At 35.2% G+C, this 144,179-nt stretch overlaps 5 protein-coding genes and 2 non-coding genes across 12 annotated transcripts; 2 read left to right on the top strand and 5 right to left on the bottom strand.

The window, feature by feature from the left end:
* Positions 1-6,617: 6,617 nt before the first annotated feature.
* On the bottom strand, positions 6,618-7,757 carry LOC141660684 (uncharacterized). Its single transcript, XM_074467671.1, has 3 exons — positions 7,545-7,757; positions 6,870-7,436; positions 6,618-6,752 (listed from the first exon to the last, which is right to left on the bottom strand). The coding sequence occupies exons 1-3, from the start codon at positions 7,755-7,757 to the stop codon at positions 6,618-6,620; spliced, it is 915 nt and encodes a 304-aa protein (XP_074323772.1).
* Positions 7,758-7,787: 30 nt separating this feature from the next.
* Positions 7,788-11,266, bottom strand: LOC141660683 (uncharacterized). Its single transcript, XM_074467670.1, has 7 exons — positions 10,412-11,266; positions 10,138-10,272; positions 9,885-10,017; positions 9,506-9,758; positions 9,310-9,415; positions 8,397-9,171; positions 7,788-8,257 (listed from the first exon to the last, which is right to left on the bottom strand). Exons 1-7 carry the CDS (start codon positions 11,264-11,266, stop codon positions 7,788-7,790), a joined length of 2,727 nt encoding a protein of 908 aa, XP_074323771.1.
* A 63,161-nt stretch (positions 11,267-74,427) lies between these two features.
* LOC141662950 (small nucleolar RNA R71) lies at positions 74,428-74,534 on the top strand. The gene has a single exon (XR_012551048.1). It is a non-coding gene; the product is annotated as a small nucleolar RNA R71 (small nucleolar RNA).
* A 9,026-nt stretch (positions 74,535-83,560) lies between these two features.
* Positions 83,561-106,754, top strand: LOC141724814 (helicase-like transcription factor CHR28). 4 transcript variants are annotated; one of them, XM_074527091.1, is made up of 14 exons: positions 83,561-83,746; positions 83,902-84,020; positions 84,107-84,296; positions 84,398-84,490; positions 84,565-84,639; positions 84,732-85,102; positions 85,816-85,887; positions 85,975-86,049; positions 86,149-87,052; positions 87,238-87,368; positions 88,243-88,464; positions 103,542-104,126; positions 104,674-104,883; positions 106,335-106,754. In XM_074527091.1, the coding sequence occupies exons 2-14, from the start codon at positions 83,919-83,921 to the stop codon at positions 106,443-106,445; spliced, it is 3,141 nt and encodes a 1,046-aa protein (XP_074383192.1). In that variant the 5' UTR covers positions 83,561-83,746; positions 83,902-83,918; the 3' UTR covers positions 106,446-106,754. The 4 variants fall into 4 exon arrangements, with proteins under 4 accessions (XP_074383192.1, XP_074383193.1, XP_074383190.1 ...); XM_074527092.1 differs by having other exon boundaries at positions 83,899-84,020; positions 84,574-84,639; XM_074527089.1 differs by having other exon boundaries at positions 83,899-84,020.
* A 2,235-nt stretch (positions 106,755-108,989) lies between these two features.
* On the bottom strand, positions 108,990-115,810 carry LOC141724815 (putative protein arginine N-methyltransferase 6). Of its 2 annotated transcripts, XM_074527093.1 has the most exons (13): positions 115,355-115,810; positions 114,107-114,172; positions 113,870-113,938; positions 113,272-113,307; positions 112,911-112,976; positions 112,751-112,819; positions 112,566-112,643; positions 112,163-112,241; positions 111,824-111,918; positions 111,622-111,706; positions 110,841-111,040; positions 109,382-109,500; positions 108,990-109,298 (listed from the first exon to the last, which is right to left on the bottom strand). In XM_074527093.1, exons 1-13 carry the CDS (start codon positions 115,613-115,615, stop codon positions 109,256-109,258), a joined length of 1,266 nt encoding a protein of 421 aa, XP_074383194.1. In that variant the 5' UTR covers positions 115,616-115,810; the 3' UTR covers positions 108,990-109,255. The 2 variants fall into 2 exon arrangements, with proteins under 2 accessions (XP_074383194.1, XP_074383195.1); XM_074527094.1 differs by lacking the exons at positions 114,107-114,172; positions 115,355-115,810 and adding an exon at positions 114,021-114,105.
* Positions 115,811-118,026: 2,216 nt separating this feature from the next.
* On the bottom strand, positions 118,027-124,098 carry LOC141724812 (uncharacterized). Of its 2 annotated transcripts, none has more exons than XM_074527088.1 (7): positions 123,641-124,098; positions 122,243-122,334; positions 120,528-120,678; positions 119,483-119,610; positions 119,160-119,318; positions 118,883-119,065; positions 118,027-118,524 (listed from the first exon to the last, which is right to left on the bottom strand). In XM_074527088.1, the coding sequence occupies exons 1-7, from the start codon at positions 123,882-123,884 to the stop codon at positions 118,285-118,287; spliced, it is 1,197 nt and encodes a 398-aa protein (XP_074383189.1). In that variant the 5' UTR covers positions 123,885-124,098; the 3' UTR covers positions 118,027-118,284. The 2 variants fall into 2 exon arrangements, with proteins under 2 accessions (XP_074383189.1, XP_074383188.1); XM_074527087.1 differs by having other exon boundaries at positions 118,883-119,068; positions 123,641-124,097.
* Positions 124,099-131,925: 7,827 nt separating this feature from the next.
* Positions 131,926-132,032, bottom strand: LOC141663450 (small nucleolar RNA R71). Its single transcript, XR_012551520.1, has one exon. It is a non-coding gene; the product is annotated as a small nucleolar RNA R71 (small nucleolar RNA).
* Positions 132,033-144,179: the final 12,147 nt, after the last annotated feature.

The following is a 144,179-nucleotide window of genomic DNA, read 5'->3' as shown; positions in this document are numbered from 1 at the left end:
AATGGTAAAAGTCCGTAGTTTTACATTGTTCGGTTCATTTCCAATACATGTGTCATATGCTTCCTTGTCCTATTCTTTGAAATAATTTTTCGCCTTCTAATCGTTTCATTTCCCGATGTGACATTATTGCTGCACTTATTTTTTTTTACTTTTACTCCTATGATATTGCCTAACCTAATTTCTCCTCCAGTGGTAGCAGTTCAGATGAGTGCGAAAGTGCAAGATGTGAGAACCGCAGATTCCTGAGATCGGAGAATATGGAAAAGAGCATGACCAATCTCAATGTCAACCTGACTGCTGTGTCGAGGATGGTTGAGGCGCTGGGGGAGAGCCACATGCAGTTCAGTGGGCACATGACAGTGCAGTAGGAAGAGTTCAACAAAAGCTTCAAGGCACAACAGCAGCTTCTGCTTGAGGAGATTAGGCTACTGAGGATTGAGCATGGTGAGATTCGCAGGAAGATGAATGAGGGATCCTGAATGGCTGGCAGTTGGGCTAGTTTAAAGTCTGTTTATATTTAATTATGTTTTGATTATGTTTTAATATATTCATGAACAATGGGGTTTTCTTTGGATGTTAACAACGTTTGGCGTAATGTAAGGAAGTTTCATGGTTATTATGCTGCTTACATTTCTGTGTTTTGCATGTGAATGTTGTTTTTTATTTTTAATTTGTCTGCTAAGTAATTCAATCGTCTATTACCTCCATAAAAGTCATGCTTACTTAACTTTCATTACAGTAAACGGAAATTTTGAAAACTGTAAATGGAAACATAGTTTGTACAGCCGTGTGTATGTAACTATCAGTACGGGGAAGTCCAACAGACTGACGTAAGAAGTAATTGTACTTGGCAGGTAAAGATACTCAAGGTTCCGTTCTCTGCATGATCTATTTATTCATTAAAACTTACTACTTCTGCTAAACATACATGTGTTATAAGGCAATTAATATTCTGCAGCATCGAGCCACTCAAAGGAATGATGGCTGATGTACTGCCAAAGGTGTTTGACGTCTGCAGTACTCTTATGCAACTCCTACATCTCAAACAACGGTTGTCTTCCACTCCGAACTGTAACTTTCAATATGATGTATATATATATTGTGTTATACATATACTTGTATACATATATTTGTTAAATACTTAGTTTGGGAGTTTAAAAATAAAATAATTTTGAAATGAAATAGTAAGGTCATATTATAACTAACATTTCAGTACTCTTATTCCTCTCTATTTAGTTTCCTTGAAATATTGTTTATCAAGTACAATTGTAATATTAAATTGTAACTTTTGAAAAGAAAATTGAAACTTGTGGCATAATTGGGCTAAATTTTTCTTTTCCTTTTAATTTCATTCTAAATTGTATTTGATTTTCTTTTTTGGTTGAACTTTTAATATTTAGCAAATTTACACAATTTATTTAGTAAATAAAAATTTAAAAATTTGAGGAAGGAACATGTATTTTATAGTGCACTATATTTAAAAAGTGACCTACTTTTGATATCGTTATTAAAAAATAGACATTTTAGTTTATCCATGATGAATATTACATGAACAAATTAGTGGTTCTGTCACTTTAGATGACAATATATTACACCCACAACAATTTATTTGGTTCAATTTTTTTAAATTTTATATCTTAATGTATTTAAAATAAAAGGGGTGGGTTACCGAACTAAGTTGTAGGACCAAATTCCCAAAATCCTATTTCGATAACTTATTACATGTATGTCATCATCATAAAACAATAACTTATATATTCTTTACTTTCTTGGCTAAATGTTATTATGTATATGATATATTTTGTAAAAATTCAAATTTAGTTTTCACCTAAATATGAAACAGTTCTTTAAGAAAATTATTTTATAAATTGAAATGAATAATATGTTGGCTAAAGATTAACATATGATCTGAGTGCTCAAGCTGAAGAGCTGGTCAAAGTTAGGAAGGCAGAAGTTGACACATCTTAAATTACACGCATAACAATTTCAATGGTTACATTTTCTTTTATTGTAGGACCAATTGCTCAAATTCCAAATTTGATAAATTAATAGATATATTTAATCATAATAAAAAATTAACTTCTCAGTATATTTATATTCTTTACATATTCTGTAATCAATCAAATTTAGTTTTCACCTCAATATCCAACAGTTTTTGAAAACAACTATTATCTGAATTCAAATGAATAACATGTTCGAAACTTTTTTAACATATGTGCGTGCTTAAATTGAAGAGCTGGTCAAAATTCGAAATGCAATTTTTTTTTAAAAAACTTAACTTTTATTTCTTAATGTATTTAAAATGAAAGGGGTGGGTTACTGAACTAAGTTGTATGACCAATTGACCAAAATCAAATTTGATAACTTATTAAATATTTGTAATCATCATCAAATAATATCTTCTCTTTTAATAAATATTCTTTACATTTTTTGTTGAATGTTATTATATATATGACATATTTTGTAAGAAATGAAATTTAATTTTCACCTAAATATGAAATAGTTCTTTAAGAAAATTATTTGCTAAACCCAAATGGATAATATGTCTGCCTATAGGTTAACATATGATCTGAGTGCTCAAGTGGAAGAGCTAGTCAAAAAAAGGAAGGCAACAGTTGAGACACCTGAAATTACACTCATAACAATTTATATGGTTACATTTCCTTTTATTTATTACCTTGATGTATTTAAAATAAAAGAGTGGGTTACTGAAGTAAATTGTATGACCAGTTGCCCAAAATCCAAATTTGATAAGTTAATAGAAAAATTTAAATAATTGAAATTTTTTTATCGGCTTACAGTTCAAGATTCTTATAATATTATATATTATCAGGTTTTAATTTAAATGAATAGGTAAGTGAATTAGTATCAACGAATTAAAATAACTTTTTATTAATTATCGAAAGAATAAAATATTGATATATGATTTGGGAAGTAGATTTAGACCAAATGGTTGTAATAGAGAATTATAGTGGTCCTAATTTAGGCCAATATTTAGGGGGGAAATCTTGGGTACTATAGGACGTAATCTTAGACAATATATAGTGCCTCCCTTAATTATGGTCGGTAGTCTTCACCGGCCTAAATCTTGTTTATAAATAAACTTCATATATATATATATATATAATTTTTTAATATATATATATTTTTTTATATAAAAAGTACTTTCGAAAATTAATATTTAACGTTTAAGAGAAAAATCTATTACAAACCGTGATTTGTTTTAATTATAATTAATAATATGGTTGGTTGAAGATGCATTTGATTTAAATGCTAAAATTCAAGAGACTATGGAAATTCATATATATTATATTAATAAAAATTGTTTTTTTTTCCTTTTTTTTCCTATAATGGTGTGCAATATTATAATAATAGAATTTTTAAATCTAGTATTTTGGTTTAAAAATTGTATACTCCTTCAAATCGATATGATAAAGAATTGAAATAATGTTTGACCGAATATATAGGTTATTTAAATTCAATAAATGCATAACATAATTTATAGTTATAAAAGACCTCTACATTTTAATTAGAAAAAGTTGAACTGAACCACATACAACCCAATTGCAGTTGCAAGTTGCAGTTATTGAACAGGCAGGGGGAGAGCTGAGGAAAGGGGTTGTCCAGTAACTTTCACAAACTGAGAAAGGGGTTTCTTAGGTTCTGAGTGGCTCATTGCGCATTGTTAAAGGTAAGAAGTTATTTTCTTCAATCTTCACTATTTGTTCATGTGTGCAATATATATGATCAATTAAACTATTAGACATATATGTACTGACGCAGGAGGAGTATGTTATTCCGAATGAAAGGAATGCAATTGCTATGTACTGTTTTTGTAGAAGCATTTAACAAAGGAGGGCTGGTATGTTAGTTCCTACTTTGTGATCACAGATCTTTATATTAAGGCTTGTACTTGTACTTCTGTTCTATTTGAATTTTCTTAGTCAATACAATTAATCTATTTATATTTTCCCGATTCAGCCTTTTCCTGAGGAGTTTGTAAAAATTGTGGGAAATGAATTGACCAGAACAGTGTATCTTCGGGTTAAAAATGGTGATGCATGGCAATGTTCGTTGGATAGTGCCAATGCATGCATAGGAAATGTTGGGAAAATTATGGATTTCTATGCAATCAAACCATACAGTGTCTTCCTTCTTGATTACAAAGACCATGGATGTTTTCATGTTCAAATATTTGATGGTAATACGGTGGAGATTAATTACCTACTAAGGCCTATTCAGTATCATAAAGTGTGCGGTACAGGACGTGATCGGAAAATTTTTAGTCCAGCCGAAATTGAGAAACTGACAGCAAGGTTCTTCTACAATGCAATGGGTGACAGCCGCTTAAGTGACATAGTTTACATTGACAAAGAACACCTTCAACAAAATGCTTACACTTAGGTTATATTTTTCTCAATCGAATGTCATTTTCCCTTGCTACTTTTACTATTAAGTTCAATTGTAATTCTATATTGGTTAGGTGATGCCCAATGATGTCATCGCCCGATTAAATGTACATGAACAAATGACCTGGGTTCAGTTATGCCTGAACAAAAGTACTTGGATTATAAACTTTAAATGGGAGAATGGGAATTTGCTCTTTAACAAAGAGTGGACAAAATTCTATGAATATGTGAACTTGAAAGAAGGGGATGTTTGTGTGATTTCGCGTACAGAGCATTCGCAGAGGTTGAATATAAGTATCATTGACAATGATAATGACAGTGAATCAAAAACTGAAGGTATATTTGCAGATCTTTATCAGACATGACAAACATTAACTGTATATGACAAAATTGTTAACCATGTTGTATTCTTCCTGGGCAGTTCATGGAAGTGGAATTTTAGCCAAAAAATGTTTTAAAATGGTTAGTCATGACATGCTGCATGACGGGAATCTGGTAACGTAATTGCATAACTTACATTTGTTATAACAATTTCAGGGTATGGCTAATACATTTATGTTCTTCACATATATATTTGTACTATATAGGAATTACCATCAAAGTTTATAAACACTTATGGTTCAATGCTGGGTAAGAAAGTTGGGCTGTCATTTGGTAACGAGTGGCAGTACATTGCTAAGTTCTCTGAGCTCAATAAAAGTTTGTTCAATTTGGATAAAGTTTTCAACAATTATTCTGTGAGGGAGAGTTTTTGAATTTTCTTCGATTGTGTTGGTCCATCAAGTCTATACTTAACAATATTTAGCACAAATTGTATGGATATTCTTAATTCTGCACCCGCTAAAGTGTCTTTGAAAGAGCTGGGGAAATACTGTGTTTTGAGGTTACTGATATGTCTACGTCAGATTCAGATTCTTCAGGTACTTTTCATTTCAGTATGTAGTATATTACCAAAGAACCATACACAATAACCAATTTTGTTTGCTTTTATAACAGATGCTCATTTGGAGAGATCTCCAGACTAAACAACAGGTACAACAGTACTCTGTCCATTTAGGTAAGGATGTTTGTTGGCCTGTATGCATAATTAATACTAATTATTTTTATTCCAGGATTGGTTAATGACATTTCATCTGGAGGAAGTCAATTACCTGTGATTTTGCATGATACGGCTGAGGCAAATATTGAGGAAGGTACCTTTGAATTGATGCCTTAATGACTTGTTATAGTTTCATATGTATGTGTATATTTTGTGCGGGTGATCGTTGGGCTGTATGCAATATTATAACTAATTATTTGTATTCCAGGATTGGTTAATGAGATATCATCGGGAAGAAGTCAAATACCTGGGATTTTGCATGATGCGGCTCAGGAAAATGTGGACGAAGGTACATTTCAATTGATGGGTTAATGACTTGTTATAGTTTCATAAGTAACTGTAAAATTTCATGCCGCTTCAGGAGCCACCCAAGCAAATCCAGAAGTTTATTTTGGTGAAGAAGAAAATACCTTTTCCTTCACAGTAACTCTGTTGTCGTCACATGTTGATAAAAGAGGACACAGAGTGGTAAGATTACCTGTACCCAGTCCTTGTAAAAATTTGATTATGCTTAATCCATACTTGTCCTCTTAACTTTTTTTTATCTTCCATATAGTATTTCCCAAGACACATGCTCCAAGTATTTCGACCATGGACCAAATCTACTCTCATCAGACTTCTATTTGGAGATGGTACTTGGTATGTCGCTATTCAGCGAAAGAGGAAAACGTGCCGATTTGGATTGTGCTGGAACGATTTCACCTACGATAATAACTTTGTTGCAGGCAACAGACTACGATTCAGAGTTGTTCTCCTTACTTAATTGCACTTCCAATCTGGCATGAAGGTTATTTGTACTTTAATTCGGTACTTATTTGTACTTTTGAAGTTTGTTACGTTTGATCAACTATTCATATTTTAATTATACCCTTTATTCACCTATTTCTACGGTCATAGGCGTAATTCTTCTTTATTATGTTACATGTAAGATGAAACAATTCAGAATACATTTGTAGAAGAATAAACTACTACCAATCCGTAATATAATTTACAATATATAATGGTTAAGAGCAAAGTATTTAACACAGTAAAATATTTTCCCAAAATCAGATTTACATAATTACTTAATCACAATAATGTATTCCTACACTTTTATAAATTCAAACAAACTAAGCTTCTGGAAGGCCGTAAAAAACTTTTTTGTACACAACGTTCCGGGTGATATTTGTAGTTGCACTAGACTCATCATCAACAAATATAGTGAGTCCAGTGGGTGAGGTTACTCGACTAATAGCAACATAGTACTGTCCATGAGTGAACACTGACTTAGGTAAGTAGAGCCCAACTGTCTTCAGGGATTGACCTTGAGATTTGTTAATTGTCATGGCATATCATATCTGTAAAGGCATTTGTTTTTGTACCAATTTGAATGGCATCTTTGTATTCGAGGGAGAAAGCTCCATACGTGGAATGAAATGCTTCGAACCAACAAACGTACCACAGATTACTTCACACTTCACACAGAATCTCAGGCATTTGGTCACAATCATCCTTGTACCATTACACAAACCTAGGGTTTGGTTCAAATTACGCATTAGCATAACAACAACCCCAACCTTCAGTTTCAGATCATGAGGTGGCATCCCAGCAACATTTAAGGAGTTCAAATACTCTATTGGGAAGGCTTTATTCATATCCTCATCTGTCCCACCAAATTCCTCTACAGCATCAACACTAAAATAGGACACAGATTCTCCGGGGAGCTTGTCTATAATAAGCGAATTGAGGTGGCCCACAGTCTGGTTGGTAGGGGTTAAAATAACTCTCTCGCTCAAGTACTGTGTACTGTGCCCTTCGTGAGAAAAATTAGGATACGTGCTACAAATCATGTTATCAACTGTGTTTTCAGTTTGTACGTCACAGAACTGAGACGAAATCAAAATTTGATTTTCAGTGACTGGCAAATTGCAGACTCGAGGTGGACTGACCTGGCCATTACCAATGTCAAGTACTCATTTTGTAAACTTTTTAAGCTCTTCACTTTCACTATCACTCTCATCTTGTTTTAAGCGTATATTTTCTGTCAGCAAGAATACTTGGCAAATGGACCACAGCCGTGACCTGGTGATACAGGCAGCTACAATATCAGCATGATCTCCATACGTAATTACTGGGAGGATTTGACGGAAATCACCACCCAGAACTACGGTAATACCGCCAAACGGCATGGCATAACGTTCTGGATCAACAGCTTTCATGATATCCTTCAACGATCGGTCTAGGCATTCAAATACGTACCTGTGCTGCATAGGCGCCTCGTCCCATATTATTAGTTGTGTCTACTTTATGAGTTGCGCAATATCTGAATTATGGGCAATATTACATGTTGAACATTCATCAAGAACTATTGGAATTTTAAATCTGGAGTGCGCAGTCCGACCACCGGGCATTAATGTGGCAGCAATCCCTGAAGAATCAACTAGAAGCATAATTTTACCTTGTGAACTTAACTTACATATAAGAGTTCTCCATAAGAATGTCTTTTCACAACCACTACTACCATAAACGAAGAAAATCCCTCCAATATTACTGTCAATAGATTGTATTACTGCATCATATATTTTCCTCAGCTCCTCTATACAGTCCTGTAGTAGCTTGGCAGTTTCATACTCCATATTCCTGGTGTCATAGCTTGTCTCTTCAATTATCAAATTATTTGTTTCATTGTTCGAATAGCTGCGAGGAGTTTGAGGCAACTGATCAAATTTCTTCAAGGATTTACCAACTGACCGGAGCAACTCATCTATTTCTGCAATATTTGATATCTAAAACTATTTAACAGCATTCACCCAATTATAGAAAAAATGACGAACAATTAATGGACTGCATTTCCATCCCACAAAAATTTTAAAATTTGTCCTACACTGTAATGTAAAAAGGTGTCATACCTCCTAAAGCATAAAACTGCAGTTGCGTGTTGTTAAGAGTGAATAAGGTATTTGGACAATATTGACGTTGTCTGAGTAAAATATCATCAACCATGCTCTTCCAATGTGTACTCCATAAAGTCTTCAAATCAGTGACTTTACAATTGACAATAATATGGACAAAAAGCTGTCGAACCTGGGGAGGTAATCCACCTGCAGAAGCTTGAGTCAACACTTCATGCCATTCTTTATCATCATCAAGTAAACCATACTCTTTACAGGCATCGCGAAATGTACTGTAACATACTCCATTAACGGTACGTAAAGACTCAAAGGAGGTGGCACCACGTACCTTCGTAAGCAATAAATGAAGAAACCAAGGCTCACCCGTACTGTGATGCGCATAACACAATCTACCTATTTGAAACCCATGCTTTCTCATGGTCCATTTCCTCTCACCATCATTCCACACATAAAACCGTGGAATTTCATCATACGTGTACTTCCGTGCATTAACATCAATAGAGTTTAAATAAAAAAAGGCTTCCAGTTTACTGAACTTGTTCTTCTCCTTGGCAACAACTTTCCCTAGAGCTTCATTGGCACGGAAGGTGCAGTTTTTGTCACCTGGTAAGTGAAATTGAAGTCTCTCAACAGATATACTTCTATGATGGATAGGGAAGCCAAAAATCCTATAGGCTGATTCAGCACCACATAAATATCTGCCATCAAAATATGCATTTATCTCATCTATTCCCCCCTCATCATTGTCATTTGTTTGCCTTTTTCTCTTTCTCTAGACATGAACCGTAGCACGATCATGACCTTTCAAACAGTATTTAAATAAATACTTAAGACTGCGTGCGTGACAACATATTTCCACATTCATATGGCATTGATACTTGACTAAAAGATCCCGGTTTTATGGTACTACCCATTGGTTGTCCAACTCAGCCTTCCTTATTTCAACAGTAATGTTTGTCTTGCGTCGCATATACATCGGGAAGCCACTGTCATCAAAAGTAGTTCGAGCACAGTACCTGAAACCATTCAATTATTACAAAGTTTAGGTATTAGGGTAACTTACTGGATTCTGAAATGACACAAAAAAGGGTATGCCTATATCTTACTTTTTCGGAAAATGACGTATGAAACGTAAATCTTTCATGCATGGAGACCTTACATTTTGCAAACCACATGGACCATGGATCATAAATTCCTTCACGGCTGCATAACCAACCAGATCTAATAAAGGATCTGGGATTTCTGCGGATACAAAATTATCCACATTCTGCTTGAGGTTTTTTTTTGAATCAGCATCAAGCCATATTAACATATGTACATGTGGAAGGCCTCTTTTCTGAAACTCGACGATATACATAACTGCAAAACGGGAAAATATAGATTATATTGGCAATTTGCAAAACAAAATGTACTTTTACCAAAATTTTCTCAACGTAATAATCTAATTAGAAATTAAACTAAGAAAGTCCTGGTAAATAATCTTACCTCTAATACAAACACCAAAGTGTTTTTTGTCCTTAATATCTACCATTAACTGATCAAGTTTTAGCCTAAACACCCTTGATATGATGTCAGGACAGTTTGGAGCAATGCAACCAGGCACATACTCCATCATCTTCTGAATTTCATCCCAAAGAGAATTACAGTTCATAGTCAGGAATATGTCAGGATGTCCGATGTAACGGCATACGGCCAGCGCATCTTGGAAATTTTATTGCATGTATCGCTTCGAACCAACGTAGCCAGCTGGCAGAACTATACCTTTACCGGTATTTGAACTGTCCACATCACCTCTGCTAACAAATCTATAAATATTGTTGTATAATTCATTTCGTAAAGTAGTTTGGTGAGTACGGAACCACCATAGTCGTGTCTGTTCAATGGTAGAAAAAGCATCTACCATATACTGTTGAAATAGTCTTCCACCTAGCCGAGGAGTCAAACCTACAATACAACTTTCATTATTTATTTCTGGGGAACATAAACAAATATATATTAATTTTTTAATATACCTTACCATCAGACTCTCTAATTTGGAAAGTATATGAGTAGTAATTCTTCAGAGACAAAAAGCCACGTGGTTTGCAAGAACTATCAACAATCTTTTGAAATTTTATCTTTGGGTGTAATCCATCTTCTCCACGTGGAAAGAGTAAAGGGTACTGTAAAGCCATCAACTTCGGATGAACATAAGAAACACGGACTAAACCTTTACCTTTTTCATTAACAACTATATCACGGTCGCCACATGTTTCTTCAGTGTCACCAACCATAATGCCAGCAACTTCATCAGTGCTAGAAATATGACATTCTCTTCCACTCTCAGATCTGATAACTTTCAGTGTAATCTGCAGCTCAACAATTTCATCGCTTTCATACAAATCATGCTGCTGCCTAAACTCACTAACCAATTGATTTGTTTCATCTAACATTGTTATAAGACCTCGTACAACCTCTTTATCAACACTTTCTCGGTCATGAACACTAACCCACCGAAGACGATTGTCAACTTCGTTAATGGTGTCATAAATGTAAAGTTGACAAAATTTGAGGGTTTCATTGTCATTCGGTATTAAAGATCCAAAAACATGGTGGTTCTGACCATTTAATCTGTATACATAAGGTGCCCTTCCATTTTTAATTGAATGATCTATGTTACCACCGATAGAAATAAAGGCAAAAATTGCATTATAGAGCCGTATCAATCTATGAAAAGCAGGACCTCTTTTCTTGTCGTTGTATAAAATCAGTAAATACTCAGGGGTATGAGGGATGTGAGGCAATCTCACAGCACCTTTCATACAACAAAGAGAAAATATAGGACAGCCTTTAGTCACATTTTTATTTACCCTTTCTTCCTTCCACATCCGAGCATGGCATTTCGAACATATGGCAGTAGGACCACCCTAAGAAGCATACTCCTCAGGAATGACACGTCGCGGTGCACGTCTTCTCTGCATCAAATTACAATCCGAATTCATTCCATCAACAATGTCTTCATCATCACCATCAAGCGACCAACTAAGACAATCTGCATCATCTGTATTTTTTTTTTAGTTTCACAAAATTAAATGTGGGTAATTTTTTAGGAGTACATCTTTATTTTTCTTACCACTTGATTCATAATCACCTGCTTCATAATCTGATCCTTCAGAATCATCAGACAAAAGCAAAGGAGCAACTACATTCGGACCTGCAAGAAAACATCAAATGGTAAATCATAATTACGTAAGATATAACAAAGATGAAATATCACATACATTTCACCTTCATTAAAGTCATTACTTTCTTCCTCATCATCACGAACAATCTCATCTGCGAATAATTCTCTACCAAATCCAAGATAAATTTCCTTCCCTTTCCGGTTCAAAGGTTCACGTCCATTTAAGGAAACATCATTAATGTTTGATCGCGTTTCCTCTGTTTCATAATTAAAACAACTATTATTTAGTTAATCCTGTTACCATAAGAATAGACAGACAAACGTTTAACAATACTAGAATCTAATATTTACCTCTCAACATATTTCTAGAAAATGAGGCGCTACCTGAATTTGTTACATCTGATAAAGGAGTTCTGTCATGACTACCTTCAAGATGATTCATGTAGTTTACTCTGCTATTTGATCGGGGAGTAACAATAGGACTACTATATTCTACCAACCAAATATTAAACTCATTATTGCTTCATAAACATAAAATAGCAGTTGCTTTGCAAGAAAAACACAGAATAAATTAAGAAAACAAACAGTACTTGCAGCTGTTTCATTCAAGTGGCCTGACCTAGGCAAGTCACCAAGTTTCCTCCTCTTTCCCACCAACCTAACAATATTTGGCGTGGATTCCGTTAACATACCTGCATTACAGATAAAACAATGGGTAGTCAGAACATAAGCCTAAGTATGATTGCGGTTTAAATTTTGTAAGAATTAGAATCTGTACTTGTAGATGTTTTGTTTTGGCTCCCACTACTAACTATTGCTGGGGTGAACAGAGGTGATCGGTTCGTCTTGGGGGACGGAGTATGAATGTTGGCCATTGATCCTGTTAACACGGGTGTTGAACAAACACAAACAAAAGTCTTACTTATATTCACACATACGAAGAGAAGGTATTCAATAGCAACTAACTTACCTGTGGTCGTGCTCCTTACCTGTGGAAGAAGATAAAGCACAACGATCAGCAACAGTAGAGTCGACAACCACATTCTCTTTGTTACGATTCAATTGTTTCGTTCTTCTGTACTTCCGCCCATAATCTGCATTCAAATCTTCCAGGTTAAAGAACTTGTCACCTTCTCCACCACCAATACCTTGCACAATGAATCAACCCGTAGTCAAATTAACAACAGGAATTTGTATACACAATCTTCAAGTGGGTGAAGACACTATTCAAAAGAGGGGGAGAAGTCACTAATTAACCTAAAGAAACTAATTAGAATTTGAATTTCAAATTCAAAAGTGTATAGGACACATTCTTACATTTCAAGAGAAGTTTAAGAAGTTTTCAACATAAGCTTTAATCTCATCCAATATAATCTTTATTCTCATGAAATATATATGTAATTATCAATTTAAAAAAACTAATCAGTGGCAACTTCAGTAATTTTTTACAACTTGGCGGGTACAATGCTAAAAAGGGTTGAAGTTACTATTCAAAAGGGGTAATAGGAACTATTCAAAAGGGGCAGTAGGAACTATTATATACATACAATCAAACATAATAGCCTTAAATTCAAAACTACTTTATTTATATAAGAAAATATTAGTATCAAAGTAAATTTAAAATGAAGTCAATAATATACCCAACTTGATGGAGATATAATTGGTCGTATTATAAATAACTAGCAAAACATCATTTAATAAGTATGAGGGTGGAGTAGTAAGTAAAATTTTAATGCATTTAGCACTAATTATTGATCAGTTATCTGACCCGTTTTTGTTTGAATTCAATTTTTTAGTCAGCCCTGCAATGTAGTGGGTATATAAGAAAATGAGTTGAATTGGGTCATTTTGTAACTAATCTCTTAGGATTCCATGATAGATGCGGGGGGTGGGTGCATGCATGATGCAGGAGGTCAAACAGCCACATGGTTGCGTACAGCTTATATATGTTGCACACGTACATATATAGTGAAGCATCTTTCAAAATACAAATTGGAATTGTACAAGAAGAAAACCAATGACGGAGAATAGTGAAAATTCAGGTGCAATTCGTGGGAAGGAAGAATATGATGAAATGGTAACACTGAGGGTACAACTACATTCTGCGAACGTCTAAAACTAGGTGATTACAGGGAAGTGCGGTTCACTGTTGAAGATATAAAATCTTCTGTAATCTGTAGTAGTTGGACATTCCATAAGGTAAAAGGTAAAAAAGCTATTTTGTGTTTTAAGTATTTTCCAGAGTCCCTGATATAGCAAATCTAATCGAAGACTGAGGGAAGAAAACTAAAAAGCTATTTTTTTTCTTTTAAGTATTTTCTAGAGTCTCTGATAGCAAGTCTAAATGAAGATCAAGGGAAGAAATCTCTGTATCAACATGATAATATCGAAATGTGACTTTAATTGATCAGTTAAAATCTTGGTTTGCTAATGAAGGGGTCATAGTTAGACGTGTTTCGGTTGCATCATTACAATCCGCTTCGACAATTGGTTGAGATATATCGTCAAAATGTTTTAGGTTCATTTCGCGTGAAGGAAGAAGATGAAAAAAGGGTAACACTGAGGTTGCAACACCGGGTAAAGCCCGCTTTTTGCTTCACCATGAAGCGTGATGAACCATTACGAAAGCTCATGATTGCAGTCTGTGAACGTCTAAATCTACATAATTACAGGGCACGGCGGTTATATACTGACGGTACCGACACGATTCGCAACCACGAAAGACCCAAAGAACTTGAACTCGAAATTGACGATGTTATTGATGTTTAACTGGGGAGCTTAAAGTGTGGTGGGTATATAGTACTGCCGCTACTAAATACAGAGTTCGATATCGATTGAGCACTTATACTATGTATTTCGGACTATGTACATCTCAAAGTTGTTTTTATTGTTCATGCGAATTGGTTGTTCGTATATCTTGTAAGTGGCTTTTTTTTAAAAAACAGATATATAGCAGGTTTGGAAACAGAACAGTCTTAGCAGTAATGCTAAGCCTTTGGAATAATTAGTTCTTAGAAATGAACATGTATAAATGGGACGGATGGAATCGTTTATAATTTGGAAAAAGACGTTTGCGATACATGTTAGTTCGAGAGAGGCCCATGTAGCAAATAAAACATAAAGCTCAAGGAAAAACTCTGGCAATACGACTTCCATTCCATTGGTCTATTGTGCTAGACATCTTAATTTTTTAAGAAATTGAAGATATCAATACTGAACCTTATGGACATTTGAAAGTTCTCTGCCTGCTATTCTTCCGGAAAGGTTGACCTACATTTCTTAGCAAAACGCAGAGCCAACAATTTCTAACACGACACGAAAATAATGAATTTGGTTTGACATTTTTGGTATACGAACACGAAATACACAAATACGAAAGTGCATGGATAAATTTAATATCGGTTTTGGGTTTACACTGGGATACATGACACGAAACGAGAGTACACAAAATAAATAATATTTAAATAAATTTATCAAATTTATATGAATACATATATATTACAAATATATTTTACATATAATATTTACAGAAAATAGATTCAAATTTAAAAATTCATAAGACTTGACTACACTTAAGTCTTTATAACTTAATAACTTAAAACTCGACTAGTAAAACTTAATATTTAAATATTTATTTTATTAATATTTATTTTTATTTTTAATTTTAAAATACACAAAATACAACACAAAACATATACGAAATGAACATACACGAACACAAAACGAAACGAAACGAATTTTTAACAGTTCGGGTTTGAATTATTCATTTATAACACACGACATGAAAGTACACGAAACGACGAATTTTCAGCTCTATCTAAAAGTGTGTGTTTCAATTTCTTTGTACGAGAAAAAAGAAGAGCGTAAATCTTACTTTTACAGAGCATTATTTATTCTATTCTACAAATAGATCTATATGAATACTCGGGTGGATGGAAGTAGAGATATACAAAATATGTGATGGGCCGGGTTTTTATCCTGACCTAAAATGTCCAGGCTTTTTTTAAGAAAATTTGGGTCCGGTTTTTCTAATAACCGAGTTAGGCCGGGCCTTTTAATAAAATATGATGTCCTTTTTGGACCGGGTGAGGTCATACTTTATTAAGATATGTTGTTTTTTTAAAAGAAAATTGTTGTTCATCACTATTTTAAAAATCGAAACTTTAAAAATAAAATTGGAAAATTATATTTTGCGTTACCATCTAAAACCACAAATACGAAAACTACAAAGCAAGTTACAAGATTTGAATACGATTTACAATTAAAAAATTAAGATACAAACTACAAGTGAAGATAGTAGTGAAGATCAGTGGTGAAATATGGCCAATCAGCAGCAAATGGACAGCAACAACAAAATACACACCAGAGAGTTAACAACAGCAGTAAGAACAGCTTGTGATCAGAATTCAAGTCATTTAAAGTCTGTAGCAGAAGAGCAGGTGGTGAAAAAAGGTTCACACAATAGCACTTGTATATCTTTCTCAGCCATGGACCAGGACCTTCAACTGCAAGGGAAAAGGGAAAAACAAAAAACAAAATTAGTAGCTTGTTTTTAAATGCAAAAAGCTTTTCTATCTTCACATTACAAGTCTCTTACTACAAAATGACTCATCCTATTATCATAATAGAATCATTCTCCAATAAACCATGTGATTACAACATTTCCTAAACAAGTAAAGCATACAATTCTCGTACATCACTTGATATTCAATTGCTAGCAAAATTAAGAATATATGTACATAGGGTATAGTGTACATGAAAAAAAATAGTTCTGATTATTAAAAATTTGATATATCTGTTGTATACTACTAAGCAATGCAAGTCTACTAAGCAATCCAATGTTATCTCCATATCAAACACAAATTACACATGTATCCATACAGAATATTCAAAAAGAACCATTAATACTCGTACTGAAATGAAAGATCAATCCTTAAATTATTCGTACACAGCCTAATATTGCTAATCAGAACTGACTTTGCAGCATTAGTTTGCATTGCTTCGGCATGGTAGCTCTCCAGTTCTTTGTCAAGCTGATCAGCAGCCTAATACATCTGTTGTATTTTACTAAGTAATGACATAGTTTACAATAATAGTTACTATTATTAAGTTTGATATCAAGTTCAAGGTTTCTCTTTGCTTTTTTACACTTGTATTTTTAGCTGATAGTTTAATTAATTTTTATGAATTATTCACTATTTGACCTGAACTTTTGAATTTTGCTGTACATAATTCTTTACCATAATTACTTCTGGTAAAACTTTTAAGTAAATCTGAATTCAGCATAACTGACTTTAGTACAGCATCACTATGGGATGTAATCATTAAAGCAGTTTCATCATCTACTTACCTAGCAGCCTAGATTGAGTTTTAGCCTAGTAATGCTAGATATGTTAGCAAAACAGTAAAGACCAGTTAGCAAAAAAAGGCAGATTCAAAAATTTTCCAGATAATTGTGCAGAATGCAGACAATAAACCAACACGCCAGCCTAGGATGAATCTTCTTCAATTTGTAGAATAATCTTCTTCCGACAAGCTGTCTTCACTGGAAACAACGTCCCGTGTTCTGTTTTCAGCAGCCAGGTAATCCTTATAGCAAATACATCAGCCAAAAAGGTAGAATAATCTTCAGGTAATCCTTCGATAAATGTACGCCGTTACATCAGCATTGTCGACCGAATTGAATGGCCATACTTGGGAAATGACACACTTCATCTCCTTCTCCCTTTTGTGTTTGATATTGAATGCAACACGTGGGTGAATGTGTTTCTTGGACTTTTAGCCTTTTTAAAATTGTTTGGATTGTAGGTGAACAAAACAGTTAAGATATTGTAGAGATATTATGTTTACAGAATTAATCAACAAGCACAATGTTTTCAAGATTCACTTGATTTGTATTAATTAAGTTTGTTTTGCTATAAATTCTGTGTTCTTAAGAAAAATAAGAACCCAGTTTCTATCTTTATCTTTAGAGAATACAAGAAAATCTAGATTTGTTCGTTACTTGTGAACTAAGGACCCGTGCATACTTTATATACTAGCAGCACGGGTTTATACGACTTGCACTAAAATGTACTAAACTACTTTCTAAAACAACCTTTTTCTATTTCCATTTCTAACTTAGCAAATCTGTGCAAAATCTTGCAGGTCTGTGACCACCCTTTGTCCAGTTAATCTTGGCCCTTGATCTTGTATTCTTCTAGCTACTTTGTAGACTTTTCAATCTGGAATATAGATCGTATGTTGACTGATAATCTTGAATCTTGAACTTGTCTGCATTTTGAATTTGAGAAGTATGTCGAGATCTCCAGTTTGTTCTATAGAGAAGTGTTATCTCGATAAGTATAATGACTAATCGAGATCTCTGAGTTCTCTATAGGTATACTTGACTTGTCGAGGTCTCTAGATCCTTGCATGTGAAATGACTTATCGATATATTTGAGATCTCTACGTGTAGAAATGACTTGTCGATAATTCTGAGATCTCTATATACACAGTTTGACTTATCAATATCTCTGAGATTCTATATGAGAAATTGACTTGTTGATATCTCCAATTCTTCACATCTTCATTTGACTTGTCCATATCTCTGAGTTCTTTACATGCAGAATTGACTTGTCGATATCTCCAATTCTCTACATCTTCATTTGACTTGTCGATATTTTTGAGACTTCTCTATAAGCCATTTTGGACTTCTCTACAAGTCATTTTGGACTTCTTGAATGACTTCTCGATATAACTTGATCCATGACTTGTCGATATCTTGACTTAAAATCTTTTTCATAGAACAACGTTATTCAACTTCAAACTTCTACACTTTTCTCTGAGGCATGATCATGGCTTGATTTTCTTCCTGAGTTTATTCCTTAGCTTGAATTTGTTTATAGAAAAATCCCCCAGTCTAATGTTCTAACCATTTAACAGAATCAAGAAATATAATACATAATACAAAATTGATTATCAAACAACTTAATCTTAGGGTTGTTAATGTGACTTAGTCTTGTTATTATATATGTATGTCTTGCACAACAATCTCTCCAATTTGTGAGAAGATTTCTTATCATAAATTCATGCCTGATAACAAGACTAACCCCAAGCTAAAATCAAATACATAAAATTGACAGATTGACAAATACAAACTTTTATACATTGAGTAATTATATCAGTTCAAACATTACATACATTAGGTAAATTTTTCATAACCAACTTCTTTCCTAATGAGGTCCTTAAGATTTACTAGCACTTGAAGTTCTTCAATTATTTCTATCTCTCTTAAGGCTTCCACCAGTTTGAGCCATTCATCCAGTTGGTAATTATTGAGGTAATTAACTCTAAATCTTGAGAATCTGCCAACTGCAATATTTAGAAAATGTACATCCTTTGAGATTCTACTCATCCCCCTTGCCTTGAGTTCATTTGATCTTTGTTCAAATATTTCTATCTCTTTGACATACTTCCTTTCCCTTTCCTCCCTCTCAGCCTTTATTCTTGCATGTCTTTCATTCCTTTCTCTCAGCCTTTCAAACATCACAGCCTTCCACATCCTTGTACTAGTATCCTTGTCCTTCATCAAGCTAATCACCCTCTTCAATTATGTGGTCGAAAAAGTTTCCATTACTTCCCTACTAAGAAAAATTAAGGAGTCATCCAAATAGTAGATTCCGAGTTCTGTCAAAGAGACAACCCAAACTTTGACTATTTGTTCAGATATTTGTTGGAAATAGCCATCATCTGTTATGCTCATGTATAGAGGTAGAAAATCATCTTGATTAAAGCAGTTCCAGATGACACCAACATCATCGTGCATTGTCTTTGGTTTTATTCCAACAGTCTTGAAGTGAGTTTTGATTGACGACTTGAATGAAGGTAGATTTGAGATTTTATTTAGAGTGACATGGATGGATCTGATTGGTATTTTGAGTAAGGAGTTTGCAGTTTATTTGTACACGAATTTAGTTTTTTGAGGTTGGATTGGTTGAGTGTTTGTTTGACTTGGCTTGGAGGTCTGAGTTGGTTGGATTTGTGAAATTTTTGTTTCCTGGACATTTTATTTCTTTGTTTCCCCTTCTCCATCCCTCTTCTTCTTTTCATCATCATTCCTCTCTTCCTTTCCTTTTCTCTTCTCATACACCTTGCTGCCAGGTGCTTTAGAAGACTGACTTGGATTTGAGAAAGAAGATTTGTGCTAATCCTTCTACTGCACATCATCATCTAAGTCATCATTAGTGTTAATTTGAGCTCTAGGCAACAGGTCATCAGCATTCCTCAAGTATCTCCCTAATCATTTGATCACTTCTTCATCTTCTACAGTCTTGATCTTCTTTATTTTCAATTCAGTCTCTAGTGTCATTATCAGCCTCAAGTTTCCCATGACACAGTGCTTTGGAATCATGAAGTGTTTCCACCTTTTGTTTGATGAAAAGATGTAGGTCACTCCCTTGCTAGGTTGGAGATATGCTTCTGGAAAAGTGATAGAGTATATAATTATATATATTTTAAAGGATTTTACTCTCATATTTATAATATTATATCATTAATTGGATATTATTAATTAAAGTTTAATGTTTTATGACAGGAAATAAAGAATTTCCAACTTTAGATGGAATTAGGTTAATTTGGACTTAAATCATAAGAAAATTCGGATTTATTGGGTTGCACGCGCATACATCACTGCTTGGTCCGTAACTTGAGTTCTAGACATCAGAATTGGGCGATCTTACATCCCATACGAAGCTAACAGAATTATTTACGGTTTAAAACTGGTCCAACATCATAAACTCCAACTGGAGCAGCCCATAATCAGTCCTGGAAGACATCCGACGAATTTTACATCAAAGTCCAATTTATTGTGGGAAAAGCATTAAAAACTCTTTATGCTATATTAGGGTTTATACATATTGTGTACAGAAACAAATAACATAGAATAGAATAGAATAAAGATATTTATTATTCTTGAGAGACAAGGGAGAGAGGCAACTAGAGCGAGATTGGGAGAAGGAGCGAAGGGAATCTTCCATATTTTAAAGGAACTCTTCAAGTTGTATTCTCTGTATTCAAATTCTTAACTCATGATTTATGGTTTTAATATATATTTGTTTTCTTCATATATCATGAGTAGCTAATCCCTTAATCCAAGAGTTGGGTAGTATTCTTTGGCTTGTTATGTTTGTTTGGTTGTATTGTAAATTACTTGTGAATGTTAATCTGTCATTGAGGGCTTAACACAATTAAGGGAGTCGCGAACCTTTGATTGTATCTATAGGAATTATATCGAATCGGGGAGGAATTGTAATTCTAGTACATGATATGATAGACACAATTTAATTATTGGACCGGGAGATTAATATGCAAATTATGAAACATGTAATCCTTGGTTTTTGATAGTCTACAAATGTATTTTGTAGGACCATGGGAGTGGCTTTCAAGGGATAATTGTAGGTATTATAATCTACCTTGGGAGAGGGTTTTATAAACATTAGAAGGATTATTTTTAACAAAACAATTCATAATAGCCATTGAAGAATCCTTATTCTTAGATTGTTTCTCTCATATATTTCATATAACTTTTATTTTTTTTATTGGATTAAATAAGTGGATAGTTAAAACACCCACACAATTATTCTCCACACTTCTGAACTATAAGAGATAAAATACTTGAATTTGGTTTTGATACCAATCCTTCCCTGCGAACGATACTCTAAAAATACACTTCAACAAATTGGCGCCACTGTCGGGGAAGGCAACAATATTGATTTTGAGTTAATTATTTCTTGTAATTTGGATTTTATCTTTGTATATATTTTTTTTTCTTCTTTTTGTTTTTCTTTTGTGTGTCTACAGGTTTCTTTGAGGTAAACAACGTAAAGATTTGATTGAGGAGACGTCATGGATAACAATTTTGACTGGGATAACGCTCAAGCTTTCATCAACAATCAAGAACAATATCAAAATTTTATTTCTTTTCAGGATTTTAATGCGTATCAGTTGAACTCATTCGATTGTTACAACTCATATTATGCTTCATACCCTCCTAGCACAAATTTTTCATATTCTTTTGATAATCAATACCATGATGATTCATAGGTATGCAATGGTGTTGATGCGAGTTTTAGTCATTCTAATCCTTCTTTACTTTCTTTGGGACTTCTTAAACACTTTGATGACTCAAATTTTGAGATTGCTAATAAAGGTGATGAGTGTCCAATTAAAATTGAGGAGGAATTTAAGGTTGATGAAATTGAAAGTCTTGCTTATGAATATAAAGATCCAATTTGGGAGGAGTTTATGAGTCGTACTTATGATAATTATTCTGACGACTTTTCTAGCTATTTTGGTTTTACGAGGTCTCTTATGCAAGTGATGATCATAAAAATTTTCTTATATTTTTATGGATCAAAGGTATGTTTGCACATTATAATTATATCAATGATTCGTAGGTATGTGCATTTATTTTCTTTTTCACCATATTGATAATGTTAGTTGCATGTACAAGTCAAGCTAATGACATTAAATAAGCGCTGTTTGGGAGGCAACCCAAGATGTTAATAGTCAAATTATAGACATAAATTAACCATAGTTATATATATTTACTAATATTGAGTTGTTGGATTGTGCAGATGAAAGAAAATTTAGTGATTTACAAAATCAACAGCATTTTCAAGGCCTTTACCAGCATTCTCAAGGGCTTGAGCGAAACAGAAAAATTCTCAAGGCCTTTACCAGCATTCTTAAGGGATTGAGTGTAACAGAAACATTCTCAAGGGCTTGACCCCGATTCTGAAGGCCTTGATCTCTTGTTCTCTTTAAAAAACTTTTTTGTACATTATTTATGTTACTTCTTTATATATTTATATATATATATATATATATTATGTACATTACTTATTAGTTTTATTATTCTTAGATTATTATTATTATTATTATTATTATTACTATTATATGTATTTGTATATTATTTATAGTTTACTAATACATATATTATGTAGACTTCTATATTTATATATGTATATATATAACTAATATGTAAAATATTATATACATTTATTTTTCTATTCAGACTTGTTTTTTTTCTTAGCATGATATGTATAAGTATAAAAAACAAAAAAAAAACAGAGAGCGGGGTTTTGAAATGAGTGAAAACATCTGGATTTGAGCGTGGCAAGCTATGTGCCATTAGATCAACCAGGAGGCTCTCCTATTTCAAATTGGATGCTTATTTCCCACATGTGGTTTTCATCCCACCATCTCGACGGTGATCTTAGCCATGAGAGTCTTCTTGTTTTTCTTTCATTTTGTATAGTTTTTATTGTATAGTAGGATATTTGTTTGTTATTATGGGATGATGATTGTTGTTCCTTTGGGACAAGGGACATGCTAAGTTGGGGGGGTGTTTATGTGTGTGTGAGTTATATAGTGGTGTATTAGTAGTAAAAAAAAATATAAAAAAACAAATAAATTGAAAAAAATGCATTTTCATGTAGTTGCATTCCATTGCATATCATATCATGATATTATATTAGTAGTAGTCCAAGTCAGTGATGATGATGATAATATGTGTAGCTTGTTTTGATTAAATCTTGCTAAGATCACGTTTTAATGATGTTACATGCGTAGTGTCACAAGTGCAAAACTTATTTCTTGACATGGCTTTATTATGCTCTAGAACTGATACTTAGATATCCTTATTTCTTGAGGGGTAGCTACATGTTGATGGTTAGAATTTTGACTATTCTCTTTTGAACTTAGTATGTGAACGATTAAGTTTGAGGGAAGAAATGGGGTGTACATGTATTTAAAAAAAAAAAAATAGATTTATGATAGTAGTAATAAATTACGCACAAAAATAAATAAATAAATAAAAAGTGGTATACTTGACTAGGTTGGGCTCATTAATACTCGAGGAATTAAGTCTGAGGGGACTTTGTGCCTAACAACCTTACAGTTTGGGATTGCTGACCCAATACTCGCTACAAGGGTATTAGTGCATAAATATTTAGGGATCTCGACCATTGCACAGTTAAAGAAGCCACTTAAATATTTATGCGTGTATAACATGGTTTGCAAAATCTTTTGGCGGTCGTAACTCATTTACACTAAGGTGCTACCCAACCTTTAGACCGAGCTTGTGAAGTCTTATGGCTGTCGTAACGCACTTGCAATGAGGAGCCACCTAACCTTAGGCCAACCATATTAAAATACCATATAAAGTTATATAGTAGTATTGTATCAATAAAGGAGACATAGAAATCCTTTGTTAACCCTGAATGATGGCTAGTACTAAGTAACGAAGTATTTAAGATATATTCCAGTTCTCAACTTGGGAGCTATAAACTCGCATGACTTGTCATGTTGAAACTTGTATGTCTTTGTTCTTGGTTCAATAGAGAGATTGTTGTTAAGCTAAGCACACACATACATATATGTACCTGTGTTCGCTATGTGGTGATATTGTGGTGTGAGTGTGATGTGTCTAAATTTGTTGCATATTCTGAAGGTAATATATGACTTGGCATAAACTATTATATTTGAGATATTTTGTATTGTCGATCATTTAGGTGCATTCATGTAGTTGCATATTGCATGAGTTAGATGGTTTTTGCGGGTACATTCACTATAGGCCCTCACGAGACCTTACTCGTCCACTAAGGCTACCTTGGGGTTTAAAGGGCTTGTTGTATATGCCAAATGCAACTGTGATCACCTACAGAAGTGGTACTAGTAGATAATATATGGTATAATATTAGTTTACTCGAGGACGAGTAAAGGATAAGTTGGGGGGTATTTGATACACTCCAAATATATCTAATTTTTATGTCAATTTGGTCCTCATTTATTCTTATTTTTTTTATGAACTTGTCCTCAAGTAAGATTATTATAGTTGTTTGGTTGAATGGTGCTAAGTTATGATTTTGATGATGATTATAGCGTTTAATAGATAGGAATGATCGTGGAAAGAGAAGCCACGAAGAAAGGATGTTTTGGTGGAGAGAAAAGAAAGACATGTAAAAGCTTCTCTTGAGATCTCAAGGCCTTGATTTCAAACTTAAGGCCTTTACGCAAACAGTGGGCATCTCAAGGCCTTTACTTCACTTCTCAAGGCCTTTACATGAGTAAAAGTGCAAAACTCAAGGCCTTGAAGTCTGACGGAAAATTTAGTTTTGAGGCTTTTCTTATTGGGCTTGTAATACTTTCCTACATCTTTTAAAACGCTTATTATAGCCCATTAATATATATTAACATAATGAGGAGCTTTTTGATATAGAACGTGTATACGAGAGATAGAGGGGCTTGGTGAGAGATTTTGAGCAAGGATTGAAGGGATTCCATCCAATTCTCAAGAGATTCTTCAAGTTGTACTTCCTTTACTCTAAACTCTTGTACCCACGATGTTGCTTATCAATATATGTTTGTTTTCTATCTTTATGATGAGTAACTAATTCTCTAATTCGAGAATTAGGTAGTATTCATTGGTAATATATGTTTGTTTGATTGTAGTGCAAATTCTCTACTTTGCTAATCTATCATTGAGGGCTTAATCCAATTAAGGGAGTCATGAACCTTTAATTATTTCTATAGTTATTGTGATGAATTGGGAGAGGAGTCATAATTCTTGTTCATGATATGGTAGACATAGTTTAATTATTGATTGGGAGATTAATATGTGAGCTATGAAACTTATAATTCTTGGGTCTTAATAGTTTATAGTTATATTTCAATTGATCATGGGAGTGACTCTGGGATATAGTTGTAGGCATTATTTTGTATCTTGGGAGAGAACAATATAAACTTTAGAAGAGTTGTTTTTAGCAAAGTACGAGGAGTAGATATCGCAATACATCAACATTCATTGAACCGATTGAAGAACCCTAGTTCTTGGGTTGCTTTTTATTATTTATAATTCTTTGTTTTAATTGCTTATTAGTTTAATTTAATTAATCACAACATACCAATTATTTCTACACACTTCTAGACATTAAGATATCATATACTTGAATTTATATTGATTTAGTCCTTCCCTGAGAACGAACTACACTAAATTATACCATACTATTTTTGTGTATTATTTGCTAGTGCACAAGAGGTGTTTGATAAAAGTCTTGAAAGAAATTGTCAGCTTGAACAATCTAATTTCAGCGGGCATGTCTTCCTCTAGACCTCGAGGTACTAAACATGTGTCTAAACGAGCACGGTCAAAGGGCGTTGATGTCGATTCTGATTGGTCTTTGAGTGAGTTGGAAGAAGAGGTTCTTCGAGGAGTAGCCTTAAAGAAGCAAATAGCACCGACTTTAAAATGCTATCCGGTGATTAGTCATAAATCCAAGGCCACACGGAAGCTATATGAACAACTATCTAAAAAAATCATTAAGCGAAACCGATTTATTGATGTAGAATTTTTGAAGTCGCATGGCTTGTTTGATGAGATAAAGCAATTACTTTAGAATATGGGTTAGCCTGATTTAATGCATATGAATGAGCCCGCGTATCCGCAACTAATGTTGGAGTTTTTGAGTTCGGTTCGTTATGATAAGTTGGAGGGGTTTTCTTTTTGAATTGCTAATATTACCCATAAGATTAGCAATGCATAAGTGGCTAACATATTTGAGTGGAGTGAGGTTACTTCTCAAGTTCCGGTGAATTTTGAAACTCCATTCTAGAAATTACTCACACAAAATCCCATGACTAGATATCTCGCGAGTAAATCTACTTTGTCACAAATTTTGTGTCCAGCTTATCGGTATCTTCTTGAATCATACCATCCACGGACGAGGGGAGAGTCTTGGAGGGGTTTCTAGGAAGGTGTTAAAAATTTAATATGGTATGCATTATGGCTTCAATTTGGACTTTATCTCAATCTTGGAAAAGAAGTTTGCTGATATTACTAAACAAGATGAAGGGTCGTCTATTGTCATTGGTGGCTTTATTACTCGAATTGATGAGAGACTTGGTGCTTTTGATAGGAAGAAGACCAATTTAGTGGCTGTTGAGGGAGGTGAGTTGGTGAATGAGTCTACTTGTCTAAACATGGGTTTGTTTGAGAGGGTCGGTCGTGAAGTTTGAGTTAAGATACATGCTTCGGGTTTGATTGTTGGTCCACCATTTACTTCAGAACCTCACACTAACGAAGTAGGGACTTCTCAAATCCTTTTCTATATGCCATTGGATCAAATATGAGGCTCTTCTATAATATCTGATATAGAAGTTCTTAAGAAGCAGATGGGTGATCTCCACTTCAAATTGGATGCTTATTTCGCACATGTGGGTTTTATCTCACCATCTCGACAGTGATATTAGTCAGGGGAGTCTTCTTATTTTTCTTTCATTATGTATGGTCTTTATTGTACAGTAGGATATTTGTATGTTATTATGGAATAATGATTGTTGTTCCTTTGGGACAAGGAACATGCTAAGTTGGGGGGGTGTTCATGTGTGTGTGAGTTATATGGTGGTGTATTACTAGTAGAAAAAAAATAAAAAAAAATAAACAAATTGAAAATATAGAAAAAATTGCATTGTACCATGTAGTTGCATTCCATTGCATATTATATATTGATATCATATTAGTAGTAGTCCAAGTCAGTGACCGATGATGATAATATGTGTAACTTATTTTTGACTAATTCTTGCTAAGATCACGTTTTAATGATGTTACATGCGTAGTGTCACAAGTGCAAAATTTATTTCTTGACACGACTTTATTATACTCTAGAACTAATACTTAGATATCCTTGCTTCTTGAGGGGTAGCCGCTTGTTGATGATTAGAATTTTGACTATTCTTTTTTGAGCTTAGTACATAAATACTTTAGTTTGGGGTAAACTATGAGGTGCACATGTCTTTAGAAAAATAACAACAAAAAGATTGATGTATGATAGTAGTAATAAATTACATGCAAAAAAAGTGGTATACTTGACTAGGTTGGACTCATTAATACTCGAGGAATTAAGTCTGAGGGGACTTTGTGCCTAGTAACCTAAAGCCTTTTACGTTTTGGGATTGCTGACCCAACACTCGCTACACGGGTATTAGTGCATTAATCTTTAGGGATATCGACCACTGCACAGTTAAATAAGCCACTTAAATATTTATGCGTGTACAACAAGGTTTGCAAAGTCTTTTGGCGGTCGTAACTCACTTACACTGAGGAGCTACCCAACCTTTAGACCGAGCTTGTGAAGTCTTATGGCGGTCGTAACTCACTTACGTTGAGGAGCCACCTAACCTTAGGCCGAGCGTATAAAAAAACATATATAGTTATATAGTAGTACTGTATCAATAAAGGAGACATAGAAATCCTTTGTTAACCCTGAATGATGGCTAGTGCTAAGTAACGAAGTGTTTAAGATCTATTCTATTTCTCAACTTGGGAGCTATTAACTCGCATGACTTGTTATGTTGAAACTTGTATGTCTTTGTTCTTGGTTCAGTAGAGAGCATGTTGTTCAGCTAATCACACACATACACATTTGTACTTGTGTTCACTATGTGGTGATATTGTGCTATGAGTTTGATGTGTCTAAACTTGTTGCATATTCTGAAGGTAATATATGACTTGGCATAAACTGTTATATTTGAGATCTTTTGTATTGTCGATCATTCAGGTGCATTCATGTAGTTGCATATTTCATGGATTCGATGGATTTTGTGGGTACATTCACTATAGGCCCTCACGAGACCTTACTCGTCCACTAGGGCTACCTTGGGGTTTAAAGGTCTTGTTGCATATGCCAAATGCAACCGTGATCACTTTACGAAAGTTGTATTAGTTAGTAATTTATTATATTAGTTTGCACGAGGACGTACAAAATACTAAGTGTGAGGATATTTGATAGAGTATATATTTATATATTTTAAAGGATTTTATTGTAAAATTTATAATATTATATCATTAATGGGATATTATTAATTAGAGTTTACTGTTTTATGACATGAAATAAAGAATTTTCAACTTTAGATGAAATTGGGTTTATTTGGACTTATCATAAGGAAATTCTGATTGATTGGGCTGCACGCGCATACATCACTGTTTGGACCGTAACTTGAGTTCTAGATATCAGAATTGGGAGATCTTATGGTCCATGCGAAGCTAACAGAATTATCTATGATTTAAAAGTGGTCCAACATCAAAAACTCTAACTGGATCAACCCATATCAGGCCTGGAAGACAGCCTACAAATTTTACATCAAAGTCCAATTTGTTTTGGGAAAAGCATTAAAAACTATTTATGATATATTAGGGTTTAGACATATTGTATACATAAACCAATAACATAGAATATAATATAATAGAGATATCTATTATTCTTGAGAGAAAAGGGAGAGAGGCAGCCAGAGAGCAAGATTGAGAGATGGAGCGAAGGGAATCGTCCAGGTTTGAAAGGAACTCTTCAAGTTGTATTCTCTGTATTCAAATTCTTGACTCATGATTTGTGGTTTTAATATATATTTGTTTTCTTCATATATCATGAGTAGCTAATCCTTTAATCCAAGAGTTGGGTAGTATTCTTTGGCTTGTTATGTTTGTTTAGTTGTATTGTTAATTTCTTGTAAATGTTAATCTATTATTGGGAGCTTAACACATTTAAGGGAGTCGCGAACCTTTGATTGTATCTATAGGAATTATAACAAATCGGTAGAGGGGTTGTAATTCTAGTACATGATATGATAAACACAAGTTAAGTATTGGATCGAGAGATTAATATGCGAATTGTGAAATATGTAAACCTTGGTTTTTAATAGTCTATAATTGTACTTTGTAGGACCATGGGAGTGGCTTTCAAGGGATAATTATAGGCACTATAATCTACCTCGGGAGAGGATTTTATAAATATTAGAAGGATTGTTTTTAACAAAACAAGAGACACAAACTAGACATTCATGATAGCCATCGAAGAACCCTTATTCTTAGATTGGTTCTCTCATATATTTCATATAAATTTTATTTTTTTCATTAGATTAAATTAGTGGATAGTTAAAATACCCAACAAAATTATTCTCCACACTTCTGAACTATAAGATTTTAAAGACTTGAAATCGGTGTTGATATCAGTCCTTCCCTGTGAACGATAATCTAAAAATACAATTCAACAAAAGCAGCTACTTTAGCCTTCTTGAGTTCATTTAGCAAGAGAGTTTCCTCTGGAATCACCCTGTTAACCTTGTTGATTAGGATGTACAGCTCGAATGCTCTTCTAGATATGAGATAATTAAGAGACACTTGCATACATATATCCACACTTGAGTCATTTATGTTTGTAACAATCATCTTCTCTTAAAAGTTCTCTCTTGTCACCATTATCACCTTTAAAAAATTAATATTTCTGTCCAAAACCTTTTTGTAGGTGAAGAAGTTGTTGGTTAGATAAACTCTGAAAGCCCTGAGAAATTCATCGAACCCTTTGTCCAAACAGGGTCCCACAACTATTTTCTGTAGTCATTTTGCCCCAACATCAACTTGACTTGTCTGAATTGTGGCTTGGCTGAATGATTTTAGTAGTCTAGCTTTTATCTCCTCCTTAGTCTTGGTAGCAGGAAAGATTAGAGGAGTAGGAATTTCAGGTCTAACTGCTTCTGACAATGCTGGAACTTTATAGGTGTTTGTGGGAGTCTACTAGGGACTTTATATCTTGTTGTTGACTTTGTACCAAAGCTGTCAATTGGGAGACTTAATTTGTCAAAGAATCATTTGAAGACTGTAGAGATAAGATTTGAGCTTGTAGGTTTTGGATTTGTAGGTTTATTGATGTAGACAAAGGTTGTTTTGAGCTTGATGTTGCCAACATACTAACAAAATTCTATACAACATTCTTGACCTCCTCTTTGACCAAGGCCGAAGGTTCAAACCTAGCTCTATAAAGTTGATCCAGTTTGACATTGGAGTCATTATTTTGAGTGATTTTATTCTGGATAACTTCATGTAGAGCTTTAAAAGTCTCTCTCAACTTAGACACATTTTCTTCTACTGGAGCTAGAGAGGGGGCTTGAAGCATGTCTGAAAACTTGTTGAACTTGGTCTTAATGTCTTGAAAGGTAGGCATCGGCTGATCAATTCGGTCATTCACCAATTTTTTCACAGCAGCTTGGTGCTTGACCAGAGTGTTTTCCATAGCTCTTCCAATATGATAAAAGGCCTTCAGTTGTGCTTTGTATACCTCTATCACAGCATCATATACTTCTTGGGGAGTGATGACCTTAGAATTTCTTCCCAGGATGGTCACATATTTTTCTCCAAACTTTTCTAAGGCCTCCTACATAGTGGTAGTAAAATGCTTTGAGAGCCAAACATCCACATTACCATCTGCTTCATTAGCAATCTTCTCATGTTGCTCTTCAACATCCTCCTTATAGGAAAGTAGCATGGCTTGATAGTCTTAGTTTGACATATCTATTATGAGGAGTTGTTGGGTGATATTGGCTAGGCCTACAAGTTGCTCAACCAAAATATCATTAACTGTCGTAGGTTATGCTTGAGCATCTTGCAATCATTGAGATATGATGTGAGAAGGTTGTGGAGTAGTGTTTGAGGTAGAGGGTATGTCTGTTTGATTTGAGGTGGAGGGTATGGAGGTGGTAGGGAAACCTGTGACAGGAGTCACAGTTGGAATCACAGCTGTTGTCGTGGTTGTATTAGGTTGTTGTTCACCACTAATGGGAACCTCCATTTGAATAAGAGGGGAGTTGACTAGGGTGCTATCATGTACTATAGCCTTAAACCCTTGTTCTTCTTGCAAATAACTGGCACTTGAATGTGCTATAATTGCCTCCCCAATAGCTGGATCATTGGCAATTTTACTCCTAGCTTCAGTTGATAATGTAATTTTAGCTAGGGTTTTGAGGGAGTTGTCCCTACTTGAGGAACCTCCAATTGAACTGGAGAAGATTTAGATAGCTCCCCCTCAAGAGTACTACCCTCAAACCTGTCAATCTGTGAAGATTTTTTGGCATATGAAGGTGCTTGAGTAACATCCATAGGGTCTTCAATTAAAACTGATGAAAACCACGTGGTTTTGATGGTGTCATCTGTTGGAATTTAATCGCAGCGGGGCATGGTAAAACACTTTTACACATATAAAATCCAAATAAAAGCATATAAATCATGGTAAAAACATAGGGATCGATTACTAACCTTTAATATGCGATCCAAAAGCAACGATCGGAGATCCTTAGCAGCTGCTTCTCAAACGTGAAGCACTCCACCGGTATCCACCAAGAAAACGACGTTCAGGAGGAGGAGGAGGTGGAGAGAATTAGGTTTTCTAAAACTTTTTGGGTTTTTTGGGTTCGAATAAAAATAGGGTCTATAATAGTATATTTATAGGCAAAATTTTTAGCTGAAATTTTCCCATAAATATTATTATTATTATCCCATTTATTATTCTCATTAATAATTAAAACACCTTTTAATTATTAATCCTTTTTCTAAACACTTTAGAAATAATTCTCTCTCTTGATTTAATTTCCAAAAATTAAATCCTTAATTAATAATATTAAGAACTTTTCTTAATTAATTTACAATCAATTAAATCTCATTTAATCAATTATTAAATTTTCCAATTAATTATTTATTTCACAAATAAATAATTATTAGCCATTATTAATTAATTCCTCCACCATTAAATCATTCTCTTTTTATGGTGTGACCCTGTAGGTTCAATATTAAGCCGGTAGTAGAAATAAATAATAATAAAACTATTTTATCATTATTTATATAAATTCTCTAATTTATTAAATATGATTAATTAATTAATCACATTTATTCTACATCGTGAGGGATACTTCTCAGCATATCGCGACTATCCGGATAATATGAATTCACTGCTTAGAATACCAAGAACCTATTCAGTGAATAGTTACCGTACAATAAACTCTTTCTACCCTACAAATGTCCCGATTAAATACAAGACATGGATCTCGTGTCAAGCCTATGTAATTTAATCACTTGCTTACCATTTACTATGCGTAATTCTATGCAAATTAGAAACTCCTTTCTAATTTCATTCACTCTGGCCAGAGATTCCTGAACTAGCATAAGTGGATCAGCCTTGAACATTCGCTTCCTTCACTGGAAGGGGTAGATCCTTTGTTGATCATACACTATCTTTGTGTACAAATTCCTATACACAGTAGAGCCCTAATAATTGTCCCTGGAGACTAAGAATTAAACCAAAGCATAGTTCAGTGTACACAAGATGACTATGATGACCTCAAGTCTAAGGATACTTGTACAACTATCACTATGTGAACAACTGCTGACACGTGAGTGAACTCCATCAGTTGTTCAGCTGTGCGAGTCATGTTCAGTGAACTTATTCTATAATAAGCACCTACATACTAGCTGTAGTGTCACCACACAAATGTCTATGAGAACAGACATCCTTCATAATGAAGCAAGCATAGTATGTACCGATCTTTGCGGATTATTAATTACCAGTTAGTAATCCTACGACCAGGAACTATTTAAGTTTAGAGTTATCATCTTTTAAGTCTCACTATTATGATCTCATCATAATCCATAAAAAGCTTTACTCTAAACTATGGTATATCTTTTTTAAATACTTAAATAGATAGAGCCCGTAATAAAAACAAAACAAGTCTTTTATTAATATCAATGAAATCAAAACAGATTACATAAAAAGTTATTCCTAAATCCTAATACATGATTGAACTTAGGACATATTCCTTTCAATCTCCCACTTGTACTAAAGCCAATCACTCTGGTATCTAATACCCATCTAGTCTTTATGACGATCAAAGTGACTTTCAGAAAGTAGCTTTGTGAGTGGGTCTGCTATGTTGTTATGTGTGTCAACTCTATTTCAATACAATACAAGAAATGTTACCGCGCTCCCACTAACCCTTTTGTAGACGCATGGTTCATCTACGTTTTTGATAAAATTAAACTCTTTGATTGTCTCATCAAAACGGATATTCCATCTACGAGAAGCTTGCTTTAAACCACATATGGTTCGCAGTAGCTTACACACTAGGTTTTCATTTCCCTCGGAAAGAAAACCATTTGGCTATATGCCAGATCTCATAGTCGTAGTAAGCAGCAATCGCAAGCAAAATCCGAACTGATTTTAACAGGGCTACAGGTAAAAGGTTTCATTAAAGTCAATCCATTGCCTTTGTTTGAATCCTTTTGCCACAAGCCTGGCCTTATAGGTCTCCACCTGGCCATCTTCTCCAATCATTCTTTCGTATACCGTATACATAGATTCCTTTTCGGATTTCATGGCACTATGTCATTTCTCTGAGTCAACACTACTCATAGCCTCATTATAGGTCACAGGGTCGTCATTATCAATGATCGACAACTCATTGTTATTCTTAATGACAAGGCCATATTACCTCTCAGGTTGGCGAGACACTCTCCCTGTTCTATGAATGGGCTATTCCACAAAAGGTTGTTCAGTCAGAACAGGTGTTTCCACTTGATCCGTAGTAGTTTGTGCTTCTTGAACTTCATCAAGTTCAATTTTGCTCCCACTGTTTCCTTCAAGGATAAATTCCTTTTCCAAGAAGGTAGCATGTCTGGAGACAAACACCCGATGATCGGTGTAAAAGTAATACCCTAAAGTCTCTTTAGGATATCCCACAAAACTACATTTTACGGATCGAGATTCCAGCTTATCTGGGTCAACTTACTTGACATAAGCTGGACATCCCCAAATCTTAACGTGTTTAAGACTCGGTTTCCTTTCTTTCCATATCTCATACGGAGTTTGAGGAACAGATTTGGAAGGCACCTTATTCAGTAAATATGCTGAGATTTCCAATGCATAACCCCATAGGAATACTGGAAGATTTGTATAGCTCATCATGGACCGAACTATGTCTAACAAAGTTCGATTTCTCCTTTCAGATACCAATCTGGAGGAGTCCACTGGGAGACTATACCATTTACTTTGAGATAATCTAGAAACACTCCATTAAAGTATTCACCACCTCGATCTAATCAAAGAATTATAATACTATGTTTGGTTTGTTTCTCCACTTCATACTTATACTCTTTGAACTTTTCAAAGGCTTCAGACTTGTGTTTCATCAAACACATATCCGAATCTAGATCTATCATCTATGAAAGTAATGAAGTATGAAAATCCACCCATGGCTTGCTTAGACATTGGTCCACATACATCTGTGTATACCATTCCTAGCAAATTTGTAGTCCTCTCTCCATGTCTACTAAATGGAGACTGCAGTGCCACAATGAAGTGAAATTTTCATCATCCCTTTTCTTTTATTAGTTTGTTCAATCTGAAGTAAATCATGTCATATTTATACAAACCATTATTTAAAGCACCACGTCCATAAAGAATATTATCTCTAAGAATAGAACATTCATTATTCTCAATAATAAATGAAAATCCATCCAAGTCTAACATGGGAATAATATTCCTCACAATCGAGGGAACAAAATAACAATTATTTCAAACAATAGTCTTGCCCGTAGGCCTATGTAAATGAAATGATTCTTCATCTACAGCAGCAACTCTTGCTCCATTTCCATCAGTAGAATCACCTCCTCTTCCTCGAGAGTCCTACTTCTCCTTGGTCCCTGCAACAAATTGCAGATTTGAGAATCACAGGCGGTATCTAATACCCAAGTAGAAATTTGATTTAATGACATATTCACTTCTATCATGAACATACCTGAATCAGAAGCGGTAGTCTCACTACCCTTCTTCTTCTTCAATTCTGCAAGGTAAACCTTGCAGTTCCTCTTCCAGTGCCCCACCTTGTTACAGTGAAAGCAAAAAACTTTGCTCTTGGGGTCTTCAGCTTTTGGTGGAACCGGCGTTTTCTCACCTACTTTCTTCTTCTTGGAAGAGTTCCTCTTCCTTTTCTTAGGATTGGAACCTTCACCAATTAGAAGAACAGAAATCTTCTTAGGGGGAAATTCGATTCTGCAGTCTTCAACATGTTGTGGAGTTCAGGCAGGCTGACATCCAACTTATTCATGTGAAAGTTCACAACAAACTGCGAGAACGAACTCGGAAGCGATTGCAAGACCAAGTCTTGGCTCAGCTCCCCATCCATGGCAAAACCAAGTTGTCCAAGACATTCAATCAAATTGATCATCTTAAGTACATGGTCATTCACAGATGATCCCTCAGACATCCTACAACCGAACAACTCCTTCGATATCTCATATCGAGCTGTCCTCCCTGCCACATCATATAACTCTTGTAGATGCATGAGGATAGTGTGAGCATCCATATGCTCATGTTGCTTTTGTAGCTCAATGTTCATGGAAGCTAGCATGATGCATTGAGCAACATTTGCATCATCTATCCAATTATGATACACAACATGTTCATCATTATGCGCATCGCTAGCAGGTTCAGTAGGCTTAGGTGAGTCAATCACGTATTCCAGTTTCTCAATCCTGAGAACAATTCTCAAGTTTCGAAGCCAGTCAGCATAATTAGGACCAGTCAATTTGTGAGCATCCAGTATGCTCCTAAGTGATAGTGCAGAAGACATCATGAAAATTTTGCCTATAAATGATAAACACATAACAACATTTAGCAAATATTCGATTTCATTTTAAAACACTATATGAATCGGGTCTTTATTCATAAGTGGCTCCCACTAGTTTACCTAATTTATTCAACCCCCTACGTGAAAAATTAAGCATTCATAATGCTAGTGGGAATAGGGATCCTACATTCCATTACACAACCCCGGCTGTGGCACGAAACGCCATGTAATGTTCAATAGGCAGACAACTCTTGTCAATTACATCTTATGTTATTCCCTAATCAAACTTTAGCCTCTTGAATAATTGAGTCTCGGCTGTGGCACGACAAACTCAATATTCTAAGTCAAGTCTAACCCAACATTCCGTACAGTTGAATCAGTCCCCAAAGGCCCACGGCTGTGGCACGTACCGACCTTTAGATTCTTATTCAATGTACATATCTCTATGTAATAGACAAGTATTTCTTATTTCGAAATCAAAGCCCTCGGCTGTAGCACAAACCGACAATGATTCAAAAATAAGAACTACTTTTCTATCATGTTGGAAGGTTATGACCGACACAAGCCCGTTGTGTCATTGGCCAATTACTACCTGATATTATTTAATTTTAGAGGGATTATATTACGTTACAATCATAATCATATTATAAAGTGATTCTTCCTTTTAAATTAAATATTTTAAATCAATAATCAATAATCAGATGATTCCCAGATCGGGTGGAGCATTGTCAAGAGGCGTCACTTAATAACCCTTTCTTACAGATAGAAATCTGTTGTTGACAGAATCATCCTTTCCCTCATATCGAAAATTTATATTCAATTACGTGTTTCATAAACACAAGAATCTCATGATTGTATTCATAATATTGTTATTAAGGTTATGAAATAATTTCACTATACTAGGTTGTCTAACAAACGCCTTATGTTCATTTAAGTTCACCTAAATCTATCATCGCATGATAAACTAAGCATATATCACATATATAAACATGAATAAACATCAAGGTAGGCATGTTACATCATCTAGCATATTGGTCTAAGCATTATACATCTCTATGTATCACATGAAGCATTTAAAAGTAGTTAAAACAGTTAAAAACAGCTTTAAAACACTTCATGGAAATATAAACAGTTCAAAACTTTTATATAAACTAAAATTGATCACTCCATTAGATCCGTCTCGGAAAAATGAATCCAACGGTATATTGCACGCCCAAAACGGAGTTACGAAACTCCCAGAAAATCAATTTTAATGTGGACAGTCGGGCTGTAACGCATTACAGGAACGCGTTACAAGCCCTGTAACGCATTCCGGTGATGCGTTACAACCCTTTTAAGCCATTAAAATGTGTAACGCATTCCGTGAATGTGCCACAAGGTGTAACGCATTCCCGGAATGCGCGACACATTTTTTTTTTCTTTCTTGCAGCAGCCGCCGTCTTTTTCCTCGCACGGATTTCTGTGTCGCCGTACCTTCTCTGTTTCTTTGTTTGTGCTACCATCACACCACAGCAGTAACAACAGATACAGATATATACATACATACAATTCATATATATATATAATTATTTAATTACGAATTTAATTGTAAGAACTTCAAAAATTCATAATAAAAAATCTATACATCATAAAATTATGAAAAAAATACCCAGACGATCTACAACACTTGTAGAACCCAGATCAACATTCAAAATTATTCTGAGAAACGATTTCTCATCAGACAAAATTAATCCATGATATAACTTGTAAAAATCATAATTAATTCATACAAGCATATAAAATTCTGAAATTTTTACCACAGATCTATATGCATACAACCTATGCTCTGATACCATTGTTGGAATTTAATCACAGCGGGGCATGGTAAAACACTTTTACACATATAAAATCCAAATAAAAGCGTATAAATCGTGGTTAAAACATAGGGATCGATTACTAACCTTTAATATGCGATCCAAAAGCAACGATCGGAGATCCTTAGCAGCTGCTCCTCAAACATGAAGCACTCCACCGGTATCCACCAAGAAAACGACGTTCAGGAGGAGGAGGAGGTGGAGAGAATTAGGTTTTCTAAAACTTTTTGGGTTTTTTGGGTTCGAATAAAAATAGGCTCTATAATAGTATATTTATAGGCAAAATTTCCAGCTGAAATTTTTCCATAAATATTATTATTATTATTCCATTTATTATTCTCATTAATAATTAAAACACCTTTTAATTATTAATCATTTTTCTAAACACTTTAGAAATAATTCTCTCTCTTAATTTAATTTCCAAAAATTAAATCCTTAATTAATAATATTAAGAACTTTTCTTAATTAATTTATAATCAATTAAATCTCATTTAATCAATTATTAAATTTGCCAATTAATTATTTATTTCACAAATAAATAATTATTAGCCATTATTAATTAATTCCTCCACCATTAAATCATTCTCTTTTTATGGTGTGACCCTGTAGGTTCAATATTAAGCCGGTAGTAGAAATAAATAATAATAAAACTATTTTATCATTATTTATATAAATTCTCTAATTTATTAAATATGATTAATTAATTAATCACATTTATTCTACATCGTGAGGGATACTTCTCAGCATATCGCGACTATCCGGATAATATGAATTCACTGCTTAGAATACCAAGAACCTATTCAGTGAATAGTTACCGTACAATAAACTTCTTCTACCCTACAATGTCCCGATTAAATACAAGGCATGGATCTCGTGTCAAGCCTATCTAATTTAATCACTTGCTTACCATTTACTATGCGTAGTTCTATGCAAATTAGAAACTCCTTTCTAATTTCATTCACTCTGGCCAGAGATTCCTGAACTAGCATAAGTGGATCAGCCTTGAACATTCGCTTCCTTCACTGGAAGGGGTAGATCCTTTATTGATCATACACTATCTTCGTGTACAAATTCCTATACCCAGTAGAGCCCTAATAATTATCCCTGGAGACTAAGAACTAAACCAAAGCATAGTTCAGTGTACACAAGATGACTATGATGACCTCAAGTCTAAGGATACTTGTACAACTATCACTATGTGAACAACTGCTGACACGTGAGTGAACTCCATCAGTTGTTCAGCTGTGCGAGTCATGTTCAGTGAACTTATTCTATAATAAGCACCTACATACTAGCTATAGTGTCACCACACAAATGTCTATGAGAACATACATCCTTCATAATGAAGCAAGTATAGTATGTACCGATCTTTGCGGATTATTAATTACCAGTTAGTAATCCTACGACCAGGAACTATTTAAGTTTAGAGTTATCATCTTTTAGGTCTCACTATTGTGATCTCATCATAATCCATAAAAAGCTTTACTCTAAACTATTGTATATCTGATTTAAACACTTAAATAGATGGAGCCCGTAATAAAAACAAAACAAGTCTTTTATTAATATCAATGAAATTAAAACAGATTACATAAAAAGTTATTCATAAATCCTAATACATGATTGGACTTAGGACATATTCCTTTCATCATCAAGGTCTACCCCAACTTGTAGCCTCTCACCATCTAAATATGGTTCCTGGGTGATGAGCACAATTTCTTGAATTGTATCACTTGATTTTGGAAACACTTGAGAAGAGTTGTTAGATATATTTGATAAAGTCATGTGTAATATGAAATCTGTTTAGTTTTCAGATCTTACCTTACAGGACAAATCAATACTTAACTGGAAATCATCACTTATACTGAAGACAAGACTTAAGATATCAGAACTTAAGTTATTAGAACTTAACGTTCAGAAGATATTAATCAGGAGATAATATCAGGACTTAAGATGACTTTCAGATAAGGCAGGCGGCTGATTGAAAGGAAAGAAGATCGAGACTAAGACAAAAAGAATTGTGCATGAAGAAGGAATTCTATGAAGAATAGAATACTTGGAAGAAAAGATAACTAATTGATATATTTTAGGAAGCAGAATTATATTCCATATCAATTAGAAGATTATCTTGTAACTGTGTAGTATATAAACACAGGCATAGAGTTTACAATATAAGTGTTACAATTATCGAAGTTATTATTCTTTGTAACTCTAGTAGCTCTCGTGATAATTTGTTCATCACTGAGAGAGGACAGTTCCATATTGTAACATAGTTTATTGTGTTGAATAAAATCTGTTTTCTGTTACTTAAGTTCTTATATTCGATTTGATTGTGATAAACACTGTATTCAACCCCCTTCTACAGTGTTTGACCTAACAAGTGGTATCAGAGCTATCTGTTAACACACAAACAGTTTAAGATCCAAAAACAATCATGTCTGAAGAAGAGACTCCAACCAAGCCCACCAAAACTGAAGAACCTCCAAAAACCATAACCCGTAGTCGATATGAGACTATAAGAGTTCCCATATTAAAACCTTCTGAGTATTCCATATGGAAAGTAAAGATGGCTATGTTTTTGGAAGCTACAGATCCAGAATATCTCGACAGGATTTATGAAGAACCACATATGCCAACCAAACTCTCTGTGGAAGTTGCAGGTCAGCTAGCAAAGTCTGTACCAAAGGAGAAAAGTGATTACACTGCTGAAGATATCTCATCGATTGCAAAGGATGCAAAGGTAAGACACTTACTGCATAGTGCCATTGATAATGTCATGTCAAACAGGGTAATTAACTGCAAGACTGCAAAAGAGATATGAGATGCTTTGGAAACAAGGTGTCAGGGAACTGATTTAATCAAGAAGAACAGGAAGACACTACTCACTCAAGAGTATGAGCACTTTGACTCAAAGCCTGATGAGTCATTAACTGATTTATATAACAGATTTGTCAAACTCTTGAATGATCTGTCACTAGTTGACAAAGAGTATGATATTGAAGATTCAAATCTTAAATTCCTGTTAGCTCTTCCTGAAAGATGGGATTTGAAGGCCAAAATAATAAGAGACAACTATGCCCTTGAGGAAACAACTCTTGATGAAATTTATGGGATGCTCAAGACTCATGAACTTGAGATGGAACAAAGAAGCAAGAATCATGGAAGAAAGTCAAGGACAGTTGCCTTTGTGGCTGAGGAGGAAAGTCCCAAAGAAGCTGCCTCAAGGAAAGGCAAGGGAAAGGCTCTCATCACAAAGTTTGATACTGAGTCATCAAGTTCTGATAGTGATGATGACTCAGAAACTGAAAGTATACCTGAGATCGACCCTGATGAGGAGATGATGAAGCTGTGTGCTCTTATGATGAAAGGGATCACAAAGATTGCATACAGGAAATTCAGGAGAGGAAAGAAGTTTTCCAGGAAAGGTGCAAGTTCTGATAAGAAAGGTTTCAAAAAATCTGGAGGTAAAGGAGGAAAGTCTGACATAGGAGATTACTTAAATGTTAAATGCTACAACTATGGTGAGAAAGGCCACATATCTCCAGATTGCAGAAAAGGGAAAAGTGACAAAGGAAAGGCTCTTGTCACAAAGAAAAAAAGCTGGTCAGATGCTTCAGATTCTGAGGATGAGGAAAACTATGCCTTGATGGCAAATGCTGATAGCAGTTCTGATACTGCTGACTTAAAGGTACCTCAAACTACTTATGCCTTTCATACTGATGATATTACTGAGTTGAGAAGATATCTTAAAACCATGTTCATTAGTTATAAAGATCAAACTTTAACATGTGAAAGATTAACTTCTGAAAATCTTGCTTATAAAAAGAGGAATGATTATTTAGAAAAAGAGTTAATCATATTCCATCAAACTCAGAAAGATAGAGATGATGCCTTTTATGTTAGGGATGAAGTGTTAAAAATGAATGAATCTCTAAAAACTGAGTTAGAAAAGGAAAGAGAGATTATCAGGACTTGGACTAACTCTGGTAAAGCAACTCAGGATATTCTTAGTAGTGGAAACTGGAAAGAGGGCTTAGGTTATAGAGATGATAAGAATAGTAAGGGAACTGTAGAAACTGAGCCTATAGTTATTAAACAAAAACCAAAGGTAAATCCTGTTAAGTTTGTAACTGCAAAGTCTGATATTGAGAACTCAGAAGTTAAGGAGAAAGTTACTTCTGAAAAACCTAAACAGGATAAGCCAACTGAAGTTAACATAGGCTTAATGACTAAGAAGCAGCTTAAGCATAAGCTGAAAGATGTTAAGAATGTAAACAAGGTAAAGCCAACTAGGAAAAATACGAATGGAAAGGAAGGTGGGAATACAAATAACAATTATAAGCTTGTTCCTAATGCTCCTAGAAAAACATGTCATAGCTGTGGAAACTCTAACCATCTGGCTTCTTTTTGCAGGAAGAATAAGAATATAAACTCCTTACCTTCAAAATCAGGAGTTAAGAGTCAGTCTGTTAGATATAGGCCACAAAATCCTTGTTTTCATTGTGGTAGTTTATGGCATTCCATTTATACTTGTAAGGAATATCATAGTTTGTACTATGATTATTATCAATTAAAACCTTCTGTAAAGAAAGTTAGCATTATTCCTTCTAGTGTAAATTCTGATGCAAAGTCTGATATTGCAAATTCTGATAATAAAACTGTTAACATAAACTCTGATGCTAAATCTGCTGCAAATGTTAACAAACTTAAAAAGGCCAAAGGATCCAAGCAATTCTGGGTCCTTAAAACTAATTATTAGTGGTCTTTGTGATTGCAGGGCAACAGAAAAAACATCCTAGTTCTGGACAGTGGATGTTCAGGACATATGATTGGAAATAAAGCTCTGCTATCAGACTTTGTGGAGAAAGCTGACCCAGGTGTTTCTTATGGAGATGGCAACATTGGAAAAACTCTGGGATATGGCAATATCAATCTTGGGAATGTCATCATTGAAAAAGTAGCTCTGGTCTCAGGACTTAAACACAATCTGCTAAGTGTGAGTCAAATCTGTGACAGAGGTTATCATGTAGATTTCTTTTAAGAACACTGTGAAGTTGTAAGTAAATCTACAGGTAAAGTTGTTCTGAAAGGATACAGGCATGGTAACATTTATGAAGCCAAGCTTTCAACAAGTACTGATGGTTCTGCAATCTGTCTGTTGAGTAGAGCATCAATTGAAGAAAGCTGGGATTGGCACAAGAAACTCTCTCATTTAAATTTTAACAATATAAATAAACTTGTCAAGAAAGATCTTGTGAGAGGACTGCCAAAATCAGTATTTGCTCCTGATGGCCTTTGTGATTCATGTCAGAAGGCAAAACAAAGAAAATCTTCATTCAAGAGCAAGACCGAATCATCAATTCTTGAGCCTTATCACCTACTACATGTTGATCTATTTGGTCCAGTTAATGTCATGTCTATTGCAAAGAAGAAATATGCTATGGTCATAGTGGATGTGTTCACCAGATACACATGGGTGTATTTCTTGTACACAAAAAGTGAAACTGCATCAATCTTGATTGATCATGTCAAGCAACTGAATAAATTGGTCAAAGATTCTGTAAAGATCATAAGAAGTGATAATGGCACTGAGTTCAAGAATTTGATCATGGAAGAGTTCTGCAAAGACCAAGGAATCAAGCAGGAATTCTCTACTCCTGGAACTCCTCAGGAAAGTGGAGTTGTTGAAAGAAAGAATAGAACTCTCATTGAAGCTACACGAACTATGCTTGATGAAGCAAAGTTTCCAACCTATTTTTGGGCTGAAGCTGTGCAGACTGCTTGTTTTACTCAGAATGCAATACTCATTAACAAGCATGGAAAAACACCATATGGGATGGTGAAGAAGAAGAAGCCAAATCTGAAGTATTTTCATGTATTTGGATGCAAGTGTTTTGTTCTTAAGACTCATTCCGAACAGCTATCCAAATTTGATCTAAAAGCTGATGAAGGAATTTTTGTTGGATATCCACTTTCTACAAAAGCCTTCAGAGTCTACAATTTAAGAACAAGGGTTGTCATGAAATCTATCAATGTCTCTTTTGATGATAAGAAGATTACTGGACTTGAAGATTTCAATGATCATGATCAACTGAGATTCGAAAATGAAGTTTTAAATTCTGATTCTGTAAATCCTGATACTGTAAACTCTGATGGATTAAACTCTGATGTTATTGAAACTGTGGTGACTACGCCTAAAGAAAATGCACCTGTGCAGGGGGAGCATACTGAAGATCTAACCACATCTCAAGAAGCATCAGAACCTACAACAGGCTCTTCAAGTACTGATGGGTTAAGTTCTGATAATTCTGGAAACTCATGTACTGATATTTCTGGAAACTCAAATAATGAAGGATCCAATTCAGAGAGCATAATTTTAGGGAGAGCATCAGAAAATATTGATGAAGACAACATGTATCATGGGGGAGCATCCAGTTCTAGAGAAAACCTTCCATCTGCAAGGAAGTGGACTAAAGTACATACACCTGACTTAATTATTGGAAATCCTGATGCAGGTGTCAGAACTAGAACAGCTGCATCAAATGAATGTCTTTATCATTCTTTTCTCTCTCAGACTGAACCAAAAAAAGTGGAAGAAGCTCTTCAAGATGCTGATTGGGTGCAAGCAATGCAGGAAGAGTTAAATGAATTTGAAAGAAATAAAGTCTGGACCCTAGTGCCAAGACCAATGAACAGATCAGTTGTTGGTACAAAATAGGTGTTCAGAAACAAAACTGACAGTGACGGCATAATTACAAGGAAAAAAGCAAGGCTGGTTGCTAAAGGATACTCTCAACATGAGGGAATTGATTATGATGAAACATTTGCACCAGTTGCTAGATTGGAAGCCATAAGGATATTTTTGGCTTATACTGCTCACAAGAAGTTTAAAGTCTTTCAAATGGATGTGAAAAGTGCTTTTCTTAATGGAGAATTGGGAGAGGAAGTATATGTTGAACAACCTCCAGGCTTTGTAGATCCTAAATTTCCAAATCATGTCTACAGGCTTGATAAAGCACTTTATGGCCTTAAGCAAGCTCCAAGAGCATGGTATGAGACTTTAGCTCAGTTTCTTCTGGAAAGTGGATTTAAAGAGGAACTATTGACAAAACACTGTTCTACCTCAACCATGGAAAGGACTTACATTTGGTGCAAATATATGTTGATGATATCATTTTTGGTTCTACAAATGACAGACTTTGTAAGAAGTTTGCCAAACTGATGCAGTCAAGATATCAAATGAGTATGATGGGAGAACTTAGCTATTTTCTGGGCCTTCAAGTCAAGCAGAATAACGAAGGAACTTTTATTTGTCAATCTAAGTACACCAGAAATTTGTTGAAGAAATTTGGAATGCAAGATTGTTCAAGTGCATCCACTCCTATGGCCACTACAACAAAATTGGATAAAGATACTGGTAAATCAGTAGATATTACTGATTACAGAGGTATGATTGGCTCACTACTCTATCTAACTGCAAGTAGACCTGATATCATGTATGCTACCTGTCTTTGTGCAAGATTTCAAGCAGATCCAAGAGAACCTCACTTAACAGATATGAAAAAAAAATTCAAGTACCTTAAGGGTACAGCTGATCTAGGATTGTGGTATCCTAGAGAATCAGACTTTAAGATAATAGGTTACTCAGATGCAGATTTTGCAGGATGCAAAATTGACAGAAAAAGCACAAGTGAAAGCTGCCAATTTCTTGGAGGCAGATTGGTTTCTTGGTTTAGCAAGAAACAGAAGTCAATTTCCACATCAACTGCAGAAGCAGAGTACATTGTTGCAGGAAGCTGTTGTGCACAGATTCTTTGGATGAAGAATCAGTTACTGGATTATGGGTTAGAATTTTCTAAAATCCCTATTTACTGTGATAATATGACAGGTAATCGAGTTCAGCACTCAATGATAAAGCACATCAGCATTAGGTACCACTTCATAAGGGAACATGTGGATGAAGGTACAGTGGAATTGCATTTTGTTCCAACAGATCAACAACTAGCAGATATCTTCACAAAACCACTGTGTGAAGCTACTTTTACAAGATTGGTAAATGAACTTGGAATGGTTTCAAGTTCTTTTTCTAAATCTGCTTAGTTTATGTTCTGATACATCAGACTTTATGATCAGTATTTACATATATTACTGTCTTTGTGTATTATGTGCTTAATTAGAAATTTTCTAAGTGTTGATTGTTGTCTGATGTGAATTTCTAAACTCTGATAGTGATATGAATGTTTCTGTGACTATTCAATCCAATGAGGATAACTATGCTAGTTGCTAACCTAGTAGTCTTTAATATACTAAAGATCCTATGTTTGAAGTAATTGTTTATGTGGAAATCTTTTAACACAAGCAAATTCTGATATTGAGCTTAGTTAAGTTTACTTTGTGTATCTTATTACTAAGTCAAAAACTAGAATAGTGCTTCTTATATGTTAAGTTCTGATGTTAGTAAATCTAGTGGATGTACTAAGTGCTGATAAGCCTCACTTATCAAAAGAAGAAGAAAAGAAATAAAAATCAGGTACTCCTTTGAGATCTAGAGTAAAAATGTGGAAGGGAAGACCCAAGTGCATTGCTGGTATTAAGTAATATGCATTAGAAAAGCAAAATAAAATTTTCTTAGTGACTTTTCACACTCTATGATTACTGGAGAAATACTCTGATAACAACATAAATTCTGATAAGCAGTCGTGACTCACTTACATTGAGAAGCCACTGTAAAATAGAATTTCAAAAAGATGCATAAAATGAGCACAAAACAGTTGAGGTGGACTCATGCATGAACTCATTCTAAAGTAGACCTCTGAATAATGACAGATTTTGAGCAAAGTTCTTAGTTATGCTTTATTTCTAAGATGTACTGAAGTGAATTAGACTTTACTCTTTGTCTGATATTTAGCTTAATGCACACACTTACACTCCATATGAATGATGAAAATTATCGTGGTGATCAACGTTGTTTTAGATGAACAGTTTATGTGTCAAATTGCATAAATTCTGAGGACAAGTTCCGATGATTAAGTTGTGATGAAACCATATCAGTATTTGTGTGAAGAATTACAGGAATACACATTCACTTTTCGAGTTAAGGAGCCATATTCTGTTGACTTTTTAATCCTGATAATAATCAAGGTTTGATGATGACGTGACAGTATATATTTACTTGGTTTATTTTTGGTCATTACTTGAACGATAATATTTTTACAGAATATTGGTTAATGTGAGATAAAATAGTCATAATCATTATTGGTTAGTGGTTAGCGTGTATGTCTTGAAAAACTGCATGCACACCATAATTATTATTATATCCCGTGCCCATTAACTATGGTTTTAGATCTTTTACTGACTGTTATTATTACACATCAGTCTAGGGAGTCGAGGGGTCATTATTTTTACTTGTAATTGTTGCCCATTCCTCGCGTCCCTTGGTATTCCATTGGCTATTTAAACCAACAATTCATTCCAGCCAAAACATCTTTCATTTTCTCACAAAATCACTCTCCTTTTTTTCATATCAATAAAAATGGTCCGTTTCAACATGTTCTTGAACTATGAAACTTTCACTATTGAGTTGAGTTGTGCTGACTGGCAGCAGGAGTGGCATGTCACTGCCATTCCTGATGAACTCTGGAATTCAGTTCCACAAGAGGTTCACACCGAACTCTTGTTTTAATCAATGGAGTATTACCTCCATCTTGATAGGTTGGAAGAGGAAAGGAGAGAAGCTCTCCGTCAGCAAGAACGGATCATTCGTCTTGCAGTGCTTTTCGTCAGCAGCAGAAGGAGTTAGTCGTTAGGTCTTCTTAGCTTAGGACTAAAGCTATTGATGTTAGGAATCATAGATTAGGACTGTCTTATAATTTTTGCATGTAATTGCTAAATTTCATCGAATGTAATCATCTGATATATTAATGAAATTTTGATTAATTGCAAGATTTGTTCTTTGTTTCTCAAATTATGTGATTGTACATGTTGAACTACAAGTTTTAATCTTTACTTCATCGACTTTTAATCTTATTTTGTGATGAATGTTTTGATTAAATTCTGTTGATTAGAGAAAACAACTGAGGAGCAGGTTTTTATATCAGAACCTGTTATTATGGAAGCTGAGAAGATTTCTTCTCAGAAAGATACTATAACTGGGAGTTCTAGGCCCCTCAAAAGGCTTAGAAAATTAAATTCTGATGATAAAACTCCTACAGTGTCTCCACCTTTGAGGAAAGTAAAGAAATAGAGAGCTCATAGGAACATAGTTGAGTCAGATTCAGATGTAGTGGAAGCAGCTAAGGAAGGGGATCAGGAATCTCTGATCTCAACAGAACCAGTTGTTATTGAATTACTTCCTTCTGCACAACCAGAAACTACACAACCAGAAACTGCATGACCAGAAACTGCTCAAGATAAAATGCCTACACCTTCTATGTCATCTATAGTTGATCCAGTACATACTGAAAAACTAGGTACAAGTGCTGAAATTGATATTCATAACCTGATTGTGCCTGAGTTTTGTACTTGGAAGCTCCACAAATTCAACTCACTCCACCAACAACATCACTTTTGAATGTTGATCAGAACCTGGCTGTAGATCAGAATTTAAAGGATGATGTTGAAGCCTCTATAGCCTCACATACTGTTGTTTTACCAGAGGATGCTGATACTGCAAGATCTACAAGTTCTGATGCTGCCAATGAAGAAATTACTGGTGAAGCTGCTGCCAATTTAGATGCTGATGCAGCTGGTCCATCAGGACATGCACCTCAACAAACTATTCATAAAGCTGATTTAGTCAAGAAGTTTGTTATAGGGGAAGCACCAGTACCTTGGAGTGAAACTCCTAGAGGAAAGGAGTGGACTAAAGAATGGAACTCAGTTAATTTTGTTCCTTCTGAAAAGATTCTTGCTAAGCATCTTGCAAAAGCTGATGAAATATTGATAAATGATGATTTCAAGGCACAGCTGAGAGTTACTACATTGAGTATAAGGCACCTTCAAGGTCAACACTCAATAACTCATGAAAAGGTGAATAAAATTAAAGAAAACTTGATCCAGCAAGATATGAATCTGAAACTTAAAAAGAACAGATTTTTCAAGCCAGCCTTTGACAGAATTGCCTACATTGAGAAAACTCAGGAGAAGCAACAAGCTCAAATTGAAGAAATTCTGAAGAATCAAGCTTCTCACCAAAATCAACTCAATGAGATCCAATCCTCGGTGGAATTGCTTGTCTCTCTTCTATTACCTGCTGATGCCAAAAAGGGGGAGAAAGTGATTAAGTCCAAATGCAAATCTTCCAAATGCAAATCTATTCAGACCCTGAAAGGAAAGGATAATGAAAATGATGACCAGGGAAATTCTAACAAGGGTAGAGGTCAAGGTCAAGGCAAAGGATTTTCATCATGTAAAGCTGGAACTACAAGTCAAAGAACAAGTTATGATACTGGGAGAAGAATAAGTTCTGATACTGGTAAAAGGATAAGTTCTGATGAACATCTGGAACTTGATGAGGAAATTTCAAGATAATTATTTCTGAAAGAAAATCCAGGAATGGACTTTGAGAGTCTAAAGGCAGAAGAAGCTAGACTTAAGTTAGAAAAAGTCAACTTCAAATCTAAAGCTTCTGTTGTTGAAAAGAAAATTCCTAAGGCTAAAGGCATCGTGATAAAAGAAAGGACAAATCCTGAGGCAATTAAAGCCAAATCACAAGTAGAGATAGATCCAAGGTCCAAGGGCAAAGAAAAAGTTAATGAACTTGTAAAGGTTTATATGCCAGTTATGGATGAAGAAATAATTGATGAAGAAACAGATGCTAATCTTACTCTGATTCATAAGAAGATTTTTCAAACAACCTCTGACATGGCTCATGTTGTACAGAGTCCAGAGTTAGTAAGTTCTGATATGACAGTGAAGCAAGCAACCTCTGACTTAGCTCAAGTTGGCTTGATATCAGAAGATAAGGAAAAGGAAACCTCTGAAATTGCTCATGTTAAACCTTCAAAGTTACTCCTACCAGGATTCACCAAAGCTAAACAAACTCAATCTTTTAAGACTGCAACAAGTGGTTTTGAAGCAAGAGTTGTTACAGGAAAAGAAGCAAGAGATAAATCTGGATTGGGTAGTGCTAATGAAAGAAGAATACAGAACACAACCAATGATCCAACTTCTTTAAGTGAACCAGGTGTTGGAGCAACTCCTGAAAGATTGAATCGACTTGAATCTGTACAAATGGTTTACCATACCTTCTTGAAAGAACATATCTTGTTATATTTTATAACAGATGGAAGGGTATACCATATTAGGCAGAATGCTATACCACTGAAGTATTTTGAGGAACTGGAACATGTTCTATTCTTACTTCAAGTGAAGAACAGATTAACAAATAGTGCTGCAAATTATTTGAAGATTCAAATTCAAAGACAGAAGAAGCTTTACTCTGTAAAGTCTGACAGCACATATTGTCCCAAGTACAGAGATCACAAGGGTGATATTGTCGATATGAAGCCTAACACTGCTAAGATTATAACTATTTTTCTGGGTTATAAGGCTGTGGAATTCAATCTTGAGTCTGACAAGGCATATTTAATCAGACTAGATCAGGAGATAAGAAAAGCTAAGATAAATGATCCCAGAGCAGCTATTTTTCAAACTGGAGAAGATTCAGCTGAATTGAAGAATGCTAAAAGGAGGATGGTTAATGAACTTGAATATGCTGAGAGATGTTTGTTAAAGAACTATCTTAGAACAACTCCTGATATCAAAGAGATCAGTAATTGAAGCCAAGTCAAAGATCTACAACTACTTAAATTCTGAAGTTTATACAGACTGAAGCTGTTATCAAAAGTTAAAGATGGTAAAGCTGAAAGGACTGTAAGTTATAGTTATCTAGTCAAATTCTCATGCATTTGTAATTAATGTTTTTGACATCATCAAATATCTGTTGAACTTGTATATTATGCTAATTTACAAGTTGGGGGAGATTGTTAGATATATTTGATAATGTCATGTGTAATATGATTTGTTTTTAGTTTTCAGATCTTACCTTACAGGACAAATCAATACTTAACTGGAAATCAGCACTTATACTGAAGACCGAACTTAAGATATCAGAACTTAAGTTATCAGAACTTAAGGTTCAGAAGATATTTATCAGGAGATAATATCAGGACTTAAGATGACTTTCAGATAAGGCAGGCGGCTGATTGAAATGAAAGAAGATCGAGACTAAGACAGAAAGAATTGTGCATGAAGAAGGAATTATATGAAGAATAGAATACTTGGAAGAAAAGATAACTAGTTGATATATTTTAGGAAGCAGAATTATATTCCATATCAATTAGAAGATTATCTTGTAACTGTGTAGTATATAAACATATGCATAGAGTTTACACTATAAGTGTTACGATTATCAAAGTTATTATTCTTTGTAACTCTAGCAGCTCTCGTGATAATTTGTTCATCACTGAGAGAGGACAGTTTTATATTGTAACAGAGTTTATTGTGTTGAATCAAATCTGTTTTCTGTTACTTGAGTTCTTATATTCGATTTGATTGTGATAAACAATGTATTCAACCCCCTTCTACAGTGTGTGTGACCTAACAAGAGTATTCAAGTGTTTCATTGTAAGAAGAAGAAATTTGAGATATAAGAGTTATAATATTAGCATTATGTGTTGGCTGCTCCCCCTTAATGGATGAGGGAGCTTCAATTGATGTGCTCTCAGTGTTAGTTCCAACCATATTTCTTCTTTCACCAACTTGAGAGTGCTCAAGTTGGGGTGTAGACTCTGTACAGATTGCACTAGGGAGAGTGTTTTGTTCAATGGAGACACTTTGTTAAGAAGGTGCCCCTATACTATGTCATAAGTGGGATATTGTAATGCCTAAATGGTGTTACAATAGGCCCAAAAAAATGTTATCTTAGGTCTATTGTAACACCAAGGGGAGTTACATTTACGAGCATTACAATAGACACCCTAATGTAATACTTTGGTGATCTATTGTATCATAGAAGAAAATGTTACAATAGCAACTACTGTAACACTAAAAGGCCTAAATGTAACGCAAAACAAGTGATACATTAGGTTCAATCAAGATTATAGAAGTGGGCCCACCTGTGGGTCCCATATAACTTATTGTAACAGTCTGTTCTATCAATTATAACACCAATCTTTTTAATTAGGTAATAGTAGCATTTGTAATGTAACACTACATTAAAACATACATTACACTATAATAGGCATATGTAACAGTTAATTTTGAAAATTTGAAATACATGTTCTGTTTAAAATCTACAATACATATCCAAAATGTTATAAAAATCACATAAAATTACAACAATATGATCGATCAATTAACCATACTCCAAGCATATCTAAACTACGACGAAGGTTATTAATACTTTGCAGCTATGTTGATCCCCTTCTTCCCATAATAAATTCTTGGCTTTTGCTTCTCCCAATAATCATTTTTCTCTGCTTCACCACTTCTTCTAATAAATTTCTATCCTCGGCAGAAATCTGATTCATAACAAAAACAGATCAAAGTAGGTTAGTGAGTAATCAGACTAATTGCACATACTTGATAGTGTTTGCTGTAATTGGAACAAGCCACTGGAGAGTCTCCTCCATTTTAGCTTTGATTAGAGGAACTGTAAGCTGGAAATCAGAATGTTACATAAAAAGTAAGACACGGAGAATACTAAAACAAGCCTAGAAAAATTCAGTACGAAACACAATTACAAGGGACTTTAGAAGACTGCACACATTTGCCTTCGCATAAAATATTGGACGACATGCCTATATTCATATTAATAAAAGAAATTACAGTACATCAGTTCAATCACATAACACCTACCACAAGCAGCTTACTAAAAAAAATTAAAATTAAAAATAATAGGTTGGAGCAGCCACACAATGTGTGTATGAATGTATATAGTCGGACATTCATACATAAATGTTAAATTTTAGATTAAGTCCATGGTAATTAACAGAGAATGGTATACCGGTGACTACTAGTACCTAATTACATGTAGTAAATCAGGAAGTAATTGGAATAATTTAGGATTTGATTTTATTCTAAATTTGTAAGGACTAGATAAAATGATTACAAGACAGATAAACAATACAGGAAGTGTTGACCACATAAGAACTAGTCAAAAGGCCATTCGAAACTAAAATGTCATTAAACATACACAATTATTTCCAAAAACTGTTTGTATTTAAGAAGCCATTTTTAACATTAATGCTACAAGAATATACATCAATTACAGACTAATTAAAATAAGAACATCAACAAACAAAGTGTCACAACCTAGGGTTAGTAGGTAGTGCAGTAAAAAAGCCTATAAAACTTCCAGTTTGGTGGCTTTTCAACTGCCAGTAAGTAGCAGAACCACAACCATCAAGCTCACATGTTTCCATAATATTATTTTAACTAAAATTCATTTTTTTACCTCACAAACTGAGTCTATTGGATAGTTCTCGCCAAGCGTCGGATCAACCAATTTTTGAAGATCTGTGTTGGGGTTGGGCTGATTCATAACCTCTTCAAACTGTATAAAATATAACGGCGAATGAAAAAATATAACCTCATATAATGGTACAAATTTTAATCATTGAAACATTAAAGGTAACACATTTCAAATTTATATATTAGAAGAAATGAGAAATAACCATAGCAACAAGTGCCAATGCTCTGGTAGAAACGAGAAATAACCATAACACTATATTGTTCAATTTAACTTATAGACGACAAACAATGTACTTTGCTCATCTATCACTCAAGTATATTTAACCTTGGCTCGTAAATTTTTGTCAAGCAAAATGTTAGCGGACTTGATGTCATGATGAATGTAGGTGGGATTAGTGTGCTCATGGATATATTCTAGTCCTCTAGCTGAGTCGAGTGCAATATGTAGTGCTAGACCATGATAATGGCTCCTTTCCCTAAAAAAGAAATAGTAATGTCTAGAATAATATGACAGATAAAGTAAATTTTAGCTCTAGAAAAGGTTTTTCATTTGAACCTGAAAAATCTCGCAGATGCTGCCATTCTCGATAAATTCATAGACTATGAACAAGGAACCTTCAACAATATATCCAATTAAATGCACCTGCATATAGGAAGAGCATTCATTTTATTCAGATGAACATCAAGAATAGGTGTGACACCTATTTCAAGATTCTAACAAAATACAACTTCAGAATTATGACGAACTTAAAAGCATGCTTCAATATGCTAATATAGTTTATCAGTCTAAAGTTTCTAGATCAAATTTCATTACAAGAACATCAGGTACATGATGAGTATAAATACAAAACCATGTAAACATTTCACAAAAAATAAGGTTTTTATAGTAATTTTAATTACGGAATTAGTTTCATATATATAGTAACCTTTGCCTCCACAAGCTGGTAGAAGAGAAAGATGAATGTTTATTATGGACCTCTGATAAGCACGAATGAATTCAGCTGGTATAAGCTTCAGATATCCAGCTAATAGAATATGGTTGACTTTAGCTTTCCAGTTTCATAAATAATATCTATTACTAACAGAATGTGTTGTATTGACATGTCTGAATCATGATTCTGCCAAATATAATTTTTTTGTCATTAATTTTATCCACTACATAACATTAATATATAAAAGGTATTTTTTTGTGGACTCCTGAAACTAAATTACCCGGGAATGAACTATATATGATAACAAGAGTAAGGTAATCTACAATAATGTACGTAAAAAGAGATAACAATAACATTTTTAAAATTACACAATTAAACAGTTGGTCCACAACGTAGAGGATTTTTTTTGGATAATATGTAAACAAGAAATTGACTGGAAAGTGTTGGTTCAGTGTTCTTTTAATAGCTCAACAAATTACCAAAATCCAAATCGATCTCTCTCAATATCTCTCTCAATTCGAAAATCCATAATTTGAATTTAATACAGGTTACTATTTTAAAATCAAATAAATGTTTTAATTATTTTATGTAATATATATATATATATTAATATAATATAGATTTTTATTTTATGTAATATATATATATATATATAATTATTAGATAATGTTTCAAAATAAAGCCCAAAGTTGAAGGTCATGTCAACAGTAGTAGGCCACCCATATGCCACATCACCAATTTCGGGCCCCGATAATTTTATAATTTTCTATAATAAACTCATTTTAATAATTTTATAATAAATAAAAAAGTAACATAATGTAACACTAGGTGCAGGTGTTACATGTTCTGTAACACCGACATTTTTCTGAAACACTAGTTTTTTTAACTATTGTACCACTAATTGAGAGGTGTTACAATAGTACGAAAATTTCTTATCAAATGTAACGCTGTTTGTAATACTTGCATTACAGTAGCCCACTTATGGCGTAGTGCTAGAGTCTGTTTATGTCCCTCTTTTACAATTACATCCTGTTGGAGGGATACAAAGGTAGTTCCATGAGTGGTCAACTCAATTTTCTTTATCTTCTTGACCAGGTTAGACTCTAGTTGGATTTGATCCTCACCTGTAACAGCCTGCACTTCCGGACTATTAATTCTAAATCAAAACAAAAATATAATATAATTTACTAATTCAAAAAAATCCTATTACAATGGTTGACTATTACAAAAGCGCAGTTAAAAGCGGAAGTCCAAACTCAATTTACTCCAAAACTAAGGTCTCCGAACTCCAATGCTATCCCACTCAAATTTTAGGTGACACCTGAAATTGAACGTAATGAGCTATATAGCCCAGCAAGAAAACAATCGATCCAACTATGGAGCCAAGTAAAATATACACATATAACAAAATATAATAATTTATACGATACGATATACGAAACAAACACTTTCAATAAATATTCTTATTCTTATTCGATACATACAATACACATAACACACAAGCAACAATAATTCAAAATCAACAATCCATGCCACGACCACTACAACCCGATGATAACAGTCCTAAATTTTCAGAAAACTGTCACGATAATCCGGTGACTGCAGTCATAAGTCCTTATTCGATATTTTCACAAACCATGACATAAATCAAAGATCTCAAATTATCACCGAGATACACCATGCATACATAACAGTACATATACTTTAACACATAATAGTTTCAAATAAATCATCACTTATCCCATGTTTTGATAATCAAATATAAACGCATAACATACAATTTTGAAAATACTAGAAAGATCGATCGAAAACTTACCTCAAAACCTGACTAGATCTGAAATTATCCTTTTTGACCATCTAAATGACATTTTATCGAAAAACATGAAATATAAAAATTGTAGAAAACGAAAAGACCTTTCCGAAAAGTCCAGAATCAACGAATTTCGAATTACATTAAATTTTCTACGAATTTTACAAGATTACTGATTTTTATGAATAAAGGCCTACGAATTTTAATGTTTAAAACGAGGAAGACAAATAGGATATATTTATAACAAAACAAACCCCTATATCTTAACCTACAAGTTATCAGTATTAAAATCTGATCCAAATTTTAGGCCCATTAGTCTAATCCAAATTTTAAATCCTAATCTTTATCAAATTTTAATTCCTTTTTCTAATATATATTTAAAGGTGTCTGCTTTCTCTTCTTTTTACTAACTTCACCCTTTTAAGAGGATGAAGCAGTTGGTTCCCTAGCTTCTAATGGTAGAGAAGAAGTGGTCACAGTTGTGGAAGACCCCTATTGGTTATCCTGTATTTGTACTTCCACAGGTGCAGGAGCCATAATTGATTTAGAAATTGCACTTGACCTCATGTCAGGCATAGGGTATGGGTAGGTTCTAAATCTCTCTAAAATAAAGTTAGTGATTTTAGACCTACTGGTACCTTATTCTTTGTAATTAGTGAACCAAATAATATCTTGGACACTTATTTACAATTGCCTATTATAGTCCTATCAATACCATTAAGTAAATGTATGTCTGTAATTTTATGATTTAAAGTAGACATAATAAATCTAGGAAAGAAAATTTCCTTGCCTCTAGTGGCCAAATGCATTGTGAGCCTTGGGATGAGTTCTTCCACAATCAATAGCCCTACATTAATATGCATATTGTGAGCCATGGAGAACGCCAGCTTTTGGACCACACTGGATATATTGTGTGTTAGGTCCATTAGGTTAATACAGGGGGGTGAATGTATTATTGTTGGTTTTTCAAATAAAGTCGCAGTGGATGAAGATACTATGAAAAACAAACACAGACACAAGAGCTTCGGGGGATTGATCTTATATTATTAAGAAAAATCTCCGAGTGGGTTGCTTACAAACCTTGTTACAAATGTAAACAAAGCAACAATAACTCTACACACTACAAAAGATAACTTATCAAATATGTGTATCGCTATCACTCTAAAATGCAATAAAACCTATCAGATACAAGCTATCAATACAAGGCTTTAATGCTTTTGAGTGCTCCTATGTAAGACTAGAAATCTGTAACACCCCCAGATTCGGGGTCGGGGATCCGGGTCGTCACGGTCTTTCTTTCCACAATATCAATTAACTTAATTAATAAATAACCTCATGCTGTGACCCACACTAACACACACCACAACATGTTATAGTCTCAGAGATGAAATTAAAATAAGTACAAGTCCTTGAATCCACAATTTAAAAGTTATTACAACCCAAAATGATTACATGATAAGTTTACAGTTAATTGTCATTATCTTCCACAAGTTATAATTATACATAATTGATTCCCAAAAGTAGAATGCCTGATCTACAAAAAGATCTACCTCTGCAGCTATAGAAGCTACGATATCAACGGGAAGACGCGGGAAGCTTCCCACGCGCTTGCGCTGGGTCTGCTTGAGTCTGGTCATCTTTCCTAACTGTTGTTGTGTGATGAAGAAATGAAGCAAGAGTGAGCATTATAGCTTGCAAGATAATATAGTGTAAACAATAATGCGAGTATCTAAATGGATAACTTACTAGAATCCTTTATTAAGTCTAAGGTAATTAAATACTGGATATAAGCTTAAAGGAAGATGAAGTTACCAATTACTTCACTATACTTATACCATTTTATAAAACTACTTGAACTACCACTGTTCAAAGTATTATAGGTTTCAAAAGGTCATCCCATAGATGAGACCGCAAGTTAAGACTTGAATAGATTCAATCTTTGAAATATTATTGAATGAAATGAAGTTACGAGATACTTTATTTAGTCCCGATATATATATCCACATATATATCTCTTATACATTTCCTGGAAACCTCTGTTATGTAAAGTATGAACAGAGTTTGTAACATCCAATGAATTTTGGAAAGGAAAAGAATTTTGGCATAAACCCGATATCTTGCTGATCAGGCAAAGATACCAATAAGTAACCTTTTCTACTAGTAGATGGACGAATTCCCCACTGGTCATCACCCTGGCCGCAATAGGACCTTATGTTGAACTGCCACTCAGCCACTTACGCATTTGATGGACTCCCACTGAGCCACTTACACTTTCATGGACGCCCACTGAGCCCATGTTGCTTATGCCGACTCAATAGATGGACTTACTTCACGAAGGTTGGGTAAGTAATCAATTCATTCATCAAAACAGCAACCTTGTTGCGAAATATAAATACACCACAGAGCCGGATCCCTCAGGTTTTGAGCGAGTATTTAAATCCCCTTTGAAAGGAAGATCTTAAATATAAAAATGAGTTTTGGGATCCGCTCTAACTTTTAAAATCATTTCAAAGACTCGAAAACACTTTTAAGAATGTTTGGAGTAATGGTGATTTAATGACATAAATCAGTCCCGATATATTAGAAAATATCTGAATATTATTATTTAAACAATATTTCCATAAGGATAATCTCTATATAAATAATTTGAAGTAGAAGTTTTAAACTCATACTTGAAATGAATATTAAATAACCAAAGATATACTTATACGAAAGTACTATCTTTATTTGAATAATCAAAAAATAAGTTTGATTATCGATACCTTATTCTTTAATAAAATAAAGAATATTAATTAGTAAATAATCGGAGTCATAAGTCCTTAAATGAATATTCAAATAATATTCATTAAATAGAATAAACAGAGTCATAAGTCCTCGAATGAATATTCAAATAATATTCATTATTTAAAATAAAGTTATCGAATAAAACTTATTCAATTAATAGTTTTGAAAACTATATCAATATATATATATATATATAAATATATATATATAATATACTCGGGAATATCGACTCCCGGTTTTAGAAAATGTTCACCTTTGGGCCCCTATACTCAGGGTATACGCAACTACTGCTTATCTCTAGCATAGGTATTATACAACTATAAGCATTGAAATCAACAGATAGATAACCAGATTATGAAACAGACATGCATATATATACCATATCAGCATGCTTCAATATATCGCAAAATTTGCTAATTAACCAACATACATCTATCACAAGATAATGCATATACATATATACATCACGACAACAGTATAACGGGTAGAATACTTGCCTGAGCGACTGGGGGTGGTAAAAGTCCTGGGATGAGTATGGTAACCTATAAACTACATATAAGTTGGAATTAAACCAAAGTCGCTTATGAATCTATACTTTAACTAATTAGACCTTAACGTTCGCTTTTGCGCTTAACGATTCACTTAAATCGCTCGAGTACCCTCGGCTCCACCATTTTTTAATAATTCAACCATTAAGAGTTTTAAGGAGATTCTTTCGCGAGTACCTTACCAACTGCCTAATCCACTTTACTTAATTGTTTCATAATCCAATTAGTCATTTAAGGTCCTTAACCAATGCTTCAAAGTAAGGCGAGGGATAATGGTTCGTTCGCGAAACGCCGTTACTTAAAATGGTCATTTCTCCTAAACCGTACATCGGATTCAAGCGAACCACATATCAAAACGAAGCTCGTAACATGAACTATCTAATCATGGATGGTCAAAACCTAACAGTGAGTTCTCGGGTCCTGATGTTAAGAATAAAAACAGTCTAAAGTAAATCGGGCATTACGACGGCTATGTTTACGCGATTACCAAATTTTATCCTACTCCAAATCAACCACAAATCAACCACAAATCAACCATACAATCAACATGAACCAATTTATATTATTCTCAAACATGAACTAAAACTATACTTAAGTTCATTAACCAATAATCCAAGATTTACAACTCCAAAAACATTACAAAACTAACCAATCTCTAAACACACAATAACCAAGCCTATCATGAACTATACTACTCATAATAAGCTCTTAACATTCAATAACAAATCTAGGTTAAGAGATTATACCTTCCTTGTGAGTAGGAGTAACTAATGAGCTTGGAACAACCTTGGAAAATCCTTACTAAAGCTTTATCTAAACAAAAACACAAGATCAAAATTTCAAGTTCTTGAAAAACACTTTTCACCCTCTTCTTCCATGAATTTTAGGAAGAGATTGTGAAGGAATTTGAAGCTTAAACTTATAGAATATCTATATCTATGTACAAGGAACCTTAGATAATTACCTCACTAATTAACAAACCTTGGAACTTGGATTTGGGTTTTTCTTTCCTTGAAATGGAGAAGAGGCCGAGAGCTTCTCTTGAATAATGAAAGTCAACTTGTGTGTTTTTGTTTTATGAATTGTTTTGTCTTGGTTGATCCACTTTTGTTTTGAATTATTACCTTTTAACCATGGTGAATTTTGTGTGGTTTATAATCAACCAACCTTACTTCCTTTTTGGTCATGCTTATGTCACTTTCCTATGTCATCTTCCCACACTTGTCCTCTTCTTGTTGGTGTGGTGACATCATCATCACTAACCTCTTTGATTAGCTCTTAATTACTTGACTAATGACCGCTGATCTGTTATACGGTTCGCTTAACTTTCGTTCTCGTTTATCGTTTGAGGGATCATACCCGGTATCTTATTACTTGGGTCTCCTTAACCTTTCTCAATACATTATATTCCTTTTATGATCCTCTCTTATAATCCTTGAATTTAAATCCTTTTTATCCTATTACCTTATACTCAATTCTTTCAGTATCTGGTGGATTTTCGGGAAAAATCAAAGTGTTCGAATTTGGATTCTGACGATCTTTACATACACTTATATACCATACAGAGTACTAATAAGATCTCAGAATAACAATAAAAGAACCCCTACATAGTGTGGCATGAAAAGTTTTCTTAATCAGCATAATCAACAAAAACACTATTCATAAGGGTTACAAAAAGTTCAAAATTTTGGGGTTATTACAGTCTCCCCTCCTTAAAAGGATTCCGTCCCGGAATCAAAGAGAAAACAAATGGGGGTACTTTTCTAGCATTGCGCTCTCTAGTTCCCAAGTTGATTCTTCCATATTATGATTCTGCCACAACACTCTGACTAGCTTGATCACCTTGTTCCGAAGCACCTGCTCCTTCTTATCCATAATCTTTACTGGTCTCTCCACGTAAGTCAGATCTGGTTGCATATCCACCTGCTCGTACTCCACTATGTGTCTGGCATCCCGATGATAGTTCCTTAGCATTGACACATGGAACACATTATGAACTTGTTGTAGGTTCGGGGGTAAGGCTAGCTCGTAAGCCAACTTCCCAATCCGTCTTATTATCTCAAAAGGTCCAATGTATCTTGGGCTTAGTTTCCCTTTCTTTCTGAACCTCATTAACCCCTTTCAAGGGGATACTTTTAGTAGTACTAAGTCCCCTACTTCATACTCCTTGTCCTTTCGGGCTACGTCTGCATATTTCTTCTGTCTGTCTTGGGCTGCTACCAGCCGTCCTATGATGAGATCCACTATGTCTTTGGTCCTTTGGACCACTTCGGGTCCGAGCATCTTCCGCTCTCCTATTTCATCCCAGTATAAGGGAGATCGACACCTTCTTCCGTACAGGGCCTCATAAGGCGGCATTCCGATGCTAGCATAAAAGCTATTGTTATAAGAAAACTCGATCAACGGCAAGTGATCATCCCAACTTCCTTTAAAGTCTATTGCACAGACTCTCAACATATCCTCTAGTGTCTGGATGGTCCTTTCACTTTGCCCATCCGTTTGGGGATGGTAAGCGGTACTCATATTTAACTTGATCCCCACACATTCTTGAAAGCTCCTCCAAAATCTGGAGTTGAACCTGGGGTCTCGGTCTGAGACTCTAGAATAAATTCGACATGAACTTTTTCTATTTTTGCAATAAAAAGATCAAATGCTAAATGCGATTTGAGATTAAGTTCTAGGGATTTTGATCCGCTAGATTGTTACACAAGAACAAGATAAATAATTCTAGTGGTTTGGATTTAACTTTACAATCTAGAATTTTGATCTTGAATAAAGCAGATGAAAAAAATGAAATGTTTTGCTTTTGTTTCTGCTGTGTTCTTGACTTGGTTTTTTTTGGATGATTGTCAGAATGAATGTCTTCTGCTTCTTTTATCAAAACAGCCGAATGGAAATGAACTGCAATGACAATCCCTTGGCTCAGCAAGGAAATCGGTAGAACTATCTTTAGAGCTAGCAAGACAATCAGAATGAACTAGCAAGACTTTCGGTATGACTATCAATTGTCATACCGATTGTCATAGTAGTTCAAATCATATTGTCTTACTGAATTAATAATAGATTTTAATCTAATAAAAATTATGAAAACCCTTAATATTAATTCTGAATTAATTAATCAATTAATTCAATTAATCAATAAATTAACCTTTGTAGATATAATTTATTTTCTTAATTAAATTATATGACTTAATTAATTAATAGATAATTAATACTAATCTTGAGCAGCAACCATTCTTCTGAATATCTTCTGAAAATCACTGAAAATTATGAATCAATTCCACCACTTTAATGTTGACACTCGATGTACTGTCTGGTTCATGAGTGACTAACTTCAGTGACGTTTCTTCATGCCTTGACCTTGATACTCTTGATTTTCTTCAGACTAAATTCGTGTAATTAATTGTTACCCTGACGAGATCTCTGTCACTTGATAAAATCCACAATCTTGATTTATATCACTGAGGCTTGATCAATTTCTTGAGCTTCTTCCAGTGAATTAAGTAATCAAGTCTGTAGATGAACAATGCTTCTTAATCCTTTGACATATGTTACTCTGTGAGATCTCTCTGACGATAGATCCACTATTTACTTATTACATTCTTAATTGAGTTGAGTTAAATCCTCGAATAAACAAATAGGCTATGACATATGCCTTTCAGATGCAAACTGTGATGCCTGGTTGGATAAGGAGTTCAAGATAGAAATGGACACACTCCTATCACAGTTTAGAGAAGAGTATCTTACCATTCTGGGAAGCAATGCCAAATGCTTGTCTCCACAGGAAGTCTATGATGCAGTAAATGAAGTAACTAAAGCTCAAATCAAGGCCTTTCACAATTTTGGGAAGGCCCTCACTATCACATTAACTGGCCATCAAGTCAAGATCTTGATAATGGTATGGAAAAAGATGGATGAGATAATCCCCTCACAGGTAGAGATCAAAAATCAATTCAAGCAGGGGGGTTGCCTACATTTGTTCACAAACCAGAAAATGCAGACACTTCACAGTTCCTAAGAATTGTGAAGGAATAATTTGAGACTGATTATGACCCTTGAAAATGATCTAAAGACCAAAATTAAAAAGAAGCCTGAAGATGAGAAAATGATCAGAATCTTGGGGAGGTACCTTCAAAATATAAACACCATGTTGCCTACTACAGATTATAATTTAAAGGATGACAAGGATGATGATGAGTAGAAGCCAAGTGATCAACCTCCTTCTGGCTCAAATCCAAGTCAATCTTCAAGAGCAACTGGTGACAAGGGCAAAAAGCAAGATGAGAAGAAGGGAGATGATAGGAAGAGATGAGAAGAAAGAAGAAGGAAGAAAAAGGAAGATGGATCACAACCACAACAATAACAAACCCTTAAAATCCAAATTAACCAAGCTCAACCCTCCATGCCAACAAACTCAAATACCGAACCACCTTAAACCTCAAAGCCTAAATTCTTATACAAATAAACCACTAACACCTTTCTAATAATACCAATTACCTCAAGCCAAACATTTCTCAAGAAAATCATAAACCTACCTTCTATCAAGCCATCACTCAGAGTTCACTACAAGTCTGTTGGGAGGAAACCTAAGAAAGTGCAAGTTACTGAGAGGGCCATCTGGAATTGCTATAATCAAAGTGATTTTCTACCTCTTAACTGGTGCATCTCAGATGGAGACTACTTTCAACAACTAGCTGAGGAAATAGTCAGAGTTTAGGTGGTAACACTAAGGGAAGTAAGAATCTACAATAAGGATGGGTCCTTCATATTTCTTGGCTGCAACTTAATGGACACCTTTTCACCCACAGAAATCAAGAGAGTGATAAGCTTACTGAAGGATAAGGATACTGCAACCAGGGCATGGAGATCTGTTTTAGCTGAATGGTTGATAGTAAGGGAGGAAAGAAGAGCAAAAAACAAGGCTAAATATGAGGAGAGGAAGAGGAAGTATGATGAGGAAATAGAAATGTACATTCAAAGATCTAAAGATCTCAAGGCAAAAGGGATGAGCAGAATTTCCAAGGATGGAAGATTTCTAAATGTCAAAGTTGGCATATTCTCAAAATTTAGGATTGATTTGTTGAGTGGATATCCAAACTTGACAGACTCAAACTTGTGGAAGCTCTAAGAGGGACACCAATCATAGAGGAACTGGAAATTTTTGTATACTTAAAGGACCTAATTAGAGAAGAAACAGGAGGTACGGTATGTGTTTGATGTGTATATCTGTTAAACTCAAGAAATTGCCTAATGTATTAATGTAATATTTATGTCAATTTATATGGAAAATCTAATTGTCCACTGTAGCTTAGGGTTAGTCTTGTTAATAGGCATGAATTTGTGATAAGCAATCTTCTCACAAATTGGGGGAGATTGTTGTGCAAGACATGCATGTGCTATAACAAGACTAAGTCAAATTGACAACCCTAAGTAAGTTGTATTATAATCTAAGTTTGTATTTTGTATTGTTACACTTAAGTCTGTAAAAGTGTAATTAGATTAGACTGGGATACTTTTCTGTAAACAGTTTCAAGCCTAAGAATAAACTCTGGAAGAAGATCATGAAGATCATGCCTCAGAGAAAGTGTGAAGAAGCTTGGAGTTGAATAAATCTGTTTTGGGAAAAATAATCTAAGTCAGGAAATCTACAAGTCACAGATTATGTGTTATAGAGAAGTCATTCGAGAACTCCAGAATGACTTATCGAGAAGTCAAGAAAAACTATTAGAGAACTCAGAGATATCGACAAGCCAAATTGAAGTAAAAATTGGAGATATCGACAAGTCATTTCTTCACTAGAGAACTCTGAGATATCGACAAGTCAAAATATCACTAGAGATCTCTGAGACTTTGACAAGTCAAAGTCTCACTAGAGATCTCTGAGACATCGATAAGTCAATTTGTCATTAGAGAACTCAGAGATATCGATAAGCCAAAGTGAAGATATAAAGATGAGAGATCTCGACAAGCCAAATTCTCCTCTAGAGAACTCAGGGACTTCAATAAGTCAAACAACTATAGAGTTATTAGAGTTCTTGTTAGGGCAGAAATACGCGCTAATATTCACGCAAGTATACGCGTTCGCAAGTAATATAGAATACTTTCTAGTTCGTTCCCACAGAGACTCAGACTAATTATTGTTTAATTAAACTCACGCACCAACGTATGATTACTCCTCAATGTTAAAACACTAACACTTAGAATTGTTGACTAAATATTAACTACAATTAATTACTTAGTTTATCACTTAAATAACACTTCAATTAACAATATTAAAACACTCATGAGATCACAACTTCATTATTACTTCCTTCAATAGTTATTGTTATTACCTTAGCATGTGACGGTGATGATATTAATCGAATAACACGAAACTGATAAAAGCCAACTTTCATTGTACTCATACCATTCTACCAAGCATCCACAATTAAGATAGAAGTTGAATAGGCATCAATTATGTTGAGTTCCTATATGTCTACAGAAATTGACAACACAACAATTTTAAGCACAAGTTATTCCTTTTGATTACACAGGGCGAATAAAACTGTTAGAGTTACCCACTAATCATGCACATCATACATGAACCTATGCTAGCATGGCAAGTTCTAAATCTCAAGATCCACCGTCGCTTCCCAAGAGATTAACACCCTATCTTATATGTTCGCGACGCACATAAGACGAATACGCACAACCAATACTAGATATCATACAATCATCACACACTAAAGTATTAAACAATTAACTAAAGAATTCCATAGTAAATCCGTTGCGACCCCATGATCACGATTAGCCCATAATAGCACTTATCATCATCATGTGTTCATATGAAATCATGATAAACAAACACAAGAAAATAATAACTAAATTAATTATATTAAATCAGAGTACGTCATAAGAGTAATTAAGTTCAAAGTAAGAAAACTAGCATCCAACGTTACAACGAAATAAGAATCACAAGAAAATATGCTTCCTCTTTGTTGCTGTGTGCTAAAACGGTCTTTTTCCTTATCTCCTTTGCTCCTTACTTAATAACATCCTCCTCCTCGTGAAACGTCTCTAAATCTACTTATATAATAGTCCCATAAAACTCAGATTACATAGAAGTGGAAGCCAAACAGAAGTAGAAGTCCTAAAATAATTTATCTTTTTTTCCCGACCCTGCGTGGCCGCTCAGCATAGCTGAGCGGGCGCTCAGGTTCCTACTGGAAAACTCCTGAGTTTGCTCCGTTTCTTCGCCGTAATCTGCCCCTTTCTTTCCTCTCACAATGGTGAACACATGCCAAGGCTTATTCTTCATGATTACTCCTCCGAAATGCAACTAATACCCTGAAATGCATAAACACTAGAAAAACGCATCAAATACACAAAATACTTGATTTCAAGGCACCAATTTAAGCCATTTCAAGATGTTCGAAGTGGTATAAAATGCCACTTATCACACCCCCAAACTTAAATCGATGCTTGTCTTCAAGCGTCACAGACTCAAAAACAAATAAAAACATGCATGAATGCAATCTATATGAAATGCAGCGATCCCCCTTACTACGAACAAACCAACCAAATTGCAACATCTCAACAGATGCAGTTAGGCGACTAAAGATCAATAAACTCATGCAAACGAACATACAGCCAGAAATGTGGTGGGTGCAGATGCTTAACAGATATGCTTCGGAACTAGACCAGTTATTATGACTCAACTATCATCAAGGCAATCACATGATTATACAAAGAATAAAAATTCTAGGCACAAAGTGACATATAACACTACAAGAATTCTGGAGCTTATTACGGAATCATGCTTTTTATTCACGACAACAATGCTTATTTGACCGTGCAATGAGTGAGGTCCACAAAAGACTTATACAATGGTATCCATGTAGCGAGCGTTAGGTTAGCAGATCCCAGACTCTAAAAGCCTTAGGTCACTAGGCACAAAGTCCCCTAAGAACTTAATAACTCGAATACCAAAGAGCCCACTCATGATCAATTACGCATAAACACCACAATTTTTTTTTCTAAATTTTTTTTTCCTTTTTTTTTCAAAATTTCTGAGCAAGTGCGTTTCGCTCCATCTTGCTCAACCCTAGACTACTCGCATAGCATGCGAGCCAGCTACTAGCCATTTGACGCCTAGCCACAACTAGCAATAAATTCCATTTTTACTCCATTTTTTTTTCTTTTTCATGCCTTTATCACTAAGAACCTATTATCAAATTCTAAGCATAATAAATAGATTAACCTCGAAAATAATCAGATCATAACAACAATCTAGCCCTTAAGCATTCTCTAAGACTTAGTGAAAATACAAGTGCTTCTAGCATGCATATCAACCTACACGACTCAATATCACTTTAATGCTATCACTACACTTGCATCAATATCACAAATCAGTCGATAAATCATCGCAAAAGGGATCATGGTATATGCATGAGCTATATGATATGACAAACAATTAAAGCTATATATAAAAAAAACTGTATGGCAAAAATTATGCAACTATATGAACTAACTAACATGAATATGCAACTATATGACACACACAAAATATTCCTTAACTACCACCCCTAAACTTAAAATCTTCAATGTCCCCAGTGAAGGTAGTAGAAAGGAACACAGGGTATACCTACTCGGAGTCATCATCATCATCACCCTCAGTGGGTGGAGTATCAGGCGGCGGGTATACAGAGTCCTCACCAAAAACTGGCCACTGGATATCAGCTCCAAGGCCCCGAAACGCAGTCCCTAACGCAAGGGTGAGCTCCTGAGCAAACCTGCTATGTGTCTCGTACATGGTATCCATCCGCCGTGAAATCCTCCTATACTGGGTATCAGCCATCCCAGCACCCTCATGAGCTCTCGAAGAACCAACCTCATCATGCCTAGGCCTAGCCATAGTAGCACCTCGTGCTGGACGCCCTCCTTGAAGATGATAACCTAGCCCATGCTCCTCGGGCTCACCACCGGTCCACTCCTGCATCCCATTCAGAGTCCCAGAATCAATCGGAGCGGCCGGCAACTGCAACTGCTCATGAGCCGGCCAGTTCACTCCCACTGCTCGGCAAAGCTTCGTGACCGTGGATGCATATGGGATGTTCATGTGCTTAGCTCCCCTCAAAAACTTAAGAATTCCTTGGTAGATAAACTGACCAAGGTCCACATAGTACTCCTCATTAAGAATTCCCCACAACAACTGTGCTCTCTCAACTATTACCTCGTGTACATGCGAAGAAGGCAAAATATTAGCACAAATAAATGCATTCCATGCACGGGCATACCTGTTCATAGCGATCACCGAAAAGTGACGATACTCATTAGTGTCAGTCTTGAAGGTCCAAACTGTGCCCGGCCTACATAGAGTAGCACAAATCAGATCCAAATCGAAATCCTCAGCAGTTTTCTCATTCCAGTTCTCCTCCTCGGGCTTCCTCTCTCGCTGCCCAATCACACGGCGAATCGCCGCTGGGTGATAATCAACCGTCAGCCCTCGGACCACAGAAAACCCATTCTTCTCGGCCTTCGCGTTCGCATAGAACTCGCGAACTACGCTCATCGGCACTGCTTCGGGCGACTCACAAAAGCTATCCATCCCTTCTCTGCAATCATAGGTAGCAACTCACCATCCCTCCCCGATGGTAAAAACCCTCTCTCCTTCAGAATCGGCTTCCCCAAAAGCCTAGTGTACTCCTCCTCCGCAGCTCTGTCATTCAACCGAGGCCTTGCAGCAGTACCCCTCGATGAATCAGCAGTAGGGACTGTGCTGCTACTACCAATAGTTCGTGCTCTCTTGGGTGCCATTGAATCTTGAATAAAAGTGTTTAAGAACTGAGTTTTTGTGTTTGGGAGAGAGTTTGAGTGTAAAAAGTTTGTGGGGGATGTGTAGGATAGGTGTATGTATATATAGGGTTTGGGTTAGGTTAAAATTAGATAAAAAGTGGGGTTGAGGGATGAAATCATGGGGTATTAGGAAAGAAGTTGTGGGTTTATGGGCTGTGTTTGGTTTTTTTAATTTTCTGATTTTTTTTTTCTCTGAACTTAAAAAAAATTCTGGCTCAGCTTGCTGAGCGGTCGCTCAGCAGAGCTGAGCGGGCGCTCAGGGGTTCACTGGAAAAAAAAAATTTCAGTCCCATTTTTCTGATTTTTTTGTGTTTTTGGATAGGTTATTAACTTCTAAGGGTTCTTGTAACAACAAATCATGGGTTGCCTACCACGCAGCGCTTCTTTTTCGTCATTAGCTTGACGTTGCGTACCTTTCTCAAGTAGTCAATAAAATGGCATTAACCACTTCTCGGTTTGCCATGTCCCCATAGTAGTGCTTCAACCGCTGACCATTAACCTTGAATGCTTGGTCCGGATTATTCTCAAAAATTTCCACCGCTCCATGTGGAAACACAGTTTTGACAATAAAAGGTCCAGACCACCTTGATTTCAACTTCCCAGGAAAAAGTCGGAGACGAGAGTTGAATAAGAGAACTTGTTGCCCCAGCACGAATAACTTAGGATGTAGCTTCCTATCGTGCCACATCTTCACCTTTTCCTTGTACATTTTGTTATTCTCGTACGCTTGAAGTCGGAATTCATCAAGTTCATTAAGCTGAAGCATTCTCTTCTTACCAGCTGCATCTAAATCCAGGTTCAACTTTTCAACGCCCGGTAGGCCTTATGCTCAAGCTCCACAGGTAAATGACATCCCTTACCGTACACCAACTGAAACGGGGACATACCAAGTGGAGTTTTGTATGATGTTCAGTAAGCCCAAACAGCTTCATCGAGCTTTAAAGACCAATCCTTCCTTGATGGACAAACAACCTTCTCTAGAATACGCTTGATTTCTCTATTAGATACTTCCGCTTGACCATTTGTTTGCGGATGATAGGCAGTAGCAACTCGATGATTCACATTATAACGCTGCATCATAGAATTGAACTTACGGTTGTAGAAATGCGACCCTTCATCACTTATGATTACCTGAGGTGTTCCAAACCTTGTGAAAATCTGCTTATGAAGAAAATTCAGCACTGCCTTTGCATCATTTGTCAGTAGAGCTTTGACTTCTACCCATTTTGAGACATAATCGATTGCCAGCAGGATGTATTGATTATTGCAGGACGAGACAAAAGGCCCCATGAAATCGATTCCCCAAACATCAAAGACCTCGACTTCAAGCATCATATTTAACGGCATCTCATCCTTTCTCGTCAAATTTCCCATTCTTTGGCAACGATCACACCTTAAAACAAACTGATGAGCATCCTTAAACAAAGTAGGCCAGAAAAAACCTGCTTGCAGAATACGAGTTGCCGTCTTCTCACCACCATAGTGTCCACCATAAACTGTGGAGTGGCAGTCTCGTAATATCCCCTCCATCTCACAGAACGGGATACATCTCCTGATGATCTGGTCAGCTCCCTGTCTAAACAAATATGGTTCATCCCACATATACCACTTCACCTCATGCAGAAATTTCTTTTTTTGAGCTGAGGTCAAATTAGGAGGCATTATATTGCTGACAAGATAGTTTACAATATCTGCAAACCATGGCTCTTCCTCCTGAACTGCGAACAACTGCTCATCTGGAAAAGATTCATTGATCAATGTCTTATCTTGTGAAGTAGACTCGGGATTCTCCAACCTAGAGAGATGGCCAGCTACTTGATTCTCAGTACCTTTTCGATCCTTGATCTCTAACTCAAATTCCTGAAGTAAGAGCACCCAACGAATGAGTCTCAGCTTCGAATCCTTCTTGGAAACCAAATAGCGAATGGCCGCATGATCAGTGAATACTGTCACTTTTGTCCCAAACAGATAAGATTGAAATTTCTCGAAACCAAAGACTATAGCCAAGAGCTCCTTCTCCGTAATGGTGTAGTTCATTTGGGCCCCATTTAAGGTCTTACTCGCATAGTAGACCACATGAAAGATATTATTCTTGCGCTGCCCCAGAACTGCACCTACCGCATAATCACTCGCATCACACATCATCTCAAATGGCTCTGTCCAATCTGGTGCTATAATAACTGGTGCAGTGATCAAACTCTTCTTGAGAGTCTCGAATGCCGCCAAACATTCATCATCAAATTTGAAAGGCGCATCTTTCTCAAGCAAATTGCACAACGGCTTAGATATCTTCGAAAAGTCCTTGATGAACCGCCGATAAAAACCCGTATGACCAAGAAAACTACGGATTCCTTTCACAGAAATAGGTGGTGGAAGATTTTCAATGACTCCCACCTTGGCCTTATCCACCTCAAGACCTTTGCTAGAGACCTTATGCCCAAGAATAATGCCTTCATGTACCATAAAATGACATTTCTCCCAATTGAGCACCAAATTAGTTTCCACACACCTTTTGAGTACGGCACGAAGATTATTCAAACATTCATCATACGAATGTCCAAAGACGGAGAAGTCGTCCATGAACACCTCGACATTATTTCCAATCATGTCGGAGAATATAGCCATCATACATCTCTGAAAAGTGGTCGGGGTGCCACATAACCCAAACGAAACTCTGCGAAAAGCAAACGTGCCAAATGGACAAGTGAAGGTATCTTTTCCTGATCCTCTGGTGTAATACAAATCTGATTATACCCTGAATAACCATCCAGAAGACAATAATACTCATGACCAGCCAACCTGTCAAGCATCTGATCAATGAATGGAAGAGGGAAGTGATCCTTCCTCGTGGCTTTGTTCAACTTTCGATAATCCATGCATACTCTCCATCATGTTACTGTTCGAGTGGGGATGAGCTCGTTCTTCTCATTTGCTACCACAGTAATACCTCATTTCTTAGGCACACATTGTACGGGGCTCACCCAAGAACTATCAGAAATAGGATAAATGATGCCTGCATCTAGCCATTTCAGAATTACTTTCTTCACCACCTCCTTCATGATAGGATTAAGTCTGCGCTGCTGCTCAACAGTCGGCTTACTACCTTTCTCTAGCAGAATCTTATGCATACAATATGAAGGACTGATCCATTTGATGTCTGCTATGGTCCATCCAATAGCTGATTTGAATTCTCTCAAAATCCTTAAGAGTTTGTCTTCCTCATTACCTGAAAGGTCAGATGCAATAATAACAGGTAAAGTAGATGCATCACCCAAAAAAGCATACCTCAAGTGTTCAGGTAATGGCTTGAGCTCCAAGGTAGGTGCTTCCTCTATTGATGGTTGGAGCTTTCCTTCAGCATTCTTGAGGTCAGAAGTACCAAGAGATTCAAACGGCATGTCCAGCTTTCGCTTCCAGGGGGAAGCATTCAGATATTGTAATTGCTCGTTGCCATCTTCATCACCACTGTCAAAATCCCCCACTAAGGCTTGTTCCAATGCATTTGACATTAGCATGCGATCGAGTTCTGAAGTAACTGCAGAATCAATCACATCTACTTTTAAGCACTCCTCCTCTTCTGTAGGGAATTTCATTGCCTTGAACACGTTAAAGGTCACATCCTGATCTTGTACCCGCATAGTAAGTTCACCTTTCTGCACATCTATCAAGGTACGGCCAGTAGCCAAGAAAGGTCTTCCCAAGATTATGGGAATCTTCTTATCTTCCTCAAAATCCAAAATAACAAAATCTGCAGGAAAGAAGAGCTTATCCACCTTGACTAGCACATCCTCCACTATTCCCCTTGGGTAAGTAATAGAACGATCAGCCAATTGTAAAGACATGTATGTGGGTTTTGGATCAGGCAAATCCAACTTTTTAAAGATCGACAACGGCATCAGATTGATGCTTGCTCCCAAATCACAAAGGCACTTGTCAAAAGTCAACTTGCCAATGGTGCAAGGAATGGTGAAGCTACCTGGATCTTTAAGCTTTGGGGGTAACTTTTGCTGCAGAACAGCGCTGCATTCTTCCGTGAGAGCAACGGTCTTAAGGTCATCCAGTTTCACCTTCCTTGAAAGAATACTCTTCATAAACTTCGCATAACTAGGCATTTGCTCCAGAGCCTCAGCGAAAGGTATATTGATGTGAAGTTTCTTGAACACCTCCAAAAACTTACCGAACTGTTTATCCAGCTTTTGTTGCTGCAATCTCTTAGGGAAAGGTGTGGAGGATAGAGTTGTTTCTCCCCTGTATTACCCTCATGCAGAGTGTGTTCAACAGTAGTCTTCCTTGGTTCCGCCGCTTTCTCCTTTTGCTTAGCTTCTTCATCTCTAACTTCAGCTTCTCCTTCTTTTGCCTTTTCAGCATCAGCAACTTTCCCAGACCTTAAGGTAATAGCCTTGACTTGCTCTTTAGCTTCCTTTCTACCTGGTACTTCCGTATCACTGGGAAGTGTGCCAGGTTGACGATTTAGCACTGCATTGGCTATTTGACCGATTTGATTTTCTAAGGTCTTGATAGCAACCGCTTGACTCTTGCATAACAGCTTAAGTTCATCAAAATCAGCACTAGTAGGTGCAGCTACACTTCCCTGTTGAGGATATGATTTCCTTTGAGCATACTGCTGTGGTTGCGGGAATCTAGGTGGATTAAACTGTTTACTCACACCTTGCTGATATGGTGGCTGAATAGCATTCTGATTATTACCCCAGCTGAAATTTGGATGATTTCTATTGTTAGGATGATAAGTAGCTGGCACAGGCTGCTGTTGTTGCTGATAATTATTCACATACTGAACAGATTCATTGACAAGAGAACACTGATCCGTAGCATGAGAACCTGCACAAAGCTCACAAACCATAGCTATTTGATTAACTCCATATGTAGCTAGAGAATCAACCTTCATTGACAGCGCCTGGAGCTGCGCTACAATAGCGGTGGCTGCATCGACTTCCAGAATACCTGCTACCTTCCCAGGCATCATCCTCTGAGTTGGGTTTTGATGCTCATTTGCAGCCATAGTCTCGATAAGATTATAAGCCTCAGTATAGCTTTTGGCCCATAAGGTGCCTCCAGCTGCTGCATCGAGCATGGGCCGAGATTGGGCCCCCAAACCATTATAGAAACCAGTGATCACCATCCAATTGGGCATTCCATGATGTGGACACTTTCTCAACATTTCCTTGCAGCGTTCCCAAGCTTCGTACATAGATTCTGTCGGTTGCTGCGCAAACTGAGTAAGAGCACTCCTCATAGCAGCAGTCTTTGCCATCGGATAAAACTTCACCAGAAACTTTTGTGCAAGATCTTGCCACGTAGTGATGGACCCAGCTGGTTTAGAATGTAACCAGTCCTTAGCTTTGTCCCTCAGTGAGAATGGGAAAAGCCCCAGCTTGATAGCCTCATCAGTCACTCCATTATACTTGAAAGTGCTGCAGATCTCGATAAAATTCCTTATGTGCATGTTGGGGTCTTCAGTCGCAGCTCCTCCAAAAGAAACAGAATTTTGCACCATCTGAATAGTGCCCGGCTTGATTTCAAAGGTGTTAGCTTGAATAGCCGGATGAAGAATGCTTGACTGAATGTCATCAATTTTTGGCCGAGAAAAGTCCATAAGAGCTGGATCAGCCTGAACAATACGATCACCCATGATTACTGGTTCTTTTTGCTCAGTTCCTGAATCCGAATCTTCAAAATCTATCTTCTCCGGAATATCAAGAACTTCGTCTGTCTCCTCAGCTGTATCTAAAGTCCTCTTGCGAGTACGAGAACGAGTTTGCATAAACGCTCGCTTAAGTACCTGAAACACAACCAGAAACAATAAGTAACAACTACGTCCTAATCACTGAGTCCTAATGACCAATGATGGTAAGTACATAAACTAAACAAATACGTCGAGTCCCCGGCAGCGGCGCCAAAAACTTGTTAGGACAGAAATACGCGCTAATATTCACGCAAGTATACGCGTTCGCAAGTAATATAGAATACTTTCTAGTTCGTTCCCACAGAGACTCGGACTAATTATTGTTTAATTAAACTCACGCACCAACGTATGATTACTCCTCAATGTTAAAACACTAACACTTAGAATTGTTGACTAAATATTAAATACAAATAATTACTTAGTTTATCACTTAAATAACACTTCAATTAACAATATTAAAACACTAATGAGATCACAACTTCGTTATTACTTCCTTCAATGGTTATTGTTATTACCTTAGCATGTGACGGTGATGATATTAATCGAATAACACGAAACTGATAAAAGCCAACTTTCATTATACTCATACCATTCTACCAAGCATTTACAATTAAGATAGAAGTTGAATAGGCATCAATTATGTTGAGTTCCTATATGTCTACAGAAATTGACAACACAACAATTTTAAGCACAAGTTATTCCTTTTGATTATACAGGGCGAATAAAACTGTTAGAGTTACCCACTAATCATGCACATCATACATGAACCTATGCTAGCATGGCAAGTTCTAAATCTCAAGATCCACCGTCGCTTCCCAAGAGATTAACACCCTATCTTATATGTTCGCGACGCACATAAGACGAATACGCACAACCAATACTAGATATCATACAATCATCACACACTAAAGTATTAAACAATTAACTAAAGAATTCCATAGTAAATCCGTTGCGACCCCATGATCACGATTAGCCCATAATAGCACTTATCGTCATCATGGGTTCATATGAAATCATGATAAACAAACACAAGAAAATAATAACTAAACTAATTATATTAAATCAGAGTACGTCACAAGAGTAATTAAGTCCAAAGTAAGAAAACTAGCATCCAATGTTACAACGAAATAAGAATCACAAGAAAATATGCTTCATCTTCGTTGCTGTGTGCTAAAACGGTCTTCTTCCTTATCTCCTTTGCTCCTTGCTTAATAACACCCTCCTCCTCGTGAAACGTCTCTAAATCTACTTATATAATAGTCCCATAAAACTCAGATTACATAGAAGTGGAAGCCAAACAGAAGTAGAAGTCCTAAAATAATTTATCTTTTTTTCCCGACCCTGCGCGGCCGCTCAGCTATGCTGAGCGGGCGCTCAGCTTCCTGGGCAGCCGCTCAGCATAGCTGAGCGGGCCCTCAGGACCCTACTGGAAAAATCCTGAGTTTGCTCCATTTCTTCGCCGTAATCTGCCCCTTTCTTTCCTCTCACAATGGTGAACACATGCCAAGGCTTATTCTTGATGATTACTCCTCTGAAATGCAACTAATACCCTGAAATGCATAAACACTAGAAAAACGCATCAAATACACAAAATACTTGATTTCAAGGCACCAATTTAAGCCATTTCAAGATGTTCGAAGTGGTATAAAATGCCACTTATCAGTTCTCGATAAGTCATTATAGTTATCGAGATGTTGAGTTCTCTATATGGCTAACTGGAGATCTCGAAGTAAAACTCAAGTACAGAATACAAATCAGTTTATTATCCAAGATTATCAATCAACAAACAAATCAATCACTGATTTAAAAATTCTACAAAAGCAGCTTGAAGAGTACAAGATCAAAGGCCAGGATTAACTGGCAAAGTAAAATCACAGGCATGCAAGATTAGCAAAGATACACTAAGCCAGAAATAGAAAGATTTGGTTATCCAAAAGTAGGGTTTAGTACATGTTGCATGTTGCGTAAAAAACAGTGTTTACTATTTTATAAAGTAGACACTGGATGCTTTGTTTTAGGTGTAACAAATAGATCTGAAATTTCTTGTAACTCTCAAGAGAGAAGCTGAGTTCTTAACATACTAAGAACCCGAAATTTTTTAGCAAACACTAGCTTGATTTTAATATAAAATTAAGTGAGTTTTGAAAGATAATTGTGTTCATATGCATGTTTTAATTATTCTGTTAAAACACATTATCTCTATAATATAGATTACTTTGTTCACCATTATCAAAAGTTCAAAAAGATTAAAATTGTCCAAAAACACATTCACCCCCCCTCTGTGTTATATTCATTACCCAACAAACATGTATTTATTTATGACTTATAAGTTAAGTTGGTTAATGTAATTATAGAAGCTATGCAAAAATGGTAGAAAGAGTAGTAGATATTCTCAATAAATGCGCAAACTGTTTAGTAAAAATGATGCACTTTTAGATAGAAATAACAATAACTTGAGAATTAACTGGCACAAATTCTCTGGACAGTATGAATGAGCACAAATTCTCTGGACAGTATGAATGAGCGCGACCTAAAATTAGGAAAAATAAATCCTACATTTTTTGGAAATTTGTGTAACTATTTGATTTATACTCTTACTGTAGGTGTTTGTTCCTTCACATCTGTTAATCAAACATTGGGTCTCGATCTTAGAACTGAGCAAATTCCTGGCCTTGTAGGATATTAAGAAGGATTTTGGTCTGAAGAATTTGAAGAGCACATAGAATTTGAAAGTAAGGATCACAAGTGGGAGGAAGAACTTGGCAAATTACATGTATAGTTTTTTAAAATAGGTATAATTTTTTTAAATCTTGGTAGAAATTATCAAACAAATATTCACTTTTCATATGAGATACTTGTGTCTTTGAACAGATTAATCCAGCTCAAATATCGCTTCAAGTTCCATGATTTAGACCAAGATAATAGTAATATGCCCAAAACCCCATATATAATTTGCAAGTCATTTATTCATTGTATGTGTTCATGTACACTTCTAAGATTTCACTCTTTAGTCTTGACTAACAATTATCTGTGCCCTGATATTCTTTTTTCCTTTTCAAGGCAAACAAGACGTGAATGTCATATGCTCTATTTTACAAGGCAGGAGCTTCCTAATATTATAATTTGATAAAGCATATGATGGAAGTTGTCCAGCTTCAATTTTGCAAATTCAAATTTCAAAAGTTATCACATGTTTTGATAATTATAGATTAACCTTATATAGCTTGCTTTATTTCAATCTACTTCTTTACTCCTATCTCTTCCATTTAATTTTACCTTCGTATATGTTCTTCGTTCCCCTCTTCGCGTTTTATTTATTATGAATTATCTGGATTGAAGTTTGATTCTTATATCTTGCCATTTCAAATTTGCTGACAAAATATTTAATATAATATGTGGGACAAAAGATGGAAAAGTTGCACAAAATGTGAGTGATTCTCTAATGTTCATGTTTTTTATGGATTGATTTTAGGTAAAGTATGAAATTCACAAGGAGCCGCACTTCAAAATAGTAAGGACATATTAATTAATAATTATCCGATGATTAATAATTAAATACTTGCAGGCAATCATTGATACTTGAGTAATTTTCAATTATCGCTACACCAGGTTAAAGAGGTTTAAAATGCTAATGCATATGCAAAAAAATCTGACTACTTTAATACAAATTATTAGTTTAGTATATACTGCTATTACTAAGAAGCAATCGTCTTTGCTATCATAACAACCAGAATTGTTCTATTTTTTTTCTTAATCAAATTGTTGTCATATTCATATTAAATTTAAATATATATTAGTAAGGATTATATGAAGTAATGGTTATCTGTTTGTCGATGTTGTATTTTTTAGAGGATTCTGAATATTTCAAAAGTTTAAAGAATTTTTATTTTAGAATATAGGCTACTATAGTTACGATATATAATTCAGAAATTATGATTAATTTAAGTGGAAATTAATGAATTGGTAAAAGAACTCCTTTGTGATCATCCGTACTGTTCAACAACTTCCCAAAAATATTAGGGAATATATTGATTCAGTGGTTGAAGATACAATTGGTAGTACTGCAATTAGTAACCAAAATGAATGTATGGTATCTGATGATTTTTTTGTTGGATTGTAAATAAGTTATAACAAAGTTTTGTATATGATACCTGATTTACAGTATATTTAACAGAGAATATGGGTAAGCATCTTGAGTTGTAAGATGTCGCTTTGTGAAAAATGATATATTAAAAGACATTACTCGAGATGTGCCACTTCTGAGTCAGTTTGATTCCGATATGCATTATGCAATATTTCAAAATACCATATCCTTCCGGGATGCTGCACTGTAGCTTTTGCCTTATAAGTAAGCTTGCAATCCAATTTTCGATATTAATCAGCTTCCATTGTGGCAATTGTTGCAGGAAGTCAGGAAGCATATTTTATAGCTTGGGACGTTTGGCGTGCTGATGTCCTCTACCTCAGAGTAAACCTAAGTTCAAAAGTTGTCATTTTGATGTCATTTTGTGTTAAATTTGTAAATAATTTGAGCTGCGCTTAAATAAATAATCATCACAATCCTGTACTATAAGTGGCTCATATCTACTTCATTTCTTTCTACTCTTATTTTTTCAAATGATCAAATAATGCATTATTAAGAAAGTTTTATAAGAATAATGGGTAGAAGATCGTAGGCCAATTGCAAAAATAGTAATAGGTCTAAGATGGGCATAGTCCATCTTTTGGGACATAAAATGTGAATTCCAATATCGAATTCAGGAGAAAGAGTAAATATTTAAGAAGCGTGACACTGATGGCAAGAAGAAGGTTAGAGTGGTACATCACGTGAGATATGTTAAAGCAGAGGTATGACTTATCACAAACTAGACAAAAAATTCTGAGAAAGTATAACTTATTACATTTGAGATGTTACACTATTATGATTAGAAAATAAAGTATTGGTTTCGTGAATATTGTACCAAGGAATTAAATGCTACTGTAGCCGAGTACTAAAAAATCAGTTACAATGTTGGATAATCTGGCTTTGAAGTCGTATGTTTTGGAGGTTAGCACTGTTAGGTTGATCTACAATAGTTACTCCTCCTGCTTGGCATGGTTTGCTGGTTTCTGAATTTTATTCTTTGGCAAGAAAGTTGTTCATCTCAAACTGAGCAAATCCAAATGCTAAGAATTTGCTACGGTCAAGTTGTAAGAATTTGCTATTGTTTATCAATATTTTATAGCCAAGTGTTGCATATATACCTCTTGGAAGATTTGTCCTGATTTCAAACTATAATAAGAATAGTAGCATGCAGATTCTCTATGCTTCAGAAGGATGGTACTTTGTTACTGAGAATCAGTATATTCGAGATAAAACTTGAAACTTGATAAATTGTGGACCATGAGTTTCATTTTAATTTAAGGTAGAAGCGGTCCAAAAAAGCTAAAACCCATCTTGATTCTTACTTCGCCGACCCTTTAATATTGAACTTTATAAAATATTGCATGATCATTTCTGGCATCACTTGATTTTTGTGAATTATCAAAATTAGATTATTTTTATGATGTTCAGCTTTTGCTAATGTTTAGATGAACATTGTTACTGGTGCTATGGGGATTCTATTTATCAAGAAAGCTCTAAAATTATAACTTTGGTCCATATTATTTTATGTTGGTGTAGTCTATGTAGCTATAGAAACACGGTGTGTCTCACAGTAGAAGATATGAATGTTCAGTTGACTTTGTTTTACACCAAAATATAATTGTATAAGATATAATGGTCAGTTAGGCTTTCTCCAACAAATTTGGAGCTTTTACTATTGATTTTAATAAAAAAATACTACAAGATATTTCCATACATGGTGTGCATCTGGTGTGTTGAAGGTAAGTTGGCATCACTGCTAAATCCTAGCAATATGAGTTCCCTTCAACCAAGTTCCAGATCAGTTGATCTCATCTAGGACAATGACAAGGTGACAAGGTAAAAGGCGATATAATTTTTGGAGAACAACTCATGAGTGCAGAACAAGTTCTCCTTAAAAAGATAAAATTGAAAGAAGAAAACAATGGTGGACACAAAATTCTCAACACAGGATAATCATTATCATTATAATAAGTTTTAATATAATGATATATTGTAAACTTCTGCAATTTTCACTTATGTAGAAGTTCTGTAGTAGTGTAGTAGTAGTGGCAGCAGTTTAGCTCCAAAGGGACAGAAATCAAACACCATGTTCCATTTGTTGTGTGACATTATTCCAGGGGCCTGTTTTATACTATATCTTCTCGGTTAGGAAAAAAGTAGTTGTGTAACAAATAATCTGTATTGTAGCTTGATATAAATCAAGAAAACATACCAGATAATCCAAGCACTTGGGGTACTATAAAGTTTGAACGTCGATTTTCATACATGAAGTTTTAGGAAAAAAAATTAAAACTATTAGAATATAATTTAAAAATCATAAAATATATATATATATATATTCATGATTCATTTTGGTTTGAAGATTTTGTAATATATCCTGTTTTAATTTTAATTTTTGAATTTAAACTGAAAATTACAATCTTAGTAATCTTTAATTTGGTTTTTGGGATTGATACTTTCAAAATTTTAAGAAAATATATTGTATACGTTTATTTATAAATCAAAATCGTATATGCAAAGAAAAATATATAACTATGATTTTGTGATACTTAAAAGTGGAAAAGTTATTTTCAAAGGACCAGATAATAATAAAAATAATTGTAGGCTTAATATATTCTGAAAATAAAAACATTTGCTTTAACCTATTTCGTTTAAATTGTTAAAACTTTTTTATACATAAAAATTACTTAATTTTCAACGACCACTCACATAACGCACCAATAACTGATATTAACCACTAAAATTATTTTCTCAAGTTCTGGACGGTGACCTATTTAATATTTTTTTTGAAATTATTTACAATTTTGCTTATTAACTTCCAAGAACATATCCAACTTTAGTAGGTAAAAATGGAAGTTACTACTCCCGGCTAACTCCCAAAACTTTCAAACTTCAAATTTCAAATTTTATCTATAGTTTCATATAATCAAATATAAACGCTTCATTCGGTGAAAATATTTATTTAGCGGACTCATCATTGACTTTTTAACATTTTATTTAAATTGATCCCCAAATTTTTTACCTTTAAAAAAACATAATCATTTTGTTGATATATATATTTTTTAAATTTTTAAATTTACATTACAGTTAAACCTCTTTAAAGTAATAGGGTCGGCACCAAGAAAAAATATTACTTTAGCTATTTTATTACTTTATCGGGAATAAAAATATATTGTATCCATTATGTTGAGACTGGAGAAAAATATTATTTAGCGAGGTTATTACTTTATCGATTATTACTTCATCGAGGTTTAACTGTATTACTTTACCGAAACAAAAAAAATGTTATTATTCATTCCATGTGTATTATTTAACAAACAAACGCGTAGTTTACAGTTTTCTTTTAAATCATTTATTCGAACACATTTTTTTATCACTGTAAAAATAATTATGTTAATTAAAAAAAATTGACTCGCACCATGTGAATCGGGAAAAAAGTTCCTCTTAAAATAGTTCATTAACTCCTTTCATCCTACGAAGTAGAAATTGCACAGTAAAAAAAGTAGAAATTTGTTGTGCAAGACATGCCTTAACATAACAAGACTAAGTTATATTGGCAATACTGAAATTTAGTTCACTTGTAATTCTATGTAATCTGTAATGATGGTTATTGAGTCTATAAAATTGTTTGAATAGAGTAGACTGAAGCATTTTTCAGTCAACAGCCAACGAGTTAGGAATAAATTTCTAGAAGAAGATCAAGCATAATCATGCCTCAGAATGAAGATAAACTGCTTGGTGAAGAATAAAATTGTAGATTGAAAAATGTTATAATTCAAATGTAAAGATGTCACGTATCAAGTTATACTGAAAAATATATCGAGAAGTCAATTTGACTTGTAGAGAAGTCACTTTATTTGTAGAGAATTCAATTTGGCCTATAGAGAAGTGGAGATATCGATAAGTCAGTTTAGCATGTAGAGAAGTGGAAATATCGACAAGACAAAGTACTTGTTGAGAAGTGAAAATATCGACAAGTCAAAATGCGAGAAGAGGAGATGTCGACAAGTCAAAATAAATGTAGAGAAATAAAGATCTCGACAAACAAAAATAATTTCTAGATTGTTGAGTGATGTACACGTAAATTAACAAACACATAATTAAAACATTAATCGAGTTCTAAGTTCGAATAGAATTTATAGAGTCGAGTTTAAAAATACTCAATTTAAAACGTGTCAATTTTTTTATGTAAGTCTACAAATAAACTCGAAAAGTCTACAAATAAACTTGAATTCGAGTTTGAGTCACTTGTACAGATTTAAAAAATGAGAAATAATAAATTGCTATATATCAATTTGTTATCGATTATTTAAAAAAAAAATCAAATAATTTATTGAAATGTAGTTTGTGGTGAATTTTAAAAAAATGGGGTGATTCAAATATTTGAGCATATATAATTGAATGGAGATGGATCCCGAATTGAATCTTAATAAATAAGAGTCCACGGGTGTGACGCCCGCAGCAGCACGCAACCTTGGAAGTTGGAGCCCAAACAATCCCCCTCTTCCCGTCACTTCCCTCTAATCCCAACCCCCCCTTCTTTCTCGGGGTTTATACTTCCAAAACATATTCATTAGGGCTTTTCTTTTCTATTCTATTATTAACTCAAAACATATTATTATTACTTCCAATCATCCAGGTTTCTATTCATTCTTGTTTCTGATATTTGAATTACTGTTCAATTATGTCTTTTTATTTCTTATCTTATTCTCTATTACGCAAATTTGTCAATATCTTGTATAATTACAGGTTGTTTTTTGATATTTGATTTCTGTATTTCTTTGAGGATAGTAGCTATGCTGCTTGTTTAGATGCCTGATCATGACAATCCTATTCGTAATCTTACGCGGAGATGTCTCTCTTTGTTGACTGGATTGCTTTCTACTGTACTTCCATGCTATTCTCAACTAGAGGTTTGTAGTGTTTGCGTTTCGTTTATTGTTTTGATTATGTTGTATGCGTAATTAGAGGTTTATGATTGTCAAATACTAATTTGTAGGAAGGTTTTAGTTCGAATTCAAAAGTTGTAAAGAAAGCTTTAGTAATGGCGAATGAAACTATAGATATTAGTTCATCATCAGATGGTTGGGATTTGGAAGCACATGAATCTTTCGTTGATGATTCTGTTACGTCTGCTCCTCTTAGGCGATTACCACAATGGGCTGTTTCTGCGGCTACAAGCTCTGTAGGTAGAAAATTTCTACTTTGTTTTTTAATTAGAATAAATGGACTTAGTGTGGCATTTTAGTGGAGTCTACTGTATTTTTAATGTATTGTACTCAACGTGCAGCTAATGCTGGTCCATCTCGCAAGAATACTTTTAGGGTGTCCACTTTTAACGGAAATGTATCAAATCCTGGTCACCACAATCAATTTGGAACAGGTTTAACTGACAAGTCTTCTTTTTTATTGTTGAAGGAATATTTTATGATTTACTAATTATCTGATCCTTTATAGATTCCGCAGATCATGGGAGGCAGTCTGTAAAAGCTCCTTATCAAACATCTAATCCCAATGGAAGCTCATCACATGGTAGTCACCCTTTAAAATGTCATGATTTTGGAGACTCGGATTTGCTTAATCTCAAAATGACCACAATGAAATTTGTTTTCTTTCTGATACAGATAATGGACAACACTTATACGGTCAGGTTTCTAAAAGAATCCTTCCCCAATCCTTCATGCCACATGTCAAGGGATCGAATAACTTAGTAGGAAACCTGGGCAGCAGTCATATGCGTGAAGCTTATGCGAGAAGTTATCCTGCACAGGGTATCTCAAACCATGTGAAAAACCAAATAGGCGGGGATTGTGATGATGACGTACTTATGTATGATAAAAATGGAACTCTGATATTACCTAAACCTCTTATGCCAAGGATATCTCCTTCAATTGCTCATCACACCACCTCTGCTGATCCTAGTTCCCGTTCTGGCGCTGGCGGAGAAAGATATGGTGAGTACGATGAGAGATTAATCTATCAGGCAGCATTGCAGGTACTCATGTAAATCAACTTATGTCATCAAGAACTCATTATAGTGCCATCACTTTTCTTTTACAAGAAATGAACTAGTTCAGTTATTGAATTTATTATATCTGAATGATGCTGCTATGCCATCTCTGCCTGCCATCAATACACCTTATGTCATGAGTCAATGACTATATTTTTGAAGTTTCTTGTACATTGTTCTGTCCAATTAACATGTTTCAGTTATGGCATATGGTATACTATGCCATATGTTTAATACCTTAACAGATGTACTCCGAACTCATTTTTTCACGACTTTTCTATTTAAAAGTTCATGAAATGTTTCATTTTCTTTTTCAAGACAGAGCGACTCAATTTCATTGGAAGTGAATTAGAAAAGATCTTGGAGCTGTGAGTTTTGGGATCTGATTAAATTAGCGTTGTAGATTTTTAAAGAAGGTGCCACCAATTGAATCCATTATTTATGTCAAGGATGGATAAATTTTTGCATATATAATTATGTTGTTTTGACAAAAGGAAAACTAGTGACTAGAACTGACCTTTCGTAGAATAAATTATCTGAACCATAATGAGCTGTACAGTCAACTTTGCAAGGATGACTGATTTCATGTCAATGCCAAATTTTTTTTGCTACATAATATTGTACACAACATGTCCTAATGTTGATGGCAACCTGCAATGAAAATACTATCAGTTTATTCATGATCAATTTGGGTGTAGGATCTTAACCAGCCTAAAGCTGAAGCTTCTCTACCTGATGGTCTTTTATCAGTGTCCCTTCTTAAGCACCAGGTTATTATTCCTATTTATATAATTTATGTTTCTGATTTAAGTTTTATAGACCTCATACTTCTAAGCACAACATATCGTATATTGCAGAAAATTGCGTTGGCATGGATGCTTCAGAAAGAAAAAAGCTATTGTTGTTCCGGTGGATTTTTAGCCGATGACCAGGTTTTTTATTTAAGTCAAATGCTTGGGAACTTGCATGATTCTAATTGGGTTTTTCCCCCTCGAGTTAACCTAGTTTAACATATTTTTTTAACCTGACAGGGCCTTGGAAAGACCATCTCAATGATTGCTCTTATACAATATCAGAAATTTATCCAGTCAATATCAAAGTCAGAAGATTTAAGCCAGCAGACGACTGAAGCCTTGAATTTGGATGATGATGAGGAGAATGCCACCAATGATCTTGAGAAAGTTAAGCAGGATGAAGACTCTCGTGACCTCATACTGATTCCAGAAGCAAGTACTTCGACTCGGAATATCCAATCAAGAAGGCCCCAAGCAGGCACATTGGTTGTGTGTCCGGCAAGTGTGCTTCGACAATGGGCCAGGGAGCTGGAAGAAAAAGTTGCCGAGGAAGCTAAACTTTGTGTTTTGATTTATCATGGTAGTAGTAGGACAAAGGATCCTGTCGAACTAGCAAAATACGATGTGGTTGTTACAACATATGCTATTGTTGCTAACGAGGTTCCACCAACTTCAGGTGATGATGAGGATCAGAATAAGAAAAATATGGAGAACTGCGGTTTGATTTCTGACTTTTCTGGTAATAACAAACGTAAGCAGAAAACTCATGCTAGTAAGAAACGCAAGAAGGCTAGAAAAGGAATTGACAGCTCAAGCATTGATAGTGATTGCGGAACTCTTGCAAAAGTACGCTGGCTTAGGGTCATATTAGATGAAGCTCAAACAATTAAAAACCATAGAACTCAAGTGGCTAGAGCCTGTGCTGGGTTCAAAGCAAAATCAAGATGGTGCTTATCTGGAACACCTATACAGAATACGATTGATGACTTGTTTAGTTATTTCAGATTTCTAAAATATGATCCGTATACTACCCATAAATCATTTTGTACAACATTGAAGAACCCTATATCTAGAGATTCAGTGCAGGGTTATAAGAAGCTCTATGCTGTGTTGAGGGCTGTAATGCTTCGTCGGACAAAAGGTGAATATGTTTTTCTTTACTTCAGTATACAGCCTATTCTTTTCAAGTTGTTGCAGATTTCTATGCTTGATGAGAATAGCCTGAACTATTTCCAGGCATTAACATCTGATAGTTTTTTTTTGTTATAATCTTTATCTTGAGTTAGTTCTGTAGCCTGGTTTTAATAATAGCCTTTTTTGGTCTAGGTACATATATTGATGGAGAGCCGATAATTAGATTACCACGAAAAACAATAAACTTGATTCCGTCGGAGTTCTGTAAAGAAGAGAGAGATTTCTACAAGGAACTCGAAGCTAGTTCACTCTCACAATTCAAGGTATATGCTTTTGCAAGTTATGCATCCATTTTTATATGTCAATTAATTAAACACTAACCAGAAACACACTAAAATTGAGGCCACTGTAGTATATTGTTGCCTTCAGTAATCTCATTATATATTTTCTGGACCCTGTTTGTCAGTCTTTGCTGGGGTTTCTTATATCTAAGACTTGGAAGGAGAACTTCCCCCATGATGAAGGATAACTGAGCCGAACAGTTACACTTGTGTGGTCTCATTTTGTCTTGTGTAATTATGTAGCAAAGTCTTTTACTGGTTGGCTGAGAGAAGTCTGTGAATTTTACGACGAAAAATGAGCATCTCAAATAGCATGTTTTCCAGTTCCCAGTAACTAAATTTTATAAGTTTTTTATAATTTATTCCTGCTTTCTTGAAAACAATAATAATTAATCGGTAGATTATTTAGAAGCAATAATACGAGTAAATAAAGGATATAGATATACCTAGGTTTATGATGCACTTGCTAGGGAACAATGGTCTTCATTTGATAATGTATTTGCTATGTTTTTAGTTATAGACTATAGTTTATGTCTACCCCTTAAGTATCAGACAGGCTTGTACTACAGTTGTAAGTATCTGTGGGATCTCAATGTTTCCTGCAGCTATGGCTATTATCATATCATGTGAAAGTTAAGACCTGACTAAAAGAAAGTGCACAATTTAAAATTGAAGGTTTGCCTGTTTTATCTCTTACTAATGTTTTCTCCCATTTACTAATTTATTTTAGCAGCATGGTTATCTGGGTCCTACACTACATGTGAGGGCCCGTATTTGAGTTACTTCCAGATAACCTCTTGGGACTATCTGGTCCTTAAAGAAAAAGTATCCTAGTCTGATATGTTTTTTTCTGCAGGCTTATGCTGCTGCTGGAACTTTAAATCAAAATTACGCAAATATTCTACTGATGCTTCTGCGCCTTCGTCAGGCTTGTGATCACCCACTGCTTGTTAAGGGCTTCAGTTCTGAATCCACTGGAAGAGATTCAGTGCAGATGGCGAAAAACCTCCCGAGAGATATGCTTATTAATTTATTGAAGCATTTGGATACTTCCTCAGCCATCTGTTGTGTGTGCAATGTGAGTTCTTATAGGCTTAATACTTTTTCCTGTGTCCTCAAATTCTTCTTTCACACCCATCCTCGTGGTGTTGCATATTTTCTTGGACAACAGCAGGGTGGTTGTCACGTCGATAAGTCGAGTCGATTCGATGGAGGTCCAGCTTGTCGACTAGTCGAATAGTCGTAGACTAGTCACTGACTAGTCGAATCAGTAATAATAATTAAATAAATAATATATATCTTATATATGTGATTCCCGCAGCAAAATCCTAACAATCCTATACTCATATGTATATCAATCACAAAATAGATATGTTGCACACAAACATATCTTATTTCCTTTCTATATGCTCACATTGATAAGCTGACTATATAAACAAATTATACTACATGTATGTTCATTTCTAAGCAATTTATACATACAAAATCACACACCCATAAAATATATAAGTTGAAATTAGCATGTTGATTGTTGCTAATGTTGAGTATGTTTTTAGAATTTTTATTTTTTTCGTTTTAAATTTTGATTGGATTTTGCACTAGTCGACCGACTAGTCGAATGCGCAAGTCGAGCTCTCTAGTCGAATTTCTCAAACCGACTAGTCGAGTAGTCGTCGACTAGTCGACCGTCTGACAACAATGCAGGGAAGCTCTTCTGGTGTCAAATTGGAGTAAACAACATAGCATACTGTTTGTGAAATAATAAAATCAAATGTTGACGCATCAATCCTGCGAACAATCGGTGTTGGCATTTCTTAATATGTTTATTATTAAGACAGAGTAAGAAATTTGTGATAGACCAGATATCTTCGTGGATGGATATAATAGATACCCTTGTTAGTTTCAAAAGAAAAGGGAAAGTGGACCCATGACCCTAAAAGTTGTGGAACAATGGACCAAAATGTCATTTTTGAGTGTTAAATGGTCCAAAATGTCACTTTTGGAAATAATGGCCCAAAATGTCACTTCATAACGGTACTTCGTCTTACGTTTTGTTTTTTTTATGCAAAACGGTACATAGTGTGTTGTTTTGGTACTTTTTTTTAATTTTTTTATAATGTGCAAAACATTAGTTGGAGTAGCGTTTTGGCTCAAAACGGTACATCATATAGCGTTTTGTACCAAAACGGTACTTTATCTACCGTTTTGCGCATAAAAAAAATTCAAAATGCCAAAACGTTACACTAAGTACCGTTTTAGGTCTTTTGCATAAACGTTACACGGAGTACTGTTTTGAAGTGACATTTAGGGCCATTTTAACCCCCAAGTGACATTTAGGGCCATTTTAACCCCCAAGTGACATTTAGGGCCACCACCCAAAGTTGTGTCAGTTGGACTCTTCAGTGCCCAGGTAAATTGAGATATTGTTAGGCCCTTAACAATATAGCAAGAATTACAGAAGGGGGGTTGAATGGAATTCTTGAACCTTTTTCTTGAAATAAAAATGTTCAACTCGATTATGGATATATTTGTTTTGATTAGCACAATGCGGAATGTAAACTTGAATGAATCAAAACATAAGTAATTAAAAACAAGAGTCTTTAAAAACTTTCTGGTGGATTTAAACAATTCCACCAGAGATATATTTAATATATCGAGAGGACTCTGTGTGCAGAAATGCTCACAGCTGCTTACACAAAATAGAACTGTTAAGAACACAGGAAATGCTAAAAATAGTGCTTACAAAGATTTCTCTGTTGTTGTTTCTTAGCTCTCTTGGTTATTTTCTATTTGCTACTCTCTTGGTTTATATATTACCAAGATTACAAAGTCAAAAAGACTGAACAAATATAAAATCTAACAGTCTTGATCTTTGCTGCTTTTCGTCCTCTATTACCCAGTTAATGGGCTTCCACAGTGTGTTTGTATCCAACTCAACGGCTGTGTGTCAGCTTTCACTGTTCAACTGATGTTTGAATTCTTGATATGATCATCCGTCGACTTTCAGATCATTCGTCGATGACTTGATTGATCATCCGTCGACTGCTATGTTAAACATCCGTTAATAGTCATTTGATCATCCGTCGAAGCTTTGTTAATCATCCGTTGGTAGCTATTTTGGCACTTGACTTAATTTCACTTATACAGAATTACAAGACATTGCTTATGTACAATTAATCAACCTATTCTGCATATCTAGTTAACGTCAACATGACTTATATGCTACTTCAGATTCTATACAAAGGTGCATACAACACTGTGCTACAAACTTATTATTACATAAGCTACTCACTCGATGGATAATAAGTTAATCATCCGTCGGGACTATAATGAGTTATCCGTCGGGACTATAATTCTTATCCGTCGAGTGCTACATTATTTCACTAAGTAAAATCTACTTAGATGTTTTGTTTAGGTAATCATCAAGTACACAACATATTCACAAAAATCTCCCCCAATTTATGTCTACTGGAATTGTAGCCATAAATTAAGAGATACTTGATGATAACAAAACATCCTAAACATATACCTTTAAAGATAAGTAGATAAAACTGAAAGTGCTTCAATTTAAACAAAAATGTACAAGGTTTGGCTCACAGTCAGTTCAAGATGCTCCTCTAGTCTGAGCAGATTTTTCTAGTTTCTTGAAGGTCTGGATCTTCTTCCAAGCTTTCTGTTGTTTTCTTCAATTTGATTCTGGAGCTGTCTGTGGAATTCTAATTCATCAAATTCTGAGAGATCTAACATTTCTTGCATTTCCAAGAGAGTCTCATTGCTAGAGATACTCAATTGGTCTTCTAATCTGAAGAATCTTCTCACACCCTTGTCATCCATGAATTCCATCAGCCAGTAGGGCCTTAGATGCACTCTTCTCCCTGTGTATGGGATGATTAGATGCACTCTTCTCCCTGTGTATGAGATTATAAGAGTTTTGGGTAGTGCATCTTTGGCTCTAACACTCCTTAGCTCTTCAATCTTCTTCAATACTAATCTTCTTGCAGTTACATTGAACCCAAAGTTTTTCTTGAAGGATGAATAGACTTTGATCAACACAGCTTGGCTTTCTTAAAGTATCCTATGAAGAGGCCACTGAATCTCCCTTCCCCCTTTGTACTTGAACATCAACCTTTCAGGTAAGTTTTTGTATGCATCAATTGCCCTTACCTCATCCAGCTTCTCCAGATAGAGGTTTAGATCTGAGAATTCTTTGATGTCACACAAGTACAAGTAGTCTCCCCTGTTGACCTTGGGTTGAGCTTTGACTATTGACTTGGATTTGAGAGGTGACAACTTCACTTTCTTGACTGCCCTTGATTTTGTCCTTCTTGGCTTAGTAAGAATTGGCAAGTTGAAGTCAGGAATTGGTAATTTATCCCACTCTATTGGCTCATCCTTTGACACAATAGGCTCTCCATGTATGTTCCTGTAGGGGTCCACCACCCTTATGTCTTCAAACACAACAGAGGGCTTTGATGCTTGAGTTTCAGCTTGAGTGGATTCCTTTGGAAATTGATCTTCCAATTCCTTGTCAACAACATCCAACTTTCTTTTTGTTCTTTTAGCCAGTTCTTTCTTTCTTGGGGATTTCTTCTGTTTTTCAATCTTCTTCTCTGATTCAGCAGCTTGAGATGGTTGAGAGGGAATTTGTTGAGAAGAATTCACAGCCTGTAGCTTGGCCAAGATAGCAAGCTGTTCTTTCTTTTGTTAAGACTTCTTTGCATCTAGAGCAGCTTGCCTCTTTTCCTGCTTCAATCTGACTTTTTCTTCTTCCTTTGCATGAGCAAATTGTGGATGTCCAGTTACCACACAAATTTCCTTCCCATTTCTGAATATCTTTGCAATTCTTTTTCTTGAGGCTGAATCAGCTGGATCTTTGTAGAGGAGAATAGATCTTGACAGAAGCTTCTTTTCATCAGGCTTGGGTGTCTCATACACAGAATCCATAGGGTTCTTCAAAGATGACTTTGGATAGTTTGCCCTTGGTTTAAGAATTATCTCAGCCTTTGTAGTCTTGATGCAGGAAGATTGTCCTTTCTCCAGATAGTTCATGTTCATCTCATTCACATTGATTGGCTTGACATGAGAGTGATGAATGGCTGACTGATCTGGTTCATTGAATAATTGAAATTTTTTCTGTATTTCCTCATCAATCTTTTTCCAGTTGATCAGAGTCAACTCTTCTTTATCAGCATCTTTCAAATTTGCTGCTGCTGCATTTATAAGATCTATACCATCTGCAACTGGTGGCTTGGAGATAGTAATTGAAGGTACAATTACTTTGCTGATTTGAACTTGAAGTTTCTCCCCCTCAGTTGGTCCTTTCTCCCCCTTACTTGATTCTCTCTCCCCCTTTTTGTTATCATCAAGTGGAGGAGTTAGGCCTTGTGCTTTAGCCAGTTGCATGAGAAGATTTGTCTGAGTCTGTTGATTTTGAAGAAGTAGAGCCACTGAATTTTCAATAACCTGAACTCTGTTTTCCAGCTTGGCTAACTTCTTGTCAGAGTCTGAATCTCTCCTCAACCTTAGTAGTAGATCATGCATGGTACCATACGGCATTATTGAATCCAGCTTCTCAGAGTTATATGTTTTTAAGTCAGCTATCTCCTTTTTCAATTCATCCACACTGAGATTCTGTCTTGAGTGTTGGATCTTCATTAACTGTAAGGAGTCTAGGTGAGCTTTAAGAACAGCCTTGGTACCAGCATCTGAAGCTTCCTGAAGGGCCTGCTGAATAGCTATGACTTGTTTAACCAAAAACACCTCAAATTGCCCTTGTGAAAATTCTTTTGCCCATGCCCATTTAGGTAAACTGAAAGCAGAACTTGGGTCTTCAGCTCCCCCTATGTTCATGCTTCCATCTAAAGAACCAGCGTCATCATCATCAGAATTTACTCCAAATTCTTCAGATGGCTCTCCAGCTTGAGAAGGCAGTCTGTTCACAGCAGCTTTATCTCTTTGAAGAGATTCTGTGGTGTGCACTAAATTCAAAGTCTGCTCTGCCTCCACATTGCCCTGAGCAGCCAACAGTTGATAGGCTGAAACAGGGTGAGTAAAAGTGTCAGCATCCAAGGAAATGTTATCAATTACAGCTTTGTAGTGTTGCTGAAATTGTCTTTCCTTTTCAGCATCATCCACAATCATTGACTCACTAGCAATGGCTGGTTCCATCCTTATTTCTCCAGTACCTGCCTTTCTCTCATGTTCTCTCTTTTGTTGTATCAGGGTCTCACCCTGGCTCCCCACCCTCACACCCTCACCTTCACCTACTAAGGTGGGACTCCTCTCACTCACTTTTGCCAATCCTGAATGAATGGATTGCTGAGATTCACTCTTTTCCTCTCCTTTTGCCTGGGAGCAACCCAGCCTTTCACTCAATGCACTCTCCTTTCTCAGTCCTAAGAGTGATTGTATTACCACCAAATCTTCTGCACTTGAAATTATTGAAGTTTGAAGTTGTGCAAAGACACTCGACGGATAAGTGATATCCGTCGGGTGAGTGGTAAAACTATCCGACGGATAACTGCTGTTAAGCTTATCCGTCGGGATACAATCACTACTCGACGGATGAGCAATATCCATCGATAGAGTAGAAATGAATGAGGTGGGAAGAGAAACTATTGTTGACTCTGTGTTGATTGAAGTTATTTGAGGTACAGATGTCACAATAAAATCAGAAAGAATTGGCAAGTGAGCCAACAAATCATCTAAAAGATAATGCTCACTTGCACTGGATTTTGGCTTCCCCAACAGAGTTAAAGAAGGGGAATCAGGAATTGAAGTGTTTATCATGTCCACTTCCAGTGAGTTAGTTGGTGAGTATTGTGTTTCTGTGGCTTCTATAATGAGAGATTTTGGCTGTGACTCCACATTTGTTGGAGCCACATCAATCTGAATTTGAGAAGGTGCATGGACTGTGTCTTTAGCACCAGTTTGCACTAAGTGTGTGCCCTGTGCATCCCCAGTTGTTTTGGATTTCTTCTTTCTAGTGTAAGTTTGGTGTGAGCTTGTGTCCCTAACCCTCTTGGCCTGTGCTCTTGGATGTGAGCTTTGTTCAATAGCCACATCCTTTTGGGAGGATGCAGCTAGAAGTGAGCTTTTGTCCTTTTTAAGCACTACAGTTTGTTGGGAAACTGCAGTGTGGCTAGGCTGGGATTCACTCAACTCTCTAACCTTATCTTTGGGGTTTCTTTGATGTGCACCCTTCCCTCACCTATCTTACCCTCCTTCTCACTCCCCTCTTTGGCTTTAGTAGATTTTTCAACTGGTACCTTTTGAGAGATACCAGAGGGGGTTTTCTTTGATTTGGATTTAGCAATTGCAGTTGTTATGACAGCTTTGGTAGGCAACTGTTTGGTCATTGTCACAGTTGCCATAGCTATGCCTGAAGTCAAAGAAATAGAAGAGATTGGAATAGTTGAGGGTCTGGATGAGCTTACCTCACTTACCTGAGGTGTAAGCATTGCAGGAAAATAGAACATTGGCACATCCTTGTGATGGTTGGCTCTGTTCTAGTCTGCAATGATTCTTCTCTCTTGAACCCAACAAGCTAATTTGTTGTTTGGATTCTCAAGTTCAATCTCTTGACAAAGATGGTTAGCCAAAAGTATAAAAAATCTAGCATAGTAAATATTCTTTCCTCTTTTGGCTAAGTCACCTAATTTAAAACCTAACTCATACACAACAAGGTCACTAAAATTGTAATATTTGTCTGTAACTAGCATGTATAGCATGTTAAGCATGGAAATGTTTACAGAATCAAAATTACTGATTTTTCCAGAAAAGACTTTAGTTACTACATCACACAAGTAACTCCATTCCTTCATAAGACCTAGTCTTCTAATTTCACTTAATTTTGCAGTAGGAAGTGCATAATGAATGGAATTGAGCATGTTGACAATATCAGTGTCAGTGTGTGGTGCAGTTACATTATCATCAGGAATCTTGAAACATGCTTTTATGACATCACTATTGATACAGAAATCATTACCTTTGATGGTTAGAGTGATGGTTTTGTCAGTAGAGTTGTAGATTGTTGTTGTCCACATCTCCTCAACAACTTCACAATAAATTGTGGGTGATTCCAGCATGGCAAAACTTAACTTGCAGTTGTTCACGAAGTCCATCATCTTATGATAGCCTTCAGATTGCTGAATCCCCTTATTGACCAAGGCCGTGAAATTGTTCTTCTCATAGATGAACCCAGTCTGTGACATGATCTTAACTACGGGTGTCATTGTTAGAGAAAAAAAGTTTGAAGAAAAAGAGGATTTTTGCTTGAGAGAGAATGAAATATCACAGTTGAATTTGAGAATGATAAAAGAAAATGATTAGAATGAAATAAGCTTTTATACTTTACTCAAAATCAACTGATAAAAATAATGAAGAGAAGTAAATTACCCAATAGAAATTGTCTAAAATAGCCGTTTTAAAATAAACTGTAAAAATTCCACCCATTATCCGTCGTGTAATGCTTACAAACTGTAAGTATACTCGATGGATAATTTGCAGGGAATTAACGGTTAAGAGTTAGACACTTCGACGGATGAGGATAAGTTGATATCCGTCGAGCTTTAAAATACTCCAGAAAAGTAATTGATTTTTATTTACAATTTGTATATCGACCGATTACTCAACTCGATGGATAACGGTCATCCGTCGAGATGCAAATTTTGACTTAGCCAAAATTTTTATCCAATACTAAAAATCACTTAAATTTCTGGCTACTTTTCAACTTGCAAAATAATTTAGATAAATTCAATAGTAATTAAGCATGCCTAACTCACTTACCAACCTAGAAAAGGTGGATTCATCCAGTGGCTTGGTAAAAATATCTGCAAGTTGCTTCTCACTTGGAACAAAATGTAACTCTACAGTACCATTCATTACATGTTCCCTTATGAAATGGTACTTGATGTCTATATGCTTTGTCCTTGAATGTTGCACTGGATTTTCAGTGATGACAATTGCACTTGTGTTGTCACAGAAAATAGGAATCCTTTCAACTTGCAAACCATAGTCTAGCAATTGATTTTTCATCCATAAAATCTGTGCAGAGCAACTGCCAGCAGCAATATATTCAGCTTCAGCTGTAGAAGTAGAAACTGAATTTTGTTTTTTACTGAACCAGGACACAAGCTTGTCTCCTAAAAATTGACAGGTTCCTGTAGTGCTTTTTCTATCAATTCTGCAACCTGCATAATCTGCATCTGAATAACCAGTTAGATCAAAACCAGAATCTCTAGGATACCAAATGCCAAGGTTTGGTGTTCCTTTGAGATATCTGAAGATTCTCTTAATAGCTATTAAATGAGACTCTCTAGGATCAGCCTGAAATCTAGCACACAAACATGTAGCACATTATATCTGGCCTACTAGCTGTTAAGTACAGAAGTGAGCCAACCATGCCTCTATAACTTGAAATATCCACAGACTTTTCAGTAGTGTTTAGTTCAAGCTTAGTTGAAGTGGCCATGGGAGTTTTTGCAGATGTGCAATCTATTAGATCAAACTTCTTTAAAAGATCAAAAATATATTTAGTTTGACTAATGAATATTCCATCACTAACTTGCTTAACTTGTAAACCAAGAAAGTAAGTTAGTTCTCCCATCATACTCATTTCTTACTTGCTTTGCATCAGTTTGGCAAACTTTTTACAAAGTTTCTCATCTTTAGAGCCAAAAATAATATCATCTACATAAATTTGAACAAGTATGTTAGAGCCATTCACATTTCTGAAAAATAAAGTTTTATCTACAGTACCTCTTGTGAAGTGATTTTCCAAAAGAAACTTTGATAAAGTGTCATATCAGGCTCTAGGTGCTTGCTTCAGTCCATAAAGTGCTTTCAGTAGATAATAGACATACTCTGGGAAATTTGGATCTACAAAGCCAGGAGGTTGACTTACATACACTTCTTCCTTCAAATCTCTATTCAGAAAGGCACTTTTGACATCCATTTGATAGACCTTGAAATTGGCATGGGCTGCATAGGCTAAGAAGATTCTGATGGCTTCAAGTCTTGCAACAGGAGCAAATGTTTCATCAAAATCTATTCCTTCTTGCTGACAATAGCCTTTAGCAACCAATCTTGCTTTGTTCCTTACTACTATGCCATTTTCATCCATCTTGTTTCTGAATACCCATTTGGTGTCTATTGAATTCTTTCCTGTAAGCTTGGGTACCAGCTTCCATACTTTATTCCTTTTAAATTGGTTTAGTTCCTCCTGCATAGCTAAAATCCAATCAGGATCTAATAAGGCTTCTTCTACCTTCTTTGGTTCTTCCTTAGACAGGAAGCTGCTGTATAGACATTCTTCTTGAGTTGCTCTCCTGGTTTGAACTCTGAAAGAAACATCACCAATGATCAGTTCAAAGGGGTTATCTTTTGTCCATTTTCTTGGTTGAGGTAGATTAGCCCTAGATGAAGAGACCTCAATGTTGTCTTGATGTGTGATTGAGTTTTGATTGCTAGAAACTCCCCCTGAGTTTGTGGATCTTTGATTTGAGATTGGGATGCTATCTATGGGTGATCTGCCTTGACTTCCTGCTCCTTTTGATAACCCGACGGATGGTGAATTTTGAGTACCGACGGATGAGGCAGGTTGTCTTCCGACGGACAATACAGATTGCCTTCCGACGGATGAAGCATTATGTAACTCGACGGATGTTGAGTTTTGTGCTTCATTTGTAGTAGATTTGTCTGCATTATCCTTAGACACTGTTTCTTGATCACTCTCATCATCACTTTAATCACTGACCATCTCAACATGTCGAATTTGAGGCTCTCATGGTAATCTCAATCTTTTAGTCCTTCAATCTTTTTATCATCAAACACAACATGTATAGATTCAACAACAATGTTGGTTCTTAGATTGTAGACTCTATATGCTTTACCAACAGCATATCCAACAAAAATTCCTTAATCTGCTTTAGCATCAAACTTCCCATTTTGATCAGTTTGATTTCTCAGAATATAGCATTTACAATTGATAAGGTGTCATGCATCTTGCTTGATTAATCAGAGAGATGTTCTGAGTGTAGCATGCAGTGTTTACAGCTTCAGCCCAGAAGTATGTTGGTAGTTTTGATTCTTCAAGCATTGTCCTTGCAGCTTCAATAAGAGATCTATTCTTTCTTTCCACTACTTCATTCTGTTGTGGAGTTTTTGCTGCTGAGAACTCATGCAAGATTCCATTTTCCTCACAGAATGCTCTCATGACATAGTTCTTTAACTCAGTTCCATTATCACTCCTGATTCTTCTAACTTTGAAATCAGGATGATTGTTAACTTGCCTTATGTGATTGATGATGATTTCACTAGCTTCATCCTTGGACTTTAGGAAATAGGTCCAAGAGAACTTTGAGAAATCATCTACAATTACTAAGCAAAATCTTTTCTTTGAGATTGACAATATATTGACTGGTCCAAACAAATCCATGTGAAGCAGTTGTAGAGGCTCTTCAATTGCTGAATCAAGTTTCTTCCTGAATGATGCTTTAATCTGCTTCCCTTTTTGGCAGGCATCACACAGTCCATCATTTGTAAACTCTACCATAGGAATGCCTCTAACTAGCTCTTTCTTTACCAGCTCATTCATGGTCTTAAAGTTCAAATGGGATAGCTTCTTGTGCCATAGCCAACTTTCATCTTGACTTGCTTTACTGAGAAGACAAGTTACAGATTCTGCTTTAGTTGAGTTGAAGTCAGCTAGATACACATTTCCTCTTCTTACACCAGTGAGGACCACTTTGTTGTTTTGATTATTAATCACAACACAGGTTTCTTTGTTGAAGGTTACTGAGTTGCCTTTATCACAAAGCTGGCTGATACTCAACAGATTGAGTTTGAGACCATCCACTAAGGCAACTTCTTCAATGATGACATTGTCCTTTGAAATTAAGCCATATCCCACAGTATAACCTTTGCTGTTATCTCCAAAAGTGATACTTGGGCCAGCTCTCTCTTCAAACTATGTGAGCAGGGTAGAATCACCAGTAATGTGTCTTGAACAACCACTATCCAAGTACCAAAGATTCATTCTGTTTCCCTGCACACATCAAAATCAAATCAAGTTGATTTTGGTACCCAAGTTTCCTTGGGTCCTGCCTTGTTAGCTTTCTTCTTCTGTTTCTTAGGTCTCAACTCATTTGACTTAGGAATTTCAGATTCTTCCTTAGTCATTTGGGTTGGGCCTTTGAAACCATTAGATGCAACAGAATTATTATGCATGTTATGGCTAACAGGAAATGGCATGCTTGGTGCAAACATGTTATTCCAGTAAGGCATGCTAAATGGCATTTGAGGCATATTGTATGCAGCAAAATATGGATTAGGTGCAAATGCCATATTAGCAAACTGTGCATTCATGTTCTGTATAGGCATAGCATTTACATGCATGTGAGGCATGACATTCATGTTAGAGAATTGAGGCTGAACAGACATGAGAGTAGACATGCCAGATTTGAAATTAACAGACAAATGATTTACACTACCACACTTGACACAGATTTTTCTAGGAGCATATTTGTCAGGTGTGTAGTTATTATGTTTGTTAATCCCTACTTTACCATTCCTATTGTTTTTCCTTTTAGTCTCTGTTTTTACCTCTATCTTTTCAAGTCTGTCACTTAACTGTTTGACAGTCAGGTGACCAACATTAGCCTTCTTCCCTTTCTTGGCTTGACTTGACTCTCCTGAAACAAAGTTCTTGGAAACAGACCCATACTTTTCATTTAGCTTGATAATTTGGCTTTGCTAATAGGTTTGCTCACAGCCGACGGATGAGGATTTTTATCATTCGACGGATAATACTTTTTGTTATCCGACGGATAGTCCTCATCATCCGTCGAGTATACATCTGTCAGCAATCCATCTACCAAAATAGATTCTAGTTTCTGCTTATTCTTTTTCCAGGCTTCATCACAAAAAAAATCAATTCCTTGAACCTTGGTGATTTGAGCATGAACATATCTGGATGTTTTCCATGCTTTAATCACCTCATGTTCACGATCGAGCTGCTTCTTTAAAATTTCTTCCTTTTTCAAGGACTCAGTTAATTCCTCCTTGGCAATTCTACACTCAATTTTTAGTTTCTCAAACTCAACAAACTGAGACTCAAGCACATTATTCCTCTCACTCAAAAACAAGTTGTTTTCTTTGATTTTAGCATTTTCTTTAGTGAGGGACTTAAGTGTAACACGCAAATGATACAATTCTGTAGACATGTCATTTATTGCATCATTACACTCAGCTTTAGATAAATGTGCAAGGTTTGTAGTGATTACCTGATTGTTTGAGGAACTTGTCTCTGTTTCATCAGACTTGGCCATAAGGGCTAGATTGACATAGCTGACATCCTCATCTTCATCCAAACCATCAGCTGCCCAGTCATTCTCTTGTGTAATAAAAGCCCTTTCCTTCTGTTTGAGTAGATCAAAGTATTTTTGCTTATAATCCACAGACTTAATTCTTTTCTTACTGGAATCTGACTTTCTACACTCATTTACAAAATGCTCTGCCAAGCCACATTTGAAACACTTGAATTTTGATTTATCCACCATGTTTCTATTTGGCTTGGCAGCTCCAAAGTTCTTCTTGAACTTAAGCTTGGCAAATCTTCTTGAAAGGAATGCTAGGTGCTCATCAATGTCCTCCATGTTATCTTGACTCGATGAATCTTCACTTTCTGCAGCTAGCCCTTTACCCTTGCTTTCACAGGCCTTTGAAGTTGATTCCACAGCTTCCATCTTCACTTCCTTCTCCTTTTCCAGTTCAGTCACTAGTGCAATGGATCCTCCTTTCTTCTTTCCTCTCTCCATTCTTTCATCCTGCTCTATCTCAAGCTCATATGTCTTCAGAATGCCATACAGTCTCTCCAAAGTAAACTCCTTATAATCTTGTGAGTTTCTCAATGAGACTGTCATTGGTTTCCATTCCTTTGGAAGAGATCTGAGAAATTTCAGATTGGAGTCTTTAGTCTGATAGACTCTTCCATGCAATTTAAGAGCATTTAGTAGCTTTTGGAATCTACTAAAAATGTCAGTGAGTGACTCACTTTCTTCATTGTGAAAATGCTCATATTGCTGAATCAGGAGCTGCATTTTATTTTCTCTTACTTGCTCAGTACCATCACAGATTATTTGTATTGTGTCCCAAATTTCCTTGGCAGTCTTGCAGTTGATGATGTTATCAAACATGTCTACATCAACACCATTGAACAGAATGTTCATGGCCTTTTTATCTTTCCTGACTTGTTCCATATCAGGTTCAGACCATTCATGCCTTGGCTTTGGAACAGATGGTTCATTTCCTGTTGCAGCTCTCATTGGAACATGAGGGTCTCTTTCTATGCAGTCCACATAGGCCTCATCTTGAGAAAGCATATGAAGATGCATCTTTACCTTCCAATGATGGTAATTATCTTTATCAAGAAAAGGAATCTTGACTCCAACATCTTTCTTGTTCATCTTGCTGAATTGTTTTGATCTTTAAACTCTTTGTAGATTAAGAGTTTGCTCTGATACCAATTGTTAGTCCCTTAACAATATAGCAAGAATTACAGAAGGGGGGTTGAATGGAATTCTTGAACCTTTTTCTTAAAATAAAAATGTTCAACTCGATTATGGATATATTTGTTGATTAGCACAATGCGGAATGTAAACTTGAATGAATCAAAACATAAGTAATTAAAAACAAGAGTCTTTAAAAACTTTCTGGTGGATTTAAACAATTCCACCAGAGATATATTTAATATATCGAGAGGACTCTGTGTGCAGAAATACTCACAGCTGCTTACACAAAATAGAACTGCTAAGAACACAGGAAATGCTAAAGATAGTGCTTACAAAGATTTCTCTGTTGTTGTTTCTTAGCTCGTTTGGTTATTTTCTATTTGCTACTCTCTTGGTTTATATATTACCAAGATTACAAAGTCAAAAAGACTGAACAAATATAAAATCTAACAGTCTTGATCTTTGCTGCTTTTCGTCCTCTATTACCCAGTTAATGGGCTTCCACAGTGTGTTTGTATCCAACTCAACGGCTGTGTGTCAGCTTTCACTGTTCAACTGATGTTTGAATTCTTGATATGATCATCCGTCGACTTTCAGATCATCCGTCGACTGCTATGTTAAACATCCGTTGATAGTCATTTGATCATCCGTCGAAGCTTTGTTAATCATCCGTTGGTAGCTATTTTGGCACTTGACTTCATTTCACTTATACAGAATTACAAGACATTGCTTATGTACAATTAATCAACCTATTCTGCATATCTAGTTAAAGTCAACATGACTTATATGCTACTTCAGATTCTATACAAAGGTGCATACAACACTGTGCTACAAACTTATTATTACATAAGCTACTCACTCGATGGATAATAAGTTAATCATCCGTCGGGACTGTAATGAGTTATCTGTCGGGACTATAATTCTTATCCGTCGAGTGCTACATTATTTCACTAAGTAAAATCTACTTAGATGTTTTGTTTAGGTAATCATCAAGTACACAACATATTCACAACAGATATGCTTAGTGGCGAGACAGGGATATGTTGATGCGGAATTATTGAAGTCATATATGTATGGTGATGGAAATTTGGCCAAGGAAGAAAAAATTATTTTAAATGCAGTTTATAGATCAGTTTATTTCATCCCACCTTTAGGGTTGATAAATAATACCTTTGCTACGATAGCAGCAGCATAGTGTGTTCCACTCGGTCTGAATGATAATACGAGCACTAATAGAGCAGCAAAACAGCAGCATCGTAACAACATCATCTTTGAAACAAGGATTTTACTTCCTCTCTCGTCTATTATGTAGCAACAAAGATTTCACTTCCTCTTTCGTCTAATATTAGTCTTGCCCAAGTTGCTATATTTTAGGGTTAGAACTTTTTGAATTCTAAGCTGGAAGTAGATGGAAAATTAGTAAGATCTTCGACAATACATAATGTGTGTAACTGGTTAACATATATCAGGATATTTGATAATTTCTGTACCGTCATCACCTATAAGGTGATTCCATTGATAAATGACCGAATTCTTGTTGGTAAGGTTCTATTTTAACAGTTTCAGTTTTAATGTTTCAAACTAGTTATCTCTTTGTACCTTTTAATTGAGTGCTTAATGTGAAAGATCTATGATAAATCTACAGGATCCACCTGAGGATGCAATTGTTACTATGTGCGGGCATGTTTTCTGCTATCAGTGCGTATCAGAATATTTAAGGGGAGATGAAAATACATGCCCTTCACATGAGTGCAAGGAACTGCTTGGTCCTGATGTGGTATTCTCTAAAGCCACCTTGAGGAGATGTTTATATGGAAATGATCATCTTGATGTTAGTCTCCCGTCTGAGCCAAATAAATCTTTAATTTTGGAGAATGGGTATATCTCTTCAAAAATTAAAGCTGCCATGGAGATTCTTCAGTCTCATTGTAAATCAAATAATGCGTGTTTACAGCCACATGGTATAGTTGGACAAAGTGCTTCATCATCTCGAGGAAAGGAAACATGTGATTCAGTTTGTAGTGTTGTAAAAGTTACAAACACAACAGCATGGTCAGATGCACAAACTGAAGCTCCAAAAAAGGCTATTGTTTTTTCTCAGTGGACAGGCATGTTGGACTTGGTCGAAAAATCATTAAACCAGTCTGCTCTAAGATATAGGAGACTTGACGGTACAATGACACTATCGGCAAGAGACAAGGCGGTCAAAGAATTTAACAATGATCCTGAGGTTGGACTCTTATCCCTTCTAGGTGCATATATTGTGGTGTCATATCATGTGGACGTGTTTGTAAGATACCTGGCGGTCGTGCTCAATGAGCACTGCTCATGCATCGTGATATTGTTGCAGTGCTTTAAACTATTGGCTGGCACCTCATGAATTTTTGCACCAAATTAAGTACAAGTTATTTTATAATGTGAATAATACCTGGAAAATTATATCAAAATATCCTACTCTGCTGGTATAGCAAGTCTTAGGAGACTGATTATCATAGACTAGTGAAATGTTCAAATTAGTGGTAAATGAGATATAAAATATTTTGATTTACTTTCTGTTGTGAGAAATATAAACTTCTTATTATTTTAAGAAAAAATGATAAGTTTCATAATGTTTGTAATGATTTTAACGGAGCACCTTCAGTCTGTTGGATTTTGAAGTAATTTTATATTGAAATGCTTTAAAATGGAACTCCTCTTGTAACGTGTCACATAATTTGGGTTTGGTTCATATCATTATTAATTGATGAAGTAGTCCCACTTATGTCTGTAAATTTCAGGTGACAGTGATGCTGATGTCATTAAAAGCCGGTAACCTTGGTCTCAACATGGTTGCTGCTACTCATGTAGTCCTGCTTGATCTTTGGTGGAATCCAACTACTGAAGACCAGGCTATTGATCGAGCCCATAGAATCGGACAAACTCAACCTGTCACTGTCTCAAGACTCACTATTAAAAACACAGTTGAAGAGCGAATTCTAGCTCTTCAGGTATGGACCTTCTATATATATGCTCTATCATCTTTTGCGGTTTCAAAGTGTTAATAATATCTACCTAGCAAAAAAAAGTACATCTTGACGGCTCTCCTTAAGTTATCACCCCTTTTTCAATATTAAAATTTTGATTGAAGACATATCTGTACAACATAAATTTTATCTTCCCACTGGTTTGTTTTCTATCCATCCCGTCCTAGCAAATCAGCAATCATGCAATTTTGCTATTCCATAAATATGTGATTTTGCAAATTCTGTCGATTCTGCAGTTGCAATCTTGCAGAATTGCCACAACTCTAGAACGCGAAGATTTTTATAGGAATCATGAAAATCAAATTTGTTTATGAGTTGGCAGAATTATTATTAAATCTGCAGAATTGTGATCTATTTTGGGGAACAGTTAAAGTATGGGGAAGGACTCAAGGTTGCCAATTATCCTTTTAAAGAAAAATAAAACTAAATATGCTCTTCGAGATATTGCAAAGATCCACTCAATGTTGGTTTTAATCTGGGTCATTCATTTTGATTAAACCTAATGGTTTAATGTTAGTTCTTGGGTCCGCCATTTATACCTATGAGGATATTTGTGTAGAGTCTCCCCCATGAGGATATTTGTGTAGAGTAGCTTTCTTTATTTGAGTATTTATAGATCATGGCAGTTTCTTTTGAATAGCAGTGTGACAGACGTGTATTTGATAATACTCAGACTACATAGTTTTCAATGTTACTTCCTGTGTAGTGTTGATAAAAATACTGTTACAGTGTTACTACTTCCAAACCAGACTGCCTTATGTAGATGGAGCATGAGTGCATCTTCATATACATTGCCTTGCGCTTGAATGGTTTGAATCACAGGCATCTCAATTATAGTAACATGTATTGAACATTTGATCTCGAAGAAAGAGAATCTACTGCGCACCCTCTTTTTCATTATTGTTTAGCATGTGGCAAGGCTTGTCTATCTAAAAGCATGAATGTGCCATTTGTTTAGTATCAGATATTTGATCATTCCGTGGTAGACCACTACTAGTATATGTCTAATTAGATTCACAGCTATATAATACTACGTTATTTCAGATGTCAGGATTTCTGTTTTTTTTGGTACAAGTAAAGTCTCTTTCCTCGGGCATATTTAACCCTTCCTCTCCTTTTTGATATTAGATAAGCCCCATGGAGGGCTTCCTTCTGGAAAGAGTTCCTTGATAATTTACAAGCAGTGTCGGTATCTAATTTTATACTATTATGTAGACAGTCTTTATTGAAAGACGCCTTCTGAGTCTGTCACTTGTCTTGTGAGTTTGCAGTCACTTATTATTGAATCTTATTAGCATTGCTGGCTTCAGAAGTTCTGTTTACAATATAGAACTTGATTTGTGCTGCTGGGCCTTTCTTGTATTAAGTGCATTTGTTGGGGCAAGGTTCTGCATTAAATTGATTTGCTTTTGCAGGAGGAGAAGAGGAAAATGGTTGCATCAGCTTTTGGTGAAGATCAAAGTGGGGGCTCAGGAACTCGGTTGACTGTAGAAGATCTTAGATTTTTGTTTATGGGGAAACAGTAAATGATTAAGCAGAAAGTTAATATGGGTACAAGTCAGATTTAGGACCTTATTTTGCCTTCTTTCCCTTGAGTGCACACTTCGTTAGCTCAGGAAACAATCCAAAAAGAGTTCTGAACAGGTACTTATATTGGGTTTATACTCTAGCTATATATCATCCTTTTGGCATTGCTGAAATGGTCAGTTTGTGGCATGTTTAAATAGGTGAATTCCACCGTTTCAAGGCCAAATAGCACATTTTTGTTTTGATCGAGTAGCGAGATACTGGATCAAAAGCCTGTGAATATTAAGTTATTATAAGCATTTCATATCTATCAGCTTGTGCAGCAAGTCCGCCCCTTTTTGCAACATTTACTGATACATTGAATACTTTTATACTCAGGTTTAGTGTATACATATAAATATAACTAAAAATGTAACAGTTAAAACTATAAATCTTAAAAAAAATAGTAGATGTAAAATATAATAATATAAATAAAATTTTAATAAGAATGCTGTATTTCAATTCTTGGATAAATGATATGCTCCGGATGACAGCATGGCTGCATTTTTGAAAGCGGCTAATTAAGATGTCACCACTAAGATGCATGGCCAGTTTTTCGATACTTAATTAAAGCTCGCGTGTTGTCATAGATGCAAGGATCAAGAACGTCCTTTCTCATAAACTTGTGAAGGGTCAATCTTAATCCTGATAATCGCAACGTTGTTCTCCGGCATGTTAACATGTACGTGCATGGAAGATGTCCTGAATTGCTAAATAACAAGGGCTGCAATGGTCTTCCTGCTAAACAACCTTCATTTTGTTTCGACAGAGCTTAGTGTAGAGTTTCGAATTCACTAGCGTGTAGCTTGACAACTCCGCTTGTAGGGGGAATCCACAAAGTTTATGAACAAGAGAGATGAAAGGCACTGGTACAAGAAGTTTTTTGTTTTTCGAAATCCGGACAAGACTTAACGATGATGCAAAAATTCAAATTTAGGGGTATATTATCCAAAATTCTCCTCCAACAGTGATCCAAATTGGGATCGGTCAACAGTACTGATCCAAATTTAAATCACTTGATTTAATATAAAATAATTATTTTATTATTTGTAGTTTATGAGTTTTTTAATAAAAAAAATTGATTTTTTAATTATATAATTAATAGTTAACAAAATTTATTTTTAAACTAAAACTTAAAACAATGAGAAAACATAATATTATTAAAATTTAAATAGAAGTATATTGAAGAGTCGAAAGTGCCGGATCCAGAAGTTGAGACAACTCTGATTGATGAAATGTTATATAAATTGTTAATTATGATTAAATGATAAATTTAAGATAAAATTGCTTAATATGATATTTATATATTATTATATGTAAAAAGTAATTTGGATCAAATATTTGGACCAACTCACAACAGTGTGATCCAAATTTCTGATCCAAATTACTTTTTACATATAATAATATATAAATATCATATTAAGCAATTTTATCTTAAATTTATCATTTAATCATAATTAACAATTTATATAACATTTCATAAATTAAATAAATCAAAAAAATTAATATAAATAAAAATATTAAAATTGTGCACTTAATTCACAAAAAACACATTTAGTGCAATAATTAATATACAAAATATCATTGATACACACTAATTTTCCGAATTAGTATATTATTCACACAAATGCTCAATTAATGCAACTCTAAATGCAATATGTGCCTCTTTATTTTTTTTATTTTCAAATTTTAATGAAATTATGTTTTCTCATTATTTTAAGTTTTATTTTAAAAATAAATTTTGTTAACTATTAATTATATAATTAAATAATCAAAAATCAATTTAAAATCTCATAAATTACAAATAACAAAAACATTATTTTATATTAAATCAAGTGATCCAAATTTGAATCACTATTTAAATTACTGTTAGAATGAAATTTACATAATATACCCCAAATTTAAATTTTTGAATCACCTTTGAATTTATCCTCAGGTTTTACAATGAAGGATGCAGTGATGTTGTGGCAAAGAAATAGTCGTCGCCGCCTTAATGGTAAAGGTGACACCTCATGCATTGTAGTTAAGGCGTTGAAAATTTTGATCATCTGGACCCTTGCATAAAAAAGCTTCTTATGGTGTGTGATTTCATTACCGGGGGACCTCGTTTCAAATAAATACGCCGCCTGGGAGCTTTTCCTGGACTCGATTCCATTCGCCCCCCTGGGAACTAATATTTTGACAACATTATTTCTATTATAATAAAAATTTCTCTTTTTATTATTTGTCACTTAACTTCTTATTGGGTGCACACCTTAGAAAAACGATATTATTATTATTACCATTTGATTTCCCATTATTTAATTTTTTTTTAATTTGAAAACAGATAAACCTGCATGTGTAGCCCTACTATTTTTGGCTTTGTATTTATTCGCCATACGAAGTTTAGAAACTGCAGCAGATACAGAATTCAAATAATTAAAGGATAACCAGTCATCTTGGAGTCTTTAAACTACAAATTATATTCTGGAAGTTCATTCAAATTTCTTTAAAACGCCCTCGTATTGGACAGTTCAGAATGGCTTGGTCATATATTATTCTTGTTAAAAGGCCATGCATATAGTGCAGGTATTAGTTCACCTATTTGTAATAAAGCTGCATACGATTTTCACAACTATGAGGGCGAGGGTCTAAAAATTCCTCCAAACTTTAAAAATCCTACATAATTGAGGAATTAATTTGTTAACTAATATTAAAGTAACGTAAACAAATGGTGATTTGCCATTCGATTAGTGGCACCAATGAACTTGGACAATATTATTGGGTATCTTCATCTCAATACTGACTCCTTCACGAAAGACCGACCACCTGATCTGTAACAATTTAAAAATATCATGAATTAGCACAAAGTTCAAATAAAATGCAAGGATTAAATAATCATCGTTTTTTTACTTACGCGTATTCAAGATGGATGTTAATAAATCGACAATTTTCTCTGCTCTGTGACAATGTTACTGAGCCTTCAATGTGTTGATCTTGCTCTACTTCAATTGGTTCATAAAAGTATATCAATGTCTGCAACCACAGAACGCACAAGTATCACTAGCAGCAAAATAGTGCTCAAAATGGGTATGGAAGAATGGTAAGAGAAAGGGCGACAAACAAGGAGATGACAATCCCCAAAGACCTCCGATCCATTTAGTTGAAATGCATGAAACTAGGGAAAAACAAAATGTAGTTGTACTATTTTGTGACAAATATCCATTATATTTACTTCTAACATTCCAGTCATCAAAATATAAAGTAGTTGTTTGTTTGGTTCATCATGGAAATTGACTTATATTGGAGGTTGTATTTGGTATCCTTCATAAAATCTGACATGTAGGGATGTATAATTCCTAAGGAGTGTAAGTTATATCATGACGAGCATCTGTAGGCAACTTTCTATGTTGAGTAAGAATTACAATTTCTCAGGGACTTCGACTTCTGATGCAAGTGTTTACCAAACGACTCTACTAATTAATAGTTCCCCAGGATGTTTCCTAGGCAATTTTATGTCAACCAAACAAGTACCAGAGCTAAATCCCACCAATACAGGGTTCATTAATCCTGCCGATTCATTTCCTTTCATACCTCATCACAAGAATTTGCACTATTATTTTTCTTCACCCTTCCCCCTTCCCTATTTTTACGGAGCAAAAAAACATTGTAAATTAGTTCCAGGGTAATGTTGACTGGATAAACCAACAGCAAGCATCAATTAATTAAAGAAGACCTAATAATGTGACCCCCTGAGGAATTTGTGGCAATTAATCACAAGTTTCATCCTGGACTCGACGGTTTTATACCAACTGTAGTAACTATGAAAGCTTTTCAATAATGCTTCGCAAGAGATTACCTGATATTCCCAATATTAGAATCTGGAAACGCTAGAGCTCCTTGACACAAACAAATTTTATTACTGGGGAGACCAATGTCACAATGCCAATGGCCCTTTTGGATTGTGCTATTACTGTAAAAAATGTGATGAACACTTCTCTTTTACTGCGATCTGTGTATTTCATATATCTTCCTCTTATGGCATATATCTTCCTCTTATGGGCCATAAGAGGAAGATATACACATTGCGGTACTGTGTCCTGCAAGACACTATACTTCTCTTACAGAACTCTCGTCTCACGATACACTATTACAATAGATTATATTTACCAATAAAGATATATACAGTACAGCTATTCTATCTTTACATAATTACATCCCGCAATTAGACTACAGCACGCAAGTGGATTGACTAGAAAATTTATCCTCTTATTTAACCAAGTAGAGGAAGGAGGATTAAGCATGCGATTTTAGTTGACTATCGCAGTGAAAGGTGAAAACACTGAAAAATAAACAATAACACAAAGAATATATACCTGCTCCCAATGTGTTGGAGGATCCTCAGGTGCAGTTGAAAGGACAAGTGTTTCGTTGGGATTGGCACGTTTTCTCCTCTGACTGCCTTCAATAGGAAGATTGGTGTAGTCTTGTAATGATAGTGGATCACTATTGGCAGCTAATATCCCTGGGCCAATAAATTGTACATCGAACCAGAAAGCAAACCCATGGAATGGAGCTGGAAACAAAGATTGTTATATCTATATATCTTTGACAGAAGAGTGATTAGAGTACGAGTAAATGATTGGCTGCAGCTAGATTCAAAGAGGAAGTTGCATCTTTAATAAGCATGAAGTATCTTGTTTCTTTACTTTAGGTAACAGGAAAGAAAAATATGTTTAATATAGCATATTATCTCCAAAACATAATTTCTTATTTGTAACCGTGTAGTTGTGTACAACATTAAATCCATACAGATTGCTAACAAAATTATTGGCTTGACAGATTTGTTGTAATATATAGTTTTGGAACATAAAAACAGCTGTTGAAACCTCATTACCAATATAACATAATTATAGACCATAACTCGTGACAGAACAAAATTTATCTTAAACAGTCAAAATGTGAATATCAAGATACACCGCCAAACATGGACTCTGTTGCTTAGGCTTGAGAAATGTGTTGTGCAACAAGCACAATTGATCGTGAACCTTATAAAACTCAGATTTGGAAGTTTGAGTTTGGTAAAAGCACTTGACTATTTTTCCTAATAGTGAAACTTAGAATGTTCATACATACACCACAAGGGAGAGGAATTACCTCGCATCATGGACTGAAAATCGAATTTCGTTGTAATAGATTCTAGCTCCTGATTAGTAACTGTATAGCAGTCTACATGCTTTACCTGTCATCGAGCCGAAACTTGTTACGTAGCTAGCTAAAGCATTGATTCACAGAAGGGTGTAAGAAATTTTTCAAAACATTGCATGCCCTGCTTAAACGGAATAGTGAAAGGACTAACCACATGTGGCCACGTTAAAACATTTTCCCCACAAATTGTCTCCACTGATGGCTCTTCAAATGCACATTGTTTTGCCAAGGGAAGCAGAGGAGACACTGAAATCAACAGAAGCAATTATGCAATAATACCCAATAATTTGATTACAAGGAAAAACAAAAAGCAACGAACGGTACATAATAAAAATAAACCCATCATTTTTTATATTACACAATTAGAGCACAGGTATGTTTTCATCAATTTAAATTATATTTCATAAAAATAATATTTTTACCATAATAATTATATATTTGTATGCACGGGTATGTTTCTAAATAATGTTATAGTTCATAATCCACTCACTATCAATTCCATACACATTGCGCCAAAAATCAATGCTTTCTCCATATCTGTCAGGGTGCGTGACAGGTGCCATGTATAACTGAAGGGAGAACAAAATATAAAAATAAGACTGATATAGTGATAGTATTTGGTCGCAAATGATTTGTGGAAGACATCATAAATACAATGAGGCAATAAAATTACATAAATCACGGAAATAAGATTATAGAAATACGGCTAAAAGAGATTGACTTTAGGTAACTTTCAGCCTAGGACCTCCGCAAGCAGTAGGATAACATAAATAGAACTCTCAATACTGCTCACTCAGCTTAAGTATTTGTTCACTATCAGACCGATTAGAAAACAAAACTAAGTTCATATCGCAATTTGCAAAATGTCGATTTGACAGACAAAGAACAGATACCGTTGCAGTTGAAGGGAGAATAAGACCTCCAGGCTTCAGCCAGCGGTCTCTAGCTGTAATAACGCTTCCCAGCATACTCTGCAAGGTAAAATGGAAATCTCCTCAATATAAAATAAAAAAATAAAATTATTCCCAGGCTAAAAAAACTGAAGTCAATATGTTGCAAGATGCATAAAGTATACTACCTCATACAGAAGCATATAACCCATCCACTCTGAAATAATAACATCAACCTCTTCATTTATCTCAACATCCTACAGTACCAGCCTACCAGGGTTATGCCAATATCTAAATTGTACATACAAAAAACATTAAATTGATATCCCCTAGCTCAAATAAGACTACCTCCACGCGTCCATGTAATACAATGACTGTTTCAGATAGATTATTTGCCTTCACAACTTCGTTTGCCTATTTAGAACATTCCAAATAATCAGAAACACTTTAGTTGATCATATGCATAATTCTTCGACATAACAGGGGTTTAATTCACAAACATACAATAGTTCAACATGTATTTTAAGGTTATAGAGAACAGCTTCTACATAAAAACATATAAATAGAAAGTTGAGCCATGTGTAGATTAAAAATAATGTGTGACAATAAACAGATCAAGATTATTAATATAAATGGAAGAACACAGTCCACAGCGATCAAAATTTACTAACATGCCGGATCATATAACAGAAAGGGGAAAACAAGTTACCTGAGCCGCAATGTCACTAGCATCGACTGCATAAACCTGATAACAAACATTTGTCCACAAAGGAAAATATGTCAAAGTGATGTTAAACCAGCACAGGTTGTATCAATACTGTAAATAACCTGATACATATGCTAAATCCCATTTAATTTAATTCACATAATGAGGCAACCATGAAAAGTAAGGACATTATAATGTTTTCCATTGTTATAAAAATGACGACTATCTTTCTGATGGAAGAGGTTAGCATTTTGTGTTCCTCCATGTAATATTTTTAAATTGCATGGAGATAATAATAAATGACGACTATCTTTCTGATACAAAAATCAGATTTACTATCTACAAAGGCAATGAGTTAAAATGTAGATAATAATACCAATCATCATATAGAATGATAAAACACAAAACAGATTTTGGTGCCTTGGTGGTTTCTTAAAAGTGGAGATAAGTTTAAACGTTTCTATATATTTATATATATGAGCTACCATTGAGCTGCAATTTCTTAAACATTAAAAAATAAGAGCATCGCTACCATTAGTACAACAACTTTTTGCAGATCCCAGAAAAAAATCAAACAAATACAAAATCCAAAGCACCTTACCCGTTTTGCTCCAAATTGTGCACAAAATATGGATAAAATCCCCGTGCCACAGCCGACATCTACAACAACCTAAAAAGATGAACTCAAAAGATATTAGAATACACATGAGTTGCTTCTATATTAAAGCTTACTTTAAACAAATTTCTGTTACATTGAAGCTCGGTATAGAAAAAGGAATTGGCAAAGAGTGTGCAACTGTACTAAAACCCAAAAACATTATTCTAATTTGAGTGTTACTTTGTCTTTGATATAATCTTGATGCTGCATGATCGCAGACCTATAAGTTTCAGTGCGAAGGCGATCCTGTATAGAGGAAACCATTAATTAGCACATTTCTCAACCAACCAATAAACAAACTGGTTATATAGCTAAAACATCATTGAACTCTAGGTCAACTTTTCAGTGGGCAATCACACTCAGAAAGTGTACACCCAAGTGGAGTAATTACTTAGGTATTCATTAAAAAGTTTAATGGGCTTCAACCATTTAAAAGTAGATGTAAGTGTGATGCGCACTACAGATATGTACGTAATATAGAGACTGAGTTGTCAGGCCGAGGTGTAATTTATTGGGTTAAATAACTAAGTGCTTATTAAACTGAAGACCACGCTGCATATTAGTGCAAATATAATACAGTTATACTATACTATATTATATTCTATTAAATAATATATCAAACAGCAACATATTCATATGATATGACATTTTCTTAAAAAGATGAAACAGATAGCAGATGGTCATTCCGATTAAAGATCTTACAAAAAACATCATCAAAAAATATACGAACTAATAAAAGACATCAGAATATATATTAAAAAACAGTTGAAACCTATTTTATTATTTGAGAAGCTATCAAAATTATACTCAATGTAATAGGTTCAGGACAATAATCTGTGAAGTCCTCTGCAGATTTATCTTTACTTTTGAAATTCCTTTGAAAGTATTCATATGATAATTTATCCAAGACACTTGTTTAAAGTTCAACTTATTACTCCCTCCGTTACACAATAGTACTCCAGTTTAACTTTTGAGCACGTATTTTTAAGTACATTGTCCACATATTTTTAATGATTTTTTTTTCAGAATATAGAATTAAAACTGGACTACTAATTTGAAACGGAGATGCACAATGTACTAGACACATGGAAAATCCTGCTTTTAAATTATTAAGATTCATATTACTTTGGATACATAAATTCATAAAAAAGCCATACAGTATAACTAACACATCATAAAGTACAATAATTGACTAATTAATTGACCACAACTACACGAAGAGCAAGTAAAATTGAAATATATAAATAGTCCAACAAAACAATGCTCAACTAAATATCCAACAAATTTCAAGTTGATATGATGACACGACAGCATACACGCAGTTACAAAAAAAAATACAGTAGGTAAACGAACAAGGGACAGAACGAGTATCGTATAAATTAGTCGGGGAATAGTAAGGCAAGTAGAGGGAGAAGATAGATAGATTGCCTTAATCATTTCCTCGTGAATACTGAGGTGAGCATAAGAGTGAAAGTAAGCCATATCAAAGTCAGAGCAAGGAGGCTGCTGCTGCTGCTGTTGAATTTGAACTTGTTCTGATGAAACCCTAGCTCCGTTGACGGGGCGAGCACGTGCTCTGCTAATGCGACCGGGTTTTCTGAGGCGGTGATTGGTGGCAACAGATGACTGGTGGTAGTAATGGTGGCCGTTGCCGTTGCCGTTGTTATTTACGCCGTTGAGTTGTTCCATTTCGCCGCCGATTTGAGTGAGCGCCAAATTTGTAAAGTTATCTGTGGGGGTTTTTTTGAGGGTTTATAAATTTAGAACTGGGTGGGGGTTTCAATTTGGAATTTACCGATTTTTAGGACCGTGTGTGGCTCTATTAGCAGCACCAGAAATAGAGGTTTTGCCTATCCAACTCTTTTAATTATGTTAGCGGAACCCTCGCTTTCTATGTATAATATTGTAAACCAACTCCAACAATATCTTTATATATACTCTTGAGTTAAATTTTGAATAAACAGAGATAAAATTTCTTTCCAATCAGCTCCATGTCCCCCTCTATAATATTAGGAGTTTCGACACTTTTAGGAGTGAATATCGTAAAGAATAGAATTTGAAAGAAAAATTGTATTTATATCGTTATTTAAACCGTTTTTAAGTTTTTTTCTTTACGACTCTAATATTTCTTCATATAATAATTTGATAACATTTTATACTATTCTTCTAAAATTAAAAAAATTCAGTTCGATAAAGTTTTATAAATATTAGTTGAACTGATTAACTCCTTCTAATTATTGAACAATATATGTTTTTTTCTTAAATAATATAAAATGCATTGAATCAAATGGTACAATATAGTATAAATATAACTTTTATTTGAATATTTCAAAATATTAAAATAGTTCAAAATATTTGTACAATATTATCTTGATCAATTAATATTGCTGATCTAAAAGAATTATTTTTAAAAAGTTATTCTTTTTTAAAGTAAAAAATGAAAAATAAATCGATTTAATATATGATCGTAGTTTTAACAAATCTAGTGAGATATCATTTCAAATTTCAAATATTTTTAAAACTGGGATAAATCCCAAAAATAATAATGCGTTACTAGTGAAATTAGTAATTTTAATATAAATAATCAATTGATTTGATCTTATAAATATCTCAAACACATTAATTTATATTAACATGAAATATTAAAAAAAATCACATTATTGGTAAGATATTCTCGCCGAACTTGTAATTTAAATTTACTAAACGTAGAATGTGACGATGTTTTTTGGCCGGGTCATGTAGTCAAATTTCGAGTATTTTTTGAACAATGGACCAATTTCTAAAATGCATTGACTCATTATAATTCGAATTTATCTAAATATGTAATACCAATATAGATTATTTATATATAACCGATTCTATTTTCAATATTTTTAAAAAAATTATATATATATACATTTTAATTACTTTTTATAATAAAATATATGTTAAAAATATATGAGATATATTTTCAAACTAAAATATGATTAATAAATAAGATAATAATCCATTTATGTACTATGCCTAATCTTATATCTAGAATTCAATTTTTTAAAATTAACTGTACAAATATTCAACTAACTATCCTTTTTTTTGCGAAATTCAAGTAAGTATCTTTAAAGTTAAATAAAATATTCATTTAGCACACTTACATATTATGTGTATGATAAAAAGTACATGTGATAATATGGTGTACAGGGACGGAGGCCGGCGGGTGCGGCCACCACCTCAAACTCCGGTATAATCGTGAAATTAATATTAAAATTTATGAAAAAAAATTACATATTTATATATTTAGTAGTAAAAAAAAATTATTTTGAATGTTCGCCCCCTAAAAAATATATAAATTTTATGAATTTAGTACTAATATTAGTGATATTTACAATAGTTACGAATTTAGATACACGAATTCAGGTATATTTTGCACATTAAAATTTTAATAATAATATTTATTAATTTATTTAATATATATTAAATTAAATATATATATTAGTTACTCGGAACAAAATTTCGCCACCCCAGAGTTGGGATTCTGGCTCCGTCCCCGATGGTGGAGTCGTCCCTGATGGTGGAGTGATAAGAGTTTGTATAGTATAATGAAATAAATTGAGTTTGATTTCCACAAACCACATCTTTTATATAAATATTAAAAACATGAGTAATTTAGTCATTTCAATTAGACTTTTTAATCTCATGAAATTATATTTTTGTTCTCCTTCATGAAATTATACCCTTATTCTCCTTTTATATATAGAAGAGATATTATTATTCATGTAAATTATACATAAATATTTGAAAAATAATTTAATTACGAATTCAAAATACCTTAGTATTTTCATATTTTAAATTACGTTACAGTGCATTTTTCTGTTTTAAATCACGTTACAATTCAAGTCCCTTTGGTTCGTTTAAAATTGTCTCCAAAATTTGGTCAAAAAAATATTGTCACAAAAATAAGGGCATATTTGATCTCTCCCTAATTTAAGCAAGTGTATAAGTTAAAAGTATACAAAAATTCATCGATTTTTTCCTAATTTTTCCCCCAAATTTTGATACCCGGGCCCTGCAAGTTCATAATAGTATTTTGTTGCAGATATTTTGCACTGTGTTAGATATGTCCATGAGAGTATGAGTTACGCACTTGTATATCTATATTGAACACCAAAAAACTTGTCAAAGATTCGAAAATCTAACCATTTATACAAACTATAGAACTTGAAAACGAAATGTTTTACATTTCAGACTAATATTTGGCTAAGCTGATGAACACATTTCAAGAGGCTCTAAAAGCCAAATCAGGCGGAGCTGAAATTCCAAGATAACAAGCCAAGCATCTTCTTCATTGTTGGGTGATCGTGGATACTGGAATGCATCCATGATTACGTTGGAACTTGCATTACCCGCTGCTGCATTCTGTTGTCCACCCTTGAATGATAGATAAGCTCTACTTCTCTGCGCAGATTTTCCACTTCCAATACAAATTCTCTATCATTCTGTTCTAACATTTTTTCTAACTGCTGCCGCAATCCTTCCAGTGCCATATCCAGTCGGCAATAGTCCTTGAATATTGAAACATCCAATGATCTAAGTTGTAAGAGATTCTTGATTGCTTGTAGGACCTGCACAAGCCAAAAATCAATTAGCACACCAGAATTTTGCCACAACAAAAATAAGCTACATGCTGCAACATTACAAATGAAAATAAAATAAAATTAGAACAGTCATTCCTCACAAGAACATTCAGCATGAAGACCTACTTAACAATATTTAAATAAAAATATATTTAAAACTAGTGAATAATAAGAAGTAACCATTCACAGTATTATAGATATAAAAACACCTTGTAGAATTTTAAACACAATGTGGCCTTTATATGAATCATGCATGACACATAATAGCTAAACTAACAGTCTTGCCCCCACATGAAGAAAACGTCAAATACTTTTCATAAGTAATGAATAATTGACCGGAGGAAACCTTTTCATGAAGATTCGGGTCGGGCGTTGATGTTAGGTCAACGATAGATTTTAAGAGAAAATGATTGCTAAAAGGATGCAACTTTGATTCTTTTCCAGACTCGATCTGAAATTCTGCAAGATCAGCAACAAGAACCATAGCCTTGCTGCGGAGTCTGATATCAGTACTTGAATTGCTCAGAATCTCCTATGAAACAAGCCATGAACTGCTAGTATAAGACTAAAGAAAAAATAAATCAAAAGATCACACTACAAAGTCATACTTCCTACTCAGTCACCTGAAGTACTAATTCTCCGGCTCCCTTAAAGAACAATTCTTGGCCAGCTGGATTGTTTCTGATCAAGGCTGAAACAGCAAATAATGCTTTTGTAGCTTCTTCTCTAACACTAGATTTTACCATTATCATTAGCTTTGGTAGTCCACCAAGTTCCAGAACCTATAAAATCTATAATGAGTTACTTCAATATGCACAAGCACAAAATACATACAAACTTGAAGTAGTCCATACAATGTAACAAATAAACACTGATTTAAAGAAAACAGATGTAAAAGACAAAAAATAAGACACGGTGATGTTCAAACAGAACCTTGTATCTTTACCTGCTTCTGAACAACAAGGTTATTTTGACTGGCTGTGCCAAGAATCCATGCAGAAATTGTCCTGCTCTCAGGATCAGAATTACTAAGTTCCTCTATGATTACAGCAAGACCGCCAAGTTTATGTAAATCTGACAAACAAATAGGTGAGCCTTTAATAGTGAGATTTTGTTGATGACGTATAATAGAATGTTTTGGAATTTTCCTAATGATGGTTCAAAAATGCACTGGTGTCTTTGTTAAAAAGTTTTCTGCGAAAACACAGGGTATGCAGTTATGAAGTAAAGAATAACAGAAAATTATCTAGGTTTATGTCAACCCTGTAAAAAATATGATTGTCAGTGTTACTGACCATATTAGATATTAGCATAAAGCTTAAATCACCAACAAGTAACAGGAAGTACAAAGTATTAGTAAGAAAGGTGGAGACCTAGAACAAGCATTTTCAAATCTTCTAGACACTAGATGTTTGTATTACAAACCTCTAAATCACACATATTTTGATAAGATGAAATATGTGGACACTACACATTTGTATAACAAACATGTAAATCAAACATATTTTGATGGACGTAAATATCAAGAGTTATTACAGTCTATGCTTGATTTTAGGGAGGAGCAAAAAAACCACAAAACCGAAACCGGACCAAAAAACCAAAAAAAAATCCAAAACCGGAAAAAAAAGTAACTGAAACGAACCGATGGAGCGGTTTGGTAATGGTTACGGTTTTATCCCTATAACCGAAACGAAAAACCGAACCGTTTATCACTATAAGCTTGAAAAAAACATAGATCGGTACTTTCATTATCTTCCAGTGATGCCCCTATTTTCCAAGTGGATTCTAGGGAGTAGGGATAGCCCTGTAATACATACACCTCTGGCCCATATATTGAATGAACACCTAAGCAATTCTAAATTAATGCACCGACTCATTTGGTTAAGAAATTTACTGCCATGTAAAAAAAACCCTAACTCGTGACTAAATGAAATGATAAGATTAACAAGATGCAAGTATTTAACAAAAATAATAAGTAAAATGTAACACACCATTTGCATTATCTATAGGCTCAACAAGAACCAAAAGTTCTTGCAATGCACGATGACGATCTTCCAAAGACAATGATGAATTATTCAAATCCCTGATTGCAATTTGCATTAACTGTGCGTCTGATGGCATTTTCAATTCCTCCACCAACTCCTGAACAAGATGAAACAGCAAGCTATAAAATGTACAGAACAGTTTTTATGTAAAAAATGGCAAGTTGCATGATGTCAAAATTTGACATAATAGAAACTGAAGAAAATGACACTGCTTAAAACAATAAAACCTGTGTAAAAGTATTTTAAGCTCATTTTTTGTAAAGCTCATATAACTATTATAACACACATGAGAATGTCATTGAAGGACAAAATGGTGGAATGTAATCGCCGTAGGGAAAGACACCCATTAATTCTTTCACATCCAAAAAAGAAAATTCTTTTGAAAGCTCCCTCAGCTAAACCCTTTAATAAATTACAAGACCGCCAAGGTAAATCTAACAAGGCACAATTAAAAATAGATATGCCAAGAAATGCAATTTATAATGTATTTGGAGCCTCGTTATCAGTTCTTATAACAATTAGAGTAACAAGATGTGTAATTAAATTCTTCACGATCTAAATATAAGAACTACCATGCCTTTACCCCTGAATGAAGATGTCGGCCACTTCCATAAATCAATAAATGACAGACTGTACAGGTATATGTACTTATTAATGTAAATGTGCTATTTTATTTTCTTTTTCTGATTAGACTCCCTTTAAGGAGATATCAGTCTGGAAACAGAATTATTGAACTTCATTTTAATGTTATAAGAAACTAACAAACGTATTAGGAGATAATTACAAGGGTAGACTATATACCAAGGAGCTGTATATGAACATCAATTTAAACCTTGCGTTCGGTTGAAAGAAATAAAATGTGGAAACCTATAAAAATTAGACTTTATATGGACTTATATGATTCTTATTCCTTGAACCGTCCAATTTTACGCATTTAAGCTAAAGCTTGACCGCAGCACGTCTGTAAGATATGAACCTGAATGCTTATTCCTTCATTCCAATCATATCCTTGACAAATCATATATTTAAAATTGACGTTCTTGTCATTTTCTACACCGTCACCTCCCCCATCCTTTCTCCTATAATTTTTATTTTTTACAATTTCATTCGATTCTCATATACCAAGGATATGTTTATCAAAAGCATCTCAAACCTAATCTTGTGTTTGGTTGAAAGAAATAAAATGTGTAAACCTATAGGCCATAAGGTTTAAACTTTCTATGGACTTCTGTGAGGAGTTCGCATTCCTTTAACCGTACTATTCTACACATTTAATAACCTAAAGCTTGACCGCACATTTGTAAGATATGCACCTGAATGCTTATTCCTTCTTCCCACTCATATCCTTCACAAATTTTATATTTAAAATTTGGTGCTCTTTTCATTTTCTGCACTGTCACTCCTGTATCCCTATTCTTCCTCCTGCAATTTTTATTTTTATACAATTTTCTTTACATTTCCATCCCACCCAGATATATGCAACATAATTGCAAATTGTCTGTACTGCTGTCAACACTTCCAAAAAATACAATTAATCTAAAATCAAAGGAGTTCCACAATTTTCTGTTCAAAAACAAATTATATAAGTCATGATTTGGTTGTGAAAGCTAGCAATAATCGCAGAAAAATGACTTAATATTTCAATAGAGAGTAAATCTCACTTTTATTTCCATCTGACGCTTGTTTAGTTCACTGGAAGATAGGCCTTGGACGTCTTTTGCTGTCTCCTGCAGCTTTGTAGGGTCAGAATGGCCTGTCAAATTACAAGAGATGATTACAACAAAAATAAAATATATGTAGGGAAAAGGGTTGAGAACTTATTCCTAACAAAACCTGAAACAAAAAAATTAATATATACTATTTTCCTGAACTCTGGAGGTAGTGGGATATAATATTCACTGCCCTTATATCCTCACGAACAGGAAATGCATTAACCGAGTGTAATTACACTAGGGATAGTAACAATCAGTAACCAAAGTCAAAATACAATATAAAGGCCAAACCCTGATAAAAACAGTCCATGTGTTAAGAGGAAAGAAGCTGAGCATGAAAAAATCCCTATATATTTGAGACCTCAACAGTAACAGGAAAGCCAGAAAAACACCCATGTGTTTCGTTTAGACTCCCTAAACCAAACTTTAAACACAAATTATTTACAGAAACTTAACAAAACAGATCAGTCTCAACAAATAGGCCCGTTATTGAGCACTGCTAAAGCTAGACAGATAAGAAGACAGGCTAGTTTGAGCAGGTTATAGCTCAAATTGTAGTTGAAGCTTGGCTCATTAGGAAATTGAGTTGTCCACAAACTGCCTTCATCAGTCTAAGTATTTAAAAGAGCTTAGAAACTTAAAAGCATCCAGTGTATACTAGTGAAAAGTAAGTTGAAATTGAATTCAATTGTTTAACACGTGTAATAATCACAAATTACTTAAATTCAAGTCCACTATTCGAGAGATAGAATACAAATAAGAAGACGGATTACTTAAAATTGGCCTGTTATTAAACAGGTGGAGCGGAGATTAGGATTACACTACTAGAGCCAGAATGATAAGAAGACAAGATAGCTTGAACAGGTTATATATAGCTCAAATTGTAGTTGAAGCTTGGGTCATTACGAAATTGAGCTGTCCACAAACTGTGTTCACCGGTCTAAGGAAGTTGAAACAAATTTAGAAACCATAATGTGTACACGAACAGTTGAAATTATATTCAATTGTTTAGCATGTCTGACCATCAAAAATTAGTTAAATTCAAGTCCACTAATCGAGAATATACTATCCATGAGGGTTCTATAACCAAGCTGCTTTGTAAACGAGTTTTGACAACTTATTACAAAGAAGCATAACTCAAAACTCTGTAGTCCTCATTTAACAAACCCTATCAAACAACAAATTATCTCATACTCGACCTAGTCCTACTTCCATTTCTCGAAAAACATAAACTCGCTACATCACAAAAACGACCTTATAACAACAATCAATTATATTATCCACACGGTTTGCGTAATTATAACTCAAATGGAACAAATAATTAAAAGTAGGGATAGATAAGCGTACCAATAGCCCACTGTAACATGCCATCAAGAGAAGAGAAGCCACCGTCCAAATCATCCTGATTATTATTGAAAACAGAGAGAGAATCATCCACGCTCTCCTTTCGCCCCAGATCTGAGCTCTCTTTAACGCTTGACCACATACTTGATCTTCCTGATTCATTATTTAATCCACTTTCTGCTCTTTCTATACATAATATTCCAATCAACATAAGCCCTAGTATTATCGCAATTACACGTCTAGTCATTGTCGTTGTTGACTTTATTAAAGTAGCAGCAGCAGCAGCAGCAGCAGCAGCTTGTTGATGGTGGGTGTGTGTATATGTTGATGTTGGTTTTGACTTGTGAGTTGGGTGATGATGTTGTTGGTGCTTCTGGCGTTGATCTAAATTGGGGAAGTTGGATTCTGTTTATGTGCTCGTGCCTTCCCCTCGCATAACAACAGCCACGCCATTTAATGATATCACAAAATTCCCATTTATTGTTTACTAGCTTAATGCACACAATTTCGTTAATATTTAAATTTTTTTTATCCTGTTATATTATAATTTTAAAATTATTTATATAAATATATAATAATAACAAATTTATGTAAAAATAATAAAATAACCTGTGATCATGATTTAGCGGATATATAACACTTTTTTTAATAATATAGAATAAGTTGTGGTTGTAATTTAGTATGATAATTATACTATGTGTGTAGTAGTTTAATAATTTAGTAATTTAGCGGATATATAACACTATTTATTTATTTATTTTAATAACCAAAATTAGGGGATAACCGTTGAATCAGATTATACCACATTCCGGTTATTATATCTAATAGTTTAACAATTTAGTAGTTTAGTGGATATATAACACTATTTTTTATTTTTTTAATAATATGAATAGTTGTGGTTGTAGTTTAGTAGGATAATTAAACTATGTGGGTAGTAGTTTCATAATTTAGTAGTTTAGTATTCTGTTTGATTTCATTTCATACTTGTCTTTTATTTTCGACATTTGGTCCTTCGGGACTTGCATTCATTAAATGCTCGTACTTAAATAAATCTGTAGACAAGATGATGGAAATAAACTTGCATAAATATATAATATCTCTGAGAAACGGGTTCAAGCCTTACATAAGGTGGTTTCGTCGATCATATTTATAAACTTAATACTACGTACCAGGAGTATATCACGAACTTCCTAAACATAATAAACTTCCATATTTAAAGTGTGCCAAGTGCGGGGCACTTCGTCACCGTTCCGGGTCTCCAACTTTTAGGATCCTCGTCATAATGTCTTCTTGACCTTGTAAGGCCATTTCCCGTTAGGGGCTGAATTTTCTCTTTCCCCGACTCATGATGCCTCAATCTTCCGTAAAACCAAGTCTCCTTGCTGAAAGAACCCTTCTTTAACCCTTCTATTGTAATAGAGGGAGGCTCTTCGTTGATGTTCTGCATTGCGGGAGTTGGCCTCATCTCTGACCTCATCAATGAGATCGAGAGCGAGCCTCATGCATTATTCATTGGTCTCTGGTTCATAAGTTTCGATCCTGGAGGATCCATGTGTGATTTCGAGGTGCACCATGGCCTCAGCTCCGTAAGTCAACATGAATGGGGTAGCTTCAGTAGTCACTTTGCAGGTGGTGCAATATGCTCATAGTTCAGGCAGCAACTCATCTGTCCACTAGGACACTCATAACGGGACAATTTCCAATTAATGGAGAACCAATGGATCATCATGAGGAAATTTCAAACCTTCAAGATCCTGGTCACCAAATTCAAGCGTCATCTCTGACCTAGAACGCTTAGATTGTTCTCCAACTATGCTCATCACCTTTCTCGCATAAGCTTTTCGAGAGTTCCTTGTAGTCCCAGCTGCTGTAGGACCTCCTGAGATCATGTTTATTACTGGCCCTCGGGGCTGTGGGTTGCGATCTCTGTCGTTACCCCTTCAATTGTCGTCTCTTCGGTCATTATCTCTTTTTTGGCCTCCAGCCTCTTCACTCTTGGTGAAACGTCCGAATTTCCCCATTCGGATCAAATGCTCAATCACTACTAGAAAAAGTGCATTAGACATTGCTCTTTAGATATCGGTTTCAAATGACACCGATGTTAAAATGGCTCTTTTACATCATCTGTACAAGAACTGATGTCTTTTAGTAAAGTATGCATCGTTTAATCCTTTAATCGATGTCTGAGACTCGTGTTTAAAAATTTTAAGCGCGGTCCTCCCATTCTCTCCCCCTGCCTTAGCCAATTTTTTGTCAAATAACTTCCCACTTTTCTGAAATCCTCAGTCTGTCTTCCCCCCTTTTCCTCAATCCTCAAATTAAAAACAAAAAAACATTTCAGCCAAAAATATAAAAAACAAATAAAAACATTCATTCATTAAACCTGAAAACTCACGCACACAACTCTCACCCCTCTCTCATCTCTCATCCGCCTCTCTCTCTCTCTCTCTCTCAAGAACCCTAAATCCCGACCCATACACACTCTAAATTAAATTATTGCTCTAATATATAACTATTATAGTCTATATATCAAGTTGCTAAGTGAATTTGTTTGAACCTTCATGTTTAATTGTGTGACTTGATTGTTTGAAGCTGATTTCAAATTTCTCGGATTGGGTACGTGGTTAAGCAGTTCAAATTGGTTTGTAGGTGAGCTTTTGAGTTTAAACCCTAATTTAGTTTGATATAGTTTCAAATTGGGGATTTTTGAATTCAGACCCATAATTTTTTATAAGACTTATAATTTTTTTGTACAACTACTTTAGTTCGATATAATTTCAAATTGGGGATTTTTTGAACTCATACCCTCAATTTGTTTCTAATATTTTTTCCTGCTTTTGTTATCATTTACAGCCATGTTCTATTGAGAAAAAAGATATGCATATCATGTAAGAATTTCTCAAGTGCTGGAGTCGATGTAAGCTCCATCTATGTTCCTAAGTACAACTTGCATATTTGTTGTAGACATCCTTATCTTTCAATGGCGATCTAACTACATATATTGTAAATGTTATTTCAGGCGACACTTCTTCTAGCATCCTTATGCTCAAGAATATAGACTAGATATCAATTGCATTAGCCATGGGTAATTACTCTTTTTGTCACTAAAACTCTTTCATGTATTTAGATATCTGCAAAATTAAACTACTTGTATAAAATATATAAGAGTCTTTATTTCTATTAATTGATTATTGTCTATTAAGAACGACAAGAATAAATATGTCTGATCTATACTACAACAATAATTTGATAGGCAGGGCACCTGAGCACAATATTTCTTCTTATTTGTTGATACAGGAAGGAGATTTGTCTCCTAATTAGATATAAAGTTATTTTAATTAGGAGATTTAAACTCCTAATATATACATTGTTTAGATATGTAAGTAATGTAGCTATTTGGATTGAGAGCTGTAATTTGTGTGATTTTTATTTAAAATTTTGTATCTCAAGTCGTGATTTTGCTCTTCATTTTGTTTTCAAGGCCGTAATTCTTTGAAGTAAAGGTTTGAAGCAGCTATGTGAAATTAATACATATGCACATGAAAATTTGCACATTATTTAGATTTCTGATGTCATAGTTTGTTAAAGGAGCAAGAATTGCTTTTACTATATGGGACGTTGGAGGTATTACTTTTTTGTTTTGTTTGTCATAGTTAATTGCAGAATTTTAAATACTCGCTTGTTTATAAGAACTAGGGAATCACTAATTAAGATATCAAATTACAAGTTCTTTTCAGAATCTATCTAGTAGTACCTAACTGATATGCCCGTCAAATTGATGTAGATAGCAAAGAATCAGCAGACCAAGTTCCGTTTGCTTACAAAGATGTTGCAGCAATTTTGTTCATGTTTGATCTTACATCCCAGGATTTTCAAGAGTTTCAATAGGTCAAGATTTAGAAGAGAAAACACTGTGTGATATATACTTCATTATTTGTAATTTTTTTTCTAACTTTGTATTGGCTACAGTCCATACTAATTACTAACTAATTCATTCTTGTTGTAGCACCTATGATCGACATGGAGATTGTCTTTCGCCCATTCAATTGAATGCAACTTCTGTAAACACTGAGATGTTCTTTGAAAAAGCATTTAATTACAACTTGATCATCACTTTTGTATCCTTCTCTAACATTACTTGATCCAACATTATGTATTCATAGATTGAGAATGGTTGATTTTCCTTAACCATCTGACACATATTATATCTCTCTCCTTCAAGTTCTCCTGTTAATTCAGCAAAGGAAACATAACAACATGCAGTTTGTAAGGGTTCCATCTTGGTACTATTTGTTGCTTCTATAGGATTCTCAATTTGTGCCAGTGATCGGCTACTGCAGTTTTGTTGTTTTGAGACACTTGTACCGTATTTATTTTATGGAAATCTGCGGTTTCCTTCTAACTGATGGATATTCCATCCTACTGTCAGGGAGCTGTCCAAGTTTCAAGTTTGACAATTGGACAAAAGGCTATCATGGATGCATACCTTTTTCTTTTACAACAGAAGATAATAGTCCTGTATGTTTACTAATTACTTACTTTTGTTCATTTTCCACATGTTTAAATGTATGTCATGAATATGCTCAGTTTACATTATTATAAAGATCTCTCATATCTCATCTTATATTTTGTTGCTAGATCTCTCTTTTATGATAAAAATCAATTACATTATTATATGTAGATCTGATTAAACAAACTGAATTTCAAGATCAAGTAAGATAGAACTCTTTGTCATATGATAACTTCAAATCCTTAGTTTTAATAGCATAATTTTTTAACTAATGTTTTCTCTTTCCGTAAAATGTTCACAGTGGTCCAACAAGATTCGGAAATCCTACAATAGTAAGGATCTTGATGTTCGTACAGAGACTTTTGGCTATATACATCGAAGGATTCATGTAGCTAATTCCTTTGCTTCCATTACTTTCAAACTTATGTGCATTAGTTATGTTGAAAAATATTTGTAAACTTAGACTATATGTGGTTTGATACTTATAAACAGAGTTTGGAGATTTTAATTTATTGTTTTTGTATTTACGTTTTAGCTAGTTTTTTTTGGCATTTAGTATGTTTGGGTGCATAAAATATAATCAGTGTATAGGCTAATTTTTAGGCTTATAGACATCAGTTTTTACACAGAATTTCTAAACACAGAAGTCCAACCTATGATTAGACATGATTTTCTACACAAAAACTGTTGTTAAAAAAGGTATATGGACATCATTTCCTAAATAAAATTACAAAGAAGCTGATATAAACTTAAAAAAAATACATCGGTCAAATGTTAAAAACTGATGTTACATAGGTAGCCAGACTACTGCTCTCAGAACTAAATCGATGTTAAAAAAGGAAATAACACATCAGGTCAAAAACTATAACTGATGTCAAAAATAAGAACTTACATCGGTTGTTGTTCAAAAGCGATGTTAAAGAGGGCTTTGACATCGGTTTTAATTTTATAAACGATGTAAATGATGATTTATACTTTATAAATTAATAGTTAAAGTTCATAATTAGATCATATAAAAGCTACTTAGAAAAGATTGTAATGCAGTTTCTCTTTAAAAATAGAGAATTTACATCAGATTTTTACCCAGAACCGATGTTAAAGTTATTCTCAGACATCAGTTCACAACCGATGTCATATGGGGGTACCTTTCTCTACACCCGCATAGACATCGGTCAGGAAAACTTTTGACATCGGTTTCTGGCCGATGTCTACTGAAGGTTTTCTAGTAGTGAATCTCATCCTTGAGTTTCCTACAATCATCAGTATCATGACCAACATCATTGTGGTACCTGCAGTATCGACTCTTGTCTCTTTTCTCAGGGTCTCCCCATAGTGGCTTCGACCATTTGAACTCCTTGTCTTTCTCAATTTCCATAAGGATTTATCTCCTTGGAGCGTTCAACCTTGCGTATTCAGTGAACCTTGGTTGCTGATTCTTCTAAGAAGAGGAGTCAGAGCTTTTGCCAACTCGAGGATACTTGTCATTGGCATCGTACTCCTTATCTATCTTCCGCTTCTTATTTCCAGCGGGTTCATTACTCACAGCTGTCTTCTTCATACTTTCATCCACCTTGATATACTTTTCGACCTTATCCTGGAGCTGCAACATGCTTTCAGAAGGGCGCTTGGCCAGGGACATCTTAAAGAACTCGTCTCTGTTAAGTGGCATTTATGACACTTATTTATGCTCTAATAAGCTTTGAGTTGATGTATTTGTACTCAAGTTATTTGTGTTTTAATGTGTTTTCAAGTGTTTTTGTATTTCAGGCTTTACTTCATGAATCGGGTGAATTAGCATTATTTTGATGCTAATATGGTGTTTAGGATGTGTTGGAATAAAAACTTGAAAGACTGGCTCGAAGCTGCAAGGAATAAAGAAAAGAAAATAAAGTTTTTTGGCAGAAGGTCGGCGCGCCCGCGCTGATGTTGGCGCGCCAGGGAACAGAAAGTCAGCGCGCCCGCGCTGGTGAAGCGCGCAGCCGCGCTGGGTCGGGAATTAAAAATCCTGATTCTTTTGCAATTCAAATTCTGGACTCCTGGGGTGCATGGACTGCTATATAAACATAACTTAGGTCGTTTATTAAAGAAGATAATTCATAATTCAGAGTTTGAAGACATCAAGGGAGGAGAAGACGGCAAGAGATCTTTTGGCACTATTTAACAAAGGCGAAGACAATCTAGTTTATTCTTGTGAATCTTTGTTTTGAGTTGTAATTTGGATGCTTGTTTCATGTTTGTTTGAACCTATATTCTTGTGTGTACTTTGGTTTAATTATTCGTATAAAGACTACGTTTGCTATATCATGTTTTCATTGGAACCCACATTGGCGATGAGTTCGATTATGGGCTAATCATTATCGTGGGATTCTAGCGGATTTATTTATGGATTTCTTTAGTTAATTTATTTGATGCCTTAGTGTGTGGTGATTGTATGATATCCTAGTTATGGTTGTGCTTATTCGTCTTATGAGCGTCACGAACTTATAAGATAGTGTGTTAATTCTTAATGAAGCAAAAGTGAATTTAAGGATTTATAACTTGCCATGCTAGCATAGGTTCATGTATTGTTATGCATGATTCATAGGTAATTTTACCCATCTTACTTGCCCTATGTAATCAAGATAGATAACTTGTGCTTAAACTGTTAGGTTGTCAAATTCTATAGATATATAGGGTCTCAATATAATTGGTGCCTATTCAGCTTCTATCTCTTTTGTGGATGTCTGGTAGAATGCTACTAGTGTGACGAAAGTTGGCGTTTATCAGTTTCGTGTTGTCTGATTAGTGTCATCACCATTGCATGCTAAGGTTGTGAATATTAAGGCTATTGAATGAAGTACTTAATGAAGTTAGAATCTCATATTTGTCATATATATTAACTCAGTCTATTTTATTCTCTTAATTATAATTGTTAGCGTAATTCTTAGTTATAAACAACCTCACTTTGTTATAGTCTTAGCATTGAATAATAACCATACATTGTTGCGTAGGTGTGTAATTTAGATAGTTAACCAATACAGTCTCTGTGGGAACGAACTAGAAAAGATTCTATAATACTTGTGAACTCATATACTTGCGTGTAATATTAGCGCGTGTTTAGCGACTAACAAGTTTTTGGCGCCGCTGCCGGGGACCACAGTGTTAATTACTAGTTTATGTGCTTTTCATCAGTGGTCATTAAAGTTCATTGACTCGAACATTATTACTTAATTGTTTCCTTGTTTTATTTCAGGTAATCTAGCAAGGGTGTATGCATACGCGTTCGCGTACTCGCAAGAGAACACTGGATAGAGCCGAGGAAGAACTTATGGTAATTCAGAGGGAAGTTTTTGAGGAAGAAAAGAAGGTAGAAGAAGAAGAGAAAGTTGAAGAGCCAATTATAGTAGTTATGGGTGATCAAACAGAGAATCCGAAGGCTTTGATGGACTATTCTAAGACTAAGATTAATGACATTCAGTCTAGCATCATTAGACCAGCCATCGCGGCTAACACTTTTGAGATCAAATCAAGCACGATCCAGATGATACAGAACTCAGTTCAGTTTGGGGGTTCTCCTACCGAAGATCCCAACATGCACATCAGGGATTTCATCGAGATCTGCGACACTTTCAAATTCAATGGTGTGACTGAAGATGCTATCAAGCGGCGACTCTTCCCATTCTCTTTGAGGGACAAAGCTAAGTGCTGGTTACACTCTCTACCGGCAGGGTCTATCACAACTTGGGAAGATCTTTCTCAAAAATTTCTCACTAAATTTTTTCCCATGGCGAAGACTGCAGCAATTAGGAATGCTCTTACCCAGTTTGCGCAGCAAACTGGAGAATCTCTGTGTGAGGCTTGGGATCGATATAAAGAGATGCTAAGGAAGTGCCCACACCATGGCATGCCTGACTGGATGATTATCAACTATTTCTACAATGGATTGGGCCCTACTTCTAGGCCCATGCTTGATGTAATATCAGGAGGAGCCTTGTGGGCTAAGAGCTATGATGAAGCTTATGAACTTATTGAACTGATGGCTGCTAATGAGTACCAGAATCCTACCCAGAGGTTGACTCAGGGAAAAGTTACACGAATTCTGGAGTTGGATGCAGCAACTGCTATCGCTGCTCAACTTATGGCGTTGACAATGAAGGTGGACACTTTGACTAATTATGGAGTTAATCAAATCGCTAGTGTTTGTGAGCTTTGTGCTGGTGCCCATGAGACTGATCAGTGCACAATTTCTAATGAATCAGCTCAGTTCGTAAGCAACTTCCAGCGATCGCAGCAACCTGTGCCAGCTACCTATCATCCAAACAACCGCAATCATCTTAATTTCAGTTGGAGCAATACTTAGAATGTGGTTCAACAGCCTTATCAGTAGTATCCAGCTAAGCAGTACAACCCCCCTGATTTTTAGCAACCGCAGTATGCACCAAAACAACAACTCCAGCTGCAGCAAGCTAATGAAAAATCTGAATTAGAGGAGTTGAAGCTTATGTGCAAGAGCCAAGCTGTTTCTATCAAGACCTTGGAAAATCAAATTGGGCAAATTGCCAATGCTTTGCTAAATCGTCAGCCTGGTACACTACCTAGTGACACTGAAGTGCCAGGAAAGAAGGAAGCTAAAGAGCATGTAAAGGCAATCACTTTGAGGTCTGGAAAGGTTGCTAATCCTGAACAAACTCAAGAGTTGACTGAAAAAGTTGGAGCTGAGGAAGAAGTAGAGCAGCAGGATGAAGAAGTGGAACCAAGGAAGACTACTGTTGAGCACACTCTGCCTGAGAGTAATACAAGGGAGAAACAGATCTATCATCCACCACCTTTTTCTAAGAGGCTGCAGAAGAAAAAACTGGACAAGCAATTCGAGAAGTTTCTGGAGGTGTTCAAGAAACTTCATATCAACATACCTTTCGCTAAGGATCTCGAGCAAATGCCAAGTTATGCAAAGTTTATAAAAGGTATTCTCTCTCGGAAGGTGAAGCTAGATGATTTAGAGACTGTCACTCTCACAGAGGAATGCAGTGTTGTGCTGCAGCAGAAGTTGCCTCCGAAGCTTAAGGATCCAAGTAGCTTTACTATTCCATGTACTATTGATAAAGTGTCATTTGACAGATGCTTATGTGACTTGGGAGCTAGCATCAATCTGATGCCTTTGTCAATCTTTAAGCAATTGGACTTACCTGATCCCAAACCAAATTACATGACCTTGCAATTGGCCGACCGTTCTATTACATATCCGAGAGGTATTGTGGAGGATGTCTTGGTTAAGGTGGATTAACTCATCTTACCTGTTGATTTCATCATTCTTGATTTCGAGGAGGATAAGAAGATTCCCATAATCTTAGGAAGGCCTTTATTGGCTGAACCTTGATTGATGTGTAGAAGGGTGAGCTTACAGTGCGAGTGTTGGATCATGATGTAACTTTTAATGTGTTCAATGCTATGAAATTTCCTACCGATAATGAGGAGTGCTTTAAAGTTGAGTTGGTCAATTTGGTGGTCACATCGGAACTTGATCAATTGCTAAGGTCTGATGCCTTAGAAAAAGCCTTGTTGGGGAATTCAGACAGTGGAAATGACGAAGGTGATGAGCAATTACAATATTTGAATTCTTCTCCCTGGAAAAGGAAGATTGATATGCCTTTTAAATCTCTTGAAATGGAGGAATTGCACAAAGCTCCTAAACACCTCAAGCCTTCTATTGAGAAAGCTCCTACTCTTGAGCTTAAGCCTTTACCTGAACATTTAAGGTATGTTTTTTTAGGTGATCCATCTACTCTTCCTGTTATTATTGCATCTGACCTTTTAGGTAGCGATAAGAAAAAACTTTTAAGAATTCTGAGAGAGTTCAAATCGATAATTGGATGGACTATAGCAGATATCAAGGGAATCAGCCCTTTTTACTACATGCATAAAATTCTGCTAGAAGAAGGTACCAAACCTACAGTCGAGCAGCAAAGAAGACTTAATCCAATCATGAAGGAAGTAGTGAAGAAGGAAATTCTGAAGTGGCTAGATGCATGGATCATTTACCCTATCTCTGACAGTTCAAGTGTAAGCCCGATTCAATGTGTGCCAAAGAAATGTGGTATCACTGTGGTAGCAAATGAGAAGAATGAGCTTATCCCTACACGAACAGCCACGGGGTGGAGAGTTTGTATAGACTACAGGAAGCTGAACAAGGCCACTAGAAGGGACCATTTTCCATTACCCTTTATTGATCAGATGCTTGACAGGTTAGCTGGTCATGAATATTACTGTCTTCTGTACGGCTATTCGGGTTACAATCAGACTTGTATCGCTTCAGAAGATCAGGAGAAAACTACCTTCACTTGTCCATTCGGTACGTTCGCCTTTAGACGGGTTTCATTCGGTCTGTATGGTGCACCAGCCACATTTCAGCGATGTATGATGGCTATCTTCTCTGACATGATTGGCCAGAATGTGGAAGTGTTCATGGATGATTTCTTGGTCTTTGGCGATTCTTTTGATGAATGCTTGCAAAATCTCGGACATGTTCTCAAGAGGTGCGTTGAAACCAATTTAGTTCTCAATTGGGAGAAATGTCACTTTATGGTGCGTCAAGGCATAATTCTTGGGCACAAGGTTTCTAGTAAGGGTCTTGAGGTGGATAAGTCCAAGGTAGGGGTCTTTGAGAATCTTCCCCCACCTATTTCTGACAAGGGAATTCACAGTTTTCTTGGCCACGCGGGTTTCTACAGGCGTTTCATCAAAGACTTCTCAAAAATTTCAAAGCCATTGTGCAGTTTACTAGAGAAAGATGTTCCTTTTAAATTTGATGACGAGTTTCTTGCAGCTTTTGAGACATTGAAGAAGAGTCTAATTACAGCACCGATCATAACTGCACCCGATTGGAATGAACCTTTTGAGATGATGTGTGATGCAAGTGATTATGTAGTTGGAGCAGTTCTTGGGCAGAGGAAGAACAAAATTTTTCAAGTGGTATACTATGCTAGTAAGACCCTCAACGATGCTCAACTGAATTACACTACTACGGAGAAAGAGCTTTTCGCTATTGTCTATGGTTTTGAGAAATTTTGATCTTATCTACTTGGGACTAAGGTGACAGTGTTCACTAATCACGCTGCAATTCGATATCTTGTCTCGAAGAAAGACTCTAAGCCTAGATTAATCCGATGGGTTCTTTTGCTCCAAGAATTTGAACTAGAGATCAAGGACAGAAAAGGAACTGAAAATCAAATTGTTGATCATCTCTCACGTTTAGAGAATCCTAATGCTACTTTATTGGATAAGACATTGATAAATGAATCCTTTCCCGATGAGCAGCTGTTTGGAGTGTAAGAAGAAGAGTCGTGGTTCACAGACATTGTGAACTACCTTGTGAGTAATATCATGCCTCCCGACCTATCTTATGCTCAAAGGAAGAAGTTTTTACATAAAGTGAAGTGGTATATGTGAGATGAGCCGTTTCTTTTTTGACAAGGAGCTGACCAAATCATCAGGAGATGTATTCCTTACAGTGAAACGGGGGGGGGGGGATCTTGCGAGATTGCCACTTAACGGCTTATGGAGGACATTATGGTGGAGAAAAGATAGCAGCTCGTGTTCTTCAAGCAGGTTTTTTTTAGCCAACATTGTTTAAAGATGCTCATCAGTTCATTTTGAAATGTGATCGATGTCAACATGTGGGTAATATGTCCAAGAGGGATGAGATGCCTCTTAATATGCTTCTCGAGGTTGAGGTCTTCGATGTTTGGGGAATAGACTTCATGGGGCCATTTGTCTCATCTTGCAACAATCAGTATATCTTGTTGGCGGTTAATTATGTGTCAAAATGGATTGAAGTTAAGGCGTTGCCAACAAACGATGTGAAAGTGGTGCTTAATTTTCTTCACAAGCAGATAGTCACAAGGTTTTGAACTCCAAGAGTCATAATCAGTGATGATGGGTCGCATTATTGCAATCACAAGTTCACTGCTATGATAAAAAGGTATAATGTGAATCATCGCATTGCTACGGCTTATCATCCCCAGACAAATGGTCAAGCTGAGGTATCTAACAGAGAAATTAAGCGCATTTTAGAGAAAGTAGTGTGTCCATCAAGGAAGGATTGGTCTTTGAAGCTTGATGAAGCTGTTTTGGCGAATAAAATAACTTATAAAACTCCATTGGAAATGTCGCCATTTCAGTTGGTTTATGGTAAGGGGTGTCATTTGCCGATGGAGCTCGAGCATAAAGCTTATTGGGCTTTGAAGAAATTGAATCTGGACTTGGATGCAGCTGGAAAGAAAAGGATGCTTCAATTGAACGAACTTGACGAATTTCGGCTTCAAGCCTATGAGAACAACAAAATGTACAAGGAGAAAGTCAAAAGGTTGCACGATCGGGGTCTAGTGCTCAAGAAATTTGTGCCGGGGCAACAAGTGCTTTTATTTAACTCTCGTCTCCGTCTTTAGTCTGGAAAGTTGAAGTCAAGATGGTCAGGTCCTTTTATTGTCAAAACTGTGTTTCCATATGGAGCGGTGGAAATTTTTGAGAATAATCCGGGCCAAGCATTCAAGGTTAATGGTCAACGATTGAAGTATTATTATGGTGATACGGCAACCCGCGAGGTGTATAGCGACGTAAAAGAAGCGCTTCTTGGGAGGCAACCCAAGTATGTTGTACATTAGTATGTAGAGGAAGCAAGAAGAAAGGAAAAAAATCACAAAAAAAATTAGAAAAAGAAAAAAAATTCAAGGCCAACTACAGAAGCTGGGCGCGCCCACGCTGACCAAGCGCGCGGCTGCGCCGTTTTTCCAGTAGCCACGCGCGCCCAGGCTGTCTCAGTGCGCGGCCACGCCGGTTTTCCAGAAGTTACGCGCGCCCACGCTGTCTCAGCGCGCTCCCGCGCCGGTCCCTGTTCGAAAAAAATAAATAAATACAGCAATTTTATTAGAGAAAATTTGGATTTTAATTCCAAAATCAATTTTAACCCAATTTTTACTCTAACACATCCCATAATTCCCTCTCCCAATCAATCCCATTATTCCCACGATTCCCATAATCAATCCCAATTCTATTCCTTATCAAATTCACACCCCTCCACCTATAAATACATACACTTACATACATCTTCTCCACCAATTCACAAACTCTCAAACACATATTCTCTCTAAACACTTAAGCTTTTACTCACTTTTATTCGATCCCGATGGCACCCAAAAGACAGAGAACTCAAGTTGGAAGCAGTGCCACCGACTCTTCTACTGTGAGTGGTGTGAGGCCCGGGTTTTTTACTCCTAAGGCTGAGGAGGAGTACACGAGGCTTCTCGCGAAGCCTATTGCTAAGGAGAGAGGATTTCTGCCATCCAGGAAGGATGGTAAGTTGTTGGAGATGATTCAGGAGATGGGTTGGGTTTCTTTTTGTGAGGAACCCGCTGTTGTGCTTATGAGTGTTGTGCGGGAGTTTTATGCTAATTCTAGGGCGGAGAAGAATGGTTCCACAGTGGTTAGGGGGATGAAGGTGGAGTACAGTGTTGGAGCGATAAGGAGGGTAATTAATCAGCCAGCGAAATAGGCCGGTCAAGCTATTTGGAATGATAAGACTCCAGAGGATTTTGACTTGGATTTGATTGTTGCTACTCTTTGTGTGCCTAAGGCTCAGTGGAAATTCAAGCGGGGTACAACTGATTATGCCACATTCCCTGCTTCTTGTATGAACAGATTTGCCCGTGCTTGGAATACTTTTATTTGTGCCAGTGTTCTGCCAATGTCTCATATGCATTAGGTTAACGTAGAGTGAGCACGTTTATTGTGGGGTATTCTGAAGGGGAATTATATGGACATTAGTAGGATTATTCACCATGGTATTCTGCGATTTTTGAGATGGAGCACTACAGGTTCTATTCCTTACGCATCCATAGTGACGAGGCTGTGTGAGGCAGCTCGTGTTCGTTGGGCCAAACATGAACAACTTCAGTTCCCTAGTGCTGCCATTGATAGTTCGATTATATTGCACATGGTGGAGTGGTATGGGGGTAAGCCCGATCCTAAGGGGTTGGGTTATTCATTTGATATGCTTTCAGGCAAGCGGCCCTATGATCAGTATTATGCTGGTGGTTCCAAGTTTTCCCGTGAAGCGGGTTGGAGAGCTCAATTGGGTGAGGAGATAGAGTCGTTACAGTTGAAGGAGTCATCAAAGAAGAGTTCTACGCAGTATAGGCGTCTTGCACAGAGGATGGATGCGATGCACGACATCCACAGTCGGTTTGCATACGATCTCACCCAGGCACTTGGGAATGCATTTAGAGCTACGGGAGTTGACATCCAGTGTCCAGTTTTTTGTGAGGATTCCGTGTATCCACCTCCGGACACACCTGACACTCCACTCGTTGAGGGTGATGATTCTGATTCTGAGTAGGTATGCCTGATTCCTTACTATTACCTTCACTGAGAACAATGAATATTTTAAGTTTGGGGGTAGTATTTGAAGGATTAGGTTTGTGTGAGTCTCATATAGTTTGCATGTTCATGATAGTTTAATTCATATAGTTGCATATATTTTTCCATGTAGTTTTTTTTTACTATTTTTGGTAGTTTTATGATAATTTTTTCATGTAGTTTCATGCATTTGCATTATATCATGATTCCCTTAGATAATATTTCCGATTAATTGGTGATATTGATGCTGGTGTAGTGATGTCGTATTTAGTGATGTTGAGTCTTATTGGATTGATTTGCATGCTAGAGACACTTGTATTTCACTAAGTCTTATAGGTTGCTAGAGCTCTAGATCATAGTCATGATTTGTTGGTTTGTCGAGGTTTAATCGCTTGTTTATATTTAAAATTTAGGGTATTCTCTTAATAATAAAAGACATGGATATTTAAAAATTGGAGGAAATTGGATTTTAATGCTAGTTGTGTGGCTAGGTGTCAAATGGCTAATAGCCGACTCATATTTTTATGAGTAGTCTAGGGTTGAATGAGATGGAGCGAAACACACTCATTCAGAAGTTATTGGAAAAAAAATGAAAAAAAGAAAAAAAAAGAATAAGTGTTATGTATAATTGATCACGAGTGGGCTCTTCAGTACTCGAGTTATTAAGTTCTTAGGAGACTTTGTGCCTAGTGACCTAAGGCTTTTATTGTCTGGGATCCGCTAACCTAACGCTCGCTACATGGGTACTATTGTATAAGTCTTTTGTGGACCTCACTCATTGCATGATCAAATAAGCATATGTGCTTTGTCTTGTTTGAATAAAGCATGAATCCATGATTAACTCCGATATAAGAATTGAAGTGTTATAAGTTATTTTGAGTCTAGCTTTTATTCTGTTTATAAACCTGCGATTGTCTTGATGAGTAGTGAGTTATGGTTGTCGATCTAGTTGCAATAGTATATCTGAAAGTATTTGCACACATGCACGTCTCTGGTGTGTAGATTGATTTGTGAGATTTGATGGATCTTTATGCGAATAATTTCATTTGCTGAGGTGTTGCTAGTTTATTGGTTTAGTTATTCTTTGGGGATCGTTGCATTTATATTAGTTGCATTCATGCATTATTTTTATTTCTTGTTCTTTGAGTCTGTTTATGCTTGAGAACAAGCATCGATTCAAGTTTGGGGGTGTGTTAAGTGGCATTTATGACACTTATTCATGCTCTAATAAGCTTTGAGTTGATGTATTTGTACTCAAGTTATTTGTGTTTTAACGTGTTTTCAAGTGTGTAATAACCCCAATTTTTGGAAATTTTTGAAACCCTTATGAATAGTGATTTTGCTGATTATGCTGAATAAGAAAACTTTTCATGCCACACTATGTAGGGGTTCTTCTATTGTTATTCTCAGATCTTATTAGTACTTTATATGGGATATAAGTGTATGTAAAGATCGTCAGAATCCAAATCCGAACACTTTGATTTTTCCCGAAAATCCACCAGATACCGAAAGAATTGAGTATAAGGTAACAGGATAAAAAGGATTTAAATTCAAGGATTTTAAGAGAGGATCATAAAAGGAATACAATGTATTGAGAACAGTTAAGGGAACCCAAGTAATAAGATCCCGGGTATGATCCCTCAAACGATAAACGAGAACGAAAGTTAAGCGAACCGTATAACAGATCAGCGGTCATTAGCCAAGTATTTAGAAGCTAATCAAAGAGGTTAGTGAGGATGATGTTATCAAACCAACAAGAAGAGGACAAGTGTGGGATGATGACATAAGGGGATGACATGAGCATGACAAAAAGTGAAGGAAGTGTTGGTTGATTCTAGACCACACAAAATTCACCATGGTTAAAAGTAATTAATCAAAACAAAATCAACCAACCAAGGCAAGCAAAACAAATCACAAAATACACAACTTGACTTCTTCTTCTTTTTTTTCTTCTTGAAGCTCTCGGCCCATTTTCTTAAGAAATGGGAAGTCCAAGCTCCTCCACTTGCTAATTTACAAGGTAATTATCCTAGCTTCTCCTAGTTAAGTTACATACTTCCTAGGAATCTTAGCTTCAAAATCCTTTCCTAGCATTTCCTATAAATCATTCAAGAAGATGGTGAATAGTACTTTCTTGAAATTAATTTTTGTGTTCTTGATTTCTTTGAAAGAACAAGCTTGTAGGAGGTTAGATTAAGGCTTCCATGGGCATTCCAAGGATCTTTCATGAATTAAAAGCTTCAAGGAAGATATAACTCTTCATTATCTTAGCATTTAGTTGTTTGGTATAAATGATTATGATGATGGAATGAGAGATTAAGTGTAGTGGTTGTTTTGTCATGTTGAGATCTTAGTGGTTAAGTGCTTTTGTTGATTTTGGATTTAAAACGTAGCACTAGTTGTTCTTGATGGTTCATGGTATGATTTGAGCTTGGTTTAAATGGTTTAAAGTGGTTGATGAGTGATATGGTCATATGGTTGTATTGGGATTGATTGGTGATGGTTTGGTGTTGAATTGGTTGGTAAAATTTTGGGAAATCGCGTAAACATAGTCGTCGTAATGTCCGATTTACTTTAGGCTGTTTTTCTTCTTAACATTAGGACCCGAGAACTCCCTGCTAGGTTTTGACCATTGCCATGTTTAGATAGTTAATGTTACGAGCTTCGTTTTGATATGTGGTTCGTTTGATTCCGATGTACAGTTTAGGAGAAACGGCCGTTTTATGTAACGACGTTTCGCGAACGAACCATTACCCCTCGCCTTACTTTGAAACATAGGTTAAAGACCTTAAAGGACTAATTGGAGTATGAAACAATTATGTTAAGTTGATTAGGCAGTTGGTAAGGTACTCGCGAAAGAATCGCCTTAAAACTCGAAATGGTTAATTTATTAAAAATGGTGGAGCCGAGGGTACTCGAGCGACTTAAGAGAATCAGTAAGCGCAAAATGAGCGTTAGAGTCTAATTTGGATTAAAGTATAGATTTACAAGTGACTTTGGTTTAATTCCAACTTACATGTTGTTTATAGGTTACCAGACTCGTCCCGAGCCATTTGTAACCCCCAGTCGCTCAGGCAAGTTTTCTACCCGTATAAACTGTTGTTGTGATGTATATGTGTATATGCATGATCTTGTGATAAATGCATATTTGTTATTAGCAAATTCTTGCGATATATTGGAGCATGTGATATGGTATATATGCATGCCTGTTTCGTATTCTTGATTTATATATCTATTGGTTCAAATGCTTATTAGTTGCATAATACCTATGCTAGAGATAAGCAGTAGTGGCGTATACCCTTAGTATAGGGGACCCAAAGGCGAACATTTTCTAAACAGGGAGTCGATGCTCCCGAGTATATTATATATATATTTATATATATATGGATATAGTTTTCAAAACTATTGATCGAATAAGGTTTATTCGATAATTTTATTTTATTTAATGAATATTATTTGAATATTCATTCGAGGACTTATGACTCTATTTATTCTATTTAATGATTATTAATTGGATATTCATTTGAGGATGTATGACTCCGTTTATTTTATTTAATGAATATTATTTATAATATTCATTCGAGGTATTATGACTCCTCTTATTATTTAATAATATTCTTTATTTTATTAAAGAATAATGTTTCGATAATTAAACTTATTTTCGATTATTCAAATAAAGATAGTACTTTCGTATAAGTATATCTTTGGTTATTTAATATTCATTTCAAGTATAAGTTTTAAAACTTCTACTTTGATTATTTTTATATGGATTATCTTTATGAGAATATTATTTAAATAATAATATTCAGATATTTCTAATATATCGGGACTGATTTATTTTAATAAATCAGCAGTACTCCAAACATTCTTAAAAATATTTTCGAGTCTTCAAAATGATTTCTAAAAGTTAGGGCGGATCCTAAAACTCATTCTTTTATATTTAAGATCCTCCTTTCGAAGGGGATTTAAATACTCGCTCAAAACCTGGGGGATCCGGCTCTGTGGTGTATTTTACATTCGCAACGTGGTTGCTGTTTTGAGAAAACAATTTGATTACTTGCCCAACATTCGGGAAGTAAGTCCCTCTAATTGAGTCGGCATAAGCGACAGGCCAGGGTACGGTCTATCAAAGTGTAAGTGGTTGGGTGGCAGTCCATCAACGCGTAAGAGGTCGGGTGGCGGTCCAGCACAAGGTCCTTATGTGGCCAGGGTGATGACCGGTGGGGGATTCATCCATCTACTAGTAGAAAAGGTTACTTATTGGTATCTTTGCCTGATCAGCAAGATATCGGGTTTATGCCAAAATTCTTTTCCTTTCCAAAATTCATTGGATGTTACAAACCCTGTTCATACTTTACATAACAGAGGTTCCAGGAAATGTTTAAGAGATATATATGTGGATATATATATCGGGACTAAATAAAGTATCTCGTAACCTTATTTCATTCAATAATATTTTAAAGATTGAATCTATTCAAGTCTTAACTTGTGGTCTCATCTATGGGATGACCTTTTGAAACCTATAATACTTTGAACAGTGGTAGTTCAAGTAGCTTTATAAATGATATAAGTATAGTGAAGTATTTGATAACTTCATCCCTTATTTTTGCTTATATCCAGTAAGTAATTATCTTTCACCTGATAAAGGTTTCCAGCAAGTTATCCATTGTTAGGAATATATGTGCATTAGTTTGATGATATGTTTAACAAAACACTTAAGTAGAAATCTAGTATTCTTAGCCTCAACGGATAAGACCATTTTGGCTATCCGTTGATGGTGTAGCTTTACTTAGAAATAAGTCTAGTGTTGTAGCACATTTCAGTCTCTGAATTTGAGATACAAATTCTTAAATGTTGAGGGAAATTATAAGTCATGTTGACTACTAGAGGATATGCAGATAGGAAGGCCAATTGTAAGTATTTCATGCCTTGTAATTTTGTATAAATGAAATGGTGTCAACGGATAACTTAAAGACCTTCAACGGATGAGAAACAAAGCTTCAACGGATGTCTCTAAAGCTTCAACGGATAACATCCTTCAACGGATGAGTGCATCAACGGATAGAGCTTCAACTGCTAACACATCAACGGATAAAACCATCAACGGATGAAGGCTTCAACGGATGTTCTGTTAAATAGCAGTTGACAAGTGGTAGTTGTACCTACAAACAGAGGCACATGGGTTGACAGAGACAACTGAGATGTGGTAGCCTATTTCAGGAACATCAGAAAAAGCAGCCGTTCTACTCTAGTATAAAGAGGCAATAGTCAACAATGCACTGGAGTAAAATGGAGAAGAAACAAGTGGAGAACTTATTTTATTATTGTACTTTTTATCTTTGTCTTCACTTGTACACTTGGTGATATATAAACCAAGTAGCGGATAGTAATTAGAAGAGAATTTTTCCAGAGCTGTTTAGAAAAATCTTGAGAGAAAAATTATCTAGTTTGTACTAGGACGCAGCTGTGATCAACTTCTTGAATCACAGATTTTCTGAAATACCATCTCTGGTGGAACAACAATCCACCAGAAAAGTTTTTAAGGTCTGTTGTGTTCTTTACATTAGTGTTTGAATATATATCTGTCAGTATTAGCTTAAAGCAATTCATACACTTGTTTATCTTAAACACATAGCCTTTGAA

This window comes from Apium graveolens, chromosome 5 (assembly GCF_009905375.1).
Source record: "Apium graveolens cultivar Ventura chromosome 5, ASM990537v1, whole genome shotgun sequence".
NCBI classification, from domain to species: Eukaryota; Viridiplantae; Streptophyta; class Magnoliopsida; order Apiales; family Apiaceae; genus Apium; species Apium graveolens.
Note: the sequence above shows the minus strand (reverse complement) of the source record. Positions and strands in the feature narration are given on the sequence as shown.

Bases quoted from the DNA above. Each gene is read 5' to 3' on its own strand.
- LOC141724814 (XM_074527091.1), top strand. From the start codon at position 83,919: ATGCCTGATCATGACAATCCTATTCGTAATCTTACGCGGAGATGTCTC. The intron at 85,888-85,974 runs GTTATTATTCCT...CGTATATTGCAG, and splicing joins TGTCCCTTCTTAAGCACCAG to AAAATTGCGTTGGCATGGAT. The intron at 86,050-86,148 runs GTTTTTTATTTA...TTAACCTGACAG, and splicing joins GATTTTTAGCCGATGACCAG to GGCCTTGGAAAGACCATCTC.
- LOC141724812 (XM_074527087.1), bottom strand. From the start codon at position 123,884: ATGACTAGACGTGTAATTGCGATAATACTAGGGCTTATGTTGATTGGA. The intron at 119,319-119,482 runs GTAAAGATACAA...TAGATTTTATAG, and splicing joins ACCTTGTTGTTCAGAAGCAG to GTTCTGGAACTTGGTGGACT. The intron at 119,069-119,159 runs GTGACTGAGTAG...CTTGTTTCATAG, and splicing joins CCGGAGAATTAGTACTTCAG to GAGATTCTGAGCAATTCAAG.
- LOC141660684 (XM_074467671.1), bottom strand. From the start codon at position 7,757: ATGCAGCACAGGTACGTATTTGAATGCCTAGACCGATCGTTGAAGGAT. The intron at 7,437-7,544 runs GTATTCTTGCTG...GGTAATGGCCAG, and splicing joins GGCTGTGGTCCATTTGCCAA to GTCAGTCCACCTCGAGTCTG. The intron at 6,753-6,869 runs GTACAAAAACAA...ACTCATGGACAG, and splicing joins CAAAGATGCCATTCAAATTG to TACTATGTTGCTATTAGTCG.
- LOC141724815 (XM_074527093.1), bottom strand. From the start codon at position 115,615: ATGGAACAACTCAACGGCGTAAATAACAACGGCAACGGCAACGGCCAC. The intron at 113,308-113,869 runs GTAAGGTGCTTT...GTTTGTTATCAG, and splicing joins CACAATTTGGAGCAAAACGG to GTTTATGCAGTCGATGCTAG. The intron at 112,644-112,750 runs GTAGTATACTTT...TTTACCTTGCAG, and splicing joins GTTATATGCTTCTGTATGAG to AGTATGCTGGGAAGCGTTAT.
- LOC141660683 (XM_074467670.1), bottom strand. From the start codon at position 11,266: ATGTGGAAGGAAGAAAGGGTAAATAAAAATGTGACTAAAGGCTGTCCT. The intron at 9,172-9,309 runs GTAGTACCATAA...GTTCATGTCTAG, and splicing joins CTGAGTTGGACAACCAATGG to AGAAAGAGAAAAAGGCAAAC. The intron at 8,258-8,396 runs GTATGACACCTT...CAAATATTGCAG, and splicing joins GCAGTTTTATGCTTTAGGAG to AAATAGATGAGTTGCTCCGG.